The following is a 117,977-nucleotide window of genomic DNA, read 5'->3' as shown; positions in this document are numbered from 1 at the left end:
ATAACCAAAAAAAAGTGCAAAAATCAAGAGGCGGAGAGACGCGCGCGCGGCGGAGGCAGAGAGCCATGAAACAAATCAGATTCAACAAAGCATAGACGTTCAATTGGTTGTTCCTGCAAGTGCGTCGGAGTGCGCCGCAAGGCCCACAGGCGCTTCTCAATCACGTAACGTGATTCCATGTCACCCAAAACGTCATTGTGCCTGAACTTGGGGCAGAGAAAAAGTTACGTGCTGGTTTTATCTGTTCAGAAATGCCACGATCGATCCCCAAGAATATTACTAGCAAATTATAAACAGCTTCGTTTGGTGAATATCGGTGCTGTCTTTTGTGCCCATACAACTATGGAACCATGGAGTGGAGGCAAGGACCACGCGGCTTCTCCTTACATTTGCGCATTGATGGATCTAAAATCAATTTCAGGCGAGCATTTCTGATGGCTGTGTGCATCAATTCAGAGGCCGGGATCGTTTTTCCTTTTCGAAAAAAAAAGCTAGCTTAGTGAGCTGGCTTTGATCCGTTATTCCCTGTGGACAGTGGAACCCCGCACACGTTGTGTCGCATGGGAAGGAAAAGTTAGTGGCCTCACATCCCCAACGGCTCGATCGACCGTCACACAAAGTACGTAGCCGGCAGCGCCTCCTTGTCCACAAGATCGAAGCCGCTTTCGGCGTGTTGTTGTTGGCTGGCGCGCTCACATGTTGTCCGGTCGACTGGTCCACACACCACGGCACGAAGCCACACGAATCCCACAACCGACTTGAGAAACAATCGGGAGCTGCGAATAACGAGCAACAACCGGGTCGACCGACGGAAACTGATCGGTATCCGGCTATCGAGCCACTGCTGCACGCACGGTCCAAGAATTCATCTCGTTTTCGTCTGACAAGACCCACGCCGTGACATCGAAGAAATGACGGCGCACCGGTAGCGGCAGATTCGCATGGCCTGCCTGCTGCCCGCGCGCGCGGCCGGGCACGCGTCCAGCCACGCGAACTCGCCCACTCCGTGCGTGGCGGACAAGGGCGTCCGTCAATCGTCGTGACTACTGCTCCCTCCCTCTTTCTCATTATACCAGACGCGCAGGCATCATAAGATTTCAAATTTAATTAGTAAAACAAAATATATCATTAAAAAATTCATTTGATTACATATTTTTTATGAAATTATATTTTGATAGTTAAATTGACAATCTTAGGACGCGTGCACGCACTGGCTAAGTTTTTTCATCAGCACCAGTAGCAAATGGGCAGGTGGCGCCTCCTATCACGGCGCGGCTCTCGCCGCTCGCCACGTCGGTAGCTACCGCTGCGTGGGCCACCACCGGCCGCGGCCGGCCCCGGTCGATCGATCCAGGGGCGGCGTCCACCTCGCGCACTCGCACGCACGGCCGGGCGCGCGGCGGCATGGGACATGGAGGAGCAGGCACGCACTCCCAACGGACACCGGCACGACGACACGGCCGGCCGAGCCACGCCCAAATCTCCCAGGCTTTCCGTGACGCGCGCATGCATTGCATGCATGTCGAGCCAAGGCTTTTGGATTTTCTGGATGGGAGAAAAGTGCGCTGTGATCGATAATGGAATCCCGTGGTCAGCGTACGTATCTTGTGCTCGTGCACGCTTCATTCCTTGACACTGACGGCGCCATACTCCATGAGACCACGGCCATGTTCACGCATGAAGCAAATAAGGCGAAGGATGGACCGCGCTTGTGATTTTCAGTGCGAGCGAAATTAAAGGTGGACTGGCGGGTGTGCTGTGTTGGGGGTGAGCTAAATGGGGTTAGGCCGGCCGCACGTACAGATAAGTCATACACGTGCTTCCGTCTTTTCTGGCCGGCCTCCTTTCTACTGTGCAATGAACTTGTGATTGGTGAGAAACTTGATCTGGATTTTGAGGTTCGTGTGACGACAAATAGCAGAATGCACCGAGTGTCGCAGGGTTTAGAGAGTACCAGGTCCTTTCTTTTTTCTACAGCAGTTAGTTCCTGGTCTTTCTACTAAGTGCAGATGAAGCTCAAGGATACTAAGAATGGTGTTTATTACTTCTAAGTATGAATATGAAAAATGCATAAATATGATGCCAGGACAATGTTCCATGGTACTTTTCGTTTCTAGAATATACACTGAAGCAAGCGTATCATCCATTAAAAAACATAAGTTTAATGCACCCAAATTAGGTAGAGTCTCTTCACTCATCTCACCCACGCATAAGGAATGCAAAAAAAAATCACCAAAATATGTTAGCTTGACGAAGCACTTCCTTCTGCCGGAATCATGTCAGAGGACAACATCAACAGAAGGTGAGTCATCATCGAAGACCACTCTATTCCGGTGTTTCCAAATTGACCAACACACAAGGTAATGGCAAAGGCCAGAAAATTTATGCAGCTTACCCCAAACCGGCAGGTCTTCCCACCAACTGACGATGATCGCATCTTCTGTCGGGAACCAATCAGCCATGCCCCAACCTTGAAGCATCTTCCACCAAATCAATCTTGCGAAGACACAACCCAAGAGCAGAGATGATCAATCTTTTCCGGGACTTGGTCGCAAAGTACAAGAATAAGCAACAAAAAAAATCTTTCTAATGCTTATTAACATCAATCACAAAGTCGTCGTAAAAAGATAAAGTTTATAGAAAAATCCATCAATAAAGTTCTTGCATTAATTCGGGGCAAACTTTGGTGTTGAGCACCCTAATGACGATATTGCGTGCCATGTTGAACAGCGGAACAAGCCCTTGGTCCGGTCGAGCAGTCTAGAGCTCATCGCAAAGGAGCACGTACTGAAATTGGACAAAGCTTGGGAGCTTTATTGCTAGGAAAAATAGACTTGAAAAACCAAACTAGAAGGAAGATGGGGAGGAGGACTTAACTGCAAACCGAAGGCAAGTCCCAGCATCCCCACATGAGACTGCACTCCGGCCATATCAGCAATCATGATTTTAATAACTACGGGTGGAGATTGATCAGGATTAATAAGTTGGGTCTGAATTTCAAGGATTGGGAGATTAGGGTTCAACCCAAACTTTGCCAATAAAGTTAGGGTCTAGAACCGACTTTTTCCCCAAATAAAAACATCTAAATGGCCAGCCCGAACACAATATAGATAGAGTTCAATGCAAATGCCCAATAAAAAAAATTCATAAGCATATTACAATTCTACAAACCAAACTAGCTCTTTAGGAGGAAAATCAAGAACTGGAATACAAAATTCTTCTAAAATTTCACCATAACTAGATATGCTTTTTCAAGTCAAACAATCAAGTTTGTTAGAGGAACCTAGAAAGAAATCACAAACTGAAAATGGGAGTAAGAAATTACTATTATTTTGTTGTTGATAGAAAATAAACTATTACTACTTTTTTTACTTCTTTCGATCCATATGACTTGTAGAGAAGAAATCACTAACTTTTGTTAGGAAAAAATATATCATTATCTGTGATTGAGTAGGCCGGATATGGATAGTGGATCAAACAGCATAGATAATGGGCTGTGCTTACCTCCATTTCAGTGGGCCAGACTTGCAATAGGGCTTAACCGTAGATGGATGGGCTCTTGCATGATCACACCAAAGAGTTAAAGCTACTTCGCCTAAAAAACGATTAAAGCAACTTTTTTCCATTTACAGCGCCCAAAATGTACTTGAACCATATCTAACCTAAGCGAGTTTCCTTTCTTCCTGGCATGTTTACACTCACGTTGGCACCGAAAACGTAATTAACATGCTTAAGACCTCCCTTCAACATAATTAACCCTACACGAGCAGCCGCAGATCCCTGACCAGCTCAAGCACCAGCTCGTCAACCAGGAAGCCGGCGACCACCACGCCCACCTCGCGTCCCTCTCTCTCATCGCCGTCGACGCGCGCCGACCACCCCTCCATCTCCGCCACGAGGTCCTCCCGGCGGCACAGCGCCTCCTTCAGGCCCCACCTGGCCCCCGTGCCTTCCAGCCAGCTCTTGGCTAGTCTCACCGCAGCTTCGTCGTCGTTGTTCGACGTGCTAGGCGGCTTCCTTGTCTCGGCGAACAAGTCGAGGAGGAGCCGCTCGGAGACGCTGTCCACGCCGCAGGCAACCGAGACGGTGCCCGTTAGTAGCTCGAGGAGGCTGTGCAGCTCGTCCTGGTCTTTGCATTCGTTGACGCTACGGCAACATGGTGGTGCTGGTGCGGCTGTCGCCACGTCGTCGGAGCAGCACCGGCGCTGTTGTGTCGGGTCGACGCTGCCGAGGTTAACAGTGTCGTCGTCCGATGCGGCGAAGCGCGCGTCAAGATCCGCGGCGGCGCCGAGCTCGGCGATGGCCCCGAGCCGTCGGATCTTGTACTGCAGCCGTATGTTTCGCCCTGCTCCACGGCAAAGGGAAACGATCAAACGAGTTGGTCAATAATCGATTCGATCGTCAATAATGGCAAGAGTCAAAGTACGGTCAATTCTAAACCGGAAATTACTACTCCTTGGTTGCCTTTGCCCGACAGATGCTGACCCCGCGGGTCCCGTCTATCGGATCTTTAATCGATCCGCCCCTTTTGCCTTTTTCCGCCCGGACGGGCACATGAGCAGTACAATGATCCGGAATCCGGCGAGCTTTTTGTATTGTCCGTGTCGTGCGCGTGGTGTCCGAACAAAAAGACAGAAACCGAGTTGACCCCGCTTGGCTAATTAATCCCCTTGTGGTTTAACGTGACTTACTCTGGTGGAGCTGCGCGAGGCTGTCGCTGAAACAAGGCCAGCTCCCGCTGCTGCCGGCGTCGTCGCTCCCTTCTTCCTCCACGGCGTCGTCGAACGGGAAGTCCATGACGGCCACCGGGCTGAGCTGCTCCTTGTCGTCCGCCTCCGAGCCGAACCCGACCCCCTTGGATCGCCTCTTCATCCCCTGCAATATCGCACCCCAGCGCGGCCAGTTGGTTAGTACACTATCACTTCATTCATGCGTAATTATCTGGCCAGTGTTAAGCTAATTAAGGTGTCACGTGGCGATGGTCGTATTCATCAGGTAAGGCCAGATCGAGGGGGGCCGGGACGTACGGACCATTGACGCAGCGTGCCGAAAACGACGCGCGCGTCCGGCTTCCCCGGTGGCGATCTCAACATTTACCCGAGCAGACGAAACGTAAGCAAAAACACAGTACCATATCGACTCACGCGGCGCCTCACTTGCTAGTTAATTCGGCCATTGAACCATGTGGTCGCGGCACATGCCAAAGACTGCGCACGACGACAAGCCAAGGGAAGGGCTCGATAAAACTGTACTACTACGTGGTTGGTACACGCACGTACGCACCACAGGCGCGTGCAGCTAAATAATGCAAGAGGAAAGAGGAGATAGGCCGGAGCAGTACGTGCACGCTGGCTAACATCCCTCGGTCCGAGCCGAAGCTACAATACTGTAGTGGCCTTTTTCCCCTCCGGGGGCTCACTCGATCGCTTCCCGACAAGCCGCACTAACTACGCGCCTCGGCCTCCTACATTTATGCTCTGCAACCACTGCTGCCGACCCCCGCCGTGACCACAGCTACGTACGTACGTACCCTACGAAGGCACGCGACTGCTGGTACCTCCGGCATGCAGGGCGAGTAAACAGGAATAACAGGCCGGACAGGGCGAGCGAGCTCTCGAAACACGTACGGACCTGGAGTGCCTACCGTTTCATGCATTTTTCGCCAACCTAACAGTACTTGAGAGTTGAGACGACCAAACCAGTGAAGGATATCTTTGTCTTGAGAAAAGGTGCACTGGTGGGTGGTGGCGGTACCACACATAACTGTTTTGATGCCAAGGTAAAAATCGTATGACTCCCATGTCCCAACCCCGTCGCATCTGCATAATTTTAGGCCCCAAATGTACTCATCCCAATTCGTGTAATTAAGTGACTGTACTACCACAAACTTGCTCCACTGCTGCTCCTATGTACTGATCCACAACAAGTCCATCATGCATGTACTATAGGAGAAAAGCCAACGGTAGGATAAACAATCAAGCTAGGCCATAAATTTAGCTGGTTACTGTACGATCTAGACCGTTCCTTTCTCATCGATCACTCGTCGCAATTGGAGAAGCACCGGTTGTACAGTACTACTCTGCTTCTGCACGAATACTACAGTACCAGTGTACCAACGTCGAGGCCTACGCATATCAACGCAGGAGTAGCTTCCATTGGATACTCATACGTGCGTACATGCATGCATACGCGAGTCCAAAAGCTCGGAACGTAGCCAGTAATAGCGGATACTGCCAACGTGCTTTGGTTTTGTGAAATTGAATACGTAGGGTGGTCCGGGTTATCCTCCCGCGTTTCATGGCAATCCAGAGCTTACGCGAATGACGCAACGAACTAAGCAAGGAGGGAAAATCGAACCAAGTAATTAAGGCCGGCCGGCCGGCGACCCCAACTGAATTAACGACCAATTGTTGAACCACCATTAATCACTGAGTACTCGCAAAATTAATTACCTCGTGCTTGTCTCCGGTGGTTGCCACCACGCCGGCGTGCGGGCTCTCCGTCGAGCTGGCCGAGGAGAAGTCTTCGGACTCGGAACATTTCCTCTCGGCCGACGACGACGACGTCTCCGAGTCGGAGCTGCTGGTGTTGTTGTAGCAGCCGTTGCCGCTCACGGTGGCTACGGGCGCCGGCGCCTCTGCTCCGGGCTCCTCCTCGTCGTAGCGGCGCCTCCAGCTGATCGTGAAGCCGCTCCTGAGCCGGCGCGAGAGGTGGGACAGCAGCAGCACGGGGCGCCGCCGCAGCCGGGAGGGCGATCGCTCGAAGAGAGGCCGCATTGGCGCCGGCGCCGCCGGCGGGGCGACGCAGAGACGGCGCGGGTAGCAGCGGAAGCCCGCGGCGCTGCACGAGTCGCAGTCCAGCGCGAGGAGATCCTTCAGCCTCAGCGGCTTACCGGCCTGCATACTGGCCACAGCCATTGCTGCGTCGTCACGAACGCCACTCGCTATAGCTCCTCGGACGGAAATCTGACTCTGAGCAGAGTACGAAGCGAGAAACAGAGGAGCACTGAGCTTGCTGGTGTGGTGTGCCTAGCTACTGTTTAGCAACTGTTAAGTACGTTACTGATCGGTGCTTAGCTACGTGCGCGCGCCGCTTGCGTGGTAGCTTCGGCCTCCGCGGGTGTTCGTGCAAATCGATCTGCGCGTATAGAAAATTGGGCGAGTTGAAGCTTGTTTCGATGCGATGCTACAGCAGGTGGCAGGCAAAATGGGTCTCTGGGAGATAGGCCGGGAGCTACATTAGCCGGGCGGGGAAAGGATTTGCGTGCGGCCGCGCGTTATATACACATACGGCCGACCGAAGCTTGTTCCATCGTAAACGTGCGACGGTTAGTGGGATGATGGGGTCGGATCACAGACACACAAAAACGCACGCACCCACCGGGGACGGCTACGAGCCTAGTAGGAATTATGAGTTCTTGGTCCATGCGCACCTATCTCTACCTAAACGTTGCCGTTGGTACGTGAACCTGAACAATCTAGGACCGATCGATAAATTGACTTCTATAATTGGTGTGGCTGTCTTGTACTACTACTACTCGATGGTACTAATGCACTACTCACCGATAATGGATTGGTACTCGACCTGAACAATTGTGTGTAGCGAACAAGTGGTTAATTGTATCCGGAGATTGGCCCAGGAAAACAAAATTTAACTGAGACAGATGAAGCAGAACAGAGAGGTTGATCTGCCCTGGCCCCATTCGCCCGGAAAAAGGTCCAACGATGTCCCGAGACAAATCCGTAGAAGATGATCACCATTCACCGGCGACTTTGATCGGACACGAAAAGCTTGCACCTATTAGGTTCTACGGACGCAAATCTCGAACCATTTGTCGGAAACCCGCCAAAACTGATGCGCTTGTGCACAATTAATCTGGTGCAGTGGCCGTGCTAATTGCTCGTGGCTCCGGCGATTATGAGGGGCGAACTTCCGGCGCGGTTCCCATGTCCCGTTCGCAAATCTCGTCGAGCTCGACACCCTCCCAAGATTTTGGCACTCGCGTAACCCTGGGGGTGGTTGACCAGTACGCGTACGTGGAGGGAATATATACTGCCTCGACTGTTTTAGTATACCGAGATTCGCGCTCCAGCTGTGCCCCCGCGCATTGCTCGACTTCGTCCGACTGGGAAACACAAACCACCCGTCCCAGTCTTTACCGGACGAGGCGAATTCGCAGCGCTATCGCCCAAAAACTCTAGCTGTATGCCAAATTCAGTTTCCAAAGACTCAAACTGAACCGGCGGCACCAATCGAGCGGCCAAATCCACGTCGAGCTTGCACGGGCACGGAACAGAAATATCATCATGAGTGATGCTTGCATGCCCGTCGCTGCTGCATCCATCCATGTCGCTACTACTCCTTGTCTCCTCCGATCGCCCTTCCGTGCAATGCAGATGGCAGACGCACGGCTCAACAACGTGACTGTACAACAGTACAGGTGGCCGGGCGGGCAGGCAGGCAAGGTAGGCTAAGACAAACAAAGCTCCTGCCCGACGCAGAATTTCTTCGTCGCTTTGCGAGAGTGGACCGTACCCACGTCCGTACGAGGCTCTGTAACCATGCACAGCTGTAATTACAAGTCAAGAAAGTTTGCATGTGCAGAGGTGCGCTCAGTTTAGTAATTCATGACTTGCACGGCGTGCAGGGTGTAGTGTGCCGGCCGGCCGGCGGGCGGCGGCTCTTAATGCGGCCAGCTTCGCCGTGGCTTCAGATTGTTCTGGACAGCAGGACAGGGCGATCGACGACGCCGCCCTGAGATCGATGGCATGTACTGTACTGCACATGCACAGCTGTAATAAGTCGCCGCGTTGGTAACGCAGAATCTACTTCGTGGAAGATGTTAATTAAGGCCACCGAACGTTCTTGTTTAGAGATTGTTGCATGTACGGTACTCGTGCACACGATTTCGCGGTGATTACAATAGTATGTTAATTTCATATGAAGGTGCGCCGCAAGAAAATAAAATCATAGCAAGATGCTTTCTCTCTGGATCAGGTTGGTTGGTCCAAGAGCAGGGCCTTAATGTCTTTGATATTTATTGCTACGCGCGTCGCTATGAAATTATCATGGGTGTGGTTATTTCTCCATCTCCTCATTTTTAAGCAATATGCCTTAAATTTCAATTAACTTATCAGCGCCATTGGGATTAAAATTTGAGTGCCATCCTTCTCTCTTTTCTCCAATGTGTTATCGTTGGATTAAGATCCGACGGTCAAGCACATCGACGGATACTTAACTAAAAAATAGACAACTTCTCAGCCTTAAAACTGAATGATTACTATATGTAAGTTGTTTAAATGTGTTTTTGTTATTTATGTGCTCAAGATTTATCAATCTACTCAATTATAGTCAAAAGACCATGATATTCATTCCCTAGCAGTAGAAGAAATAGTCTCACTAGAGTGAACGGAGAACCAACAACTCATATCTGTACAGATGGGTTCTAGGACTAGAACTTTTTACGGATTATGGGCTTGTTACAATTCATGATACTATTATTAACAAACACAAAGTTTGCATTTGTTATAGCGTGCGACAAGGACCTAACAGACCCGGTGCCAAGAGGTGGACTTGCGATGGAATTTATGTCCGGCTTGGTGACGAGTGTGTAATAGGTCATGTGCTAGCTTGCGATAGGCTAGTGTGTACCCAATTCAACCATCAAAACTAGCATAGGTGGAGACAAGAGGCAAGGGGGGCCACGCCCTGTGGCTTGAACTTTTTTTCTTTGGAAAATTGTGAGAATTTGATGTTTGGCATGGGGTTTCCCCTCCTTAATTACTATTTCTTATTCACATACACTATAATAGCCCTGCTCTAAGTTAGTTCCTGGCTCCCGCCGCTGAAAACTAGCATCAATGTTCAGTTTTGCACATGATGTAAGTGGAGCTTGTCATGTGATCGGGATAGGCACAACCACGTTCTTAGACGAGCTTGTCTAGTTAGGAGAAATTACAGAGAAGTAATGAGAGTTGAATGGGTTTGTGCTATTAGATCATTTGTTTGGTTGGTGGAAATGCGAGTTTTTTTATGAGAGATTGGGCGGTGGAGTTTAGAAATCCGCCCACACCATTTTCATAACAGGAGTGGTGAGAATTTGAAGTGAATTGTGGCCATTAGTTCATAATAACTTATTTATCTTAAGCTAATTCCCTATCGAACTCCTGTCAACCACAGACATTGATTTTTTACTTGTATTTTCAATCAAATGCCTAACTATAAACAACTAAGTATCAATTTTCCACATCTATTCTCTTACAAAGCTCTCAATTCACAAAAAAAAAGGGTTCTCTTACAAGCACTCTTTTCTGAACTCACGCACCCTTTCCCCCGATATTGCCGAGGCCAGCCGCCTCTTCAGGCCACAGGTTGCAAAAGCTAGGACTGCCAATGGTTCGCCAGAAAACTAACAGGTTGTCTCACGGCAAAAAAATAAAAATAAAATTATCAAGTTGTTTGGTTTAATTAGGCAATGTGATGGAAGTTGAGGTAAGACGACGGTCATAGCTCAAGGTGACAAGTTTATAAAGGACCTTGACACCATTTGCTTCTATTGCGTATCGTGTTCATGTCTGTTCTAGTATCTTCGACTTGTCGTATTGTCCTTCTTTTATCAATAAAGTCAGATTGCTGTAAAGGAATGAGCTGATGGTCGACCAAGATGTGTATTGGCTATACAGGTGTACGTTATGGTAAAGGTGCGAGACACGTAAGAATCAGCATCAGGTACGGGTTGATGGTTGTGTTTAGTCCAATCTTCTAAAACCGGGATCCCCGTATGATGCAGTGATTCTTTTTGTCAGTACAAACACGCATATACTCGATCAAAGTAAAAAAAAAAGATCCTTAATGACAGGGGCACTGTGACTGTATATGTCTGTATCCGCGTCGTGTCCCCATCATCTATTTCACATCCATGCTACGTACGTACAGGGCGTGCAATCACAGAGAGCGTACATATATAGGAGTACAAGACAACACATATATTCCTCCGTCCACATCACGTCCCCACATCTCCACTCCACCACCAGGTGGTCATGGCGTCCGGTCCCATGTGACCGATCATGCGTGATCCCACAAGCTCACAGCTGCCGCGTCGCCCTCGTCTTCAACCTGCAGCACGTCATAATACGGCGCCACGGCACCGCCGTCCGGCGGGCTGATCATGAGCCCTTCCGCCATGCTCGCCATCAGCCGCGGCATCTCGAACACGTCGTCCTCGTCCACCACGCCCATCACGTCGCCACCGCCACGCAGCTGATTACAATGGGGACGATGGTATTGGTCGTCGCTGCTCCGTTCTGTGGTCGTCGTCCAGGCGCTGGTGGCCACGGCGGCGAACGAGGCGGCGGCTTCCGCGGCCGCGGCGCGGACGTCGTCGGCGGACACGGACCGCGGCGCCGGGCGCGACCTGGCCGCGTCGGGGAAGTTGAGCGCCGTGCCCGCGCCGCGCAGCGCCAATGCGGCGGCGTCGTAGGCGGCCGCGGCCATCTCGGGCGTCGGGTAGGTGCCGAGCCAGATCCTGTTGGGCTTCCGCAGCTCCCGGATCTCCGACACCCACTTCCCCGCGCGGAGCCGCACGCCGCGGTACACCGGGTGCCGCGTCTCCGCCCGCGCCCGCCGCCCGCACAGGCTCATCATCCCGCTGATCTCCCGCCCTTGTTGCTCCATGCACGCATCAACTTAACTAATCACCAACTCACACGTATATACGTCAAGTAAACTGCACACGGTACAGTATAGTATAGCACAGACACTTCCTACCAACACATGCCACGCACCGCGTACATTGTCAAGCTACAAGCTAGCCTATACTACAATAATGTGGCGAAGCAGTCTATGATGATCGATCAACTGACCGAACCCTGCATTGTCAACAATGTCAACTAGTGGAGACACTTATATATATACAAGTACAGACTAGCTTGAGTAAGTTAATACAGAGGAGAGGTTTCAGTAGGGCGGCCGGTTTAAAAGCTCTCGGAAGCAGCCGGAGTTGGTGAAACATACGCGTTTTCTCTCGCCTGATCGATCGATGCCCGGCTAGCTAGGGATTAGCTGTGAAGCACGTACATGGCCGGGCGCAGGAAAAAAGGAGTGGTTCTTTCATCAGGCTTTGCGACGGACTAACCAACGGGGGCTCGCCACATCGGGGGGCAATCTGAGGTTTCCGAAAGCCGCTTTTCCGGTTAGTGCGCGGCGATGTTGGCACGACACCGTCACCGGCCGGGGTCGCTACGGGCGGAATTATACAGGTGGCGGCACGTTGGGCTCTCCCGGCCCGGATCGAGTGGACGTACGTCGCATGAGTTGACTGCTGGACGCATCATCACTTGTATCATCTCAGTAATCCAACACCTGTGTTGACCCGTTCAAGGACAGTATTATGGGGTTTTAAAAATCTTATTTGTGTGTGGGACTCTTTTGTCCTGAGCGGAGCCTCCGTCAGATCGAATCGAGCAGCTGTATTTCCTCCCGAACGTTTCCTCTTGTCAATTTTTTTTGTCCGTTTCTGTTTTTACTTCCGTCCTTATCTCTCTTAGTCTCTCCCTGCTCCTTATCTCTTTCTCCCACAGCCACACACCACGAGTTTCTCTCTTTCACGAACGGATCCCTTCTCGCGGTCTCGCCTGTTGTGCTCCACAGTCCACATCGGCGCACCCACCGGCCCTCTGCCTCCATCCTGCGAGGGCCTCCACCGCCACCTCCCTCTTCCACGTGAGCCGCCGCCTCCGCCCCTTCCCTCCTCCGCGTGAGCCGCTGGCCTGCTGCCGCAGCCGCCGCTTCCCTCCGCGAACCAAGGCCCTCCGGCGAGTTCGTCCCTGCGAGCTCCTGCACCGGCAACGGTGAGTCCTTTTTCCTGGCGATCGAGGTGCTGAACGTCTCCTCCAACGGGTTCACCGGCCTGCACCCCTTCGTTCCCGAATCTGACGGTGCTCGACCCCTCCAGCTTCTCCCACGACATCGAGGCTGCTGCACTCTGCTCCTCTAGCCTTAGTGACAGCTTTGAGTTAGGAATTTCTTCCACAAAGAGACCATCTTATTTCTTCGGATGTAAATTCCAGGTTAGAGTTACTTTTAGATTTTGCCGGATGTAGCTTTAACATGTGAGTTACTTTCATGAGTTCAGTAGAGTTAAGAGTTACTTTTAGATTTGGTGGATTTAGTTTTGCATGTGTGAGTTACTTTCCTAAGTTCACAAGATGCGTAGAGTTGTGAATTTGTGATGTTGTTAAGAGCTACTTTCCTGAGTTTTGCTGGATCTAGTTCAAATGTTAAGAGTTACTTTTAGATTTGCTGGATGTAGTTTTGCATGTGTGAGTTACTTTGATGAGTTCATGTGATGCCTAGAGTTACTTTTAGATTTGTTAAGAGTTGACGTTTTGGATTTTTATAGATGTTAATCGTGAGTTTGGACGAAGTAAATCCGGTAGATGTACGGAGTTCTCCTAGATAGAACGAAAGAAAAGGGAGATCTGATAGACCAGAGAAGGAGATTGCGGTATGGGTTTTTTAGCTATTTGTTTTGTTTATGTCTGTTTGTTAAGTGACGTGTAGGAATTTGCTTATGTGTTGTTTATTGAGAGACGCAGAGGGATTTGCTTCGTGGATTTGCATGCAGTAGACAACAAAACAGATCAAGCATCTATGCTTCACTTCCCTTTACGAGAAATCTGAGACCACTCGGGACACATTTTTCATGCCAAAAAATGCGCGCGCACCACTAGCCATCCCCATTTATGGAAAGGCGAAAGGGAGAGATCCCCTGAGCAAAGGATGAGTAAGATGATGGTGCATGATTCTTTTGTTCTGTTTGACACCTACCATATCTAAGTACTAGATTGCGGTGCACGGACACGCGCGGCGGGGACGGTCAGATATTTTGCTGGCGTGTGACAATATATGTTGACTGGTTCCACGGCTCGTGCATGCATGAGAGCTTAAAACAAGTTTGTGGTACAGATTTGAGATTGCTTCAGACGCGGTGGCGTAATAGTGCAAAGATTGCCAGCCATTTTTCTGGATGCGTCTGGTGCGTGCTTACAGGTGAGCAAGATTTTTTAGGGATGATCCTGAAAAAAAAGATTTTTTAGGGATGAAGAAATTAAGCTTTCTAACGGCAGGAGGGGTAAGGTCTGCGTTTTTACATTGCCGTGGATCATGATAGTTCGACTAGTTTTTGTCTATTTCACGTAACCATTACTTTTTTTTCGCAAATGTACGTTTAAGTGACTGGTTTCTTTCCCACCTTTAATCTGAGCCATACATTCTCGGTCCAATGGTTCACAGCAAGAGTTTTCAGGTTTTCACCAGATGGAAGTTTTTACTGGATATTTCCCCTTTACATTGCCATGGATCGCGATAGTTCGACCAGCTTTTGTCTATTTAGGTAACCATTTTTTTTCTTTCATGCCCAGTTTTTCATTGCAAATGATAAAATAATCTAATTATACGTTTTTCATGCCCAATTTTTTTTGCTTTCATGCCCAGTTTTTCATTGCAAATGATAAAATAATCTAATTATATTTTTTTTTGCTTTCATGCCCAGTTTTTCATTGCAAATGATAAAATAATCTAATTATATTTTTTTTTGCTTTCATGCCCAGTTTTTCATTGCACAACTTTAGCAACCACAAACTAAGTCTAATTATACGTTTAGATATTATTAACAAGTAAACATATTAAGTAATGATCAAAATTCGGTGGAAACTTTAAAGAAAATCTCAACAAAAAAGCATAGTATGTTAGGAGGCTGACGGATTGTGCGCAAAAATAGGAGGGTGACAGATATTATTTAAACATGCAAAATTTCAAGTTCAAACACAAAATAATGCGTTATGTAAGAAAAATCAGCATAAATTTATTTTACCGTTTACGGTATTCATTGCGTTTACATAACTTCAAATGAATTTGACTTGAACTTAAAATTTGACATGTTACTATGTAAACATCATCTCTCCAATATAATGTGCTTTTAATCGGGGATTATTTGGAAACCTTTAAGCATAGTTTTTATGTGGTTTCTTTCACCTATTTCCATTGGATACATATTTTCAAGTTAGTACTGCTGCCTTGTTTCCCGCTCCACAAATTACGACACAACACGAAATGTCCCAGCTATAGCACCATTTCCAAGTGGATTAGACAAAATAATATCGCACAGAATAAATTGTATCAAACACATCAATTCCTTATTCAAGGTAAAAAAAACACTTTTATATTGCAGATAATGTTAATAAAATACAAATCTGGTGCTAAAAGATATAATGACAACCTAATCTATAATATAATATGTTATTGAATCAATCTAATGATGCAGAATATTCCATCTTATCAGTTCGCAAGATTTGTCTTCACGAAAAACAAATGAAAAAGCTATACATATTTTGGTTAAGTAAAATATATAAGAAATAAAAAAAATTATACAAGTCTAACCGCGCAATTTGCACGGGTCGCCCCAATTATTTCAGCCGTTAGATATGAGATCTATGAGTTCTACAAGCAATACGAGGGGTACTGGGGAGCCTTCACGTTGATCCACATCAACCTAATTATTTTCAGCTGTTAAATAGATCTACGAGTCCTACAAATCGTTCTTTTGATGTTATGTTCAGCTGAACCTCTAAAAAGAAACACCAAGTCCAAAGTAACAGTCTTTTGATGTTACGTTCGGCTGAACCTCTAAAAAGAAACACTGATTCCAAAGTAACAGTAGGAAGCAGTGGCGGGAGAGGCCAAGCAGAGCAAGGGTGGGAGTACTGTGGGGACTGTGGCCTGGCCACCTAGGGGATTTGGGGAATGAGAGGCTCACGGGAGGGATTTCACAATTTACGTACGGAATTATATCACTTAGAGCCTCTACATTGCCGCTGGACACGGGGGAGGCAGTTCAGGGGTGCGCGCGGAGGGGCGGAGGCGCTGTTGGGCAAGCGCGGCGTAGGGGCACTAGCGGAGGCGGTGCAGGGCGTGCGCAGGAGGGGCGGAGGTGGTGCAGAGGGCGCGCGGCGGAGGAGCGGGGGAGGTGCAGGGCCGCGAGCGGAGGTGGTGAAGTGGGGCGCTGACGGAGTTGGGGTCTGAGAATTTGATGGGAAAGTGAGGTTGGGGAAAAGAAAAGATAAGAGAAATGAGTAATTCATTCATTCTTTTGCGGGTCCCATCTACGTGCAGGTCTGGCATTATCTGCACTACAGGTAAACTAAAATTTAGCATCAAATTTGGCTTCACCAGAGAATAAGCAGTTTGGCTTTTAGACCTATGTGGGAAATTTGGCTTTTGGCACGCCGTGAAAGCCCTTAGGTATAAAAGTTTTATGTCTTCGATTTTAGAACTAAAATCAGGATGAATAGATATGTATCGGACAAAATCCAATATCAGTGAATCATACTCCCTCCATCCGGACTTATAACACTTGCATTGAATTTTTTGTCAAATTTTGATAAACAATTATACAAAAAAATATAGGTATGTAAACGTTATACTATTTATTGAGTTTTCCAATACAGATACAACGATATCTCTTTTGTGTCGCGATAACGTCGTATTATCAAGCAATGTTTCGCCAAAGTCCGTTATAAAATAACGTGCAGGTTTTATAAACCCGACCAGAGAGAATATACCAGTATGGCAGGAAATTAAAAAAGGTACAAAATGAAAAAATCATCGGCACACGTAAAAAAAATAATACACCAACGATCATCAGGTCTAGCCCGCGTATTTCGCGTGGGCCACCATGCTAGTTGTGAGAACATTGTTATAGCATGCCATTATGCCAAGGCAAAACAAAGGTTATCACCTAGAGCTCACGCGCCTGTCTGGACAAATTAACTAGTGAAGACCGAACCACCCGTAGCTTCCAAAACTGCAAGACAATGCCTCTTTAGGAAGGAGATGACACATTGACACACGAGTGTTGTCTGCCAGGTCTAACAAGGAATAACAGATCACGGATTGCTTGACCCAAGTACCTAACCAATGAAGACCATATTGCAGGCAGTTGTGTTGCTGGTTGTTTCGGTCATGGCAACCGAATTGGCATAGAAAATCCTTCTGAAAACACGTCAGTGCTGTGCCACCAAGAAGCCCACATCGAAACCGGACAAATGCTCGCACGTAGTAGCCACACCGGCTGCATCGCCACATTGCTCCTGCGACTACCAACTGGGGACATCAACTCGGGCACCGAGCTATCAACATTGTTGGACACGATAGGAGGAGAGCGGTGAGCGCCACCGTGGTCTGCGGCTATCCACAGCGTGGCCAATGTCTGCAACTCCCTCGACGGAAGTGAACCCGCCGACAGACGGCCCATGGCCGGGCCACCATAGCGGGATCGGCGAGAGCATCTATCACTGCGATCAATCACAAGGCATTCGGTTGTGGCGTACTCTTGCGCAGGGAGGAGATGCTATGCAAGCATTTGGGTTCGATATAGCCCAATAAAATTCACCAAAGCTTCAGTGAGTTAGTCTTTGGCATTGTTCATCGATAGAAGATTGCACCAAAAACAGTACTGAACCTAATGATCTTATCAGTTGGCTCCGCCACTACGTACTCCAGTGACAACGAGGGTAATTGGAGGGGATTGTGATGGCTAGCGTTGGGAAGAAGGAATGGCTGGCGGCTTGGATTAGAGAGGAGAAATATACCCTGGGAATGGGAGAGTAATCAAGTGATCCATTATAAGATCACGAGCTAGTACCGCACTAGCAGTCTGACACATAAGTGTTTATAAGCATGGACCTAGCTGGAGAATGTGACCTGGCGACCCCCACAGGTCCATCTTGTTTTGCTTGGAGTAAAGCTCAATCCAAGCATTATTGTCTGCTTTTGGAATTCTAGGAAAAGGATGCTCTTGATGTTATCCTCCAAATAGTATAGTCAGCAAGAAAAGGCAACTTCGCCCTGTTCTGCAACCTTCCTTGCTGATTAAATATAACTTATCAATAATGAGTTTTCAACAACTCTTTGCATGTATGTTCTGGAGATGTATGACCAAGAATGTGCATGGCTGAGGCCCGCCATAGTTCGGGTCAAAAAAGATGTATGACCAAGAAGTTATGCATCTTATAAAACAGAACGGAGAGAGTAACGTTATTGCTAGTTTTTGCATTCATGAGTACCATGCATGATAATATTAGCAAATTTGTCTCATTGTTTGCACCTATAGTCTGCCTTGAAAAATACAACCACAAAGATCCGGTTGCAACCTCCCACCACCTATATGCGTTCTATAGCGTACAGACAGTATAATTGTAAACATGGTACACTTTAGCACCTTCACACAGCGTCTCATCAACTGTAGGCTTGTAGCAACATACGTGCAACCTAGTAACATTTGCAGTACACTTTCTGTTCTTCCTGACTGAAAATTTGGTCGTCTAATCCAAAAAGAAGATAATTATGTGGCTTGCACGCACTGCTCGGGAAGACATAGCTGGCCGGACACCTGTCCTGATTAGTTTTTATTTAGGACAGAAACTTGCTTTATTCATCGATTAACCTGGACAGGAACAGAGAACCCGGGTGGCCGGCCAAACCACACATGACCCCCAAAATCTAGGCTAGAAGACCCCTCGAGCAAGGTTGTGAGCATCCAGATTGAAGCTACGACTCTCATGACGAAAACTACGGGACGAAAAAGACTTCGATAAAAACTGAACCTCTCTAATGACATGAACAAAAGGATCCAAACTGTCCTGATTAATTTTTTTTTTGAGCAGATGTCCTGATTAGATTCTCCGTAGGTTATTTTAAGGGAATTGGATTTCAGTAACCTCGCTCTCAAAAAAAAATCAGTGAAGCGAACTGGCCCAATTAGAGTCTCTTTACATACTAAAACATACTCCTACCAAGTTACGGAGGCCCAAGGTAACCTATGAAAATGAAAACTGGATTTCGTTAAAGGTGGAGTTACACCAATAGGCCTGAAACTTGGCCCGTTAGCTGGCCTAAAAAATGATTGCCTGTGTAGCATATCAACATTTGGGCTGCTCTCCCCATCCTGAACCCACAATTTTGCCCAGGTAAAGACATCTCAGCGTATGTTTACGGTCCAGTAGTTGCACAAAAAAAAAATGTTTACGGTCCAGTTTCCTCTCAAAAAATATTTCACGTGTTGTTCGGCCTCTCCACGTGTCGGGGATGACCCCGGGTAGTGTCATGGCGACACAACTCTAACCGAGATGACGGAAACAAAGCCGGCATAGTTATGTATGCCGGCATCGTAAAGTTAAACTAACACTAAGCCGGCATCCCGAGCGTATGCTGGCATAACTATATTGTTTTATAAGTTTGCAGTATAAGGATGAGCACTTTGATCTCGGCTATCGCCGAGATCTCTCAACGGTTTTATCCTGATCACGCGGTGCGAAGTAATGTAAAGCCATCATCATCTCAGAAAAGCGGTCAGCACCTGCGTACCGGTGTCAGGTGACCACGCTAGAGAAGCATCGAAAGAGAATCTCTGACGGAAGCCGGCAGAGGATAGCTGTGCCCGTTGCAGACTGGCAGGAAAAAGTAAAGTTGTCTTGTCCCCTACGGTATTGCCTGGAGGGAACCAACCCGCGTGCCCGTGGGGAGAAAGGAAGATGACGTTAAACTCGGCCCACATATCAGTGTGACATGGGCGGCTTATAAATAGAATCTTACCCCTCTATAGATAGAAAGAGAGAGCACTTAGAGAGAGAGCACTTAGGCATTTAGGGTTTTCCCTTCTTCTTCTTCCTCAAGAATACAGCTCAAGGAGCGCCATTGTAGAGCTTGCCTATCTCGGCTGATACAACAAAGTAAGAGTAGGAGTCTTACCTCGACAAGAGGGCTCCGAACCTGGGTAAATCTGTGTGTGCTCGTGTGTTTTGTGCATGTTTCCCTTCACGTCCTCCCTCATTCGGATCCTCCTACGTCCATCGGCCCAAAGTTAAGCCATCCTATGGCATCTGTGGTGACCCCACCACGACAGTTGGTGCCCACCGTGGGGCCAGCAGCGGCGCTGGCTGGAGTTTTGATCCAGTCGGGAAGCTTCCTCGTCATCAGAGAGCGCATGGTCTCCGGTTTGGTCCAGAGATTCGGCTCTTTGGGCTTCATCGACAACAACGCGGGCTGCTTCAACGGCACACCGTTTCCCAGTGTAGGCCGCTTCATCAATTTCGGCATGCATGAGGCCTATGTTTCTACTGACAGCCCTTGCAGGTACCCAGAGCAGGTGGTGATGACTGAAGATCCCCCCGCCATCTGCACGGCTCGAGGTCGGCACGTCGACTGCCCTGCTGACCGTGTGGAGGTTATGGTGACGGCACATGGCGCTGATGCGGGAAGGGATGCTGTAGGAAGTGGCGCGGTCCCAACCAAGTCCGGCAAAACGGCGAAGCTCCCTTTGGAGAAGCCGGAGAACATCGCCGCTCAAGCCGGCACATTGGCTCTGCCGCCGAAGCCAACTCAGATCCAGGCCTCCATCGAGCGGCTGACCGCGCCGGTGGCTTCGAATGCTAACCCGGCCCAGCTGCAGGCGGAGTTGGAGTTGGAGAGACAGAAGCTGCTGAAGGAAGCTGTCGACGTCGCCAACGCCCGACAACAGCTCGACATCTCGCTCTGTGAGTATAACAAAGCTCATGGCCTCAGTTCTACTGCGTTTACTAACCCTAGCAGAGTTGGGGAGGTGCGTAACCGTGATAAGAACTTGAATGCTGAGGTGACAAGAGATGGCAGGGGTGTGCTGGCTGTGTCGGAAAGTTTTGCCTCGGCACTGAAGCCGAAATACAATACCCTTGTCAAAAATCTCAGGGCTGCCGAGGCTGCGGCTGAGGAGTTGCCGAATCTTACGGGAGAGGCACTTCGGCAGCAGCAGCTGCACGTGAAAGAACTGCTCCAAATAGCTAACGAACAGAATGAGACATACATGAGAATGCACGGCAAACCCGGTGCATCTCAGGTCATTCACTCGGCGGCAGATGCTGGTGGCCGGGTTGACAAGCAAGCATCCTCACCTGGTGGCAAACGGGACAAAAGCGTTAACTTTGGTCGGGATAAGCAGTTGGAACGCTATGACCCGGCCCTGGCCGAGAAACAAATAGTCAGAAGGGTTGATGACAACCAAAGTGGTCTGCGTCCCGGCGGCAACCGCCGAGATCAGCAGGAGTGTTACTCATTTGATCATGGGCACCGACCTCGGGGTCCGGCACCCAATACCGCTGCGGGACAGCAGGGTGTCGGGCGCAACCCCCTGTATCGAGTTGAAGATCGCCGTTATGACCGTTACGATGACGGATACTCCGCCACGGCTGACGAGGGTTATATCAGGCGAGAGCGCGACAATCTCGGCCCGCTCGGAGGCTGAATTGGGAACAGGCAGGTATCGCCCCTGGATGCTCGACATCGGCTTGACAGAATTTATCTGTCCGAGCTTCTGGAAGAGCAAGGCCTTCCGGGACCGCGTTGCTTCGCGCATCGGATCATGAGGGAGAGACCAGCCCCGGGTTTCCAACTGCCCAGGGGTACAAGAACGTATGACGACAGTACTAAGCCGGAAGATTGGCTGGAAGACTATGTCACAGCAGTAAGCGTGGCAGGCGGCAATCGCAGATGGGCAGTACGTTATGTACCCCAGATGCTCGTGGGACCGGCAAGGATATGGTTGAACAATTTGCCGGAAAGCAGCATCAATTGCTGGATAGACTTTGAGGAAGCATTTGTCAGCAATTTCACTAGCACTTACAAGAGGCCGAATCGTCCTCAACAGTTGTCCATGTGCAAGCAAAGAGACAACGAGACTGACCGGGATTACCTGACAAGATGGAACAATCTTCGTAATTCCTGTGAAGGGATAGTGGAATCGCAAGCCATAGCGTGGTTTGCCCAGGGATGTCGGCACGACAACATGCTGTGGCAGAAGCTGCAAAGAAAGATGCCGAACACTCTATCTGAAATGATCAGGATCGTCGACATGTACGCGCTTGGCGATCCGACTCAGCCATCGCTGATGCCGGCAGAACCACAAAGGGAGCAGCCGACATACAATCCTGCTGGGGCATTCCGGAGGAATGGTCATCAAGATCATCGCAACAAGAGAAGGGATGACAGGCCGGATTACCGGATAGGCCAGCCCATGTCGCTGCAATTCAGGACCAGCCTGACGCCGGCTCTAGCGAGCGTCAGAAAACAGGAAATCAACAGTGGGTCAAGAAGGGAGAACAAAAGAAGCCCTGGTAAGATAAGCCGAAGTATACTTTCGAGGTGATGTTGGATCAGCCTTGTCGTTTTCACACGACTAACCCCAACAAGCCGGCGAACCACACAACGCGGCAATGCAGCTGGATGCAACGGGCCGAGAAGGGCGAGGCAAGTCGGTTACCCCCAACTCCACCCCTCACAGGCGCGAACGCGCAAATCCAAGGACCCCCTCAAGCAAACAATGCAGTCAACCAGGTGGAGGGACAAGAAATCCCAAGGTATGCCGGGAGAAACGAGTACAAGGAGCATCACCAGAGCTACATGATTTTCATTACTGAGCCCACTGACAAGCAAAGTCAGCGCAGGCGAGAGATGGAGGTCAATGCTGCCGGCAGTTCCAAAATTCATGTATTGGTCGGAGCAGGAGATCAATTGGAACCGGTCAGACCATCCAAGGTTATGCCCAACCCTGGTGGATATGCCCTGGTGGTCGACCCGACGCTCATTGGGCCCGACATTAATGTCAAGTTCACTCGGGTTCTTATTGATAATGGGAGCAGCATCACTATCCTGTACCGGGATACGATGCTTAAGCTCGGCATTACAGATAACATGCTTGAGCCCAGCCGGACTAACTTTCACGATATTGTGCCGGGAGTGTGTTGTGCCCCGGTAGGCAAGATCCGAGTGGACGTCTTATTCGGCAACAGGGAGAACTGTCGGACCGAAAATCTAGTGTTCGAGGTGGTAGACCTTAGAAGTCCGTACCATCCACTACTTGGTAGGCCGTCACTCGCCAAGTTCATGGCTAGTACACACATTGGTTATCTGAAGATGAAGATGCCGGGACCAAATGGTACCATAACTATCACTGGCAACTACAAATGCTCAAAGGAATGTGCGGCGGCCGGGTCTGCTTTGGCCGAGTCACTGGTCATCGCTGGCGAGAAGAAGAAGTTACAAGAAGCTGTTGCGATGGCTTAGACGGCACAAATTGGCCTGCCGGCTATGACCAATCCCCATGGAAGTGTGGCCTTTCAGGCAGCTAAGGAGACAAAGAAGGATATCAACTTGAGATATGGGTACCCGCACAGTATCATCACGGATAATGGAACGAACTTCGCGGAGGGACCTTTCGCACGATTCTGTGCTGAAAAGAAAATCCGGCTGGATGTCGCTTCAGTAGCACATCCTCAATCCAATGGGCAAGTGGAAAAAGCAAACGACATGGTTTTAGCCGGCATAAAACCCCGGCTAATCGAACCATTGGAGCGTACTCTGGGATGCTGGCTGGATGAACTCTCGGATGTGATGTGGAGTCTCAGAACGACTCCCGATCGCTCTACAGGCTACACGCTATTCTTCCTTGTATACGGGGCGGAAGCCGTCTTACCAGCCGACATTGAACATGACTCTCCACAAGTAACCATGTATACGGAGGCCGAGGTAAAAGAGGCCCGAGAAAATGATGTCGACCTGCTCGAAGAAGCACGGGAATTAACTCTATCTCGGTCGGCCATCTATCAACAACACCTAAGGCGTTATCACAGCCGAAAGGTCAGCCCGTGAGTGTTTCGGGAAGGAGATCTTGTCATCCGACTTGTGCAGCGCACAACCGGCATGCACAAACTATCACCTGCATGGGAAGGACCCTTCATTGTGAGCAAAGCGCTCCACAATGATTCGTACTATCTTATAGATGCACAAGATCCCAAGGCGAAAAGGATGGACCGGTCAGGTGAGGAGACCAAGAGGCCATGGAACGTAGCCTTGCTCCGTCCGTTCTATACTTGAGAGCTGAGTATTTGTATAATTTTCTCCTTATGGTTGAATGTTTTAAGACAATGAAATTATCCACTGGGTTCTTAAAAGAAACTCGGGGACTCACATAGTCATTTAAGTGCTGTGCTACAATTATCTTTTGTATGTCGGCATGGCTCAGTTGCGTACTCTTATATCGGTTTAGTAATGTGTCGGTTTTGAACATCCCTCTATGACTTCACTGCTGTCCGCAACCCGGCTTCATGGCAAGCTAGAGACGGGTATAAAATAACTGAACACATGAAAAGCGATAACGGGGACAAGCAATAAAGCGATCCGAGATGCACGTTCTTTTTAACTCGGCTTTTTCTTAACTCGGTTTCTTCCGAGCGAATTGATCGAGTTAATTTTTTTGAAAGAGTGGTTTTATTACTTTGCGATTCATACGTCGAACGTCTTGAAGGCAGACAAAAGAACCAAAGTTGTACAATTTCACTAAAAGAAAAAATGAACTCGGGAACTCGGTCGGTAATTCGATAAACAAAAGACTTAATTAAATTAAGAGCATGGTACTTGGTAAACAGAAGTATTCCGCATTACATATGCACCCGGCATTCCAGGAATCTAATATTTCTAAAGTTTTTTCTAAATAAATTAGGAAGATACAGAAGGATTGTTGCCGCCGGAACTCGGTGCATCCGCCACGGTGGAGGCCGACTCCACAGTAGCTTCTTCGTCCGCTACTTCTTCGCTTCCATCGCTCATCCCGGCTTCAGCATCGGATACCGAGCCTTCCACAAACGTATGCACATCGGCATACTGGATGAAGGAGTAGCCCGCTCTTTGCGTTTGGCGACCAGTTCCGAGTCCGTGAGGTAGGGAGAGTCGGCCCGCATCGACTGCAGCACGTCGAGGTTAATGCCGTCGTACCAAGATAGTACGAACGACAACGCCTCGTCGGCACCGATGCGCGCGGCCGACTCCCGCCAGTCGCTCAGCCGGGACTCCGTCTCCAGCAAACTTTTCTCCAGATCCGGGATTTCCGTAGGAGGTTCTTCTCCCGGCCACAGCGCGCGGAAGGCCTGGATGCCGGCGTTCAGCATGTTGACACCGAGCGACTTGAGTGGTTTAACCCAGCTCGCGATGCTCACCAGGTAGTCCACCAAGTCGTACTCGCATGGCTCCCCCGCCGCTGCTGCCTGATCCCTCTTCCGACAGGCGATCCTCACCGTCTCTTGGGCATGCTCGAGGGATGTGGGGAAGAACTCTGGCAGAGACAGAAAAATAGCAGTGAGTCTTGGCACATTATTGCTACTACTCAAACAAGTGATTGGACGAGGTATTTGAGTCAGCATATTGTCAATCTTGATGAGTTCACGCCGAACGACCTTGAATAGCGCGGTCTTCTCGGCATCCTCCAACTCGGTGGCAGTAGCGCGGGTCTCAAGCTGGGCAGCTAGGTCTTTGCCCTTGTTTATCTCGCTTTCCAGGCGGATCTTCTTATCGGCCTGGGAAGAGAGGGTCGAGGTGAGTTGGTTCACCTTGATTCGGTGCGCCTCGGCCTGCGCCGCGATCTGCGCCTGCAGCCGGGTCACCTCTTCCCGATGCTGCTCGGCCAGCCGAGTTTTCTCATCTGTTTAACAGACATATATTACAGAGACTGACATCTAATATGAATGGAACCCGGGATAGGAATGACGTGTTACCTTGGACTTCACCGACGCGCTTCAGTAGCTCCGCTACTTGGGCGTTGTCCCCGGCTGTTAACAAGAGCAAGTGTTAGTCCTTGTAGAACATTGATACTCGGACAGAGATTCTTTTCTGGTAAAATATACTTACCTTGGCTTTCACGCTCAGCTTTAAGCGCCTTGTGCTCCACCTCCAACTTCTTGTACTTCGCTAGCAAAGTCTTGAAGATGGCGGTGCGCTTATTCATGCATAGCTGCAAAACAGTGATTCACAGTTAAATCTACTGCAGCAGGAAACTAAGGCCTGAATCTCGGGGAATAAGTGTTTGAAGTATTTTAAGCTTCAGGCCGGCTATTCTAAACCCGGCCCGAATCTCGAGGAATAAGTGTTTGAGGTCTTTTAAGCTTCAGGTCGGCTATTCTAAACCCGGCCTGAATCTCGGGGAATAGGTGTTTGAAGTTCTTTGAGATAAGCTTCAGGCCGACTATTTTCTACTCGCCCTAAACCTCGGGGACTAGGAATATGGATACTATGCTGAATTTAGGAGATAAAATTTTCTAAGAAGTTATTCGTACCTCGGTGGCTCAGCCGGTCTCGAACAAAGCCACCCTTGGCTTGGTACATCCGGGTCGAAATTGACTCCAGAGTCGCTGCCGGTGGTGGTCCCACCAAGGGGCTCTGCCGCGCCGACTGCAAGCTGCTGGAGGTCACCTCGTAGTGATGGGCGTTGTTTCAGTCCATGACGGACTGGCCCAACGACCCCCAGCTGTGCCCGCTGGTCGTCCGAGGGGGAACCTCCTGCGGCCTGCCGGAAAGTCGCAGGCCAGCGGAGCCCGGAGCTACCGACCCTGCTGCAGCAGCGGGGCCTTTGGCCTTCTTGGCCCGTGCGGCAGCAAGTTGGGCGTCCTCTGGCCGTGACGGAGACGGGGTGGCGGCGGAGTCGGCTGTGGCCCTTGGGGTTCTTGAGGACCCGCCACCGGCTGTTGCGGTGTCTCCGAGGCTGGTGGCTCATCGGCGTCTCGACTGCGTCCGAGGTAGGGGCAGCTTCGGTAGTAGCCTCGGTTGCCGAGATCCCGGCCACAGGAGTCTCGGTCTGGCCGACGACCGTGGCGTCAGCGCTTGGGCCAACATCCCGGGCGGGGGATGTCGGATCCGCGGCGGTCTCAGTTTCACCGCGGCCAGGTTTGAAACCTCGACGCGGGAAGAGGGAGGCGCCGGGATCTCGGACGCAATACACGTTCGAGCTTGCGTGGCCGTTAAAGCCTCCCTGCAGAAGTAAAAAACTTAGTCTCTTGCATAATTATAAAGAAGGAAACCGACACCAGAGGTTGAGGTGATAAGGGCCTTACCCGATGATCAGGGGCTTGGGCTTAGGACCACGCGCCGCAGTCTCGTTCCGCTTCACGTTCTGCGAAAGATCCTTGTCGACAGCGCGTTTCTTCGTGACCGCGCGTCTCTCGCGGGTTGGCGCGGTAGCGGCGGCTGCGTCCGATGCCTCAGCGGCGGGCTCGCCCGAATCGGCTGCTTCCGGGATAAAGCAAGTATGAATACTTTGCTAACAGATATTGAAAGGATTACAAAAGAATATCAGAGACCCTTACATTCGGTACGGCGAGGGCCGGCATGGGGGATCGGCATGAAATCCTCCAAATCAGGGTCCTCGGTATCAGCGGATGTCGTAGCATGGGGCTCAGACACCGGGGATGCATTGGCACCCCCCTTTTTGGTTCGGCAGTGGGCGACGGGGATCGCTCCGGCGATCGCCGGCGAGGCCAATGCGAGGCGCGAAAGCACAAAGCACACGAGAACACTTTTTACCCAAGTTCGGGCCATCCTGAGGTGTAAAACCCTACGCATAGGGAGCCCGCCGAGTAACCACGTGGCGCCGCTGTCCTGCCCGCTTGGTCTCGCTGCTGCAACGGGCGCCTGCGCCCGGGAACACCCTTCCCGGCAAGTAACTTTGCCGGGAAGCGCCCAGGCGGGATTCCTCTTGCTACCCTACGAGGCAACCCCCGCAGCCATGCTAGCCCTGCTGGGCAGCTTGTGCGGAGCTGCCCGTGGTGCGATCCTTCCGGGGAACAAGCAAGGTGGCCCACGCGTCATGCAGTGGTTGTACCCTGGGTGCCACTGGTGCGACAGTAGCCCCCAGGCGTGGGCCGGCAACGCCTGTTCCCGGGTAGATCCTTCCCTGGTCGTTTGCCGGGCTACGCCCCTAACCGACGCGTGGGTCTCGAGCCGCTTCGGGGCCCCGCTTCTGCGCTGCTTCAAGGACTCTGCCGTTACGGGCAGAGTAGTGGGCGCGGGATTTCCGCCCTAACCTCCCCCTTAAACACGGGTGGTTAAGGCCACGTCCTGCGTTATCTCCCTTTTGGGTGCGGATGCGACCGTTGCTCAGCGCCTGGGCGTTATAAGACCCCGCCGCTGTGTTGGGGAGCAAACACTTAGCCCCCCAGCTTTTCCCCTTTGTCTCTGATCCTCCTGGCGCCCCCCACTCCCAAGAAAGGGAAAGGATCCAAGAGGCCTGCAGCCGGCAAGAGCGAGACGGCCCCCTAGAAGCCCGCCTCGGATAAGGACCAAAAGAGGAGGGAGCTGAGGGCCACGTGCGCCTTCTTCTGGCCCGGCTACAACGGCGAGGCGCTGGACAAGGTCCGGCACGCCGTCGCCTCGCGTTTCATCAAGTATGGGGAGACCGTCTTCTTCCCCGCCGGCGCCGACCACTAGGAAAACTACTTCCGGGTGTTCGTGCGCTTCATCCTCGCCGGGTTGGTGCTTCCGTACTGCCTGTTCCGCCACGCGCTCATGGAGGCGTACCAGCTCCAGGTGGCGCAGCTCCACCCCACCTCCCTCTTTCTCCTCGCTGTCTTCCATTTCCTCTGTGAAGGATTTGTCGAAGTGATGCCGTCGGTGGCATCATTCCGGCACTAGTTCTACCCGCGCGTCTAGCAGGCGGGAGCGATGTCCTCGAGGGTGGTGTTCCGCGCCCGCGACCGGATGAAATCGGAGTTCATCGTCCGGTCGGAGAAGAAGATCGAGAAGGAGTGGCGCGCGAACTGCTGCTGGGTCCGAGTTGAGGAGCCGGAGGAGTTCATCTTCACGCCCACCGAGCTGCCGGTGCCCAACGACACCTGGCGGAACCGCTACAGCGGTGACGCCGAACTCCTCCCCATCGTCGAGCGGATGAAGGCTCTGCGGCTAGCGGGGCTCACCGACCTCGACGTGGGGTGCACCTACATCGGCCGGCGTATAGCGCCGCTGCAGCTGCGTTCCCGCCCCACGTGGATGTACTTGGGGTCCGAGGACGCCACCCGCCTCCTGCACGGGGACGTGGCCCCGGAGGCCATCCAGGCGTGGGTGAAGGGGATCACCGGCGAGGACGCCCCCGTCGCGGAACTGCCGCCAGGGGCTCCCTCCCTCCATGCCGGCGACTTAGGGCTGCACAAGATCATCAGCTCCTACTCGCCCTGCGACGAGTGGGGGCTGATGTCCGATTCCCCTGCCCGGGCCTCGCATCCCCCTCCACCCGCAACCCGTGGGAAGCGGGCGCTCATGGAGAGTGGGCAAGAGTTGGGGTTCAGCTGGCCCGACCTAGAGTCCTCCGGCGACGAGGCGGGCCAGGTTGCCGGGGTCCAAGCGTCCCTTCTCGCGGCGGAGGAGGTAGTGGACGAAGACGACACGCCCCTGATCGTGCGAAGATCAAGGGCGCCCGCGGCGGCGTCGGCCGCCAGCGCCGCGGCGACTTCCCCGACGACCGGGGGCGCGGCAACCCCCCGGCGCCCAAGGCCCCACCTAAACGGGGGCTCTTCCGGGGCTTCAAGTTCAAGCTCAACCCCTCGAAGGACGGCACCCCGTCGGGAGCTGGCAAGAGGGGGAGAGCCGATTCACCGCTCGCCGCGCCGAGCAAGAGGACGCGCATTCGGGCCGGCACCGGCACCGACCCGACCGACGACGGGGCCGGGGACGCCGCCACTGCGCCCGCCGCCGACCCAATCTCAGTAGGGGATGAGCCGGCAATAGGTACTGACCCCCTCCTTGATTTATTGCACATGTTAATCCCGCCTGCTGACCTGCAACCGTGCTGCCTTCTTGACTCGCAGGCGAAGTCCTGCCCGCGGCAGGTGGCCCGGCAACAGCGGCCGGGACGGAAGAGGAGGAAGCTCCTCCCGCAAGCTCGGTGACCCCGAAAGGTACTCATTCGGAGCTTCCTTGCATTCATCACTGGGCAATCCATCTTATTTCTAGGTTCTAATTTCACTCTTTGTCGCAGTCCCGACCGTGCTCACAACGGGAGCGAGCAACGTGGTGGTCGACCTTGGCTCCGACACTGAGGACGCAGAGACGAGGGAGGAGCCGGAAGAGGCGCCTGCGCCCAGCTCCTCCGCGGCGGACACGACGGTGGCGGCGCCCGCTATCGCTACTGGGGCGAGGCTCGGCGGCACGTCCCGGGCCGTGCAGGCCGGAGCCGCGGATCCCGCGGTCACCCCGCAGGAGGCGCCTCCTGCCGGGGGAACGGCAACCCCACCTCCCCCGCAAACCATGGGCGCTGGCGTGGAGGAGGCTGCGGCAGGGGAGCAGCAGGAGGCTCCGCCACATGTGGACAACGCCCCTCCCGGCCAAACAGTGGTGGCGGGGGCCTCATCGTCGTCTGCTGCTGCCTTTGGCCCAGACTTCGGCATCCTTGCCGGGCCGACTTGGGACCCAATCACCTGGGACCCAAGCATCTACGACCAGGGGCACCAGTTCCTTGACGCGATCAAGGAGCAGCAGCTGACGTTTGTCACCTCCTTCAATCAGGTGAGGGAGCGCCACGAGCTCGCGAAGGGCCAGCTTGGCGAGGTGCGGCAAGCCGTTGAGAGGAAGCAGCAGGAGCTCTCCCGACCGCGGAAGGAGGCGCGCCTGGCCCGGCAGGCCAGGGACGAATCCGCAGCGCCGGTCGTCTCAGAAGCGGAGCTCCACCGGCTGCTGGAGGCCCAGCGTGCCGAGCACCGGCAAGCTCTAGTCTTGCTGGCCGCTGTGCAAGCGAAGGCCAGAAAAGAGCACGAGGAGGTGCTTGCTAAGGCTCAGGCTCATTTCAACGAGAAGAGCGAGCTGGTCTGCAGCTACCTCTCCCAACTCCAGGGGCCGCGCACCAAGCTGGAGGAGCAGGCTAAGGCTGCGGAGGACACGGCAGTGGCGTCGGTACGGCGGGAGAAGGAGCTCAACTCTGCTAAGGAGAAGAGCGCCCAGCTCGAGTCTGAGTTGGCCGCTGCCCGAGAGGAGCTCGTCAAGGCAGGCGAGGACAACGTGGCCAAGGCCAAGGAGATTGCGCGGTAGGCGGACCTTCTCCGCAAGTCCAAGGACGCTGTGGCGCTGGCACGCAGCAACCATGCCACGCTGGTGGAGCAGCGCTGCACGGAGACCCTGAAGCTGCTCGAGATCGCCAAGGCAGTGCGCGACCTGCTACCGCGATTCGAGCTGTAGGCCGCGCAGGTGGACGGCACGGACGTCAGCACGCTGATCCCATTCTTCTCCGACATGGTGGGGAAGCTCGGGGCGCTCGACATGTGGATCTCCAAGTTCTGCGACCAGGAGAACGCCACGTGCGCCAGGGATATCGCTGGGTCGATCCTCCCCTTGGTGCATCTCCGCCACCCGGATTTCCCCCTCGAGACGCTGCTGGACGCTTGGTCCGAAGCGAGGTTGGCTCCACCCACTGCCAGGCAGTGAGCAGGTTCGTCGAAGAGGTGGTGGACCGGATGCAGAGGAAGCCGGAGCCCGAGCCGGCGCCAGAGTCCCCAGCCGAAGACGCCGGCAACTAGTCGCCGCAGCCCCCTGCCGGTCCTCGTTTTATCTTCGTGTTTTTGTCTTTAATTCTTGCAAGTGTCGCGCTTGGCACTATTTAAACAATTAATGTTCTGTTAGTTCATGTAATTGTTTCCTGCTTTTATGAATTTCGTTTTTTGGTTCTACTTAGTGCTTGTCTCTTGTTCCCGGGATTGACCAGCGGGGTGGATCTCCCAGCCTTCGTGTGTTATGCCTTGTGTTGCCGGGGACTCGCATGCCACACACTTAACCGGACCAGGGACCCGGGACGGACCCGCAGTGCCGACCTGGGATCAAGCGGCAACGGCGAGCCACTCCGCTCGCGGAATAGCTACTCCCAAGCATGCGCTCACGGGGCGGACCCGCAAGCCGCACGAGGAGCACACTCTCCCCGCAAACGTCCTTCTAACACCCCAGCCACACAGAGGGCTCGAGCCACGCCAGCGAGCCAATGTTAATTGTTAGAAAGTTCAGCACCCAATATCATGCACTTAGCTGTTCGTTTTTGCGCTCGGAATGCCTGCCGGAGGGGTGCGGCAAGGGCGCAATGGCAGTGCACCCTTTGGCGCTAGGCACGAAGGGCATGCACCTCCAGAGCGCCGCCGCAGCAGCCCTCGCCTTGGACCCGCCTGCTTGAGGGATGCGGCAGGAACGCTGTGGCGGCGCCACCACAGCATCTCCGCGGCAACCCTCGCCCTGGAGACACCCTCTGGAGGGGTGCGGCAGGAACGCTGTGGCGGGGCCGCCGCCGGAGCCAAGCACCGGTGGCGGTGCCACCACAGCGTCTCCGCAGCAACCCTCGCCTCGGAATTGCCTGGTGGAGGGGTGCGACAAGGACGCGATGGCAGTGCACCCATCGGCACTGAGCGCTGATGGCATGCACCACCATCCTGGCTTCGCTCTGAGCTGCTCCATGGCCGCCGCGCCCTTTTATTGGCGTGGTGAAGAATCTTGCCACCACGCGCGCCTAGTCACCGTGGCACCCGTGGTGTCACACTCCTTGCAGTGCGGTAAGGGCCTTGCCACCGCGCGCGCCAAGTCGCTGCAGCACACGTGGCGGCTCCCCCCTGCTGCAGGACCCTCGGAGTGCGGTGAGAACCTCGAAGTGCGGTTTCTACGCACAATCGGGCACCGCTAAATGACACAGCCGGTGAGCGACCCACGAGCATTACAGTGCGCTCAACTCTGTCCCTGCTCTGCATGTTAGATTCTTACCGAGCCCAAGATGCTGCAAAAAAATTCGAAACACACGAAAAAAGACTCGCAACAAGGATAAAGCACAGGTAACCCTCCTGCCTCCCAGGCCCCAGGCACAGAAGGGTCAATATCAAACTTGGGTGTGAGCACCTTTCTATTCCAGGACACAGCTCCTGCGTGATGCATGTTGCGGGGAACCCGGCAACGGCATGGCCCCTTGCCGGAGTAATCGTTTTCCAGGCTCCGGCAGCCTCCTGCTCACAACCAAGAATGGAAAGAGACTTCTGTGCACCTAAAGCAAGAGACAGAAGGAGGAAAACCATGCAAACAATCGAGGCAGCTTGAAATTCAGAGAAAAGTACTTATCTTTATTCATAAAAGCTACTGGTTTACAATCGGGGGTTGCCCGGCTACACTAGCTCGAGAGGCATGCTGCCGGACCATCACCTGTGGGTCGGGCTCCGCTGCTTCACGGGTAGAACTTACGCAAGTGCTCAAGATTCCAACTATTTTGCACCGGCAAGCCTTGTTCGGTTTCCAGCCGGATAGCCCCTGGCCTGGTTACCTGCACTACCCGGAAGGGCCCCTCCCGTTTTGGAGTCAACTTGTTCCCGGCCTTCCTGCCTTGTATCCGGCGCAGGACAAGGCCTCCGATCTCGAGCTCCCGGGGACGGACCCGCCTGTCATGGTAACGGCAGAGTCCCTGCTGGTTGCGTGCAGCCCGCACAGCAGCCCGGTGTCGAAGTTCTTCGACGAAGCTTAGATTGTCAGCCCTCTGCTCGTGTTGGCTATGGTTGTCGTACGCGCGTACTCGAGGGGATCCATGCTTGAGCTCGAGGGGCAGCACCGCTTCTGCCCCATATACAAGAGCGAAAGGAGTTTCACCCATTGCTCGGCGAGGTGTGGTCCGGATCAACCACAGCACGGGCTGGAGTTCTTCGACCCAGTGCTTCCCGTGGCCTTTGAGCTTGTCAAAGGTTCTTGTCTTGAGCCCCCGCAGCACCTCGGCGTTGGCTCGCTCCGCCTGTCCGTTGCTCCTCGGGTGAGCAACCGAAGCAAAGTGGATCTTGGTGCCCATGTCCTCGCAGTAGGCTTGGAACACGACACTCGTGAACTGTGTGCCGTTGTCGGTAATGATGCCGTTAGGCACACCAAACCGGCACACGATGCCTTTGAAGAACTTGATGGCGGCCTGAGCGGTCACCTTCCGCACTGGCTCCACTTCCACCCACTTGGAGAACTTGTCGATGGCCACTAGCAAGTACTCGTAGCCGCCAACCGCCCTTGGCACCTTGCCGACGATGTCCAGCCCCCAGACCGCGAACGGAAGATGGGATCACTTGCAGGGCCTGCGTCGGCTGGTTGCTCATCTTCGCGTGGAATTGACACACCTCGCACGTCCTGACCAGCTGCTCGGCATCAGCCAACGCCGTAGGCCAGTAGAAGCCGTGCCGGAACGCCTTGCCGACCAGAGCCCGGGAGGCCACATGGTGTGAGCATGCGCCTCGATGTATCTTTTCTAGAAGCGCGTGCCCTTCGTCTTGGGGCACGCAGAGGAGCTTCACTCCATTCGCACGTCTCCGGTAGAGGTTCCCGTCCGCCAGGGCGTACATCTTGGCTTGCCGGGCTATACGCTCCGCGTCAACGTCATCCTCCGGGAGGGCCTCCCTCTTCAGATAGCGGGCGATATCCTCCGCCCAAGGCAGGGTTTCCCTGCTCATGCATGACGTCGCATTAGTGGCATGGACCTCCGCTGTTGCAGGGTTTCCCTCGGTTGTCGGAGGGGCTTCCCCGGCAGCCGGCTTGTGGGCAACCGAAGGCGCACTCTACCTGTGCCAGAACACCCCCGCCGGAACCTTCCGGCGCTCTGCTGCCAACTTGGATGGCTCGCCAGGCGCGAAGTTATCCTTGCGCTTGACGTGCTCGAATCGTAGGCCCTTGAACTTGCGTTCCAGCTTGCGGACCTCATCCACGTACGCCGCCATCTGTGGGCAGTCGTAGTCCTTGTTAACCAGGTTGATCATGAGTTGGGAATCCCCGCGAACAACCAGGCGCTTGATATCAAGAGCGACCACCGTCCGCTACCTGGCGAGCAAGCCTTCATACTGGCCGTGTTTTTGGTAGAGTTGGGGAAGTCTAGCTGAATAGCGAACTTCAGCTGATCGCCCGTGGGTGACTCAATGACGACCCCGGTGCCAGCCCCCTGTAGGCTGAATGCACCGTCGAAGTACATGACCCAGTGGCCTTCGTCCAGCTTGCCGGGCAGGCTAGTCTCCGGCTCCTCTTCTTCTATGCCCGTCGAAGTCCACTCCACAACGAAATCGGCCATTGCTGCGCTCTTGATGCTCCTGGTGTTGGTGAAGTGCAGATCGAACTCTCACAACTCCATCCTCCACTCGGCCACCCTCCCGGTGGCTTCACGATGATGCGGTGCGCCTGGAAGTAATGGCGCAGCTGGCGTGATGCAAGCAGAATCCCCAACAAAAGCTTCTGCACTTGCGGGTACCACGTGCGGGCGTCACGCCGCACCGTGCTGACGAAGTACACAGGGTGCTGCGCGAGCCGTTTGCGTGGTGTTGACGCCGCTGGTTCGACGGCGATCCCCGGGTCCGAGGCGGTTGCCGGGGGCCGCTCAGCCCCCTGCCGCGCAACCTCAACCCCCGGGTGGTCTTCTTCCCTCTCAGCAACCAGCACCGAGCTGACCACTTGGTCAGTCGCCGATAGGTAGAGTAACAACGGCTCGCCCGGCTTGGGGGCGACGAGGATGGGCGGCGACTTCAGGTACTACTTGAGATCCTGGAACGCCACCTCGGCCTCGGGGGTCCAATCGATCAGGCCCTTCTTCTTCATCACCTTGAAGAAAGGCAGGGCGCGTTCGCCCAGCCTCGAGATGAAGCGCCCCAGCGCGGCAACGCAGCGGTTGAGGCGATGAACGTCCTTCACCTTGCGGGGAACCTTCATTTTCTCGATAGCCTCTATCTTCTTTGGATTGGCTTGAATCTCCCTGTGCGAAACCAAGAAACCCAGAAGCTGACCCGAGTCCACACCAAAGGTGCATTTCTCAGCGTTCAACTTGAGCTTGATCCTGCGGAGGTTATCAAACGTCTCCCGCGGGTCATCAATCAGTGAGTCCCCACGCTTTGATTTGATGACGATGTCGTCCATGTAGGCTTTTACGTTTCGGCCTAGCTGGGGTACCAAACACTCGCGCAATGCACGCTGGAATGTTGAGCCCGCGTTCTTCAACCCGAAAGGCATGCATGTGTAGCAATAGCAGCCAACCGGGGTGATGAACGTTGTTTTCTCCTCGTCTTCGACTGCCATCTTAATTTGATGGTAGCCTGAAAAAGCATCCAAAAAACACAGAAAATCACAACCGGCAGTGGAATCTACTATTTGGTCAATGCGAGATACAGGGAAAGGATCTTTAGGACACGCACGGTTAAGATTAGTAAAATCCACACATATGCGAAGTTTATCCCCCCCTTGGGTACTACTATAGGATTAGCTAACCAAGTGCGGTACAGTACTTCCCCGATAGCCCCCGCAGCTTTGAGCTTGTCCACTTCTTGCTTGATGAAATCTTTGCGCTTCTGTGCTTGCCGGGGGATCTTCTGCTTGACGGGCTGGGCGTCTGGACGCACCGCGAGTTGATGCTCGATCACCTCCCTAGGGACTTTGGGGAGGTCCGACGGTTCCCAAGAGAACACGTCGGCGTTCTCCCGGAGGAAAGTGACGAGGGCGCTTTCCTATTCGGCAATGAGGTTCGCACCGACGGTGACGGTGCGCTCCTCGTTGCCGGCTTGGAGGGCAGCTTCTTCATCCTGGCGGCCCCCTCCTTGAGCTTCTGGCCCTTGCCGGGGCACGAGCTCGAGCCTGCGCCACCCCCGGCAAGCTCTTGCGGGGTAGCGCGGGCCTTCTTTGCTGCGGGACGATCGCCCGGCAACGAGCCTGCACTTCCGGCGACGTCCTCGTCACCGGAATCGGCTGCAGCGGCGCCCTTGACGACCTCGCCAACACACCAGGCTGCGTCCTTGAGATCGCACCTGATGGAGAGGACTCCATACGTGGACGGCATCTTCATCCCGTCGCAGGCGCAATGAGTCGCCGCCATGAACTTGATCAGCGCCGGCCGACCAAGGATCCCGTCGTAGAGCAATGGGGTGTGCGCCACGTCGAACACCAGGTGCTCGGTCCTGAACGCTTCCCAGGACCCGAAGGTAACCGGCAGCATTATGCGCCCCAGGGAGCGCTCGATCCCGGGGTTCACTCCCCGGAACGGGTCAGTGGGCTTCAGCTGCTCCAGCGGCAGCTGAAGTTTCTCCACTAGCCTGGCGGACATGAGATTCAGCCCTGCTCCATTGTCCACCAGCACCTTGGTCACCGTCACGTTCTTGATGATCGGTGGCGTGGCGTGGATGGGGCAACGGGGTGCGTCGCCCGGCTTTCCGCCAGACCCGCCACCGGGCGAGGCCTTTTTCGCAGGCCTCGCGGTCGCCCCCGACTCTGCGGTGAGGACTTGCTTCCCATTGCGCTTCTGGGAGCCCTTCTTCTACGAGCCCTCAGCTGGGCTCGCGGCAGCCTTAGCTGCAAGCTCAGGCGCCAAGCGCCCTTCCTCGGCAATGGCACACTTGTGCGCCAGGGTGTAGAGACCCTGCGTCGTCCGGATCCGATGCATGCTCAGCTTTTCCTGCATATTGGAGTCACGGACGTTGATGGCGAAGGTGTTGACGATGGTGGCAGCCTCCGCCTCCGGGATGGAGTAGGAGAGGCAGGAGAACCGGTTGACGAAGCTCCGCAACGTCTCTCCCGGCTTCTGGGGAACCGGTGTGCAGCTCCGCCATGGTTCCTGGGCGCTTGTAGCCGCCCTGGAACACGCTCATGAACTGCTCGCGCAGGTCCGCCCAAGTGGCTATGGACCCGGCAGGCAGGTTGAGCAGCCACATTCTCGCTGATCCCTTGAGGACCATCGGGAACCAGTTAGCCCTAACCTTGTCGTCGGCATGCATCCCCAACGTGTACGTCAGGAGGAAATCCTTCGGGTTCACAGTCCCGTCGTACGTCCCAAGCGCCGGCGCTCGAAACTTGCGGGGCCATGTCACCCGGCGCAGCTCGCGGGTGAACGCGGTGCAGCCGTCCTCGGCGCCCATGGGGGCATCCTCCTGCTCCTCCGGGCGCTAGCGCTCTGCCTCGCACCGGCGCCGGCGCTCCAAGTGCTGGCGGAGATCCTCCTGTTGGCGGGCGTTCAGGACGCCGCGCGCGTCACCCCGTGTGACGGTTGGTGACAAATCCGAGGACCTCTCAGGATCCCCGCCTCCTTGCCCTTCCCGCGGGGGAGGGTTTTCTCCCTGCCCCGAGGCATGGGGCGCATCTCCGCATCCCGGGTTCTGCCCGAAGCCTGAGCCAGCCGGGGCGCCCTCGCCTTGCGGCAGTTGGGCGGCGAGTGCGATGAGCGCATCCAACTCCGCGCTCCATGCTTCGTGCGCCGCGTGCCCTGCTGCGGCTCGTACCGCACCATGACTCGCGCGGCAATGATGGCTTCTTCCAGCGTTTTGGCTGGGGGCAGTCGATTCTCCGACCGACTGCCCTCCGCCCTATCACCCGGCGCACCCGGGCGAGTAGGGTGCGATCCTATCGGCGTCGCTCACGACGCGGTGTGCTCATGGCGCAGCTGCCGCTGCGCGTCCACGGCCCGCGATTCAACTCGCTGGCCGGCGCGGACGGCATCGTGGCCACTCGCGCGACTGGCTCCAGCGCTGGGAGCCGCTGGCCCCCTCAGTCGGTTGTCCACCGACGGCCGAGGAGGCGGGGGTGGCAGCGGCGACTACTGCGCCCGAGAGGGCTCAGGGTTCTCCTGAGCCCGCGACACGGGTTGCGCGTCGTGCGATCGCGTGTGTGCCGCTGGGGCTTCACACGGGTCGATCCGAGAATCACCGGCCCGCTTAGGAGGCATAGCAACTGGCTCTGTCGTCGAGGTAGACGAGGCCGATGCTGCCGTAGACGACGGCGCTGGCGGTCACCAGCGAGCTCTCCTCGCGAGCCCCCTACCTCGCGCGCCAGATGTTGTAGCATGGGGCTCAGATACCGGGGATGCGCTGGCACCCCCCTTTTTGGTTCGGCAGGGGGCGACGGGGATCGCTCCGGCGATCGCCGGCGAGGCCAATGCGAGGCGCGAAAGCACAAAGAACACGAGAACACTTTTTACCCAGGTTCGGGCCACCCTGAGGTGTAAAACCCTACGTCCTGCTTATGTGTTTTTCTATTAACCAGCGAACAATGGTTTTACAGGTTGCCGGAGGGAGTCCCCGGGTGCTCTCCCTTTTTAGCTAAGTGTTATTTGCTTTTCCTGGCTAGAGCTAGCGTGGATCCGAGTGAAACCGAACCGAACCGAACCGAACCGAACCCTTTGACCGTTGGCGGGGGTCCTCCTTTTATACCGAACGGGTTACCACAGGTGCCACGGTGCATGGGTGACAAATGGCGAGCAAAGAGCTAGGGTAGCTCCTCCTCGGTGCGCTGGCTTGCATGCAGATTGAGTAGCCTTGCAACTAGTGGTCTAGGCGCCCAGAAGTTATCCCAGGCCAGTCACTATAGGCCGAATGGACGGGGAATCCCCTTTTGGTCGGAGCATTTAATGCTGGCGTGTGCTTCACTCCTCGTCCTGACGAACTCTGTGCACAGGGAGCCCGCCGAGTAACCACGTGGCGCCGTTGTCCTGCCCGCTTGGTCCCGCTCCTGTAACGGGCGCCTGCGCCCGGGAACACCCTTCCCGGCAGGTAACTTTCCCGGGAAGCGCCAAGGCGGGATTCCTCGTGCTGCCCTACGAGGCAACTCCCGCAGTCCGGCTAGCCCTGCCGGGCTGGTGACTTTCCGGGCAGCTTGTGCAGAGCTGCCCGGGGTGTGATCCTTCCGGGGAACAAGCAACGTGGCCCACGCGTCATGCAGCGGTGGTACCCTGGGTGCCACTGGTGCGACAGCAGACCTGCACGGGGCCATGAAGCGCTTGTCCGGAGAACCCCCGTCTTCCCTTCGCTGAAGAGAGAACCTCTGCACAAAGAAGTCGGTTTGGGTCGAGATAAGCATACATCAGACAAATGCCGGCATAACTGTATGTCGGATATGAACAGGAGATAGTAAGAACTAAAACTCACCGGAGGAGCGCGACGATCCCGGGCGTATGCCGGCATACCTAAGGTCCATCACTCCGACATGTTCGTCGTGGCGATTGCCTTGAGCCGGCGCCGAACCTCAGCGTGAGAAAGCTTGATGGTCGACACCCTATCCTGGTCAAACTGGCCACCGTAGAAACACATCTTGTGAATCCGGCGCTGGAGCGGGCACAGACGCCGGTATACGAAGGTGGCCAGTAGATTGTCGGCCGTCATCCCCTGGTCCTTGAGCTCCAGGATGGCGGCGTGGATCTCGGCGACCTTCGGAAGGGTATCCTTTGGGTCGTAAGACTAGATTCTCTTTTCCTCTAGGGGGCTGAGTTCGAATCCCGACAGGTTGATCTTGTCGGCCTCCGAGGTGTTTTTGACTCAAGACCCTGAATCCTGGGGAAAGCCGAGTTACGGCGAGGAACGATGGTGGCGGCGCCGCATTGAGTCATCGGCTTTGCGGCGCCGGGATTGTCCTTGTCCGGGAGAACCTGTGGCCGGAACATGAAGTACCGGGACCACAGGTTGATGGAGGGCCAAAGGCCGAGGTAGCCTTCGCAACAGGTGACGAATGCCGAAAGAGTGAGGATGGCATTTGCCGGAAGGTGGTGCGGCTGGAGGCCAAAGAAACCTAAGAAAGTCCTAAAGAAATCACTGGCAGGAAGAGCGAAGCCGCGTTCAAAATGCGAGAGGAAGACAACATGCTCACCAGCTTCTGGAGTTGGCACGATTTCTCCGCCGGGAACCCGGCACTCGACCTCCTCCGGGATCCGCCGGGAGTGGCGGAGCCACTGGATCTCCGCCGGAGTCACGTCAGAGCCCTCCCAAGCGACACGCTCGAAGCTGGTCCTCTCCTCCGCCTGAGCAATAGGGTCGACGGCGTGGTTGCGGGAAGAAGACGACATTGCTGGAGAACAGATCTAGGGTTTGAGATTTGGTGAGGATGGTGCTCGCGCGAGGCCCGAGCTAGCAGGTGAGTGCGGCAGAAGCTCAGAGGGGTGAGAGCGAACCAGCGGCGGCGAGCTTGGAGGCGAGATACCGCGGCGGCGGGCGAGCTTGGTGCTAGCATTGGCGGCGGAGTGCGCAGGGAGCAGGAAGACAGAGGAGAACAAATGGTCCGAGGAGTGCGAGGAGTGCAAAGGGTTTTCTGCCCACGCCCTCCTCCTGTTCTTATAGGCATGGCACAGTAATGGGGTGCGGGTTTCCCGTGCTCACCACCTTAGTGGCTAACGGGAAGATTGCGCACGATTTGGGGCAGTTACTCCCATCAAAGCACACGCTCATTACTGCGCGGCGTGCCGCCGAGAATCGCGCAGGATCCGGGAGGATAAGTGTTTGCGTGGGAACCGAAATTCCCTCCTTGATGGCTCCGTCGGCTTTACTGTCCGACGGGAAGGCACGCTCGCCTCAAAAAGCGCGATGGCAGTAACTCAAGCCTTATCCTCCAGTTGGTTTAAAGAAGTGTAGAATCCAAGTCACAGGTGGCGTCTATATCGGCAGAAGTAAGTTTTTAACTGTCGGTCATGGAGAAGAAAGAATCTCGGCTAAGGGCTGGATAAGCGCGCCAACCCGGACTCTCGGAATGAATTGATCTCGGCTAGGAGAACCTGGGGTTATCTCGGCATCCTTCTTGGCTGAACCCAAGTAGGCGTTGGTGGTTTGTCTATGGGAAACTGTCGAGGCCCGACATTCTTTTCTGCCGGACCACAACAGCTTCGGGGACTAGTGTCGGGGGGATGACCCCGGGTAAGGTCATGGCGACACAACTCTAGCCGAGATGACGGAGGCAAAGCCGGCATAGTTACGTATGCCGGCATCGTAAAGTTAAACTAACACTAAGTCTGCATCCCGAGCGTATGCCGGCATGGCTATCTTGTTTTATAAGTTTGCAGGATAAGGACGAGCACTTTGATCTCGGCGATAGCCGAGATCTCTCAACGGTCTTATCCTGACCACGCGGTGCGAAGTAAAGTAAAGCCATCGTCATCTCAGAAAGCGGTCAGCGCCTGCGTACCGGTGTCAGGTGACCACGCTAGAGAAGCACCGAAAGAGAATCTCTGACGGAAGCCGGCAGAGGATAGCTGTGCCCGTTGCAGACTGGCAGGGAAAAGTAAAGTTGTCTTGTCCCCTACGGTACTGCCTGGAGGGAACCAAGCCGCGTGCCCGGTGGGGCCCAAGGAAGATGACGTTAGACTCGGCCCACATGTCAGTGTGACATGGGCGGCCTATAAATAGAACCTTACCCCTCTGTAGATAGAAATAGAGAGCACTTAGAAAAGAGAGAGCACTTAGGAAAGAGAGAGCACTTAGGCATCTAGGGTTTTCCCTTTTTCTTCTTTCTCAAGAATACAGCTCAAGGAGCGCCATTATAGAGCTTGCCTATCTCGACTGATACAACAAAGCAGGAGTAAGAGTCTTACCTCGACAAGAGAGCTCCAACCTGGGTAAATCTGTGTGTGCTTGTGTGTTTTGTGTGTGTTTCCCTTCATGTCCTCCCTCATCCGGATCCTCCTACGTCCATCGGCCACAAGTTAAGCCATCCTATGGCATCTGTCGTGACACCACCACGACACCACGCTTGGTCCTTAGTGGTAGACCAATTTAACTTACCCGTTGCCGATAGAGTCCGGTGGGTCTAAGAATCTAGTGTGCGTGCATGTAATAGGTTGTAGGTCTATTTACGCGCTAGGGGTAGAATGTGTGAGTGTGGTGTGCATGTGGCGTGTGTTAGTGCATGAGTTTAGATACTACAGTTGTATTGTACAAGAGAGGCCTAACAAAATGTTTCAAGAGGAGACGAAACGAGAGTGAAATGGCTCAGAGCCTCAGGCAAGTATCAACCCTACAACGTGCGTGAAAACTACGCCGCATTGATCAGCTGCAAGGAGTCCAGGACATGTCTATGCGTTGCGTGCCGACTAGCCAGCAGAGCAACGCGTCGCCTTAGGGTCCCTTTGTTTAGACTGCATCTTGTGCTTATTTGGCTTCTTGAGACTATAATCCAACAAGCTAAAACAAACACCTCATCTCCAGCTAGCTGAAGAGAAGAAGCTCCAGACGAATTTACACTAGAGAGCACAAGCACTTATTTCGATGCTTCTCCTCCTGGCTGGAGCTTGTGAAATATCCCACGCCCTTTTACCCTCGTCACTACTTTGCTAGAAATCGAAGAGGAGGGGCGGCGACCACCCCTCCCCTTCGATTTCTCCATCCACGCAGCGGCTGCCCGGCGGAGGTGGCCCGGTCCAGCGGCGACGGCGGACGGGGTCAAGTGGCGGCATCAACTGAAAGGGCATTTCTGTCCTAAATAGTTTTGGTGGTGATGACAACATGTTTTGTTATCTTATATTGTGCTAAGTATTTCAGGTTTAATAAAAAACTCGACACAAGATGATTTGTGGACCCCTAAAAAGGAAAGAAGCGTAGCGGTGTTTAGCGACTTTTTCGGTTGTTTTGAGTCGTAGGACATCCATACTATTAAGAGGGGATCCACAAGGGAAGGTAACAGGTGAATCAATTTCACGTACACATATACACACAAATTGCACCCACTAAAAAGCCTACCCAAAAAGGTGTGAGTCGAAAACTGTTTTCAGAAGGTGTTTCTTGCAATTCAGGATTCCAGGCGGTGGAAGTTCCGGGTGAACTTCCGCCCGAACCTCCGGGTGCTCTCTGTTAGTCCCGGAGGAATATGCGAAACTTCCGATGAATATTCGGAACTTCCGGTCTGCCGGAAGTTCCGGCCTACCCCGACCTGTGCCTAACGGCTCGATTTTTGGGAACCCACTTATATACCCCTTCGTCCCCAACGAGCTAGGTGACCAAGCAAGCAGCCAAGAACACCCCAACTCATCTCAAGAACACCTCAAGCTTAAATCTTCAAGATCTCCCTCCCTAGCCACTCATCACTCTTGATTCTTTGAGGATTGGAGGAGAATATCTTGCTCTAGGGTTTTCAACAAGTCAAAAAGTTGATTCCACTTGTTTTCTTTGTGGATTTCGTTTCTCTTGGGTTGTTGGAAACCCTAAACGGAAGCGGTCACCTCGAGCTCTCCCTTGATGTGTGAGGAGCTAGAGGCTTGGATTGGGAGCCTCCTATTGAGTTGTGGAGTTTGCCCCGGTCAAGTTTGTAAGGGTTCGGCGTTCGCCCTCAAGGAAGTCATTAGTGGAACTCACCTCACCTTTGTGGTGTTGTGAGAGCTCATCCCACCTTTGTGGTGTGGTGAGTTGGAGAATAGAGTGAGCCTTCGTGGCGTCTCTATCTTTGTGGTAGAGCACTCCTCCAAACAAAGACGTACACCGATCCCAATAGGTGGAACTCCGGTGAAATCTTCATCTTCATGTGTGGTATTATTTCCCCTTTACATTGTTGATATGTTTTGTTACTTCAGCTATTGCATTTCATTCTAGGGTTGCATTCACTTTAGAGAATCTAGAAAGATATAGAATTAAGTGTTTGTATATTTCAAAAAAAAAAAAAAAAAGATAAAATTTGTTAGTCTCCTATTCATCCCCCTCTAGTCGACCCCCTCTAGTCGACCGTACCGATCCTTCATCAACGTGAACTGGATCCTTCTTTGATCCGATTCCTTGGTTGTTATCTGTTCTGCTACGTGCGTAGAATTTGTTGTTTTGATCCGATTTCTTGGTGGTGTGCTCCGCTGTCCGTGCTGCTGGTTCGAGCCACCACCGCACGAATCCTCCGCCACGCCTGTTGCTGCTTTGTCCTCCGTGGGGAGCTCAACAAGGAGGAGTTCTTCCGTTGCGGAAGAATTACGCGGACGGCAACGATGACAACGAAGATGTGAGCGCCTGCGAGGGGGAGGAGCCGTGGTCCAGGAAGCTCTGGTTCCTGTTATTCCGTTCTGAAAATTTTGTGATGCTGAAACTTGTGTTTTTGACTGTTCTGTTCCCTGAGTCATGAACTCGTGATTGTGTTACTGTTTCTTGATAGATTTATTTTTTGCAAAGTACCTAATTTTGACAAGACTTCACTAATAAGTAGTGTTGTTCTCATTGTTAAAGTTAAATAATATATGAAATCAAACAATTCATACTAATAAATCTAGGTAAAACAAACAATTTCAGATAAATCTTGTCAAAATTAGGTATTTTAAGCTGAAAACAACTCTTAAACTCAGTCATCTGCGTTCAACTCGGTACTTAATCAAAATCTGCAGTAAATAAGGACATTTCAGACATTCAACTAACGTCCAGCTGTAGCCACAATTTTAGTACTATTCTAAACGAACAACAAGTCAGGTCCAGTTCCAGCCTTCCAGCTCCAGCAAAAAATTAGTTTTTTTCAGCTCCAACCAGTTTCTGTTAAGCTCCAACCTAAACAAAAACAGCCTTAGATGGCACCTGCCGTCATGCATGCATGGCCCACACCTGGTAGAACATGAAAATGTTGATGGCCAGCGGAGATGGCTGGAGACTGCCGGAATGTGCGAGTTACTGCTTGGTAAGCAACCGTTTACTGTTTTTTTTCCGAAATAAGTGACGTGAATACTACTAGGTATGCAACATTTTACTACTCTTTTCGTATTGAAATAAGTGACATGGATTCTACTCCGTAGCATCTAAATTCATATGTTAGCACTTTTTTAATTAATTAACTGGATATCTATCCAACGACCTGAATATTCAGGTCCGCTGCAGGAGTTCGCGGGTAACAAGATATCCATTTCCATATTGACTCGAAGACTAGACAAGAATTTGGTGTACTACTACTTACTAGAAACATTTTTTTTCCTTAAAAAACACCCTTCTAGAAGGACTCGGAGAGTCTTGTGCATACACTACTTCCCACTGAAATCTGAATAATGAACGGTTTATTCTATCTGGCTGCTTCGGCAGCGTGGAAAAGAGTCCAGCACGTCCCCATTTGCCATTCATATACTATGGTCGGGACGCCTTGTCGCTTATCTTCGTTATCATGATTGGCGCGGTCCAAGAAAGGCGTGTCCATCCAGCCCATGCCGATAAATCCATGCAATGCAGCTATACACGCACCAAAAGATAAGTTATTTTAAAGCGGAAAGGCAGTTCTGAGTTGACGTGGTACCCTGACATTGGTCACTTGACTCACTTGCAGTCCTTCGACGGTGCAATGCACCTGTGCACCCATCGTTGTCCAGATGGATTGACAGAACGTACCGTAGATCTAGCGAGTGGAGTAGTTTAACCAACGCAATTTATTCGGCGAAAGCCGCCGGAGTACAGTATTTGCCGCACGGCGTTTCTCCGCACTGGACTCTGAACAGTTTGACAGTGCCACGTGGTTTATTCTTTCTTCTACGGCTAGAACTGGTCGCCATTCAGATGTCAGAATATGCTGGGCCGCCGGTAGCCGAGGCGTGTGGCGTGGGATTTGTTGAGGAACCAAACGACCGGGTTGGATGGCCACCGAGTCGTGAGCACCCCACCAATCTTTTATTATTCGTTTTTTTACCTAATAGTTTGTTACGAGTTCTTATCCAGTGGGCCTATATAAAGGAGAGGCTACCCCTTCTACATACACTTATATCAGAATTAATAAAAAGCTCATGTTCCTCTCTACTATTTTCTGGTGTTCATCTACTTTACTGTATTCTGTGATTGTGTGTGTTCGACTACGATCTTGGTGTGCAACCTCGGGACCGGCCAGCCGGCAGGAGTTGCACAACACGTTATCATCATGAGCCTCTACCCCGAGCCTTCATCGAGTCTCCCCCAAGCAGGCTCTCGACAAAAATCACGGAGGTATTGGATCTGAAATTTTATTACAAAAATGGATTCCTCTCTGCGGCATGATTCCGTTTTTGCAATTAGTTTTTTTCGTTGTATTTCACCTCAAGATTGGATTTTCCTCGCGGGTCGTTTGCTGACCAAGTCGCCGTCACAATTGCCGATCGATTCCGCCGCAAGAGGGACTTGTTCACCAATCTTTGGGGGAGACGGCGCCACGCCGTCGAGCGTCGCACCGCCGGCCACAGCAGCCATGAATGGCCGCCAGCCGTGCCGCCCAATTTTTTTCCCGAGCGCGAGCACCGCCACCGCCAATGCGCCGGACCGCCGCCGCCTCAGGAGCGCGCCGGGCGCGAGCGCGCGTCGCCGCCGCCTCAGGAGCGCGCCGGGCGCGAGCGCGCGTCGCCGCCGTCCGGTAGGCCGCCGCCACGTGCGCGCCCGCCCTTGCCGCCCCGGCTGCGCGCGCCCCCGCCCCCGCATGCGCCGCCGCTACGTGCGTGCGCTCCGCCGCGTTGGGCACTGGCCGCCGCCGCCCGCGCCCGCGCCACCGTCGCCTCGTGGGCTGGCCGCCCGCGTGGGATGGGCCGCCGCCCAGGGGAAACCCTAGGGGCTGGCGTGGCTGGCCCAGCTGGACCGCGCGGGATGGGCCGCCCTTTGGGATGAAAAAAAAGGGAAATGGGCCGGCAACCCGAATGCATCTTGGGCCATGATTTTTGCGTTTTAGTCCGGGATGTTTCAGTAAATTACATGCATTTTATCCCTGTTGTGTTATTTTGCATATATATCCCTGGAACTGTCTGTTTTATCTAAAATCGCATAATTAGGCCAAAATTGCTTCGGGGATGTACTCTTTGGGCGTATGTTTGCCCTTTGCACTTGCTTAACATGTCATTAATATTAACATGCTTTGATTTAGCTTTTTGATGCTGTAGATTAATTGTTCAAACACTTTTAATCATATTATGAAGCATAGAATCACATGTTTTTAATATTGGAACGCCACATTAAATCACAAATGTATTTTTCATCGCAATTATGCATTGGAATCTAAATGGAATCATGCATATTTGCTGATGTCGGCAATCACCAAGCGCGAGTTTGACGAACTTGCACAGCATGGTGGTAACTACCTTGCATGGGCAACTGATGTGGAAATCTGGCTCGAGGGTAAACAACTCTTGAGCCCGATTGGCTTGGATGGCAAAGGTGCCCCTGCTGCCACGTCGGCTGAGAATGCCCAGGCTTTGCACTTCCTACGCCACCACCTCTGCGCCACACTCAAGGTTGAGTACATGGCTGAGCGGAGTGCCTTAGCCTTATGGACCACCCTCAAACGCCGGTTCGAAAGACTAAAGTACTCCACCCAGCCCCAGGCAGAGGCGGAATGGGCCGGTTGAGGTTTGCGGATTTCTGGTCCGTTGGTGAGTACAACTCGGCTTTACACCGAATTTGTACTCGTCTTTAGCTATGCGGTGTTACAGTCACCGATAGCCAGAAGATTGAGAAGACTCTCTCAACCTTTCATCCGGATGCCGTGCAATCCTCCTGGAGCTACCGGCAGGCGAACTACAAGGAATATTCTGAGCTGATCGACATCCTCCAAGTGGCTGAGGCGCATGACGAGGTTCTCAAAAAGAACTTTGTCGTGCAACCACTGGGGGCTAGTGCGCGTCCAGAAGTGCAGGCCAACGCTTTCAAAATCCGCAAGCCCCTCAAGAAGAAGAGGGGCAAGAAGGCAAGGAAGGACACGAAGGAGGCCAAGGTGCCCAAGGGGCCCCAAGTGTGTTTCAGGTGCGGCGGGAAGTCTCATTATTCCCGCGAATGTCGCACATCTCAGCACGTAGCGGATGCTTATAAGGCGAGAAAGGCACATGGTGCCAACCTCACCATCTACGGAGGGGGAGGATCTGTGGCGCCCCAAGTGGCGCCGCCACAGATGATCCCTACACCGCCATCCCTGGCAATGTTACAGGCATCCACTACTGACACCACCACACCGACGGATGTTGAGCCCTCGGGGAATCCACCATCTGGTCTGGACTTGGGAGACGCTGCAACACTTTTCACCATGGATAACATGACCGCAAACAAGATTGCGCTTGAGGTCAATGGTCTCATGGAAGAGTCTACCTAGCTTGCTTTATTCCTTTATATTTGCATGGTGGTGTGATACATTTGAATAATTGGTTTATTGTAAGCTCTACGAGAGCAAAACATATTTGTTTTATGGCGATTGGATGTTGAATTCATTCATTAATTCCTTTATTAATATTGATGGCTTGTTATGTTCTGAAATGTATGTCGTATTTACTTAATTATGTTGCTACTTTCTCGCTTCATTAATTAATTAGATGCTATATTTTAGAACACGTGGCGCTCAAATGGAGGAAACATGCCTTGTGAATAGTTGTACCACAAACACCATCTTGAGAGAAACTCGTTATTTCGAGTTCATTAAAAAGACTCCGGGGAGTCTAATGACTATCGCAGGGGGCGAGTCCAAAATAGTAGGCTCATGACGAGCCACTATCATACCCCCCATGGGAACAACTTTGCTCATTGAGGAAGCATTATTGTACCCAGAGTCGACTCGAACTCTCTTGAGTTTTAAGGACATCCGCGCAAACGGCCTCCATGTGGAGACCGATGATGATAATGGCAAAGAGTGCCTACTTATCACAAAGCGCAATGCCCACGGTAAGCATGTTGTTGAAAAATTCCCTTCTTTCGACACTGGGCTTTACTACACTAAGATTGTAGCGCCGCCCGTGTACACTACCTTAAAGACTATATTTAGAAGCTCTAAACTATTTTACTTATGGCATGATAGGTTAGGCCACCCGGGTATTAGAATGATGAGAAATATAATTAACAACTCAAATGGGCATGGGGTGAATGTTAAAAATTTCCCGAATCATGATGATTTCGTGTGCTCAGCATGCGCGACGCGGAAATTAATCATTCGACCATCACCATTAAAAGTGAGGGATGAAATCCCTGCGTTTTTGGAACGCATCCAAGGGGATATATGTGGTCCGATTCAGCCCCTTTCGGGGCCGTTTCGATACTTCATGGTGCTCATAGACGTTTCGTCTAAATGGTCCTGTGTTAACTTGTTGTCTACACAGAACCATGCCTTTGCCAAGTTGATGTCGCAAATCATACAAATGAGGAATAATTTCCCGGATCATCGTATAAAGTCTATCCGAATGGACAACGCTAGAGAATTTTTTTCAAAAACGTTCGATGATTATTGTATGGCACTTGGCATTAAGGTTGAGCACTCTGTACCGCATGTCCATATGCAAAATGGACTAGCGGAGGCATTGATCAAGAGAATTAAATTCATTGCCAGACCACTCCTTCGGGGTTGTAATTTACCAACCAGGTCTTGGGGGCATGCAGTGTTACACGCCGCAAATCTCATCAACTATAGACCCACGGCCTACAACATCCATTCACCTGTCCAACTAGCGCAAGGGTCGGCACCAAAAATTTCCCACCTTCGTAGGTTCGGTTGCCAGGTATATGTACCGATACCACCCCCTTAGCGATCAGCAATGGGACCGCTCCGTAATTCGGGGATATCGTTGGTTATGAGACTGTGTCCATAATCAGGTATCTGGACCCCATGACAGGAGACTGTCATACGGCCCGCTTTGCTGACTGCATTTTTGACGATGATCTCTTCCCGACTTTAGGGGGAGAAAATCAACCTCTTGATGAGAAAAGTCGAGAATTGACGTGTCAAGCCACGGGGATCCACGCAAATGACCCGCGCACAAGTGAGACACATAGAGAAGTCCAAAAGATAATACATTTGCATGCTTTAGCGAATCAATTGCCTGATCACTTTACTGACTTGAGAAGTGTGACAAAATCACATGTGCCTGCGCGCAATGTACCAGAAAGGGTAGAGATACCCAAGGATTCTGTGGGTCTACCCACTCGAGTCCAAAGGCCTAAAAGGACGAGAAATCCGGTTCCTCAAATCCCAAGTACTCGGGGACGCCCGACGAAAAAGGACAAAGGGGATTTATCACACTCGGTTACTAAAAAGCCCCGAAAGAATGAGGGGAGCCAATTGAGACCTGGCACAAGTACGGAATCTCCAGCGCAAGAAATTCCGGACTTTAACCTTCCAACAGTGGAAGCACCCAGCGGAGATGTGAGCGCACACATCGGCACGGGAAAACTAAACGACCTCGCTCCAGGAATGGGAAATCCTGTGGAGACAGAGGATACGCATGATGCGCCCCATGACAAAATGGCCATAGATTATGTTAACACGAGAGAATCAATAAACCGAGCGACTGCTAATGTCGACATAAACTTTGCTAAGAAAATTGCTGCAATCATCGATCTTGACCCCGAGCCTAACTCGCTCGCTGATTGTAAGAAGAGGTCGGATTAGAAAGATTGGCAGAAGACAATAGCTACCGAATTATTATCTCTGCACAAAAGAGAGGTTTTTGGACCTGTGTGTCGAACCCCTCCCCACGTACGCCCTGTCGGCTATAAGTGGGTATTTGTCCGCAAGAGAAATGAAAATAATGAGATAGTACGGTACAAAGCAAGGTTAGTTGCTCAGGGGTTTACTCAGCCACCTGGAGTCGATTATGAGGAAACCTACTACCCGGTCATGGATGGAATTACCTTCAGATTTTTGATCTCAATGGCAGTCAATATGGACTTAAAAATGAAATTGATGGATGTTGTTAGTGCTTACCTGTATGGTAACTTGGATTCGGAAATTTATATGAGGATACCTGATGGTCTCCCGGTTCCGAACCAAGACAGAGAAAACAGAGGTCTATAAAGTGTTCAGCTCAGGAAGTCACTATACGGACTTAAACAGTCGGGTAGAATGTGGTATAATCGCCTGAGCGATTTTCTACATGAAAAGGGCTACACGAGCAATGAAGATTGCCCATGTGTATTTATACGGCGGTCCCAAGATGGATTCTGTATAATCTTGGTATACGTATGTCGCACCAGTGGCACCCGGGGTACCACCGCTGCGCGACGCGTGGCCCCCTCCCCCGGGTTCCCGGGAAGTTCTCATCCCGGGGAGCGCCAACGAGCTTCCCGGCAAAGCTACCAGCCGGCAAGGGGCTCGCGGGGCTTCTGGGAATATTCCCGCTTAGGCACCTCCCGGGAAGCTGCTTCCCGGAAGGAGGTTCCCGGGTGCGCTGGGCCCGGGTGCTTCCCGGGCCGACTTTCGGGGACTGGGGGTTCCCGGACGCGTGCCCCCGCCTCGGGTCGTGGGGCCCACTAGACAGCGCCACACGGGCGCATGACGGGCGCGGAACGCGCGGTCCCACCAAGGCAAGGAGTAAGGCGCGCGGCTCAGTAAACGAGCCGACCGACGGGTAGTTACCCGTCCGATCCAAGGAACAGTGGATGTCCAATCCTACCCTAGGGTCTTAGGCCCCTAGCAGCGGAGGTGGCACCCATGCATGCCACCAGCTCACCAGGGAGAGTTGCGTGCCTCCCTGTTGGACACTTGTAGCCCATGCACCGTGGCACATGTGGCACCCCCTTGTGTATAAAAGGAGGACCCATGCCAACGGTCAAGGGGGTTGTTGTTTTTTTTTAGGGGGTTGACGGGTCAGACAGTTGGGAAGTTAGTCAGTTGGTCAGCTAATTGGTTCGGACGAAGTTCGCTCGATAGATGCTTACTGGCTCCAGTAGGCAGCCAACAGAGAGCGGTGAGGAGCGCCTAGCCACTAAGAGAAAGCCCGGGAACTTGCCCAGCAACCTGTAAACATTTGATCCGTAATCAATATCAGCTCAGACAGGCAGGACGTAGGGTTTTACACCTCCGGGTGGCCCGAACCTGGGTAAAAAACGTGCGCGCGTCTGTTCTTGGACTAGCGCGTACCCCTAGCACTTTGCCTCGCCGGCCCGTAGGACATCATCGGCCGTGCCGGCGATCATCTGGTCTCCACCCCAGACGCCCCTACCGAACCTAAAAGGGGGACGTGGCCGCACGCCCCTGGTGTCGGAGCACCGAGCGACGACAACGTAGATGATTTGAATATCATCGGTACACCGGAGGATATTGAGGAAGCAAGTTCCTACTTGAAGTCGGAATTTGAGATGAAAGATTTGGGTAAAACCAAGTTCTGTCTAGGTTTGCAACTGGAACATTCCCATGATGGGATCTAGTGCACCAGTCTACCTACACTCAGAAGGTGTTGGAAAGATTTGGATTTGACAAGGCATATCCTTCAAAAACTCCCATGATTGGGCGGTCATTACAGCAAGACAAGGACCCTTTCAGGCCGAAAGAAGAGGGGAAGAAAGTTCTGGGTTCAGAATTTCCTTACTTGAGTGCTATTGGATCACTCATGTATCTCGCGAATTGTACACGGCCGGACATTGCGTTCGCCGTCAATTTGCTGGCTAGATACAGCTCTGAACCTACCAAAAGACATTGGAAAGGTTGTTAAGGATGTCTTTCGGTACCTGCAAGGGACCAAAGATCTTGGCCTATTTTATAGAAGGAATCAAGACCTATCTTTGATAGGCTATGCCGATGCTGAGTATTTGTCGGACCCGCATACATCCAAGTTTCAAACTGGATATGTTCTATGTGGTGGAACTGCTGTTTCATGGAAATCGTCAAAGCAAAGTCTTGTATCGACTTCGACGAACCACTCGGAAATCATAGCACTATATGAAACATCACGTGAGTGTGTATGGCTTTGACGGATGGTTCGCCACATTCAGCAGACCTGTGGGCTGAACACCGTCCAAACCCCCACCATTATCTATGAAGATAATGCAGCTTGTGTTGCACAAGTACAAACGGGTTATGTGAAGAGTAATCTCACCAAGCATATAAATCCTAATTTTTTCTATGCACATGAGTTGCAAAAGATGAACGAGGTAAAGGTCTTGCATACTAAGTCGTATGAAAATCTTGCTGATTTGTTCACCGAGTCACTACCGGCATCCACTTTTGAAAGGTGTGTGCGTGGAATCGGTATGTTGAGACTTAGGGAGATGCAAGGTTCAGGGGGAGATACTTCACATACTCATCGTTAAATCTTGATCATGGCGATCAAGTACTCATCTTGGAGATTGAGTAGGTTGTACTCTTTCCCTCAGCGAGTTTTCCTGTGTTTTTCTCGCATGAGGTTTTTAACGAGGCAATCTATGCAACGTAGCAACGTATCTTATGCTCTTTTTCTCCATGTGTTTTTCCCACCTGGTTTTTTTTGGAGTTTTTGAGGCATACGGCATACAGATAATCGCCCAAGGGGGAGTGTTGAGGAACCGAACGACGGGGTGGGGTGGCCACCGAGTCGTGCGCCCCCCACCAACCACCCTGTTGACTCGTTTCTCCATCTAATAGTTTGTTATGGGCTCTTATTCATTGGGCCTATATAAAGGAGAGGCTACCCCTTGTACATACACTTAGATCAGAATTAATAAAGAGCTCACGTTCCTCTCTACTAGTTTCTAGTGTTCATCTACTTTACTTTACTCCGTGATTGTGTGTGTTCGATTACGATTTTGGTGTGCAACCTCGGAACCGACCAGCCTACAGGAGTTGCACAACAAAATTTCTTGGATGCCCGCCGTCTCTGACTTCGCCTCCATCGTACCAATGATATAAACAAAATTGACTTCAATTGACCACCTCTGAAGGTTTATCCAACCGGATGGGCGCGAATTTCCTCCCCTCGAAAGAAAAGCAAGAGGCTGCGTGCAACACGTTAATTTTGCTTTACGGGAATCCCTATAAAAGAACGGTGGCGTATATTCCCAACGGATCGACGAGAATTCATGCGTTCGAGATGAATCCTACTACGCGGTGGAAAAACTCCACTGAGGAAACACCAATCAAATAGACGCTGAAATATCCTGTTCAGATAGCATCGCTATCATAATCACTTTGTTCTGCCCCCACCCACTAGAAAGGAAGCAGTAGTGTGTACAGATCAGCAGCGGGTATTAACTGCCACGTTCTTCTTATCCGACGTAACTTCGAGCTTATCACCTTCTCCAGCACTCCTGCCTCGCAGCCACTACAGCTAGTACAGCACACCGGCGGCCACGTCCATGTCCTTTTGACCCACAACAGAGACGCCTTTGCAAATCGCGCCAATCGGCCAAACCGGAAAGCGAGGAAAAAGAGCCTGTCAAAAGCTCACACACAGCGACCGGCTTTGCTCAATCGCTCCACTGGCTGCCTCCGGCCCAGAGAGGCAAGCTGCTATCTACCCCCGCAACACAACCGTCCAACACAGCCGGGGCCTCCGTGTCACACGAAACCACGCGTCCAAACGCGCCCCGCAGTAAATGCCGTCGTATCACGCACCGGCCCTACGCCCACGGGGTTGCGATTTTCTGGACTGAGACGACAGTAATTGATGGCAACAATTGATTTGATTCCAAGCATGCATTTGCAATCCGGTGAGAAAATTCTTCCAAATTTCTACGGAGAAAAGGTCGGAAGGCGGCAAGAATATCTGCACTAGAGTAATATAAGCAGCAAAGCCGACCAAGCTAAGCTGGATTATCACCAGTATCGTTGCCGTGTGTCCATAAAAGTCAGAGAACCTCCCTTTGCCGCAGTTGTTTGCTTAGCTCCAAAACTCCAACCGCCGCCGACCTCCCAGAAAATCTATGGCCTCCACCTCCTCCCTCCACCTCTCCAAGCACCTCCTCCTCCCCAGGAACACCCACCGCGCCAGGCCTTCCTCCTCGGGATCTCCGCGGTCCTTCGTCCCGGCCGCGGCCAGCAGGGTCAACGGCCACGCGGCGCCCAACGGCAAGCCGCGGCACATCAACGGCGACGGCGGCGGCAAGAAAATCAACGGCGCCGCCGTCAACGGCAAGACGCACGTCAACGGCCGCGACCGGATCCACCTGTCGGTGAGCACGGGCGGCGGCGGCCAGGACGGGACGGGGCTGCGCGTGGCGTTTCAGGGCGCGCCGGGGGCATACAGCGAGTTCGCGGCCAAGACGGCGCTCCCCGGCTGCGACACCGTGCCGTGCAGGGCCTTCGCCGATGCGCTGTCCGCCGTGGACCGCGGCCTCGTTGACCGCGCCATACTCCCCGTGGAGTCCACCATGGAAGGCACCGCGCTGAGGAACTACGACCTCCTCCTGCGGCACGAGCTCGTCGTGGTCCAGGAGATCAACCTGTTCGTCCACTACTGCCTCCTCGCCATGCCCGGGGTGCGCGCCGCCCAGGTGCGCCGCGTCATCAGCCACCCCATGGCGCTGGCGCACTGCGGCCGCGCGCTGGCCCGCCTCGGCGTCGACAGGGAACCCGTCGAGGACACGGCCGGCGCCGTCGAGATGCTCCGGTCCAACATGATGCTCGACACCGCCGCCATCGCCAGCCCGCGCGCCGCCGACCTCTACGGCCTCGACGTGCTCGCACACGGCCTCCAGGACGAGTCCTGGAACGTCACCCGTTTCCTGCTGCTCTCCAAGCCGCCCTCCCCCGTGGCGGTCCCCGTCGACGCGGACGCCAAGACCAGCATGGTGGTCGCGCACAGGGGCGGCTCCATGGCCGTGGTGCTCAAGGTGCTCTCCGCCTTCTCCTCCCGCAACATCAACATGTCCAAGCTCGAGGTCATCAACAACGAGGGCGGCGGCGTCGGCGTCGGCGAGCCGCGCCCGCCAGTGATGATCCTTGACACGGGCGCCCGCGGCGCGCCCACGCTGCGCTCGTTCCCGCACGTGCTCTACGTCGACTGCGAGGGCGCCGCCGATGACCCGCTCGTCCTCGATGCCATCAAGGAGATCGAGAAGTTCGCCGTGTTCGTGCGAGTTCTTGGCTGCTACGCCGCCGACACCAACGTCTACGATCTGCAATGAGGAGGACAGGACACGATAGATATCCATATCGTTCAAGCGAAGTGGTCGAATTAGCTAGTTCGGCGCAATTGGGTGGAATTGGACTTCTAATTGATTGGAACTATCCATTCAACACTGAACCAGCTTCAGTGAGATACTCCCTGCTATGCTTGGTGCTCAGCTGCCGCTACGTAATTGTTGTACAGATGTAATAAGAATCTTTCTGCGTTGCTGGTTTAGCTGTGTGCATAGGTTTAAGATTGGTGATTGTAGATGCCTAGTAATTAAATGATGTGTAAGATGGCATTATCATGACATGATTACTGTAATTTTGTTGTGGTAGATCTGATGTTGTACTAGTATTCCTTCTTTTACATCACCTTTTGTCCATCTTGGAACATTACAGTAGTGTTTTGTTTCTTTGTACAGTCTGAAGAAATCTCGTTCCAATCGGTTACTCTCAAGTATTTTCTTGTTCTTCAGAAGTTTCTTCAGAAAAATCCTTGCTTAATACTCAGTACTTGACGAAGCAGGGCCGGGAGTGCCTGTTAACTGGCAACAGACGGGAGAGTGGAGACTGAACATTTGAGTTTCGTTTGTTTCACTTGGGGTATTTGGCCTCAATCAAGAGAACAAGATTCTGATCGAGGAAATCAATTCCTGAAAACAAAGATTCTGACCAAGGAAGAAACGAGAACCAAGATTCAAAACACGACAAGGGAATCTGAACCCATGTGGGGTGCTTTAGAGAATCTTTTCGTTTCAGAAATTCTTCGGAGAATCTGTAACCGATTGGCTATTGCCAGTAGATGTTCTAATCAGTCCAGTACCAGTATCAGGCTTTACAATATCAATATATGGTCATGTTGATTTCGGTGATAAGCGAGGGCGCTGATGAAGGAACAGCGATATCCCTGCAACTGCAACCACAAGAACACGGAGGGAGGGGATCGTAAACCTCAGAGATTCATCAGCGACTCAAAGAAACCCAGCGGAAAGCGAAACGAAAGGTGGACCGCGCCCTCGCCGAGACGCCGACTGAAACGAGCGCGACAGGCCGGGATTCCCCGTATCAAATGTGCGAATTTCTCCGTGTGTGCGGAACGGGAATCGGTAGGCTCGGGCTCGGGGGAATTCGGCCGCCTTTGGTACAGGAAACAGACACATCGCACTCCCACGACCCACAGAATTCGACAGGCCTTTAGTTCCGTATTCGGAGTTCGGTGTTGTTCCCGCTGAAAGCTTATCAAGCGGAAGAGAACCAGTCGATCTCTTGCCACGCGACTCTTCATGTGGTTTTAATATGGGCGAGGATTAAAACAGCGTGTCGTGGCTCTGTTGTGCGTGTGCGACCCATCACCACATGGCCCTGGAGTTTGGGAGTTTATGAGAAGAGCGACGGCTTACCAACCCAACCGGGGCGGCGATAGCTGATATAGATCGGCAGGTGCATGTGCATTTTTTTACCGGGTCCTTGTAGTCTCCGTCCTTGCCTATCGTTTTTCGACATACATGTCCCTGTACCTGCATATCAATGTCACCTGCCAGTTTGACTGCATCTGCAATTTTTATCATATCTTGGCTAATCATGGAGATTGTGGGAAGGAACATGTATGTCGAAATACGACCACACACACGCTCGTATTATTGTGCTGCTTTTTCCCGTGAAGTAGGAGTGGGATCGTAGGTTAGCTAGCCGGTCATTTTTGCAAATTTTGTAAAGTGCAGCGAACTGGCATCATGCACGTGGGAGTGGGGCGCGCAGGGCCTGGCATGTCACTGCAGATTATACTTCATTTCGTCTCAGATTTTATCGCTTGTTACTTTTGATCCCATAGCTTTCAGGAATATATGACGCAACATCAGTCATTTGTCTTCCTCTTTCCAGCTGTCCAAAGGACTAAAAGAGCAGGGGGGAGGGAAAGGGTAGTTTCACCAGGATCTCCATAATCAGTACCCCTGTGCTCCCGTAGGCCATAGTGCCATGCTTAATTTGCAACTAAACCAACCACTGGTGCATGAATGCAACACATGAAGGCTGGAAGAACGGAATAATAATAATATAAAGTGGTTAGGTTCAACCTAATCACGCCGCGCGCACTCCAATACCTTTCCTCTTTGCGATGAGAAATGTATTGGAAGAACGGAATACTTCACTTTTTTGCGCTCCAATACTTTTCAATGGGATAAATGTGAAGGACGGACTATTATGTCTTCCATAGTTCCACATGCAGAAAAGCACGCTAGCTTGCATTTACAAATGGAAATGATTTTATTTATCTCGTCTCCTTTGACAAGGATGATGATTTTTCGGCCTCTGCATCGGTCGATTCACACAACTGTATATTATTGCCAAGTATCGTACAACAAGAGAAAAAAATCATCCAAAATTGAGTACACATCAAACTGTAACTTAAGCATGTGACTAGCAGTCTAGCAGGTTTAGATGAATAAAATCCCGTGCACTGTGAGTATGAAGTAGAATTCCGTGCTCCGCATTTTGAAATTAACTCCCTAACTACCATATCCAACCGGTCGCATCTCGTGTCCATAGAAGCCCGTGCTCCGCATTCGAAGTAGCGACCAGGTGAATGAGCGCACTGACAGCCGAATAACCCCAAAAGATGAGAAACCTTTTTCTTGTGTGGAAACAAAATCATCATGCATGACATTTCTAAATAGACTTGTAAATAGCACAAGTACCCATTGAAATAAGCGATTTGATGATGGGTTCATGGTTTGATAAGTAGGGCCTCATTTAGACCCCAACTGCTGAAAGCAAATTAACCTATGAGAGAAATTGTTTGCCCCGTGACGCCCACTACAACGACATAAAAAGAACCTTCGTTTATTTCTCCTTCTTCTGAAATAGCAGATCTAGGGGCTAAAATTCATAGAAGCTAGAACCTGTGACTAAATAATTTGCTTGTCAGAACACCCCCCCCCCCCCCCTTATCTGCCCCCATCATGCCGTCCATCTCCGAAAAATATATACTATTTTATGTCTAGGCACTGACTGCTTGGATGTGACCTCATGTATTGATCCTGGCACCTTTTTCTTTTTCTTTTGCTTCTCTCTCTCAATCTACTTTATGTCTGCCAGACTTCTATTTTCTTTCTCGTTTCTTCTCTAATTTTTTTTTTCTGTAGATGCACATTTTGGAGAACCATTTATTTCTTTTGTAGAGTACTATGTTTATTCGTTAGTACATATTTCATCACGTCAGGATATGTACACCAAACATGGTACATAAACAAGTTTTTAATTACAGTACATTATAGTACATGATATGTACTTTATCAGTTTTTAAGTAACTCGTGTACACGAACTTGTGAGACGAGTACATCGTAGGGTACATCAGATGTATCACGAAAAAAATCATTGTACGAGCATCTCTCAAAGCTTCGTACCTCTTATGAGACGAGTACATCGTAGGTACATCACATGTACCTTAACAATTTCGTACTCCCTTCGTCTCATAATTTTTGTCAAAATATATTACATGTATCTAGACGCTTGTTAATAATAATAGGTACAAATTTGAGACAAGAATTATGGGACGGGGAGAGTACCTCTTATGAGACGAGTACATCACATGTACCTTAACCAAGAAACAAGTACATAGATCAAATAAATTCAAAATTACCAAGAAACAAGTACATAGATCATTATGAGACGAGTACATCATATTGTACATCACATGTACCTTAACCAAGAAACAAGTACATACATCATATAAAATCAAAATTAGGAAAAAACAAGTACATAGATCAACCAAAAAACAAATACATATATCAAAATCATCTAGAAACAAGTACATACCACCATGTACATGTGCCAATGCAACCGAATAAATGGAGCACCAAGGGAAACAAGTACATGCATCTTGTACCAGTACATACTCACCATCACCATGTACCGAGACAGGGGTGGGGGTAGATTGATGGCAAGAAGGCGAAGGAAAGCGAAATCTGCGAGGAAATTGATTGCTACCCACTTCAGGTTCTTGGGGAGCTTCTGCGCTTGAGGCGGCGGTACTCGAAGCAGGTGAGGCCCTTGAGCTCCTCGTCATCGTCATCGGAGGCGGACCAAGGGACACCTCCTTCACCTCCCCGGCGCTCAGGGGCATCCACATCCCTGGTCGCGGGGGCAGACACGGGAGGGGCTGGGGTCCCGGTCGCGGCGGCGGACACGAGCAGGGCAGGGGGAGACGGCGGAGCCCGAGATGTGGCGTGCGGAGGTCGCCATCGCTAGTGGCGAAGCGGACGCCACAGGAGCAGCAAAGGGCCCCGTGCACCGCCGCGTCCATGGAGTGGAAGCCGCCCGTCCCGAGTAGGCCGTGCAGCTGCGCCCGCCGCCGCTGCAGCCAGAATAGGAACGCGAGAGGCAGAGGCCAGAAGGAATGGAAATCGAAGGGGATCCGGTCGGTGGGAGGGAAGGAAAGATCTGAATGGGAGCCTTGCGCCTGAGCCCAACTGGAGCTTGCTGCCTTGTTGTCGCCGGCGGCGCAGAGAGGTTGAGAGAGATAGGGGAAAGGTGGGCTCGAGGGAGGGAGAGAGCTACGGAAAAGGAGGGAGAGAGATGGGAAAAAGGAGAGCTGGGTGGATACGTGTGCTAGAGATTAGCAGAGTGTGTCGGAGAGATTAGAAAAAGAAAAGGGACACGTGGTGACCAATGGCACCGTATAGTTTAGCCGTTTTGCATCAGTTATTTACTGGTAGGGGTTCCTTCTAGAACCGGCTGCGTCAGACAGTGAAGCTCATGAGGAGAGCTCGATGAGACAATCACATGAAGCCAAAACAAAATAGCTTGTCTGCCCAGAAAAGTACTAGCACCGAACTGAAGCGCCGCGGACACTGCACCTGCTCGACGAGATGAAGCTCGCAAGTGAGTAGCACGTGCCTGGCAGACTTAGGCAAAAGTTGCCAGGTTGGTACTTGGTACGCCGTAGGCGTGGCGCAGAGAGTACGGAGGATGAGAGGACTCCGTCCGGCGTCGTTCCGGTCCCAGCCACAGTCAGCACCGAGCACGTACGTAGCCCCGCCCAGTATCATCTCCAACTTGTGCAAAATAGGTTACCGCCGGCCAATTGCAGATATCTGCTGCTCGCCATTCCATCAAACATCTTATATAGATTTGTACATTTAGATCAAAATAGCTCTCGTTTGTACTGTCGGACGAGTCATATTGAATTAGTACTAAATGAATGTGAATTGTTATTGGTCCGGTGTGAAAACGAAGAGAAAGGCAAGTTATATTACGGAACAAGTAAAAAAAACTTATGTGAATTGTTTTGTGAAACGGAAAGAGTACTGGAGAAGCTCAACGCTCGATAAAGCTGGTGCTAATCAAAAGATCAGATTTGATTAAAAATAAAACTATACGAGTAGTTAGCAACTCTTCATTCTTAGATATAAGAAATCCTAGTTTAGTTCAAGTCAAACAGTACAAACGTATTTTGTCCTATATACGAGTAGTAGCACGGGCCGACGGACACCTGCAGCAGTGCGGCCTGCCTGTCCCTGCGCGTGGTGGTATCTGACCAAAATGCCACGACCCACGAGCCCAGCCGGTAGGGTGTCCACCAGGAAAAGAGGTGCGCCCTAGTGGGCCTAGTTGGGCGTGGCGCTCCAGTTGTGGGCCGAGTTGATTTTTGCAGATGGTTTCTGTCCGTCTCGAATTCATGGGCCAATTAATTCGTGGTTTGTTGCTTTTTTTGCTTTTTCGATATCACAAAAGAGGCCAATTGCCGAGAGCGTTCTGATGTCTGTTGCTTTTTCTCGGCCTCTTTTGTGCCGTGGCCTGTGGGCTTCGTGGGTTTGCCCCGGTGCGGTTGCGTTCGGAAGGCCGTCATTGTTAGCGGGCACGATTCGCTAAAAAAAAAGCGGGCACGATACGTTCTCAAAACAAAAAAAAGTTAGCGGGCACAACATCCTCTCAAAAAGTTTAGCGGGCTGCAGGTGCACCTTACTCTTTTTTTCTTTTCAAAACTGGAGGTGCGGCTGGAGTGTTTTTTTAGTAACAAGGTGTGTTCACTGCGAAAATAAAATAAAATAAGGTGACTTTGGAAGCTCCTTACAGCTGTTGTCTGTGCTAATCTTTGCATTGAAGCCATGATTTCTGGAGAAGATAATGCATACATTAAGTACATAATGCGGGTCAAACTCTTATCTGCAAGCTAAGCTCCAGCGCTTCCTTCTTCTCTAGTATCTCCTTGCATGTTTGCCTTGGATTACAGGCTTTGTCTGCAACATCATGATACGTACGTGCAGTTGAGATTTCCTATTAACCAACTATTGGAGATTTTTATTACTCTTAATTTGTTGTGTATGTTATCCTTTTTAGCTAGCTAAGGACACTAGCGACCTCCTTTTTATCTCCTCCTTCAGAAACTGTTTCCTAGGCTGCTAGCTAGTTCCAATACTACTGTAGCATATTGCCATATTGAGACGGTCTAATTAACATGCATGGTTAACATTGTACTGAAAATGTGTTACCACAACACGATATTCCCTCCGAGACCAGACCACAGCACAACGACTCAAGGCAATAATTTTAGCTGTGTCATCTTCTTCTGTCCTCTCCCTAATCTATTTGAGAAAGTAGAGTTTGCATCACCACAAAATAAAAAACCAAACGGAGAAGAATATATGCTCGTGGCCTCAACTTGCCATTGGCTATCATGCATGCGATTAATTATATATGATGACATGATGTGTTGGATGTCATCTATACCGGTCGCTATAAATTTGCATATCTTTTCTTGATCGCCCAATCATGCATGGAGATATAGGGGCATAGCGCGCATGAAATTGCAAATTATCTACTACTCCCTCCATTTCATAATTCTTGTCTCAAATTTGCCAAAAAATGGATCTATCTATTCCTAAAAAGAATCTAAATACATGTAATATTTCGATAAGAATTATGAAACGAAGAGAGTACCACGATAAAATTATGCTATACTCCAGTACGTTGAAGCCGAGATGAATATGTTATTGCACAACGCATGTTACCCAGTGATGGATGTTGGCTTCAAGCCTTCGATTAATGCATCATATATGGAAATTAACCAACCATACCCTGAAGGGATCATGTACGATCGAATTAAAGAATTAATATTCGATTTGCCGAGGATGCCCCTGCGTGTTTCATAAAATGATCGATTTGCTTCCTTTTGGGGAGTAGAGGCGCCATGCATGCCAATGCTGACCCCCGTTTGATGGTATGTGCCCTTCAAATGGCTCGTAATTCCAGAACGACTTGCATATTATTGAGAGGAAAAAAAATCTAAGACTGAACGTACGTAACGCATGACATATAGCCCAAAGTCGCTCTGCTTGCTGGCCTACTTAGCTACGCAAAAGTTATACTGCTAGCTATCACTTTTACGCACAAAAAAAAATGAATCTGCCACAACCCATATAATTACTATACAAGTGCACTCATCGGCCGGGTACGATCCGTGTCAGCACTGTTCTTTTGTGAAGTTTCACCTTAAAAAAATAATAATCAAATGTGAGGTTTCGTCTAATTCAAAATGATGATCGTATCTTTTTTACCGAAGGAGAAAAAAATGTATCGTGTAATCTGAAGCGTATTTGTGTTTGAGTTTAGGGAACGAGTAGTGTACCGAAGCAGGAAACCCTCTCAATAAATTAGGTTGCCCAATTTAGCCATCACGCGCCTACATATGAGCAACCAGATGATTAGTATAAAGCTAATTCAGCTTTATCAGGAAGTCTCGTCCTATTAAGATTGCTAACTCGCACGCACCGTCTTAATGCAGCAGCAACAAGGGCAATATACAAATTACTCTGTATTCTTTACTAGGGCGTGTACAATGGGGTGATGTCAGCCTTTTCTTAGCGATGCCACGTAGGTAAAATATGTGGAAGAGAGAGAAACGAAGAAAATGCACAAAGTCTTCTCTTAATTAAGAGATGATCTATTCACAAGAATGATAAACGAAAGATAAGACAAATTTACCATTGTATTCCTTCCATCCAATAAACGATGTCTGAAGTTTGTTAAAATTTGAATATGTCTAGACATGACTTAGTATATAGATGCATTCAAATTTAATCAAAGTTGAGACATCCTTTGTTGGACAGAGGAAGTACTAGATTTCATCTTTTCTTAGATTTTTTTACTAGTTAATTTTATTCATCTAAATATTAATTCTAAAATAGAACATTAGGAGATAACCTATTGTAGAACATGTACCATTGTACATGCCCCTAGATTACCAGAGTATCTGCGAAAATTAGTTCTTGACCAAACCAAACAACCGTATCAGCTAGCTAGGTCAACGAACCCTCATTGGCCAAGCACATGCATGCAGAAACCGTTAATAATCAAGATCGTCGTGGTTAGCAGTCCATCACGTAGTACGTGTCATGTGAGAGAGTGTGCACGCCTGCAACCTTGCGGCAGGTGCAGGCAGACGCCCATTTGTAGTCAGCCAAATATAAGTGTAGGACTAGCAATATTCATCGACAAATTAACTAGCCTGAAAAATCAGAGTGTCAGCACAGACCGTTTACCAGATGGGCATACGCAGATGCCATTTAATTTCTAAGCTTAATTCCCCGGTCGAAAACGATCATTCCCACGGATTTGCTTATCGCGCTTCAGAAAGCCAATAGTACTACGAGTAGCCACATGCCCTAGCTAGTGTACAGCTCAATCAAACAACCACTCTATTAGTCTTGTGCTATCTACAAATACACAATTGTTTCTCGATTAATTGATTAATCTTCGGTACACGGCCGGTTAATTAGTCCAGCACCGCCGAATCTCTTCGGAGCTCGAAACGCAGAGAGACACGTACTCGTCGATATTATCGATTTCTTTTCTTTAGCCGGCGTTTGTATATATGCGGTTACTTGCACCGATGATTGGATGGATCGATCCAAAGCTTCCGAAGGCCAATGGAATGAAGGCACACCGATTGTTCAAGCTTCGAATGCAACGACCGACCGAGTTGCCGCGGTTGCCCTCTGCATTGAGCTGATAGCTCTTTTCAGGCATCAGAGGCCAGGCGTGCCGGCTCCGATCATCTCGATCTGCTGCTGATCTCCAGACCACGAGTTTATATTACTAGTTCGATGTACCTTTTCCAGACATTGTTTACCATAAAGAAAAAGGTGCTTTTCAGATGGTACCACAGATGTTGACAATAGATAGATTTATGGTTACGGTTCGTCGTCTATGTCACGGACGGCGCGCATACGAACCGGTAAAAATGTGATTTATGTCGTTGGTTTCGGCCGGTTAAACTCTGCACGCGACATCTGTCGATACATACGGTCGCTCGCTGCCGTTGCCTGCCTATTTTCTTTGATTCTACTGCTGTACTACGGAGTACTACTCAATCAGTTCTCTGCTGCAGGCCCCGTTATCTTTGAAACGTACTGCAGATAGCAATGAAATATGCAATGCCAATGCGCGCTAGCTTCTTCAGTTCGGAAACTACTAGTAGTACACTTGGCTCGCCAAGTTGATTTTCTTACGTACGTATGCATGCCCGCATGATGTATCTGTTTGTTATCATAACTGAAGTCATCGAAAGGAAAACGGCTGATGCTGAAAGCCCACATGCATGCATCTATTCGGCAAAGCTTAACAAGACGTAAGCATGCATGTATATATCGAATTAAGAAGGGAACTGATCCTTTCTTTAGCAAAGAGGACGGAGTCCTTTTCATTACGTGCTTATACGTAGGATCCTTTCCCAAACTAAAGAAGATGCATGCAGCGATACGTAGACGTCTGTATCACTCGCCCTTGTTAACTAGTAGCTACTTATACCGACATTTAAAGGCAAAACCAACTAAGCACGGAGAAAACAAGGTGGGAAATCACATTTGATATTTTTCAGTTGTTTGTTTTTATAACTTCTGCCTATTAATTCTTCTCTTCCCCGCTTCCTATCCAATTAATTTCACTGGGCCAGCAGCAGAGGCAAGGCACAGCCGAACTTGACATTATTGGAAACTAGTTCCCAGTATAACCGTATAACGGACCATATGTCTGCAAAATATCATGTGAAAATCATCCTTACGGTGCAAATTTCGTACAAACCATGGTTACAAGTTTCAAAAAAAACTAAACAAATATCAAATGTTTAAGATGTGATGTTTTACAAACATAAAAAATTTCAAGTCGAAACTCAATTACCTTTGGAAGAAACTAGCACAGTGTTGCGCGGGAGACATCTTTAATCATCATTTTTAGCCAATCTGAATAGTTGATTTTAATTAGTAGCTACCAATGTTAAAATTTAGGGTCACGAATAGGTCATTAGAAAGCGCGGTATATCTACAAAAACAGAACTAAAAAATGTCATACTCCCTCCGTCCAACAAAAGATGTCTAAAGTTTGTCAAAATTTAGATGTATCTAGACATGACTTAGTATATAGATGCATCCAAATTTAGTCAAATTTGAAAAATCCTTTGTTGGACGGAGTAACTATACCGTTTGGTCATGTGTCGGCTAGTCAATCAATTTTGCATCAGTTTGATTGATTGTGGGTGACATTAGTAGTATTTGTAACTAAAGTTCGTGTCATGTACCAACCGTTGGTTTTTACCAGAGACGGGAATGCGGAATTAATCAAGCGCGGTATATCTACAAATTAAAACTAAATAATCTCATAACCCCTTTGATCATGTGTCGGTTGGTCGATCAATTTTGCATCAGACTGATTGTGGGTGACATTAGTACTACTTGTTGTAACTAAAGTTCATATCACCTACCCACCGTTGGTCTTTAACATAGAGAATTAATCGCACGTGATTTTGTAAACAAAATTCAAAAGTTCACAAGCAGAATTTGTGCATCAGTTATTTGCCCTTATAATTGTGTGCATGCGAAGTCATATAGGCAGGATTTCCGTATAATAAGACATAATGCAATATTAAAGTATCAATTGATTATTCTGTCTGTCTTCCAATTAATGTTTAAATCATTGGAGAGAGATGTTTGTTTTGTACGATAATTCATAGCGTTATTTGATAAGGACTTGTTTGTTCGCGAGCTGGTCATTCGCTGATACATGATGTTAAATCAGTATTCAGCATTGAAATTTGAGGCCACTTGCAATGCAATCCACCTTTTCCTTAGCAATCATATATTGGTACGTAGAGTAATAACAGATTGGCTTAATTGTCACTGAGCTTAACATATTGAGCCAATGTGGGGCTTAAATCAGTTTGATGTTTTATTGCTAGCCCATCATATACATACTCACATCCCCTCTCTACTTCTCGTTGTGTTTTTAGTATACCTCTCTCATATATTAACTCTAGATAAAAGAGAAGGAAAATGGAAAGCTCATATATTGAAAAGTACGCAAAAACTAAGTGCGTGATACTGAAATTATGAGTTCTGACTCCAACATGCACATCGTTTCTCGGCTCAGCCTCAGCGTATATGGCGGCAATGGTTTACTAATTCTGTCCGTGCGGACAAAAGCACGCCCCAACGCAGTGATCCATTTAGGCGACCGTCCGCTTTTCTGTCCGGGCGACTCATTTCCGACCCAAATTTGGTCCAAGTTTGGATCTGGACGGACAACATCTTTACACCGAGCTTGTCCTCCCTTTTTCTCCCTTGTCATCCCCTGATCCGCATGTCTATGACCCAAACTAAATAATAAACAGACCAAATAGGTGACCGCATTGGAGCCACCAGCTGACCCAAACGGACACAGGCCAAACAAAGCCGGATAGCGACCAAAACGGACCAAAACAGACACTTTTTGTGTCCGATTTTGGTGACTGCGCTAGAGTTGCCATTAATAACAACATAACGGCATGTCTATGACCAAAACTAAATAATAAAGCAGATCAAATTGGTGACCGCACTAGGGTACCAGCAGAGGCAAACGGAAACAGGCTGGACAAAGCTCTCATCGTGACCCAAACGAGCTAAAATAGATAATTTTTTGTGTCCGATTTGGGTGGCTGCGTTGGAGTTGTCCTTAATAACAACATAATCGATGAGTTTAGGCCAAGAAACAATTCCTGCATATACCCATCTGTTCAACGCTAGCTATACGGGTCACATCTGCAATCTAGATCGTAGCCGACGGAAAGAAGAAATTCCAAACTTCAGATTCAGATTCAGACAACAAACCGTAGTCTATAAATTTTGTCGCCGCAATAACAGATTGAGTACACCTGCCATCTCTCATGCGAGGGTGAACACAATGGACGAAATGTTAGAAAGCGAGCAAAGTACAATGCGCCAGAAATAGCGCAGCAGCTTTCTCAGAAAAAAAAGAAAAAGAGAAAACGCAGCAGCCTCCTGCGAACGGGAGGGAGGTGAGAACGTGTGTGATGCAGCATGCAGGTGCAGCTGCCGCTTGATCACAACTAAAATCTACCGGTTGCTGTTTATTTTAATTGATTAATTAAAAAGAGCGCTTGATCACAACTAAAATCTACCGGTTGCTGTTTATTTTAATTGATTAATTAAAAAAAGGACCCACAAAAACAACGGTTCTATGGGCCTTAAGTAGAGATCTGTTGCAAGCCCAATAAACATATTCTCTCTTAAATCTTGACCATGAAACATAAGATCCAACGGTTAAATTTAATCCAGATGACGTGGATCAACGTGGAGCCTCTCCTCGAAACCCTCATATTGCCTTTAGTATATAATAGATAAACATAAATATAGGAGCGAACAGTGTCAAACAGTGAATAACCGCTATTCATGCTGATTTTTTATTCACTGTCGCTAAATGTGTGTTGGAGCTGGTTCATGAAACAGCTAGCTTCTTCACGAGTACTATAAGCTAGCCGACTTCTTTTCCCTGCTGCATGCAGGTCAACAATGCATCCATCAATCGATCCTGCCTATACTGGTTCCAACTTCCGACGACGGCGGAAAAGGAACGGAGTCTTAATTGGTTTACCCTGCACGCAAACGTACGGCGTTCTCACTCGCGTGGCGGCGGTCGGGGCGGCAGCCAGCCAGCATTACGACCGATCGACCGAGAAGGCGCGCAGGCGACCGCGGCACGCACGGTAATACGTGGTCATCCGTCACTCATCAGTTACGTACGTACTCCCGCGTCAGGGCCTACGTGCGTGTTGATCGAACGAGCTTTTGCTTTTTACTCTTAACCGTGCGGTGTAGCTACAAGGGAGAATGGGTCTCTAGCTTTTACCCCGGCCGGCCGGCGTACGTGTACGTGGTAGCACCGTTGTTTTTCTCCAGGGGAAAGCTAATATAGCCTGATGACCTGGTTTCATGTTCCGATGTGTTTTATGCACGTGTGCTTTGTGAGCCTAAAATTGACCGTCATATATTTTGGGTGGACGCGCACACACGGTAGAGGAGCACTCGCAACGGATCACGCACGGTTTCAGACTCAACTAGCAGTACAAAACTATTTGACTCCCTCTTGGACTTAAACTGATCATGGAGTTCTTTTTTTAATTGGGTGCAGCGGAGCTCTATCCACCGCACAATGTTCTACTACGTCCATTTGTAAAAAGCATAGATATCTCACATGTTTTTGCATCAACTTTTATATCTCTCGCTCCAGTCTCTCTTCTGTTTGGGTACAAGCTAGTACCAAGCCAATACATCCGCACAAGCTAGTACCTCTCTTAGCACAAACATAATCTCAAAAATCATTTCAACAGAGGTTTGGAGGGCATAATTAAGTGTTGGACCACGTAATAACCTTTCTCCTTCATGCATTGGAGGTCAAAAGCATGGAGCGATATGGCTGGTTTAATTTGATTTTAATCTAATTAATTTCAGCTAGAGGGAAGATTAGCTTTATTTTGGGATTTTATGGATGAACCTCATATATATCAAACCACAGGGAGCTAGCAGTAGAAACTACTACTCACTCCGTCCCATATTAAGTGACTTCCTATTACATGTATTTAGATGCCTTTTAGGTATAGATACATCCATATTTGGACAAATTTGAGTCACCTAATATGGGACGGAGGGAGTAGAATTTAGCGTATTGTATATGTCGTATGCATGCATGAGGTAGCATGATAGTGTCACTATTAAGGGTGAAATCAAAGTGGATATGGATGGTCAGATATTATCCAAATTGTGTTTTTATTTTATTTTGGAGTTAGAACGGTTAGCATCTGGATACGAATACGGAGTCGGATCATGCCGATCATGAATATGGGATAAACACCTAATCAAATACTATACCTTAACCAACATTTAATCAAGCATATATCATGTAAAAGACAATAAAAATGATATTCATACCACTTATATCAAGACAAGAACAAAATTCCAAGTTAGAGTATCATTGAGAATACTCTTTTTTTTCCTCTTATTTGCGGGCTAGATTTAAGCCACTATGTAAACCCATGGTATGTCGGAGCATCTAAGCTTCACGCTTATGTCAGCATGTCAGAGCCTTGCTGAATAAGGTTAGCGCATGATTTTCTTTGCTAAAAAATAACTACTGTCAGATCAATTTCTGGATATTTTGAGATACTGTTAGATAGTTTTGAAACCATATATGTATCGTTATTCGAAGAAAACTATACATATCTGGCAAATATTCTAATTTCTCCGTCCCAAAATAAATCTCGCGTTTAAAAAAAAATTGAATCTACAAAATGTCTAGATACATTGTATTAATTGCGACACTTATTTTAAAACGGAGGTAGTAATTAACAAGCTAATACCCCTTTCGGTCTGTTAAGCACTAAAAATGAGAGTTGGCTTGATCCAAGTGCACAAATATATATGAGATGTATTTTGGAATAGAGGAAGTATGATGATACTGTCTCATCCGGTTTTGTCCTCTAGTCACTGTGGTGTTACATATGCAAAAACGTTTGAAAGACTGAGCAAAAAGTCTTATCAATATATACTGTAATTAAGCATCTATACTGCAGCTGGTAAAAAAAGTTATACATATAGTACTACCTCCGTTCCACGATTCTTGTCGAAATATTACATGTATCCAGACGTTTTTTGAGAATAGATGCATCCATTTTTGAGTAAATTTGAGACAAGAATTATGGAACTGAGGGAGTACTCCGTAATTAACATCACGTAATTACAGAAAACACCCAACTCTTCCACCTCAAAGCTTCAGGTGTTTTTCCCCTAATAACGTCGTCACCTCTCGCTCACTAGTCACTACACATACGTACACACACTCTTTCAAAAGAAGAAGAAAAAAATAGTGTACACACATGAATCATAAATATGAACCCCCCGCAAAAAATGTTCAGATGGGACATTTTGCCGTCTGACATCTTCTAGGCTTCTAGCTACACAGTCTACTTACCGTGATCCCTACGCCGACGGCCGTCGTTGTCAAGGCATGTCTCCGGTCAGCCCTACCACAGTGACGAGCAAGCTGGAGTCCTCATCGCCATGAGGCGCCGCAACATTGACCTCTTTCCCACCGTCGACGTTTCCTTTCACACATCCGCCGCCACCGCCGCTCTCGACGTCGTCGTCGGCCGCGACTCCGGCGAGCACCTGCGCGAGCTGGGCCTGCCTGTCCCAGTCGGTGCGGCCCACCACGACGAGCATCACGGCGACGCAGGCCGCCTGCGCGGCTAGGAGGCCGAGCCAGAGGCCCCCGAAGCCCATGCCGGCCCAGAAGGCGAGCCCGAGGGCCACGGGCATCCCGACGCCGTAGAACGCGCCGAGGTTGATCCGGGCCCCGGCACTGGGCCGCGCGCTCCCGCGGAGCACCCCGCAGCCCACGGTCTGCGGGCAGTTCCCCAGCTCGCACATCCCGAGCACGGGGAGCACCGACGCCGTGAGTGCCAGGATGGCCGCGTCCGACGTGAACATGCGCGCCCACACCCCGCGCACGGCCACGGCGAACATGCAGGACACCACGCCCTGGAGCGCGGCCAGGGCGAGCCCCGCGCGCGCCGCGGCGCGCGCCGAGCGCGGCCTGTTCGCGCCCAGCTCGTTGCTGACGCGTGTGGAGACGCCGTAGCCGAGCGAGGACGGGAAGATGTAGAGCAGTGAGGTGGTCTGGATGAGCACCCCCATGGACGCCACGGTGGCCTCCGGGTTCGCCAGGAGGCCGCAGAGGAGCACCATGATCTCGTACCACCACCACTCCAGGCACACGCTCGCGCAGCTCTCCACCGCCAGCCTCGCCAGACGCGCCCACCCGGCCACGTCCTCGAAGAAGCCGGAAACCGAGGAGAAGCCGAATAAGCCTCCCGTGGCGTGGTGCACGCCGGAGACGTAGACGTAGGCGAGGAGGAAGAGAACCAGATTGAGGTTCGTCAACGCAGCGGCCAAGGCTACGCCCTCGACGCCGAGGCCCAGAACAGTCACGAAGAGGTAGTTGATGGGGAGGTGGACGGCGACTGCCAGCGTGGCGGAAATGGTGAGCGGGAGGTTGATGGACTGGGCGCGGAGGTAGAGGCGGAGCGGGTGGAGGAAGCACTGGAAGAAGAGGTCGGGGAGGGAGAAGAGCACGTAGCGCTGGGCCATGGCGGAGACGGACGCGTCCTGGCCGCAGAGCAGGAGGAGCGACTCCATCTGGGCCCAGAGGAAGCCCACGGGGAGCGAGGCCGCGAGGAGGAGGAGCACCATCCGCCGCGCGGTGGCGCCCACGAGGGGCAGGTTCTTGGCGCCCACGGCCTGCCCGCACACGGGCTCCATGCCGGCGGCCAGCCCCGAGAGCACCGAGTAGCCCGTGATGTTGGCAAAGCCCATGGCCAGCGACCCGCCGGCGAGGGCCAGGTCGCCGAGGCGGCCCAGGAAGAGCATGGAGATCATGGGCCGGACGTACAGGATGAGCCCCGTCATGATCATTGGCAATGAGAGACCCAGGATCGACGCCGCCTCCTTCGACGCCGTGGCCTTGGTCAACGACGATGGCCTGTCCGCCAAGACCGGCGCCGCCGCAGCCGGCTTGGACAAAACAACTTTGGCGACATCGTTGCCCGGAGCCACAGCCACACCGCCGCCGCCATCCTTGGCATTGCACCGGCACGATAGCAAGGGCCGGTCGATGAGCCCCTCACACATGATGACGCTAAGCCAATTAGCTCACGACGTGCGCGTGCAGCTAGGCTTAATTTTGGAGGGAAACCGGAAGAGGAGAGGGGGGGCTCAAAACCCTAGCAAAGCCGGTAAATTTATAGGGAAGATGGATAGGATCAAGCCACGCGCGCAAAAGAGAAGGGAGATCAAATCAAAGCAACCTCTAGTGCATGGGATGGATTAGTTTAGAGCGGAGCGCCTCGTCGTCTTGCAGCGAGGTCGCCGCCGCGTAGGTGCCGGTCCTGGCCGGCCTGCAAAGATCGACGCGCGCGCACGGGGCGTTGTTGTATCGTGCGGCGCTTAGCCTAATTTGGCCGGAGCCTCGGCGAGCATCCGTACGTACGTGCAGCTAGCTGCTTTGCCTTAAAGGACCAAAAATGGTTATGCTGCAATTAACGAGGTGAAGGATCGGTTGAGCTAGATAGGGATGAGGAGAAAAGGAGCAGAGTGGGCTGGGTATTTATGCAAGTGGCTCGAGACCATGCATGGTCTAATTAAATGGGGAATTAAATCCCTATGAAAGGGTTGTCCAAAATTAAAAATCCCCTATGAAATGTCTTGGTCAATTATGTGATTTATTGTTGATTTAAAGCTCTCCGCCTGGAGGTTTAGAATTGGCTGTCGGATTTATTAAGACAGGAATAAGGGGTGCGAAACGGTTTAAATAGTGGAGTCAATGCCTGATTTTTCTTCTTGCCGTGAGGTTTTCTTTTTAATATTGTTTTAATCATTCCATCTTTGAAGAATAATATTTAGCTGAAAAGTACAACTTGATTGCAGGCTTTGATATACTATTATTTTGTCGTTTGACTTTCGGTGGTATGTATAGGTGTTTTGTTGTGCTTGCTGAAAATTATGCTTTTTACCTCTCATCGCTCTATAAATAAAGTGGAGAACTACGTTAATTTCTTCCTCAAGTTATGGTCGAAGCAGATTAAGCGAAAATAAATTGCACGTTTGATCTTATCAAGATTGTATTTTTTTTAAGGAGCTTTTTGTGTGATGAGGTTTTATATGTATGTAGTCGAGTTGTGTAAGTCTGTAATATAGTCTTTACGAAATTATTTCTCTTCTTTCTCGGTCTCTTTGCTCCGTTCCTTCCGTTCGCCCCATTGAGTGTTCCTACACATCTTCTCCATGATGTGCTCCTCCTCTCTTCCATCACAATTGCTTTCCATTTGATACATGATTATGTTGCCTGATTTGCCACAAATGAGAAGGAACCTAAAAGCAATTATGTGCGCGGGCATCGCCATCACCACCCTCTTAGCAAGTCAAAGGCGGTGCACAATATATGCTCCTGGTTCACCGTCGTCGACATTAATTGACAGCTTGGCTATGTGTTTCCGTTTTCTTTTAGAGAATCTAAAGTTGATGAAAGTTCAGATCTTCCACTTAAAGTTGTTCTTTTAGAGTTGAAATTTTCAGAACTAGGGTTTAAACTTCCAATTTGTAGCTGAAAGTTCAATGGAAGCTCGGCCGACCAAAAGATGGGATCAAACCAAGAGCATTTGCCATAAGAAATACTCTCTCCGATCCATGATAAGTGTCGGGGATTTAGTACATCATGGATCGGAGAAAGTACAAACGGAAGTAAACCATGTAACATTTCTTTTTTGAAAACATACTGTGGGGTGTGGGTCAGTTATAGTACTTTGAACTATACATAATTATTAGTACATTTTCCTTCAAGGGTCATTTGGATATTGCTCTTTTCTATCAATCTTAATTATCAGTTGGACATATGGCAGTCAACTAATAGTTTGCATAGCAGACTAACTGCCTTCCAATTATATGATGTACCTGCAGTACTACATGCTGTCACCACCAAATAATAATAATGAGTTGCTGGTAATAAATCTTATCCTGAAAACAAATTTCCACGCATGCAAGACAAGGAATGACTCACTTGATCAAAGACATAATAAACAGTTCAATCGAATTGTCAACCATTTGTTTGATCAGAAGTAAGAAAAAGGTCAGCTAAATTCATTTTTAATAAAATCAGATTAGTAATAATTACCATAAAACCGAAAATATATCGTGACCAGAGTTTAAAACGTAGCAGCGCTTCTTTTTTCTTCTCCTCTTTTTTGCTTTTACATCCCGTTTATTTATCACTCTGAACTGGTCATAGGGGTCAGCCGTCCATTTGGTATCAGGCAGATTTGAGAAGGGAAGATCTAGCTATTTGTCTGACACTGTTCACGACTAATAATCAACCATTTGACTTCTGGGATCGGCATGGGAAGAAACGGCAAGGGCAGGCTGACCTTAACCTGCCTCTCCAGATCGACCTGTTGCGGCGACGATGATCAAGCACAAAAAAGAACGATGATTTAACACCGTGTGCACGAAAATATAGAAGAAGAATAAGACTAGCTTCTGGGAAATTGTCAAATGTCAACCTTGTTTTTTCCTAATTACTCACCCTGTGCAATTTCAGGAAGTGGCACAACTCTGTTTTTGAGGTTCCCAACTCTTTTCATACTGAAGCAGACATGTGCATGTGCTCATTTCCATGGAGTGCCATTTGGCAGTACCTCTGGATTTGGCCGCATCAAATTGTGTGCACTGTTTGCCCGCCGTAGGATCGGTAAATACAATAAATAAATAAATAAATTTGTGCACAGAATACCACAAACACCTGCCATTGACCTTGTAATTTGTTTGTTGGGCTGAGACTTCCCTTTTGTTGGTTTGAGACTGGGGAGGCATGCACTTTAACCTGTCAACAGTTATCTCAATGAACCCGACCATTCAACGGGTCTCCAGTCTTCGCCCAAGTTTCAAAGCTTTCACAGTTTCGCTGTTACCAGCAGCTAATCGACCGGCGCCACTCAACCCATGAGCTGAAGCTTTCGCCAGTTCAGTTCTGACCAGGCTTGTTTCTGACCATTCTCAGGTTCTCATCAAGCCAAGCATGCTGCATATACGAGCTAGTCAGTCTCTGGAGGAATATGACAGTTTCAGACTGAGTTGGACAGAAGTCTTACCCATCGGCCATCGCCCTATGCACACCTGTCACTCTATTTCGAGTCTTTCGGATGCAAATGGGATTGATCAAGCAAGTCGTCAGTACAAACAAGTACTGTCTCTTCTAGATAGATGACTACACAGCCGACTGATGCATTTCAACTTTCTACGTGGGTATATTGGCCGCGTTCATCAGGTATGAACAGATTACAGATCGGGAGCATCTCTTCTCGTTGAGATGGGAATCACTTGCCTCCCCAAAGACCAACTAGAAGAATTTTAGGACGTCATATAGAAAACTACGTGCCTTGTCTAATTATTGAAGAAATTACACATCGAGTCCTTATTATATTGGTATAGAGTAATCAAATATACACTGAAGCCCTTACAGTTGTACTAAAATACAACTATATTTAAAATCACAAGCACTAAAATTGTAGGACGAATATAGAGCTCCATTCACAGGCAAGGAAGTGTAGATTTTAATTAAAAAAAAAACGTGCATCTGTGCAAGGGATCTGGCTAGTTATTTGTATGTAGCGCTTAATCGCTCTTTAAGGTAGTCACCACTCCTGATAGGTGCAAACCTGAAAATGTATCAAATTTCAAAAGGCATGAGAAGCAAATATAAACAAAACCGGTACAAGGTTTGACTAAGAGAAGAAGACCTCGGTGGGTATGCCTCGCAGCAACAACTTTCCAAGCACTGCACCACTAAATCAGGGTTTGGATCCAGAAAGAAAGCCGCCTGATATATTCGAGAACTTGTGTAAAACATAAGTGCCAAACGTGAACAAATATTGACTGTATGCAATTATCAGCTGAAAGCCTGAAATGCCAATTCTATATCACCACTGGTGGTTTGCGCGCAAGGACTATCTGACATCTTCAGGTGAAATGTTGTAAACTGTCATGTCCTAGGTTACGGCTGTGTAGACGTGAGAGGTAGGAGGTCTGGGGCATGGTGGTTTCGGTTTAGGCGCCGTTGTGCCTAGGATAGAAGATGCTGTTGTGGAGGAGAACAATACCCTTTTCTTTACTTATTTATTGATGTCACGGCCAACTACAGATAGTAACCAAATCAACTAAGCACTCCTGATTCTAAATAACGACCATGACTTGCAATTAAAGAAAGGTAACAAATCCTAAGATAGGAAGGCTTGTCTAAGCCTTAGCTTGATCCTGTGCAGCGTCCTGATTATCAGAACCTCCTGTGTCCCTGGCCGCGCGGCGGCTCTAGTACTTGCCCCACATCACATCAACACAACTCAAAGGGAGACAGGAAATGCTGAAATTTAGTTAGTATACTCACAGAATATCGCTCTTTACCAACTGCAACAACACGATGCAGTGTAGATCTGCAAGTTATATAGCACAAGAGCATTTACAAACAAAGTCAATGTAGACTTGCACAAAAGAAAAAGTTCTACCGGAGCAAGCTACTTTGTTTGTAACAAATGCTGATGCAGAGATGAGACTCCACACAACAACAGAATGGATCTTTAAAGTTAAGAAAAAGATTGTACCTGAAAACACAATTCGTCCATCTTTCTAACAAATCGCCAATGTTCACAATAAGAGCCCTACAGGTACACAAGAGCTAAAAAGATCAATTTCCTACCTGCAAGGTTGTTTAATAAACAAGGGCCCAGCAAGTTAACAGAACAAAAACATAGATAAATTATAAGGCACTTAAAGCTTAAAGCTATTTAAATACATAACTATAACGGGTATTCGACAAGGAGACCCCCTCTCCCCACTCCTGTTTAACCTAGTAGTAGATGTTCTCACTAAAATGCTTAGTAAAGCTTCACACCATGGATTCATCCAAGGGCTGTGTGAGTCTATCTGTCCTGGTGGTGTTATCAGCCTCCAATATGCTGATGACACTATTCTTTTCTCATCTAGCAACTCTGATAAAGCTTCTAACCTTAAATGGGTGCTCACATGCTTTGAGCAGGTCTCTGGAATGAAAATTAATTACTCTAAAAGTGAATTAATTCCAGTTGGCATGTCTCCAGAACAGGTAGCCCCATTCCTGTCTATTTTTGGCTGTACTGAAGGTACCTTCCCTATTAAATACCTAGGAATACCTCTGCATTATGATAACCTTAGAAAAGAGGATATTCAACCACTAGTAGACAAAATCCTCTAGAGGATTGCTGGTTGGAGAGGCAAGCTCCTCTCTTATGCAGGTCGTTTGGTACTTATCAAATCCTGCCTAGCAAGCATCCCCATCTACCTCCTTTCTTTTTTTAAATTCCCTAAATGGGCGCTGCACATGATCAATACTCAGATGGCCCACTGTCTCTGGAATGATTTTGAAGGCCCTAGAAAATTACATTTAGCCAATTGGCCTTTAGTTTGTATGAAAAAAAAAATTGGTGGACTGGGGGTCCCCAACCTGCAAGATGTCAACCTTTGTCTATTAGCCTCCTGGATTAAAAGATATCTTGCCGGTGAAGGAAAGTGTTGGAGAACTATAGTTGATAACAAATACAACACCCAATCTCCCAGCATCTTCTCTAGCAACACTGTAGGTGTCTCCAAATTTTGGTCAGGAATTATGTGGGCAGTCAAGGCTGTAAAATTTGGTTATCGTTGGGTAGTTGGAGATGGTTCTAAAATTAAGTTTTGGGAGGACACCTGGTTTGGAACCTCCCCTTTGGCAGTCCAATTCTGGTCCCTTTACACTATCTGTAATGAACAGAATGCCACCATCTCTGAGGTTTGGGATGGTCACACTTTAAAGATTTCCTTTAGAAGAACTTTTGACCAGGCCATGATGGAAAATTGGTATGCTCTTGAGCAAATAGCTACCAGTATTGTCTTTACTGGTGACATGGATGCTTTAATTTGGCAATACTCTGCTTCTGGGAAGTACACTACTAGCTCTCTTTACAGTATAATCAACTTTAGAGGAGTTGAACAAATTTTTATTCCTTCTCTTTGGTCCATCCTCATTCCACCCAGAGTACATATCTTTCTCTGGCTGCTCTCTCATAATAAAATTATGACCAGAGACAACTTAAAAAAGAGACACATGAACAAACCTGAAGAGTGTGCTTTATGCCTTGAAAAAGAATCAGTCCATCACCTCTTCTTTGATTGTGTAGTTGCTAAATCTGTTTGGGCAGTAATTTCTAGTTGCTTTCAGAAACCCCTAGGATCTGATTATGAATCTGTTGCCAGATACTGGATCTCTAATAAGCAGCATGCTGTTCTAAATTCAGTTTGTGCTGCTGCATTGTGGTGTATTTGGAAAACTAGGAATGATATCATTTTTAATAATGCTAAATGGATCAGTTCCAAAACCATTTGGTGGCTAATTCTTAAATCTCTCCAGAAATGGAAGATTATCTTAAAACAGGAAATGCTAGCGGCGGTCGCGGATTTCTGTTCCCGCCTCCTTCTGGTGCTGCAGGCACCACTTCCCTTGGTCTGGCACTGAGAGCATTTGCCCCTGCTGGACACAGAGTGCAGTCTCTCATGCCTGACCCAGGTGACGCGCTCCTGGGAGACTATGCACGCCTCAAGATCTCAGAACTGCCACCTATGTCTCCACAACGAGCTCCTTTGGGTCCTCTCAAGACGCACCTGCTGAGCCCTACTTCGCCTTTTGAAGCGTGCAACCTTTCGCCACAGCCATCGCCGCTCAAGAAGTCGAAGACTGTGTCTCGTCCCTCTCCAGGCTGCGTCCTGTGAATGCTGTACTTCTGGCAGCTGTAATTGGCCTTTCGTTTTGTTAGTCTCTGATAACTGCACTGTGATTTTGTGGAACTTTGCCATACACTGGCTTCAAATTTGGGGCCAGGGGCTTGGCCCCTGATCATCTAAAAAAATAACGGGTTTTCGACTACATTTCTAGTCATGGAAAACATGAAAGAGATATTTTACCCATCAATATGAGGAACATCCTCCCAGAGCTGGGGGTGTCTATCCTTCTCCCTGCATATCTGCACAATCAATCCAACTTATAGATGCAAACACAATGAAACAAATATACCTATATAAAAAAACCGGATCAATGTTCTTTTGGAAATGGGAAAAGGTGAGCCCCAGTTCCCAGCTTAACAAAACCTTTCTGAACATATATTGTTTACATGAGTTATTAGCTGCAAAAGAGAACATAAATGAAGATGATGAACTAAAATATAGCATACCTGCAAGCCAGGAGTACCATCTGTTGCTAGAAGGGTTAACATTCCATAATCTGAATGAGCTGATGCTCCATAATTTCCATTATCGCACTCATTTACTTCACCTACATTAAATAGGTCAACTATTATTTCTCATTTAGAAAAAAACTAAGAAGTATTATCTAAACTCTAAAGAAATAGAGTAACACACAGTGCTCAACTGGCTCCACAATAACTAGGAAACACATTCAGTTCAACAAAACAGTGATCAGTGTGATTATTCATGTTTATATGCCCAGTTTCAACGATAAAAAAGGTAAGAAAGTAGCCAGAAAAAATTAAAGCTAAGGTACCTAAGGAGCCGCTACATGTAATTTTCGGGTATGTTTGGTTTGTGCCAAATACAAACCTAGTAAATCTTGGCAAGATTTGGCTTGCCAATTTTTTGGTCAAGGATTCCTTGGTCCTCTCACTCTGCCAATTATTTGGTAAGAATCTGTGAGAGATGTCGGATGGCTCAAATTGGCAACCAAAATTTTGGTAATGAACAAACAGCAACCAAATAACAATAGGCTGCCAATTTTTCGGCATGGCTAGTTGGGGGCACAAACCAAAAAGCCCCTTCACCATTAATATGTCCTTAAATGCAGAGTTATAACAAACACACTTGAGATAGCACCATGTTTAAGTTGCAACAAATACACTTACGATCATACAAGTAGGAGTATTCTTCCTTTTCCCACTATACTTTGGTGGAAAGATTAGTAATGTTTCCCATCCCTGAACCAACCCAAGCCATATACACAAAAGAATGCCAACTTCCTCATTCTTTAAAATGACAAATATTGCTTCCATTCGTGTTCAAATAGAATTTGCTGCGCATTTGTGATAAAAACATATGCATTCCATTTCAACTTATGTAGTAAGTTTATTCACGGAACATGGCACATGCACATTAATAAGTTCTAAATAAGCCATCCGAGCAACTGCTGGCAATCATAAGATGTCAGGAAGCAAAAAAAAGGCAACATCAAGCATGTATCTAGCATTCTGTAGTTTGTTGCATACAATTACGCAGAACTTCTGTTTCTTTCATATGATTAAAAGGAAAATAATATCTAACCTGGGTAGTGCAATAACCGAAGAACATCTGACGGGCAGTTGAATGCACCAATGTTCTGAAAGAATTCAGCATCTAGGTCCAAACTCAGAGAAATTAGAGAGAGTATCCTTTTACAAGTAACCCTGGTTGGCAATAAGCGATAACATGAGAATTCGATACTGAAACAAATGTTGAGGGGATGGACATAGCACATTGAATAGTTTAAGGAAAAAGTTAACAATGAGAAATTTTTGCACATATGATGCGGAATGAAACGCATATGTTCCTAAAAATATGCTAACCTGAAGGGTAGGAATTTTTATGGTGAACTAGAAAATGTCATGCCTCCCCAAATTGCAAACTCTAAAAACATGCATACACGAAAGCACAAAACAATGACTTACAGTGCAGTTGCAAGGTACAGCTTCATTGTATCCTTCCAAGCTGGAAATTGCTCTGCAGATATGTTGAGAAAGATACAAAAAACAAACAAACAGAAGAAGTACATCAGAAAAAGGAGAAGTAATTCTAACAACACAATGGACGTCCGGTAGATCTCATAGAAGATGGTAGTAAACAAACTTTCCAATTCTTAAGACATGAGTAAAGCAGTTACCTTCAGAAGGCCATTGGTTAGCATCATTCTGCAAATTTCCATTTCCTGTAGCTCCAATGTAGAAGCTCTCCTTCAGGTCACCTGCATGGGTAATCACGAAATCCCGTGCAGAGATCTCAAAAAATCATGACAAACACCAGAAATCCAAAAGGTAAAAATCTAGAAAATGCGATTGTAGGGTTGTTCATTCAGTTTTCAATCAATAGGCAGTACTGAAGTGTTGTGAATTGGCTCTTCAATACTTGTCTGCTCTCTCGTAAACTACCCATTCCAACTGAATCACAATGTGACCTGTCAATTGAAGATACTCTCATACTTCTAACTATACCAGGCTTGCAAATCAAAAGCAATCAGTGTCAATGATCTATTGCTTCAAGAAACAGGGACGACAGAACTAGATAGATCAGGCACTGGATCGAAGATACTCAGGTTTGATCACCAGGATTGACTCATGTTTCACGGGGGTTCACCCCGTTATTTTCCACGAGGACCAGGTTTGGTGCATGATGCGTATTCATATTTAAAAGTTGTGCATTCATATTTAAAGGTTGTGTGCATCCCTAGTTTGGTGCAGAGTCTAGGAGATTGGGAGAAGTGAAATTCTCTCACAAATTTTATCCTGAATGTTGTAGAATCTTTAATTAAATAAAGAACAGTGCAATCCATGCAGAGGTCGCGGTTCCCCCTTTTCTAAGAAAAAACCTGGCATGTGCTATGAGTGTTTAGACTTTTAAATCAACACAATGGTCAGCGTAGGAAGAATCAGCTAGATCCGGAACTGAATTCAACCTTCGAATTTGGACGAAGCGTCGAGCTTCTCGGCGTAAGGCGGGGTGTAGCCCCTGTGTCCGCTGTTCCTCTGCAGCGCCATCTTCTCCTCCAGCGGCAGCTCGAAGAATTTCTTGCTCTCCGCAAACACCCTCTCCAGCAGGCCGTCGTCGATTCCGTGGTTGGAGACATAGAAGAACCCGCTCTCCACGCATGCCTGGCGCACCAAACCAAATCACACGGAGATATTACTGTTGCACAAAACGGAGGACCTAGCAAACGCAATCAAAAATGTAATCGGGAATCAGGCGAGGAACCTTTCGGATGGATTCAGCGGAAGCTCGGAGGTTGGTGGAGGCGAGGTCGACCACGGGAAGGTGTAGGTTCCCGGCGGCCATGTCTGGCTCGCCGCTGCTCTTCTGCTAACGTCAGCGCCTGCTGCTGCCGGTACACTTTGAGATGAAATAGTCTGCGTGTCTTTCTTTTCTTTTGAGATGAAATAGTCTGCGTGCCGTGTTATCTTGGGTCCTTGGGTGTATGTTTTTACTTCTTTTTTTTTTAGGAGGGGTGTATGTTTTTACTTTCGTTTGGGTGTAACTTGTGGTAGAGGATGGGCCGTGCCGGTACAGATATGAGTGGGACGAGATCCTCTGTGAATCGGGAGCTCCATACTGTGTTTGAAAAAAAATGGAGCTCCATACTGTAATTTCAACTCTGTACACCGGTGTTCCTCTCAAACCTAAAAACTCCGTGGAGAGTACTGCTGGCCGTGATCGTTATTTAGTGTTCTCTTTGCCTCTGACAGCGGTCTTCGCGCTGCGAGGTGGGAGGGTGGTGGTGGGGGTTGGGGGTTTCAGTTCTTCCTAAGCGTATCCAGAAGTGTTTGCTTATATCAATTGTTTGGTTCTAATCGACAACGCAATGGTGGGGGTTGTGATGCCGTTGCGAATAGCAGTATTCTGGTTCTTCCTCTACTGTGGTGGTGCCTTAACGGACGTTGTTGCGGAGCTAGAGATGTTCAGTCCCCATAGGTTAAGTGTACCCGATCTTGCGGATCTTGGGTTTGTGTATTCGCGGATCCGTTTATACGTATCTGCTGAGTTCTTGTTGTGTGTCGTAATGTTTTTATTGGTTATATTTTTTCTAATTTTGGAATTCTTCTCTGGCGTTTTGATAAAGATCTTACGGTTCAACGACCTGCACCTTTAGGGGATCATCCCCGGTTCAAGTACGATCAACGCTCACGGCTTCTCATCTTTTTGGATGGGCAACTCAAGGGGCTTTTCGAAACCTTTAAAGGTAGTCAAGTCTGTGCAAGGATATGAGTGGTGATATTGTTGCTCTAGTCTGATTGTAGTCTCTATGTTGAAGCCTTAGCAGTATTTCATGTTGCAAAGCATGATATCACGAAGAACATGTTTTTAATAGATTCCATTGTAATTCTTAATTATACGAGTTACCTTTTAGTTTCTAAAATCAATGATCCAAATCATTGCATCTGTAACGGTTCTCGCGTTTGAATAAAGTTACGGGTTATTCTCAAACAAAAGGAAAAAAAATCTGTACACTGTGCATTCCTTCCGTGTCTGTCTCAATTCTCAACCATCCATATTAGACGAGCAAAACCGGCTAACGTCTCGCCGAACTGTTTTATCTCACAAGTGCCTTCATGTTAATTTTGTAGGGACGATTGGACAAAGCTACGAGATAGTATGATTTTACAAAATAATAGAAACACTACAAGATAAATGCCATCAGACGACTTGTCCCAATAGAAAGACTACAAGATTGCGCGATTTTAGGAGGTGTACTGCTGTACTGATCGTCAGTTCAAAGTCACCAACCACCGTCGATCTGGTTAGATCACTTGCGCCCCGATGGCACTTAGGGCCAATTTTTTTCGGCTTTCTGGAGCGACTTCTCTGAGAAGCTGCCCTCCCCCAGCTTCCTGAAGAAGCCGCATCCCAAATTTAGCTAGATTTCCAAAATGTATTAGGCCAAATTATTTTAGAAGTCTAATCAAATTTTTGATGCGGCTTCTTCAGAAAGTTAGGTGAGGACAGCTTCTCAGAGAAGCCGGATCTATAAGCCGAAAAGAACGCACACTTACCGACGAATCGAAATCTCTACCACACTGGTCGGTGAGATGTGTCTACACTCTGCACTCTACACGAAAGGACACCACCCAACATGGCTATATATATGTCCACTAATCCATGCATCACTGTGTTTGACACACATTTATCAACAGATATCTGCATTCTTACCAAGCAAACGTAATTGGCATCCGTCGCTGAGGAGGCGAACCTAGCATGATTTGGCCTGTGCCTTACAGTTGTTTCAATCAACGCCGAGAACTGCGGGACCTGAACCGCTCCTGAAAATTCACCCCGCGTGCGCAGCGCAGCACTGAAGCAGCCGTAAATTGGTTCCCACGCCTCCACCATGTTCCGGACCGTGGGGGCGACAGATCAGCGTCCAATGTCACAAGATCCTGCCGAAAACCGATCCGGAGCAGCTGGTGGACGGCCACTGGCCTGGCCACATCCCCCCGCTGCTCCCGGCCGGAAACACACAACGTTTTTTGCCCGGCAGCACAAGCCACGGGAAAGGGCTCACGCCATCTCACCCCTCCCGTCTGGGTGCCGGTGCAAGCTATGATTACTCGATTCCCCTCGCCTCTGTCGTGCGCGCAACCGAAAAAAGAAAAGAAAAGAGGGCGTCGTCAGGTCCAAAAGAGCGTCGTCCGGTCGCTCGATCGTGTCTCGGACTCTCGGCGTGTTATCCGGATCGATTTGGTTGGGTATGGCCTCTGTATGGGAAATGGGAATCTGGCTAATCAGTACGTATGGCATGGGCGCTATTTACTTATTTAGCACTACGTACAGTACAGCACAGTGGCATTAATAATTCGTGTTATCCTGTTTTTGCTAGCAACTGGGTGCCATTCTTCTGTTTGGACTTTTGGAGATCTATCGGTGAACAGTAACCTTTTAAGCCGTTGGGATGATGGATCTATATCAGTGCCTCCCTTGTCCGGTTTCTCGTTTTGCTTTGTGTCCCTTTCTAGGTTCGACGAGATCGGAATGGGTACAATGCAAGTTATCCCGTAAAGCAAAAAGGAGCTCTCGGTGGTTAATTAGCACCATTGCTACTTTTGGGTGTGTACTTGTTTATACAAGCACCACTGCGGTGCCATGCATTGTCAAGAAAAGAAAGAAAGGATGATCACTGCTGTGCGCCTGTGCCACAAACGAAGACAGTGACTCTTCGTTGCAAGAAAGAGAGCAGTGAAGTTACTCGGGGAGAGATGAGATAACAAGTTATATAAAATGGTTATTCAAAACAGAAAACAAAACGGCTGAAATTATCTCAGACATCCAGAAGCGGTGACGAGACAAGGCAGTTGAATAGTTGATGACCGTGAATGCACTACTATAGTTAATTTCGGATCAGACACCACACCGATCGCAATCACCAAGTGGACTATGTAGCTAGCGGAGAGAAATGGAAACCCCACGTACAGGCCACAGCCCACCTCACAGCTAGAGCTAGCTAGTACACCAAAGCACATGATGCACTAGATGGAGCACACAACACAGATCATATACCAAGAAATCAAAGATGGGTTCGGAAGGCGTGCCCGACAACGAGAGAATTCACAGGGCTAGAGCGAGAGACTACTCCCACTAGAACGACCTCCACTATATAAAGAACCGAGAGCTAGCTTAGCCACCGGGCGGGTTGGAGAGCAAAACACACCCGAAACATCCAAAAATATATTTTCTGCAGATCAGGCGAAGATTATGCTGGTGGTGGAGCTGGGCATATGGGTCATCCCTCTGACCCTCGTCTTGGTCCCGTGCCGGCGCATCGTGCTCCTCCTGTCGAGGCTCCAGGAGCTTCAACGGAGCATGATGCGGCCGAGGGTGGTGATCAACTCGCGGGAAGAGGACATGTGGAGCCGCTTGGCCAGGCTTAACTCCATGGCCTTCATGCTGTGAAGAGCCGGTATTATATGCAACTATGACTGGCTGCTTCTTAATCACTTGGCCGCGTCCTTGGTGTTGGGTGCAAGCTGTTCGATCTTATTTTGGGTTTTCCTTTTTGTCTACTTTTCGAGCCTTTTATGTACAATAAGCTGAGTAGAAGATGTATATATTTGCTTTAGTTTGGAACTCGATGTTAGGTAGAAAGGCAGAAAAAATTAAACTTCCGGATGGATCTGACTTTATTTCCTGCACTGGCTATTTGCCTTTCAAATATGTATATATACTGCTCTGATTAATATGTATATATGTATTTGTTTGACATGAGAAATATTCTATTCCTAACAATAACAGAACTGTAAGGAAAAAGAATACGGATTTGCTACTCCTCAGTCGCCTGAGAAATTGATTTTCTCAGTCGATGCTTTGAACCGTCGGATCTTACACTGAGAATCGTGGAAGTTTAAGCAGAGATATAAAGAAGGTATATATAAAGTGACGACTGCTATCTATATTTGAGAATTGGTTGGTGCAGTGGCTACCAACTGTGTGCTTGGTTGGATGCTTGAGGTTATAGGTTCGTATCTCTCCCTTCGCCATTTTATTGTCTTCATTCATTCTTTTTTTCTTCCTTTTGTTTTTTGTTTCTTCTTTTTATTATTTCCGTTTTCTTATACTTTTGCTTCTTCTGCTTCTTTCTTACCTTTTGATTTTTCTTGTTTTCATCGTCCTTGTTTTTATATACAACTTTAATTTTGCACTAAATCATCGACATTTATTATGGATCGAAATGAGTACATAATTAGTGACAGTGGCGTCTTGAGACAGTGGTAGAATAGAATGCATATCCTTCTCTGTCCATGCACTAAGTTGTAGGAGTAGTACCTAGCGTGGCATCGTATAATATCTTAAAAAGATGTGAAACCTTAAGAGTTGCTTTATAGATGGACCATGCCGTCGTTGGGACCAATATGACGGCAACATATTGTTTTCTCTGTAGGACAACAGATCTTTCCCCAAAATAAACGCTTGCTGATATGTATTCTAACAACATACAGTATTTGTTGTTGTTTAATATGGGTCTGGCCCTGCATGCTACACTAATAGGTGGTCTAACACTTAACACTGTCCTCCTTAATATTGTGATTTTCTATATGGCCTTAATCCTCTTATAATGTATTGTCAAGTGCTATATCTAAAATAAGTGTTATTTAACAGACTAATGAGAGAATTTAATGTTCTATGTATTGGTTTGCTTAAAAAGACGGTATTCAGCACAAGAGATGTTGATCTCATCACTCATCATTTTCCCTAGTTAACAATGTACCATGTACGTAGACAAAACGAGGACATGAACGAAAAACGACACCATGCAAGAATACTAAGAGAGGCCTAATAAACTGAAAAGAAGAAAGATCATATCATTTGGAAGTTTAAATAAATTAATCTAGTTGTTAGTTCCCTAACAGGTGCGTGGGCAGCCTTTCTTGATTACTGGTGACCAAGCTAAATCAGGACGACGCTGAGTTGAAGTTCCAGCCAATTGTCCCATTGAGTCTGATCGCACAAATTTAGTGCCCTGTCTTTTCTCATTAAATTTTGATGCCCTGTCTTTTCGGCCGTCGTATAACGTTTCCTAAATGAAAAATGAAAGCACATTGATCCTCTAGAAGTTGGATGAACAACTATAATCACCTTATCTGCTCTGCCCGTTTCAGTGTTTAGGATCATCTCCCAATTTCTACCGTTACACTTCTCGTGGCCGATCTTTCGTTTCTTTCTTTCCGGATTCCCCTTCCTCGTAATTGTGTCGCCCCTTTCTCTCAGTAACGCTCCCTCATCTCTTGTATCGACCCTTTCCCCCAATTGTCCTTCTGAAGTTCACATGACTTAAATAGCTCTTCCCAAAGCCCCAAAGCCCGCTAACGTGAATAGCCAGATCGTTGATTGGGGGAATTCAACCAGAGAAAAAATCAGCAGCCAAGGTGAGATCTCCTTTGGTTATTCTGAATTCAAAAAACAGCTCTAAAAACTACTCCCTCCGATACATGATAAGTGTCGCTGATTTAGTACAGCTTTGTACTAAAGTGAAAAATTGCACTATAACTATCAGCGGTCATGTACACACTGCATTTGCATCCAACACTATAATGGCAGAATTCAGTATATGTGGTCATATAACCCCAGAAGGATCACTGCCTCTACAATACAAAATGGCCATCTTCGTCTTCCTTCCCATCGGTGCCATCTCAAATTCCACAAAACCTTCCACATAACCACTGCATACTGCATACACGCCAGCTTTCCTCTTCTATTCCTCTCTCCCATATGCTCTAGTGTCTTCTATCTTTTTCCTCCCGCTGCACTTCCTGCACCCTCTCGGATCTTCTTTGGGGGCTCCGCCGGTCGGAGATCGTGTGGAGGGAATTGCTTCCGACGATCGTCATCAGACTTGGATCTACCAGTAGTCGGTATGCACTACCAACTGTTTTGTATAGGCCAACATCACGCTGTCTTCGGTAGTCCGCGGTGGAGGCGGAGTCGCCAGCTCAAATAAAATGATGAATGATGATACCTATTGGAAATTCAGCTGTGGTCTTCTTCTTGGTGGCACTAGTAAGTGTGTACGTGCAGGCACGTCCTTAAAAAAAGATATCACTAAAGAAAGATATACTAATTTTTAAAAGATATTGGAAATGACATGATGGGTATCCAATGAGAAATGACAGGTACAAAAACTTTTGACAAGTCATTAACACAAGATGCATCTCCCAGTCCCATGTAACAAAATTTGGGATCCCAATTCGGTACGCACTGAGAAATATGAAAGACAAATTGTGATTGAATTCAGGTGCTATTCACAAGAAGGTTTTTCTTTATTTCTTGTTTTTTGCTCCAAATGTACATTTGAATATGCAACATGATAGATGTCCTGTGGGTCTTCTTGAAAGAACAGATTTTTTTTCATGATAATTCGGAATTCAGATGTCCATCTGGCCTGATTGCGGGCGATGTGGTAGTAGTGATTGCATAACATCTCGCGGTCTCACCCATCTCCTTGCTGAACAAGGCCCATGTTGCACCAGATCGTTAGATTTTTATTGTTCCTTCACATTTCTGGACGTGAGTAAGGCTAAAGGCAAGACCAGTTACTTAGTTTAGTATAATGTCCTTTATGGCTGCAATCAGGCCAGAGAAGACATGTGATGAAAAGATCTGGAATAACATGAATGCGTTGGAAGAGAAACACATCTATGTGTAATTCACATCATTCTGAATTGAATAATTACCAAGAAACAAAAATCAACAAATTATTTATGAAGCACTGAACATCTCAAGATTAACGTAAAGTACAATATTGACAACATATAATCTGTTGCTATGGATTATAATTGTATACCAACGTGTTAATTTATCATCAATCAACAGAGACATGAGGAGAAAACAACCACACGTCCTTCCGTCCAGCATATCTAGCCATCAATCAACGGATAGAACGAACTTCACGAAGCACCTCCGGCCATCCCGTATACAAATGTCAACTGGCACCTCCGGCCAGCGTCGCATACCTCCGCAGCTGCAATCTGGTTGATACACACATGCATCAGCAAGAATAAATTAAAGAGAGATTGACAGACGAAGGAGAATGGAGAGAGAGATCCAGACTGCAGAGAGATAAGAGAAGAAGATAGCGCTGGAGGAAGGGGCACCGCCTAAGAGTGGGGTGCCGTAGAGAGCCGAGACGCCTGAAGAGGGCCACCGGAGGAGCCGCGCCGCTGGGGAGGTCCGCTGGAGGGAGCCGCGCCGTTGGGGATCGAGGACCGCTGGATGGAGCAGCGCGTCGGAGGGTTGCTCGCCGGCGGAGATCGAGAGTTCGAGACTGGACCAGCTGGCGGCGGGCTGTAGGCGCTATCTGGCGGCGGGTGGGGGAGGAGCTGCAACCCTGGGGAGGTCACCGGCGGGAGGACCAGAGCGCTGCGCCACGAGGAAGATGAATCGAGGTGCTGCGAGGGGAGAACAGAAAGAAAACGATTCGATCGTGGAGGGGCCGAAGATTCTCCTCCGGGTGGAATTCAGCCTCTCGACGGGTAATCACTAAACGCACACGGTTAGATGTCCAATAAGTCTTATTGTGGGGCTATTCGTAGTCTGTGCATGTTTAGTGGAGTGGACATTGGAAAAAATATGTTGGTGTCTTTATAAATAGTAGAGATAGAGATAGAGATAGAGATGTGTCTGGTCTAGTACAAATGTTGTCATGTTCCATGACGGTATTGCAGGCTTTGTTGTAAGCGTTTTCGTCTAGTTTTCCGTCTCCTGTATAAATTTTGAGATAATATAATACAACATCTTTTTGCAGCACATTTTTTTCCTTCATACAGGCAAATACGACCAATAATATGCTAACCCAGAAAATAGTGATCAGGAGGGAAACATGGTACTCCCTCCGTTTCTAAATTCTTGTCGCTGTTTTAGTACAAATTTGAACTAGAACAACGACAAGAATTTAGAAACGGAGGGAATACTAATTTTGGAGTTTGCGCGTGTATGTGCACTTTGCAACCTGATCCAACACCCAAATCTGAACCACCAATAACAACTATATTTTGATATACAATAGGACCCTATACAATGTTGACAGCTGTGCACCACATCACCGCCTCCTCCGAGATCACCCTCACCACATCACTAGGCGGGGAAAACTTTCTCTGGAAAACTCTGGCATTCCTCTCCTTCCAGACGGACCACGGCGAGAGCAAGAAGAGGGAGGAAGCGCCGTGACATGTCTCTCTCGAGACATCTCCTTCCTGTCCAGCCACCACTGCCGAATGCTGGTCGAAGGGGCCCAAGTCGCCGGCGAGAGCAGATTGATCGACCTTCTAGGCAATATAAGGACACGTTGTGTCGTTTCGTAAAAAAAAAAGGCCCTATAAAATAAGCCTAAGCCATGACAACGCAATCGATTCCCGCCCGCGAAAGGTGCTCGTCCGTCAAACCGAACACTGGGGCTGGATCTGACCATTACCAATCGACCGCCACAAACAGTCGATGCAACTGCAATAAAAGCTCTAAATTGGACGAATCAATACTAAAATATGACAAATACACCATCCAATGAAAGGATGAGATGGCGAGATTTACCTGTGGATGTATCCTAGTCGAGTTCTTGGAGTCTCGTCGCGAGTCGCGGGAGGCGGAGCTGGCACTGTTTGCGCTCGTGGTGGTCGATATTTAGGCTTTTAGTTTGGTATTGTTTTATAATCGGCTGTTGAAAAATACAAACAAGAGCAGAAAAAAGTTGGTTAGCCAAACACGAAAATAGCCTAAAGCAGATAAAGAAAACGAAATTATGATAAGAATAAATTTCACAGAACCTCAAAACATTTGAGGCAGGCTTTTCAACGAACACTCACTTTTGCTAATTTATCCTTAAAACAACACGTTTTGTGTCCAATTGTCTCACTTCACCCCAAAACAACGGTTTAAGCGTAGTTGACTGTATTTCTTACGTGTGGGTCCCGCATTTCAGTAGTCACGATTTTTTCATTGGACCCATTGACCTTTTCTTTTTTTTTTCCCTCACCCTCTCTTCTTCTTCTAGCACAGAGGAAAACAGCCCCCAGCCGACCGAGATGACGAGCGGCGGTCGGCGGCGCAGCACGGCCGCCGGGCCGCAGGCAGCGGGGTGCGGGCGACAGGGCAGCGGGGGGCGGAGCGGCTGGGCAGTGGGGCGGGGTCATCGGGCGACGCGGGCGGCGGGGCAGCGGGGCGGCGCGGACGGCGGGGCAGCGGGGCGACACGGCAGGGTTGGCGGGCGGCGCGGAGGGCGGCAGCAGGGCGGCGCAAGAGGTCGGGCAGCAGGCTGCAGGGCGGCTCGGCGGGGTCGGCGGGCGGCAGCAGGGCGGCTCGTCGTCTCGGTTGGATGGGGGTTGTTTTCCTCCGTGTGCTGGAAGAAGATAGGTGAGGGGGAAAAAGAAAAGGTCAAGGGGTCCAATGAAAAAATCGTGAGCGTGAACATGCCGGACCCACATGTAAGAAATACCATCAACTATGCTTAAACCGTTATTTTGGGTGAAGTGGGATAATGGACACAAAACTAGGGATGGCAATGGGTACTCATTACCCGCGTACCCGGCGGGTAAATTCTCATTAGGGTACGGGTTTGGGTCAAAAATTTAACCCGCGGGTACGCAAATGGAAAATACTTCATACCCATCGGGTAGAGCAGGTAAGGGTATGGCAATGCATAACCCATACCCTTTTACCCGTATAATAAACTCATACATGTGCGATGTGTTGCCATTTACAGTTTTAAACGATATAGTATTATCTTTTTACGTGTTATTGTTGTTGTTGTTATTTACAATGTGTTAATATAGTATTGTTGATGACAAAATTGTTGTGTTTTTACAAATATGATGATGCCGTTTCTAAGGAACATGTTCTTGTTGATCAAATTTTATTAAGGGTAATTTTACCCGCGGGTACCCGTGTATGGGAAAAAGTTGTACCCGTTACCGGGTATGGGTACGGGTAACAGGTAAGATCAAAGAGGGCGGGTAAGGGTATGGGAAGGCTCAACCTGTACCCATATCCTGCGGGTGCCATCCCTACACAAAATGTGTGGTTTTGCGGACAAATAAGCAAAAGTGAGTGCTCGTTGAGAAGCCTGCCTCAAAACTTGTGGTTCTGTGTGTTGCACCAGTGGCACCCGGGGTACCAACGCTGCTTGACGCGTGAGTCGCCTCACCTGCTCCCTCCAAGGATAGCACCCTGGGCAGCATCGCACAAACTGCCTGGCAAGTCACTAGCCCAGCAGGGCTAGCCGGACTGCGGGGCCCTGGAAGGCGACGAGAGAATTCCCGCCTGGGTGTCCCCCAGGAAGGTCACTTGCCGGGGAGGGCGTTCCCTGGCGCAGGCACTTACAACAGGGACGGTACCCAGCAGGCAGAGCATTGACGCCATGTGGCCGCTCGGGAGGCTCCCTGTGCGCAGGGTTGGTCAGGGCGAGGAGTGTGGCACAAGCAAGCATTTAATGTTCCGACAGAAAGGTGATTCCCCGTCCAGTCAGCCCACAGTGACTGGCTCGCAGTGAATCTAGGGCACGTACCGCCCTAGTTGCAGCGCTATGTACCGTGCATGCAAGCCAGCGCAGCAAGGGGCAAGCTGCATAGGGTCTTTGCTCAACACTTGTCACCCATGCACTGAGGCACCTGTGGCATCCCTTGAGTATAAAAGGAGAACCATCGCCAACGGTCAAAGGGTTCGGTTCTTACTAGTTTTAGCCCAGAAGTAGCAAATAGCACTTAGCAGGAAAGGAGAGAGCGCCCGGGGACTCCCTCGGCAACTTGTAAACCCTAGTTCATTGGCTAATACAAGCTCAGAAGCAGGACGTAGGCTTTTACACCTCAGGGTGGCCCGAACCTGGGTAAAACGGTCTTGTGCATCTTTACACTTGACACTGGCCTCGCCGGCGATTGCCGGAGCGATCCCCAATGTCCACTGCCGAACCAAAAAGGGGGTGCCTCGCATCCCCGGTGTCTAAGCCCCAGGCTACGACATCTGGCGCGCCAGGTAGCGGGCGCGTGTGGATAGCTCGCCTGTGACCGCCGGCACCGTTGTCTGCAGCTACGTCAGCTTCGTCTTCTCCGACAACAGAACCCGTCGCCATGCCTCCCAAGCAGGCTGGCGACTCTCGGATCGACCCACGTGGTGCCCCAGTGGCGCACACGTGGTCACACGACGTGCAACCCGCGTTGCAGGGTCAGGAGAACCCTGAGCCCTCTCGGGTGCAGCAGCAGTCCCAGCTGCCACCCCCACCTCCTCGGCCGTCGACGAACAACCAGCTGAGGGGGCCAGCGGCTCCCAGCGCCAGAGCTAGTCGCGCGAGCGGCCACGACGCCGCCCGTGCCGGCCAGCAAGTCCACTCGCGGGCCGAAGACGCGCAGCGGCAGCTGCGCCACGAGCATACCGCGTCGCGTGCGACGCCGTCGGGATCTCTCCCTACTCACCCAGGGGCACCGGGGGGCAGGGCGGAGGGCAGCCGGTCGGAGAATCGGCAGCCTACCGCTCAAACCTCGGCGGAGGTCATCATCGCCGCGCGTGTCATGGTGCGCTCCGAGCCACCAGAAGGCACGCCAACGCATGAGGCATGGAGTGCAGAGTTAGACGCGCTCCTTGCGCTCGCCGCCCAGCAACCGCAAGGCGAGAGCGCCCCGGCCGGTTCTAGCCGAGGGCAGAACCCGGGACGCGGAGACGCGCCCCGCGTCTCGGGGCAGGGGGAAAACCCTCCCCGCAGGATCCTGAGGGGTCCTCGGATTCGTCACCGACCGTCACACGGGGTGATGCGCGGGCCGTCTTGAACGCCCGCCAGCAAGAAGACCTCCGCCAGCGCTTGGAGCGCCGGTGCCGGCGTGAGGCGGAACGTCAATGCCCAGAAGAGCAGGAGGATGCTCCCATGGGCACCGAGGGCGGCTGCACCGCGTTCACCCGCGAGCTACGCCGGGTGACATGGCCCCGCAAGTTCCGAGCATCGGCGCTTGGAACGTACGACGGGACCGTGAACCCCAAGGATTTCCTCCTGACCTACACGTTGGGGATGCATGCCATCGGCGCCGACAACAAGGTCAGGGCCAACTGGTTCCCGATGGTCCTTAAAGGATCAGCGAGGACCTAGTTGCTCAACCTGCCCGCCGGGTCCATAGCCTCCTGGGCACGGCGGCAAGATTCTTCGCCATGCCTACAAAAGGGCATGGTGGCCACGGAGCAACTCGGAGCAAAGCTAAGGAGATGGCTACAGAGGCGAGGGAGGCCGCACAGACACCGTGGTGGTGCATGACATCCGTGCTCCGCACCGATGGGTGCACTGCCATCGTGCCCCCACCGCATCCCTCCATCAGGCGGTTCCAAGGCAAGGGTTGCCGCGGGGATGCTGTGGTGGTGCATGCTATCAGTGCTCAGCGCCGATGGGTGCACTGCCACAGTGTCTCTGCCGCACTCCTCCATCAGGAGTTCCAAGCGCAGAACTGATGCGTTCAGCATGAGAACAGACAGCTAAGTGCATTATCTTAGGCGTCTAGTTTTCTAGAACTCAATGCTGGCTCGTTGGTGTGGGTCGGGTCTTGCGTGTGGCTGGAGTGTTAGAAGGACGTTTGCGGGGGAAGTGCGCTCCTCATGCGGCTTGTGGGTCCGCCCCGTGGGCGCGTGCTTGGGTGTAGCTAACCCGCAAGCGGAGTGGCTAGCCGCTGCTACTTGGCCCCAGGTTGGCACTGCGGGTCTGTCCCGGGTCCCTGGTCTGGTTAAGTGGGTAGCTCATGAGTCCTCGGCAACACAAAGCATAACACACGAGGACAAGAAGATCCACCCCGCGAGTCAATTTCAGGGACAAGTACCAAGTAGAACGAGAAAGCGAAATTGCTAAAAAAGTAGCGAATGATTACATGGACTAATAAAACGATAATTGTTCAACGGCGCTAAGCGCGCCGCTTGCAGGAAACAAAAGGAAAAATAAAAGCTTGCAGGGGGCTAAGACGGCTGGTTGCCGGGGGCTTCCGCTGGGGGCTCCGGCTCCGGCTTCCTCTGCATCCGATCCACCACTTCGTCGATGAACCGGCTTACTGCCCTGGAGTCGGTGGGACCGTCCTCGCTGTCCGACCACGCGTCCAGCAACGTCTCGAAGGGGAAGTCGAGGTGGTGGTAGTGCACCCGGGGGAGGATCGTCTCAGCGATCTCCTTGGCGCACGACGCTATCTCCCCGTCGCAGAACTTGGAGATCCACACGTCCAGCGCCCCGAGCTTCCCCACCATGTCGGAGAAGAATGGGATCAGGGTGCTGACATCCGTGCCGTCCACCTTCGCGGCCTGCAGCTCGAACCTCGGCAGCAACTCGCGCACGGCCTGGGCGATCTCGTACAGCTTCTCGGTCTCCCTCCACCGCTGCTCCGCCAACTTGTTGTGGTTGCCGCGCGCCAGGTCACCGCGTGTTTGGCCTTGCGGAGGAGTTCCGCGAGTCGCCCGATCTCCTTGGCCTTGCTCACGTTGTCCTCGCCCGCCTTGACAAGCTCACCCCGGGCGGTGGACAATTCGGACTCGAGATGGGCGCTCATTTCCGTAGCCGGGAGAGCTCCTGCCGCTCTCTCTCGACGTCTCGCCACACTTCGTCGAGTTGGCTCTTCGCGAGCTCGTGGAGCTCCCTCACCTTGTTGAACGAGGTGATGAACGCCAGCTGTTGCTCCTTGATGGCATCGAGGAATTGATGCCCCTGATCGTAGATGCTTGGGTCCCAGGTGATTGGGTCCCAAGTCGCCCCGGCAAGTATGCCGAAGTCTGGGCTGGAGGTGGTGGCGGACGATGACGAGGCCCCTGCCGCCATGGTCTGGCCGGGGGGAGCATCGTCCGCTTGCATGGGAGCCACTTGCTGCACCCCTGCCACTTCTTTCCCCGCACCCGCGCCCATGGGTTGCGGGTCTGGCGGGAGGGCCGCGCCCCGGGCAGGAGTCGTCTCCTGCGGGGCGGCTGCGGGACCCGCGCCTCCGGCCTGCAAGGCCAGGGACGCGCCGCTGAGCTCCGCCCCGGTAGCGACGGTGGGCACCGCCGCCGTTGTATCCGGCGCGGCGGAGCTTGGCGCAGGAGCCGCCTCCGGCTTCTCCCTCAACCCTACGTCCTCAATGTCAGAGGTGAGGTCGATCACCGCTGTGTCCGCCCTTGTTGTGGGCGCAAAAGGGCCTGCGACAAAGAGCAAAATGAGTACTTCAAGCTAAGCCGGGGTACCCGGCGACGAACGCAAGGAAGCTCTGGACAGGTACCTTGCGGGGCCGCCGTGCGTGTGAGGGGAGCCTTGTCCCCCTCTGTCCCGGCTCCTGCTGCCAGGCTGTCCGTTGCGGGCTCGATTTCGCCTGCGAGACAAGGTAATGGCACGGTTATGGGCCAATGTGCAGAAGGAGCATGTGCAATGGAATCAGGAGAGGGGCATGTACCTGCTGCGGGCTCCTCCTCCACTAGGATTGGGTTGGCGGCAAGCGTGGTGGCGGCGCTGCTGGCCCCGTGCCGGTCTGACTGGCACTGGCACGGGCCTAGGTGAGCGGTTTCTTGCTTGGCGCGGCGGGTGCAGTGTCCGTCCTCCCCCTCTTGCCGGCTCCGGCCAGAGTGCTGTCCCTGCGAGGCATCAACAAGGAAGTGAAGGAATGAAGGCAAGCGCAAAACTTGTAGATAGAAGGGGGGGGGGGGGGAAGCGTCAACTTACTTCGGGGGGTTGAGCTTGAGCGAGTAGCCTCGGAAGATTCCCCACTTGGGCGGGCCGCGGACCCTCGAGGAGTCGCCGCCGCCCCGGTTGCCGCGGAGGCCTTGATCCTCTCGACGATGGGGAGGAGCTCCGCGTCGCGGCTGTAGCAGTCCCGCCAACTGTCGTTGCTCACCGGCAGCTCGGTGGGCGCGTAGATGAACTCGTCGGGTTCCTCCACACGAACCCAGCACCAATCCACGCACCACTCCTTCTCGATCTTCTTCTCCGTCCGCACGATGAACTCCGACTTCATCTTATCGCGGGCCCGGAACACCACCCCCGACGATATCGCGCCTGATTGCTCGACGCGCGGGTAGAAGTAGTGCCGGAATAATGCCACTGACGGCATCACTACGACAAACCCTTCGCAGAGGAACTGGAAGACGGCGAGAAGGAAGAGAGAGGTGGGGTGGAGCTGCGCAACCCGGAGCTGGTACGCCGCCATGAGCGTGTGGAGAAAGAGGGAGTACGGAGGTGCCATCCCGGTGAGGATGAAGTGGGCGAACACCCAGAAGTCGTTGTCCTGGTGGTCGCCGCCGGCAGGGAAGACGAGCGTCTCGCCATACTCGTTGAACGGGGAAGCGACGGCGTGCCGGATCTTGTCGAGCCCCTCGCCGTTGTAGCCGGGCTTGAAGAAGGCCCGCGTGGCCCTCAACTCTCGGTTCTTCTGGTCCTTCTCCGAGAGAGGCTTCTCGGGAGCCTTCTCGCCTTTGTCGGCCGTAGAACTCTTGGAGCCTTTCCCTTTCTTGGGGGCTGTGGGCGCCATGGGGAATGTGGGCGGAGACTAGCAGGATTCAGGGGCGCAAGGAAGAATGGGGATGAGGAAGAAGGGCTGGGGGCTAAGTGTTTGCTCCTCGGCACAACGGTGGGGTTTTATAGTACCCCGGCGCTGAGCAACGGTCGCATCCGCACCCTACGGGTGCGATGGGGATAACTACGCTTAAGAGGGGGAATGTGGGACGTGGCCTTAACCACCCACCATTAAGGGGAGGTTAGGACGGAAATCTCGCCCCCACCACTCTGCTCGTAACGGCGGAGTCCTTGGAGTAATGCATAAACGGGAATCTGAAACGACTCGGGACCCACGCGTCGGATAAGGGCGTAGCCCGGCAACCGACCACGGGTGACTTTGCCCGGGAACAAGCATTGCCGGCCCACGCCCGGGGGCTACTGTCGCACCAGTGGCACCCGGGGTACCACCGCTGCTTCACTCGTGGGTCGCCTCACCTGCTCATCGGAAGGATAGCACCCTGGGCAGCATCGCACAAGCTTCCCGGCAAGTCACCAGCCCAGCAGGGCTAGCCGGGCTGCGGGGGTTACCCTGGAAGGCGACGAGAGAATTCCCGCCTGGGCGTCCCTCGGGAAGGTCACTTGCCAGGGAGGGCGTTCCCGGGCGCAGGCACTTACAACAAGGATGGTACCCAGCAGGCAGAGCATTGACGCCACGTGGCCGCCCAGCAGGCTCCCTGTGCGCAGGGTTGGTCAGGGCGAGGAGTGTGGCGCAAGCAAGCATTTAATGTTCCGACAGAAAGGTGATTCCCCGTCCAGTCAGCCCACAGTGACTCGCCCACAGTGAATCTAGGGCACGTACCGCCCTAGTTGCAGCGCTACGTACCGTGCATGCAAGCCAGCACAGTAAGGGCAAGCTGCCTAGGGTCTTTGCTCAACACTTGTCACCCATGCACCGAGGCACCTGTGGCATCCCCTTGAGTATAAAAGGAAGACCATCGCCAACGGTCAAAGGGTTCGGTTCTTACTAGTTTTAGCCCAGAAGTAGCAAGTAGCACTTAGCAGGAAAAGAGATAGCACCTGGAGACTCCCCTGGCAACTTGTAAACTCGAGTTCATTGGTTAATACAAGCTCAGAAGTAGGACGTAAGGTTTTACACCTCAGGGTGGCCCGAACCTGGATAAAACGGTCTTGTGCATATTTACGCTTGACACTGGCCTCGCCGGCGATCGCCGGAGCGATCCTCAACGCCCACTGCCGAACCAAAAAGGGGTGCCTTGTATCCCCGGTGTCTAAGCCCCAGGCTACAACACTGTGAAATTTACTGTTATTATAATCTACCGCAATGCCAAACGCAGCCTTAATTTGTTGTAGTAAAATAAAATCCTTATATGGACCAGGCCGTAAATCCTACATGGCGACGACTAAGTCAACATTTTCCAAGCATGAGTCAAGATGCCCACGTGGCGCGGTCAATCCTACGTGGCAAAGAAAGACAAGTCAACAAGTCAAGCCTCTCAGGCCATGGTCAAAAGGTCAAATGAGTTAGAGTAGGGGACAAGAAAGGTGTGAGGAGGGGGCCCCTAGTCCTTGGTGGACCATGGACGAAGTCGCCGTTTTCTCACATGGTGCACACAAAAGATATGGACCAAAGGAACTATTTTTACCATTTTGCCCCCATTTTTCTCTTTCCCTCTATAGTAGCCATGGTCTTTTGTCATGGACTCCTAGGCTATAAATACCTCTCATGGGGGCATGTACCATTCACTCTCACTTGAATAAACTTAAGGGGAGATGGCTAGAGTGCTCCCTCTAAGGTTCGCTCTCGCGCGCCGCTCTCGACTGAAAGTCGATCGGCCTCGAGGAAGCCTTTTAGGGGATTCTAGTTTTGAGACTCCGAGCTAGCCTTGGTTGGCTCGGGCTCGAAGGAGAAGGGGTTGGGTTAGAGTTCCAAGAGTATCCTAACCTTGATACTTGGAAAGACGCGTTCGGTCTAAGTACGAGGCGGCCCCGACGAACCTCTCGTCTAAAAGTGTCTTGGAAAGATCCGCTCGGTCCAAGCCCTTGGTTAACAACCCTCTCGAAGTCTTTCCTAACATAGGATTAAGTCGCACCCGCAGGGTCGACCGAACCTATTCAAAAAATATCGACGTGTCAATTTGTCCAAATGTACGGCGACCTTCGCTATAAGACCGACATACACGCTCTACTTTTATACCCATACTTGTGCCATCGAGCATTGACACCCCTTACTCTAACTTTTGTCGAGAACAACAACATAATTATTTATAGAACACCGGCGAGTTACATAGAAAACACGGGAGTTAGAAGGCGGACTGGACTAAATAACACGGGATATATGCCACACGGGCTCTGTACCGTGGCTGTGATACACGGACCGGTTAGGCAACAAATGGTGTAGCAAGGTCACCCATATCCGGCCCATTTAATACTCAAAGTCTCCCCAAATAAAAATAAAAAGGAAAAAATACTAAGCAACGAAAGAGGTTTGCAGGACATAAACTTATGATAAGAGCACGTGATTGATTACGCCGGTGCACATGTGAATGCCATTTTTAAACTTCATTTGCTGGATGCATGTGTTCACCATCCACTAACCAATAACCATGTTGTGTTAACTTTTTCAATAGACACCTTTGCATCACTCTCGATCCATCACCCCTGTGCATGTGCGTTCGTCCTCTCTTGTCTGAGCACCGTGAGAAAATAATTCGCCGGACCATCGAAGCCTGGCACGGCTTCTAGCGCGGAGCCACGAACCCACAAGGATTATGATGTCCTCGCTTCCGACACAGTATCACTCACTCACTCATCAGTGCAGCTGAGGCTGTAAACTAAAACACAATCAAGATAAGAACGAACGGCAACATATGATTGCTCGAAACTGATCGCTCACCTCTACTTAATCATCGTCTGCACCTGAAGGCGTGATGCAGAACTAATCATCCAATCTGTCTGTCTGCATCTACAGTCCGAGCCACCGTCACCTAAACATAATCGTATCATCCAATCATCTATGATTTCTTTTTGTTCAATCCAATCATCTATCAATCTATGATTTTTTTTTAATAAAGTATTTTCTCCGTTTCTAAATACTTATCGCTGTTTTAGTGAAAGAAGTACCTACAAAACACGCTGATAAATGATAGGGAGTCATTGTATCTCTGAACTGTGATGTACTATCTCTGAACTGTGATAAACACCACGAACCGGACGGCAATGGCGTCCCAACAGAATCATTATTCCTTCCCTTGCCTACGCGCGCCGTGCAGTTTTCAGTCAGTGCGGGCACCTACCTGCGATTCGTCGCCATCATGCTCCAATAACTCGACACGATCTTCAGGTTGCAAGGACATGCCAAGATATGCCAATTCAAATGTTTCCGTCCCATGAACTTATGATGAGCAAAAAATGCCCAAGACGATCGTAGGTTCAAGCATTTTCTAAAAATTCAGAGCCAAACAAAGATCAAATGCATCAGAAGTTGCAGCACAAAAATAACAGCAGAAGCAGATGTGATGCAAAGATTATGGCCAAACTCTGCAAAATGATCCAGACTGAACACCTTTTATTGGCATTAGGAGTACACACTCCAGCCTAAGTTAACAACTAAATGAACTGGCTGACATAATACACATAAACAGGCGATATTGCGATGTTAAGATTGAGATAGCACCAGTACTCTGCACTGCCTTCATAGAGACTATGAACACAGGACGGGAATTTTTCTATTCTTTTTACAGGTTACGGCAAAACAGAACGCCCGGCTATTGTACTACTACTTCCTGCTGAAGAGGCTGCGAAGCTTGCCGCGCTCCAGCTTCTCGAGCAGCTTCTTGGCACCGGCGACATCCATCTCAGAGAGCTTCTTCAGGTAACCAATGGCCCCGTGCGCAATCATCAGCTTCTTGCAGCGCTTGCTCGCCGACAGCGACAGCAGGCAGGAGATGGCGTACTTCTTGGCCGTGTTCCCGGGGCTCGGGTCCAGCAGCTGCACCAGGTTCGGCACGCTCTTCTCGTCCTTCTTCACGTCCCTCGCGTTCACCGGGCAGCCGTTCATCAGCGTCGCTGTCGCCTGCGCCGCCGCCTCGCGCGCCCCGTTCGACTTGGCCTCCAGTAGCCGCACCAGCAGCGGCATGCACCCGTGATCGCCCACCAGGCGCTTCATCTCTGGCGTTCCCGAGATCCTGCAGATGGCCGCAGCAGCGGCTTGCTGGGCACCCACGGAGCCGTCCCGGAGCACGTGCGCCAGCCTCGGGAGCACGCCGAGGGACACGAGCATGCCCGGCGACACATTGGACACGAGGTTCCGGAGCGCACCCACGGCTGGCTCCTGCGGCAGCGGGCCGTCGAGGTAGGTGAGCAGGCTGGGCAGCACGCCCTCGGCCACCACGGCCCGACGGAGGCCATCGTTGCTCGATGTGAAGTTCTGCAGGCACTCGGCGGCGTACTCCTTGGAGCCGAGCACGGCGCCGCGGTCCAGCAGGCTGATCATGACGCGCACGATGCCTTCCTCGGCCAAGGCTTGCCGGACCTCCGGCACCGCGGAGAGGTTCTTGAGCGCGCCGGCCGCCGCGGACTGCGAGATGGAGTCCCCGGTCTGGCAGACGTCGACCAGCGGGCGAACGCCGCTGTGGCCGACGATGGCACGGGCGATCTCGGGCGACATGGACAGCCGCTGCAGAGTGATTACGGCCTTCTCCCGTCCGACGAGGCTGCCGGACTCCGCCAGCCGGATGAGAGGCGGCAGCGCGCCTTCTGACACGAGCAAGCCCTCGCAGCTGCCGGACTCCGCTAGCAGGCAGAGGACACTGGCCGCCTTCTCCCTGATCTTGGGCGCCGTCGCCGTGAGCAGCTGCACAAGCGCGGCTACGTTGCCGCGGCCGAGCGCCGACAGCACGCTCTTCTCGTCCTCCCGCAGCGCGTCCAGGAGCCCGTCCACCGCCCGGTGCTTGGCCTCGGCGTGCCCGATCTGCAGCCTGGCGAGCAGCTCCCGCACGTCCGTCTGCGTCGCTGCCTCGGCCAGAGGAGCCGCCGGGACTGTCGCGTCGGAGAGCACGCCGGTCTTGATGAGAAGCGCGCAGTCCCGGAGGTTGAGGTCCAGCTTCCCCGCGAGCGCGTCAAGGTCGCTCTGCATCTGCAGCTTCCCGGCCTTCGGAGGTTCGCGGCATCGCGCGCCGAGCTCGGTCGCCTCAGTGAGCGTGGCGGCAACGGACTGCAGCAGCTCACGGCAGAGCGAGTTCTTGGAGAAGCAGGGGTGGCTGGACAGGTCTGACAGGCACGGCGGCACCCGCTCCAGCCTCGTCGCAATGGCCTTCCACCGCCCACCGAATCCCGCCGCCGTGCGCGCCGCGTCCAGCGCCGCCGGCACCAGCCCCCGCGCCCGCTCCAGCAGCTCCTCCGCCGTGGCCGTCGGCAAGTCTCTCTGCAAGCTCATCGCTCTGTCGCAGCAGCAGCTACAACACCCCGCGTCCTCCTGATCTGCAGCCATCCACCAGATTAGTACTACTCCTCACTCCTCAGTATACTCAGTAAAGATAGAAAGCAGACAAATCTTGAGCAATAAAACAGCGGAGAAGAAACTAGAAGGAGACAGAAGCAGGAATCCTCCGGTATTTTAAAGCGAATCAAAATCCATCTTGGAAAGCTACTGCTAACCTCATCCACCCCCCGATCTTTCCTTGCTTTGGCTGGACGATACGTGAAATCGAGAGGATTAAATGCTGCGACGCGAGACGACACACGAAATTATGTGCTGGTACGAAGGTCCTGTCAAAATTCCCAATCGTTCTGACTGGTTGGCACTGTCCGTGGACGGCATTTCGAGAATTGACCCGGAGAATGACGGCTAGGTAGGTGACGAGTGAACGAGAACAAACAAAAAGAAAAAGGAAATGCAGCGGTGGCAGCAATGACACCAAGTGGCGCGAGCCGGAACGTAGTTCTACTATTATAGCATTTGGGTCTGCATGTTACATCTCATCGAGACAGACTGGCGCATGTCATGCATTTATTCTTAGCAAAAAAAAAATCCCCATTTGCTTTGGTATTTAGATTTGACTGGCTAATCACTACTCCTACGAGGGCGGCTGTGCGGTGCCCATGCGTGCATCACAGCAAAGCGGGCGATCTAAAGCGAAGGTTCGAGTGTTTCGGACAAAAGGATCAAGATTTGGGCACTCGTAATTTCCACACTTACTACTTTCCTGTATTATATCCTAACCCAAAGATCTCACACTTTCTTTACGCAAAAGAATCATGTCCAAGGTAGAAAAGAATCATGGGGAAATAATTGTGTGGGCCGACGTACCGTAGACGAATCGGCTCCTCCAAAAGCGGCACGCGACAGGAGTATATAAACGCCTCCCTCTAGATGCTTCACAAATTTTTTATCCGTTGTCATGACGCTACTAGTACCACGCATGCACAGAAAGAGATTGTATAGACTTTAGCTTAACCCGAGATTACCCGGTGGGGTCGACGTGTCATCGACTGACGCACCAGTGCACGCGATCTGCGTTTACACGGCGCGCCTTTTCCCCGTGGCAAGCCGCTTTCCTCGCACGTTGAAAGGTCCCGTGGAAACTGGTGCGTGCGTGCCGTACGGCCAAAACACGGGGGCCTCCGTGTCAGCTAGACAGCTTTTTCCCATCGTTGCTGAACGCCTGAACCGCATCATGAGCCGGATCGAGCAGCGGCGCGGGGAAACCCGACGAGACCGACCGAGCCCAGAGCACGCCGCCTCGGGTTCCCGGATCCAGACGCACGGCCCGGCGCTTTCTGTGGACCCACCGGCCTTTACACCCTTCCGACTTCCGAGTATCAAAGCCGGGTATGTGGCCGCACATGTCAGTAAGATTGAGCGGCGAGGTGGATACAGCTGTCGCGCTAGTCTTCTGTGCCAGTGACGTGCCGGCGCCGGCGTGCGGGCCTGGGACTGGGCAGCGTCGGCGGCTGGGGCGCCGGAGCGGATGACGAGGACGGGATTTATTGCGGGTGGTCCTATGGTTCCGCGGAAATCGGGGAGACACCCCGGGTAAATGGAGCGATCTGTAAATTTTCGAAAATAACTCGCTCCAAAATCTCTCTCGTCCTGAGGAGGGGTAAGGGACCGTGTGCCGTAATTTCGTGGAAACATACATGGGTCGCCTGCGAGTCTACGGGGTGGAGAAAGAAGAAAGTGTATGAATGTATGATACTTTGCTTGGAAGCCTACCAAGGGATCGACTACGGTGGGAAAGGCGGCCGACGAGGAAGTGTGGGAGAGAAAAGAAAGATGACACGACGCGTAACCAGGAAATCACGCGCAAAGCAAAAGGAAGAACAAAAAGAAGGCGGAGCACTAGTTTACCTCGTCCTTCGCTGTCGCCGGACGCTCCCGCCGCCCTTCTCGCAACGCCGGCCGCCAGCGCGCGGAATCCGACCACAAGAGCTAGTACCGCCGCCGCCGCTGCTGCTACTGCGATGAAGATGCCAACCATCAATCGCCCGTCATACGCGGCGAGGTGGGAGAGAAGAGGAGAGTGGATAAAAAGAGAGCAAGCAGAGGAGCGCGAAATGGAAATTAGGCAGGAATGATTGATTACTCACTCGGTCACTCCACTCACCACCACCTCGCTCTTGTAGCTCCCCTGCGCAGCGCCCGAGCCCGACAGGTCCCTCTGGCTTCGCGTCGCGCAGTTTCCTTTGGAGCCGAGTTTGTTGGGGACGGGCTCGGGATTTATTTCTTTCCGGTTGGGGGCTTGCTCGCCTCTGCTTGGCTTGGCCGCTAGTCCGGTGCGGAGGAGACGAGTTCGGATTTTGAATTCGGGGGCGAGATGGGCCCGTCGGATCGGGGCGGCGGCACCGGGGGACGTGCGGCGGAGATCGCTGCGGGATCCGACCGTTTGAGTTGAGCGATGCGGGGGTTTTGAATCGGGGCTGCGTTGGCGTCCTGCCAGTGCCACTCGGCGACTTTTTACGGCTTTTTGGCTGACATCCGCTGCAGCACTGGGCGTGAGTACTTGCGAGCACAAGGGGTTTTGAATTCAGGTCGCTGCGGGTTCAACGGTTCTATGCTCCTGGCCACAAGTATTTATGAATTATTTACACGATCTCACGATGCTATTTACAATAATTGTGGTGCAGTAGGATACCTAGATTCGGCGGGAACACGTTAGCGAACGGGGCAAAGAGAAGCAAAAGAAAAGAAACAAAGTGGTCCAGTTTTTTTTTCCACATCAACACAACGGCGGTAGGTACATTTTACAATCAGGACCTTGGAAATAAAGAAATACAAAAACATCCTGGAACTTTATGAAAAGGAACCTAGAGACGGAAACTAAAACGCAATCAAGTCCTTGGTCCTCTCCACCGTAGGCAAGACTCCATTGCCGACCACCTCGACGCCACCGGGGACGAACCACTTGGTGGCTAGAAGATGCAGAGTTCCGGCGAGAATCTCCAAGGAATGGCCTCCTTCTTGGCGCTCTGTCCCAGAGGTTGAAGAAACTGAAGTGCACCTGGCAGCATGGCAGCACAGCACGGAACAGTCCCACCGACCATGGATAACCGAGGCGAAGCCACGCCTCAGTTGATGAACTCCGTCGAACACAACAGCTACACTCCATGTGCGAACGATGAAGAGCAGGCCACCAGCACTTCCCCTCTCTAAGAGGATTGAGAAATAACTATTTCTAAATCGATACGAACAACCGTCTGATCATTCGCGTAAGATTAATGCAAGTACAAAGGATGAGAAAAGTTTAATTGGATGGCTATGGTTGTCGATTGAGAAATAACTATTTATAAATCAACTGATAAACGCTCCCATAAAAAATAGAATAATTGAAATAGGGTCTTACATTTTTTTAATTATATGTCCAAAGAAATATTAGGTTTGTTTCACCCTTAAATTTCTGGAATTTTCCCATCAATCTTAGGACCACCCACCATTGCAAGACCCCATCACATTATATGTGCGTCCATGGGACTTGGCAGCGATGTGTCGGTTTTATTCGTTTTAGTCCAAATGGTCAAATTCGGGCAAAATTTGGCCATGCTGGCATGTGACATGGACCTGGCCGGCACATGAGATTTTTTTTCGCAATTTTCTGGTTGTGGACTTTTTCCGTTTAACCTCCTGGAAACTCCTAGTACCCAACCTGCGGTCCAGCAAGAGGCGGTGAGTGTGTCCCCCCCCCCCCCCCCCCCCCGCCCCAACCAAAAAAAACCGTCACTCATCCTGAGAGAGACCATCCCGTTCTTCGTTACTCTGTTCCATGTCCAGGTCCACGTTACAAGCCAGCTTGGCCGAATTTCACCTAAATTTGGCCATTTGGACTAAAATGAATAAAATTGTCAAGTTTAGTGAGTCATTTGAAGAATTTTCGGGTTAATGTATGAAATTGAACATCGCTGCGAAGTTCATGAACCCAGTGTAATTTCTTCTTTGCATGGAATAGATCATACCATACCGTAGCAGTGCTAATCTTTTTGTCTTGGAATTATTCGAAGCTAGTGTACACCGTACTCCAAAGAATTTGCGCATTGTGTATTTCTAGTAGATACACCCAACTCCAATGTCTTGGAATTATTCGAAGCTAGTGTACACCGTACTCCAAAGAATTTGCGCATTGTGTATTTCTAGTAGATACACCCAACTCCAAACGGCCTTGAAGGTACACATATGCATGCGAGGAGATGCAAGCAGGGCATGGTCCTCTCCCAGACCCTCACTGTCCCTTTGCTGGCAGTTTACACAAAATGGTCCAGACCATATTAGCCGATCTCCAGCTGCCAGGAGCCACACGGCAAACCTGGTACAGAAGTAACAGCATACAGCCTGCCACAATACCAACCATATCCGATGTCACGCATTAAACAACACCGCACGAGACAACATAGTGGATCCATTTGAACCTTGAGGAAACATCAGAGAGCTCCTGCCGTGAGGCTGGAACTCGGATGCACATCTGAGGCTCCAGGCCAAGTGATTTGTAGCCGCATGGTGCGAGTTTCAGATGAGAACAAGATCAGGTCACGGGACGGCGAGGGGGATGGCTGATATGAACCACCCCTGCTCTAGCTCAAAGCACGCTTCAGACGGAGAGTAAGGGTCAGTTAGTCTGCAGTTAAATAGGCAAATGGCATTGAAGATTTATTTTTTTTGGGAAATGGCGTTGAAGAATTGAACAGGTCCATCGATTAATAGTCTGTGGCTACAGCCTACAGGGCGCAAGTATTCAACACCGGTATGCTCCACGCCTCTGCATCTGCTTCCTGTTGCTGCAAATTGCTCACTCTAACCTTTCAGCAACAAGGACCGTATGTATAGGTACTGGCTGTCATAAAATTTGGAGAAGCCCCCATTCCAAGAGAATTAAAACATTTGTTGTTATCCATTCCAAGAGGGGATAATCAAAGCAGGTTCCAGTGAGAACTTGCGACTGTCAACCTTGACAGTACATGGTAAAGCAAGACTGCTAACAGCCTAACAATGATCAGAGTCCACAAAGCACAACCGAGATGGAATACCCTACTACAGTCAGGATTTTAGTCTTTACAGAAGAGGCAACACAACATTTAAGTAGCTTTGTTTGCATCCCCTAAATTATGACAGGGGAGGCAAACGGCTCGGACTCCTTGTCCGATCTCGATTGAGAGTACGTTCCCGTGCTCTTATGTGTGATGCAGTCCTCCAGGATCGCGTGGGAAACAAGATGTCGGCGGCTAACTCCTCATCGTCGCGGGCGACTGGCGATAAGGCGGCGTGGTTGGTGGAGACGGCAGAGGCGGGCCTGGCGGCGGAGTTGGTAATCGATTCGGTGGCGGTGGGGCTGGCGGAAAAGGTGGCGGCACCGACTCAGGCGGCGGCGGGAAGGAACGGATCTGCGGGAAGCCAGATGGCAAGAGGTGAGAAGAAGATCCCTCTGGATGAACTCGTCACGAGCTTGCATCTCCGTGAGGACGAAGAAGAGGATATCGTGCTAGAGGAGGATCCTGTAGAACTTGCGGCGGATGCTCGTTGGATGGCTCTGGCTAGGGTTTGCACCACGAAAACTTTCTCCCATGGCGGGTTGTTCGGTGACATGAGATCGGCATGGAATCCAGCCAAAGAGGTGCAATTCAGGCCGATCCAGGACAATTTGTTCTCTGTGCAGTTCAATTGCCTGGCGGATTGGGAGTGAGCGATGACCGGAGGACCCTGGCTCTATTCCGTAATAGCCCGGTGCTACTGGCGAAGTATGATGGGTGGTCGGATGTTGATGAAGTTGAACTTTTCACGTTCCCTGCATGGGTGCATGTGTTAGACCTGAAGGAGAAGATGCGCACCGGCAACATTGCTAAACAATTGTCGAAGCGGGCCGGGAGTTTGTGGCATTGGATGAATTCTCGGTGATGGGCGCTGGAGGCGGTGTTCGCGTCCGCGTGCTGATTGACGTACGTAAACCACTCTCGCGAGCAGCAACCATTACACTAGGAGGCAAGAGGCCGTACTTTCGTTTCCAATATGAGAAGATGCCGCACTTTTGTGGAATATGTGGATTCGTGGGGCATGTGCGCAAGGAGTGCGGTGATGGAATCTGGCCGGAGGAAGTGGTCATTTATAAACCGGATCTCATCGTTCCTGCGTTAACGTGATCTCCCGAACTATGGCGCAAGGCGCGGGGGCAGGAGTTTCAGGGGGCGTGGGCGTGGTAGAGGTGACTGGGGTGGGAGCTCGCATGATCAAGCCTGGTCGGCGGAGGATGACGAGGATGTGAGAAGCACAGCTTCGAGCCCCATCAAGGAGAAAGGAAGTAGGCCTACCAACTCGGCCAGCAAGCGCCGGCTTGAGATGGATGGCGGGCAGAGCCCACAGAATTTGGGCACTACGCCCATGCTGACTGACTATTCTCATAATGAGGTGTTTGGCGGGGCCCCGGGTGAGGAGAAGGACGAGGGTGTGGCGGTCCATCCGTCGTCATCCAGAGACAGTAAGAGGCAGAAGTCGGAGGGTGGTGGAGCAAACAATGACAACTTGGCACTATCGGCAGACTCCTTCGAGGAGTTCCCCCGGGCCTAATGTGTCTCCTAAGTTGGAATTGTCGGGGCCTCGGCCAGGCCCGGAAAGTTCAGGAATTGGTCTGCATTGTGCAGACCCATAGGCTGAAGCTGAAAGGAACACGGCAGGAGAGCAACTATGTTCAGAAGCTAAAGTGGAGGTTGGGAATGAAACATTGTTTCACGGTCAATGGAGAAGGAAAAGGGGGTGGCCTGGCCCTGTTTTGGGAGGAAGATGTGCAGGTCGTACTACTCTCTTATGGTAAGCATCACATCGATGTCTTGATCCAGGAGGGGCCGGGGGAGGAGCAATGGAGAGGCACTTTCGTTTATGGCGAAGCCAAGGCACAGGACATGCACCACATGTGGACGTTGTTGCGTCGTATCCATCACGCATCTGATGCGCCTTGGATGATGATTGGGGATTTTAATGAAGCCATCTGGCAAGGAGAACACTTCTCAAGATCGCGAAGGGCTGAGCGGCAGATGATGGATTTTAGAGAAGTGTTGTCGCATTGTGATCTGCATGACGTTGGGTTTGTGGGTTTGCCGTGGACATACGATAATAAGCAGACTGGTGGCCATAATGTGAAGTGCGCTTGGACAGGGCGGTGGCTTCGCCAGCCTGGTCGCTTCGGTTCCCGGAGGTGCAGCTCAGGCACCTGGTGTCATCCCGATCAGATCATTGCCCGATCAAGTTACAGGGGCATGCTCCAAAATGGCGCAAGCGCAGGAAGAAGGTGATACGCTATGAAATATTCTGGAGAGAGAGGAGGGGATGTTGGAGGAGATTAAGGAAACGTGGGCGCACACCCGTCCGGTGGAAAGTTTGGGAGATGTCGTACATAAATTAGGTACGATGATGGGGTCCTTGCACACATGGGGGAGGACTGCGGTTGGGCGAATTTCAGAGAGCTGCTGGAGACCAAACGTGCTAAACTTGAGGTTCTCCAGGGAGATAACTCGGAGAACGCTGTACTTGAGAAAATGACTCTGGAAAGGGAGATGGATGAGTTGCTCTATAAGGAGGAGATGATGTGGCTTCAGCGGTCACGTATCGCGTGGCTTAAGGAAGGGGACAGAAATACAAGTTTTTTCCACAAGAAGGCTGTGTGGCGTGCTAAGAAGAATAAAATTGAAAAGCTCCAAAAGGAGGATGGTGAATGGGAGGAGAATGGGGAGGAGATCGGGCGCATGGCGAGGTCCTTTTTTCAGGAACTTTATACTCGTGATCCTGCCGTCGACCCGAGTGATATTGTGCACTTATATGATCAGGTCATTACTGAAGCTATGAACGAGGATCTGTGTAAGCCGTTTACTGACAAGGAGATCAGCGATGCCCTTTTCCAGATTGGGCCCTTAAAGGCACCTGGGCCGGACGGCTTTCCGGGCAGGTTTTTTCAGCGAGATTGGGAAGTGCTTCGGGAGGATATTACGAAGGCAGTACGTAGATTCTTTGAGGGTGGAGTGATGGATGAAGGTGTAAATGATACGGCCATTGTGCTTATTCCAAAAAAAAGGGTGATCCGGAGTCGTTGAAGGATTTCAGACCTATTAGCCTGTGCAATGTGGTCTACAAGATTGTGTCCAAGTGCTTGGTGAACCGACTACGTCCGCTGTTGGGGGATATCATTAGCCCCGAACAGAGTGCCTTTGTTCCAGGCCGGATGATCACCGATAATGCTCTAATAGCATTTGAATGTATACATGCCATGCAAAAGAACAATGATGATCGTGGGGAATTCTGTGCATACAAGCTTGACTTGGCAAAAGCCTATGATCGAGTGGATTGGGGGGCGTTGGAGGAGATCATGGTGAGGCTGGGCTCTCATCGCACATGGATACAATGGATTCTTCAATGTGTTACCTGTACGCTACACGGTGTGCCTCAATGGGGAGCAACTTTAGGCGTTCTCCCCAACGCGTGGTCTTCGCCAAGTTGATCCTTTGTCACCATACCTCTTTCTATTTGTGGCTGATGGCTTATCTTGCATCTTGAAGCACAAAATTGAAACTGAACGTATGGATGATCTGAGAATCTGTCAAGGAGCACCGGGTATCTCGCATTTGCTCTTTGCGGATGATAGCTTGTTGATGTTTAGGGCCATGGCAGAGCAAGCTTTGCAGGTCCGGGAGGTGCTAACCTTGTTTGAGAAGAGCACTGGGCAACTGTTGAGTGCGAGTAAGTGCTCCATAATGTTTGGCCGTTCTCGCTCGACAGACAATCAACAAGTTGTGAAGGAAATTTTGCAAGTTGAGAAGGCTGGTTTTGAGGAGAAGTATCTGGGTCTTCCTATGCCAAACGGAAGAATGAAGAATGATCAGTTCCAAGGCATAAAGGATAAGTTCAATAAACGCATGTCTGATTGGTCTGAGAAGTACTTGTCGGCACGAGGGACGGAGGTGTTGATCAAATCAGTGTTGCAGGCTCTTCCTACTTATGCCATGGGAATTTTCAAGTTTTCAGCCGGGCTATGTGAAGACCTGTCTCACCTAGTGAGGAATTTTTGGTGGGGAGATGAAGAAAATGATCGCAAGATTCATTGGCTAGCTTGGGAAAGGATGACTGTTCCGAAGAGCTTCGGAGGCATGGGGTTTAGGGACTTCAGAGCTTTTAATCAGGCATTGCTTGCACGTCAAGCCTGGAGACTTATCCATGTGCCGGAAAGCCCGTGCGCGAGATTGTTGAAGGCACGTTACCGCCCGGCTGGACAATTACATGATACTGTCTTCAGCTCGGGGGGATCGGCGTCGTGGCAGGGCATTGTGCATGGCCTGGAGCTAGTGAAAAAGGGCATGATCTGGAGAGTTGGTACGGGCGAGAAAGTGCATATTATCCGGGACAACTGGCTTCCTCGAGACGATGGCCTTAAAATTTCTGGATTCCAAAAACGCATGAGGAGGAAGTTTGTCAGGGACCTTATGGTGGAGGGCGAGTGTCGGAGCACGGGTCTCCGACACCGGGGATGCCGAGCACCCCCTTTTTGGTTCGGTGGAGGGCGAGGCGATTGCTCCGGCGATCGCCGGCGTGACGAAAGACATGAAGTGTCGACATGTGAATTACCCAGGTTCGGGCCACCCCGAGGTGTAACACCCTACGTCCTGCTTTGAGTTGTATTCACGAATATGTGTGTGGCTTACAGGGTGCCCCGGGAGTTCCCGGGGAGCTACTTGGCTATGACTCGACTAGAGCTAGAACAGAACTGAACGGAACCCTTTGACCGGTGGCATTGGTCCTCCTTTTATGGACAAGGGGATACCACAGGTGCCGTCGCATGCAGCGTGACACGTCTCCTAAACGCGTGTCACCGCCACAAGAATTACACTCCCGCTGATCAACGCTAGGCGCCATGCAACGCCCGGTTCACTGTACACGGTAGAAAAAATGATTTGTAGAGTAGACGCCCTAGCCTTGCCGAGCAAGACTAGCCCTACCGATGTGACTGCTGTCGGTGCATTAAATGCGCTGCGCCCGCCGTCTTGTCCTGTCTTCACTGTTCTGCGGGCCCCGCCTGCATGCCCGCACGCGGGTTGCTGGGGCGCCCCTTCCCGGCTAGCGCACCTGGCTAGTTGCCGAGGAGGCGTTCCTTCCGCTTCCCGGGACCAGGGTTCCCGGGCGCTTCTTCTATTGCGCCCTTAGCTTTGCCTTCACCAAAGACCGTCTCCTTGAGGCCGGCTTCCCGGCCCTATCGTTCCCGGGAGGCCAACCTAACGGGGCTTTGTCACTGGCGAGCCACGCGTCCCGTATCAGTGGGACCCTGTGGGACACTGGTACGACAGTAGCCCCCGGGAGTGGGCCGGCAGCCTTAAGGCTCCCGGTAAGTGCTATCCTCGGTCGGTTGCCGGGTTACGCCCTATCCGGCGTGTGGGTCCCGAGGGGGGGTCCCCCCAGCACCCGGCCTTGTGGGCCGCATTTACGGTTCCCCTCTTCCGAGCGAAACGGTCGGGCGCACGATTTCGTGCCTTATCCCCCTTAATCACCACGTCACGCACCCCCGTCTTAATCCCCGATTCTTTAGGGCACTTTATTGCCGATCGTGGGGGTGTCCGTTGCAGCCCGCCAGCCTCGATAAATACCCAAGGCTGGCGGCGGGCACTCCCCATTGCCTCTTGCTTTCGCCGTTGCACCCCAAGCTCTCCGCGCCCCAACTCCAGCCAAATCACTCCCCCCGCTCTTGCCGATGTCTTCCAAGAGCCAGATCCGACCCAAGGGGAGCACCAGCAAAGGGGAGAAGCGCGAGAAGGCTAGCAAGAAGGAGCTGTCGGACCGAGCTCAGAAGGACGAGGAAATGTGGGCCAAGTTTGCCTTCGTCCCCCCCCCCCCCCGGGTACAACGGCGAGGGGGTGGACAAGTTGGTCTTGGCTCTCGCCACCAAGCACAACGAGTACGGGCCGACGCGGATTCTCCCCGTCGGAGCGGAGCGCGACCAGCAGTACTTCCGGATCTTCGGGAGATTCATCCTAGCCGGGTTCATGCCGCCGCATTCCTTTTTCCTTTCCGCCATCATGGAGACCTACGGGCTCATCATGGCGCAAAGTCACCCCACGTCGTTCTTCACATTGGATGTCTTCCAACACCTCTGTGAAGCGTTCGTGGGGGTGATGCCATCGATGGCTCTATTTCGCCACTACTACTACCCGAGGGTGGAGGCGAAGGCTCCCCTGTCCTCGGGAGTGGTGTTCCGGTTCTGCGACAGGATCAAGTCGGAATTCATCCGGCTGGGGAAGAAGAAGATCGAACACGAGTGGCACCTGCTGGGTGCGCACCGACGAGCTCCAGGAGTTCCGGGAGAAGCCCCTCGGGCCCCCAAAGGGCTCTGACGACTGGACGCTCCTCGACCAGAAGGACGAGGAGTTGGCCCCAGTCTGTGCCAAGATCAAGGCGCTCCGTGAGGCTGGGCTCACGGACACGGATGTGGCGCGCCACTTCATCGGGAGGCGCGTGGCTCCCCTGCAGCGGCACTCACATCCGACGTGGATGTACACTGGGCCAGGCGACCGAACCCAGCTGCAACGCACAGAGCTCCTGCCGGAGGAGGTGCAATTCTGGGTGAAAGGCATCACCGGCGAGGACGAAGCCTACCGGCTGCCGCCGCTCGGAGCGCACCCGCTCCACGCTGAAATCCCGAACCCGGGAGCCCGGGATCTCCCACTCTGCGATGAGTGGGGGATCGTGGAGGATCCCTCGACACAGCCCTCCCCCCCCCCCCCCCCCCGCAACCTAGGCCCCGCAAGGGCAAGGAGCCGGCTGCCAACTTGGGGAAGGGGGGCCAAGGCCAGGGCTCCTCCAGGCCGGAGGACTCGGACTCCGATGACTCCTCACTGTGCGTCGGAGGAGACTTCGACGATGACGACGCTCCCCCGGTAGCCAGCAGGGTCGCCCCCCCCCCCCCCCCCGAAAGCCAGCGGGGTCAAGCCGGAAGAGGACGATGAGGAAGACGACGTCCCCCTGATGAGGCGGTCTGCGGCGGAGCGGGCGAGCAGGCAGGAGGCCAGCCCGCAGCCTCAGGAGCCTCACGCCGACATGGGGGCTGGGGCCTCCGGCGGCAGCGATGCGGCCGGAGCAGCCACTCTGACTACCCCGGGGGCTCCGCCAGTTCCCCCCGCGCGAAACGGCTCCCCGGCGAGGAGTATCCTGGCGGACAGGGTGCTCAAACTCAAACCGGCGAGGTGAGTTCGACGTTATTCTGAACACTCCAGATTTTGCAAATTTTACATGTCTGCTTAGCTTGCTTTTACGTTTTCCAGTTCTTCGAGGAAGAGGGGGCAGACCAATACGTCACCGGCAGCCCCGACCAAGAAGCCCCGCCCGGCATCGGGCGGCGGTGACCTAGACGCCTCAGATGCAGCTGTTGCGGCGGCGGCAGCTGCCGCTGGGGACTCAAGGGTCCCGACTCGAGCTCGCAGGGCACCGGCCCAGCGGCAGGTACATGCAAGTTTCGACATTTCTTCTACTTATCTGCGCCATCTCCCAGACTGACGCAGGTGCTCTTCGCGCAGTTGCCGGGGATGCTCCTGCTGCGCCCGTGCCCCACCGAGGTGCGGGTAATCAACCTCACCGACGAGGTCGACGACGATGCTCCGGCGAAGGTTACCCCCGTCGGAGCCCTCCAACAATCTACCCCGGTGCCTGCCAAGGCCGCGACTGCTGCCGCAGGCGACGCCACGCAGATGGCGCCACCTGTGGCAAGTGACGCGGAGCAGCCTCCTCCAGCCGGAGCAGGCAGCGGTGCTCTGGAAAAGCCCCCGAGCCCCCAACCCGCACCTCTGGACGGGCAAGGAGCGGCGGGGCTCGGCCAAGCCGGGGGCACGTTGTCGAAACCCGACGTGCCCTCGGGATCTCAGTCAATTGCAGCGGGGTCCTCCTCCTCCGCCGGAGCCGCCTTAAGCCCAGGAGCAGGGGAGCTCGCCGGGCGGTCATGGGGTCGGATTACTTTCGACCCCAACGTGTTCCAGCAAGGGCACCAAGTGATCGACAACATCCAGCAGCAGCAGCGGATGTTCGTCGATTTCTTCAACGACGCGCAACAGCACCACGCCCGCGTGGTGGCGGAGCTGGGCGCAGCGCGACGGGAGGCAGAGCAGTGCACCGAGCTGCATCGGCTCCGGGGGGCGCTCCAGCGGGCGCAGCAAGCCAGGGCGGCGCCTGCCGCGCAAGGGGTGCCGGAGGCTGAATTCCTCCAGCAGCTGTGGGACCTCCAGCAAGAGCACCAGCGGGAGCTCGAGCTGGTGAAGACCACACACGCCAAGAGCGAGGAGGAGCACCAGGCGGCTCTGGACTTGTTCCAGGAGCTTCTCCGAGAGAAGACGGACTTACTGTCCAACTACTCCCTGGAGATCCAGCACTTCCACCGCGAGGTCGGAGAGCTGGAGACGGCGGCTGCAACAGCAGCTGAAGCCTCGACGTGCTGGGAGAAGGAGCTGCAGGACCAGGCCCGCTCCCGGGAGCGCGAGCTTGCGGGGCAGCTCAAGGCCGC

The 117,977-nt window shown here is 51.0% G+C and overlaps 8 protein-coding genes and 2 long non-coding RNA genes across 19 annotated transcripts; 2 read left to right on the top strand and 8 right to left on the bottom strand.

Annotated features, from left to right (window-relative positions):
* Positions 1–3,580: 3,580 nt before the first annotated feature.
* Positions 3,581–7,245, bottom strand: LOC100846825. Its single transcript, XM_003571939.4, has 3 exons — positions 6,453–7,245; positions 4,692–4,875; positions 3,581–4,345 (listed from the first exon to the last, which is right to left on the bottom strand). The coding sequence occupies exons 1-3, from the start codon at positions 6,915–6,917 to the stop codon at positions 3,759–3,761; spliced, it is 1,236 nt and encodes a 411-aa protein (XP_003571987.1). The 5' UTR covers positions 6,918–7,245; the 3' UTR covers positions 3,581–3,758.
* Positions 7,246–10,670: 3,425 nt separating this feature from the next.
* LOC104584179 (ethylene-responsive transcription factor ERF024) lies at positions 10,671–11,931 on the bottom strand. Its single transcript, XM_010238337.3, has one exon. It carries the CDS (start codon positions 11,671–11,673, stop codon positions 11,065–11,067), a length of 609 nt encoding a protein of 202 aa, XP_010236639.1. The 5' UTR covers positions 11,674–11,931; the 3' UTR covers positions 10,671–11,064.
* A 35,641-nt stretch (positions 11,932–47,572) lies between these two features.
* Positions 47,573–48,633, top strand: LOC104584178. Its single transcript, XM_010238336.1, has 2 exons — positions 47,573–47,891; positions 47,981–48,633. The coding sequence occupies exons 1-2, from the start codon at positions 47,573–47,575 to the stop codon at positions 48,631–48,633; spliced, it is 972 nt and encodes a 323-aa protein (XP_010236638.1).
* A 6,127-nt stretch (positions 48,634–54,760) lies between these two features.
* On the top strand, positions 54,761–56,778 carry LOC100839534 (arogenate dehydratase 3, chloroplastic). The gene has a single exon (XM_003574176.4). It carries the CDS (start codon positions 55,140–55,142, stop codon positions 56,340–56,342), a length of 1,203 nt encoding a protein of 400 aa, XP_003574224.1. The 5' UTR covers positions 54,761–55,139; the 3' UTR covers positions 56,343–56,778.
* A 14,556-nt stretch (positions 56,779–71,334) lies between these two features.
* LOC100846516 (protein DETOXIFICATION 49) lies at positions 71,335–73,774 on the bottom strand. Its single transcript, XM_003571938.4, has one exon. The coding sequence runs from the start codon at positions 73,338–73,340 to the stop codon at positions 71,652–71,654; it is 1,689 nt and encodes a 562-aa protein (XP_003571986.3). The 5' UTR covers positions 73,341–73,774; the 3' UTR covers positions 71,335–71,651.
* Positions 73,775–76,623: 2,849 nt separating this feature from the next.
* On the bottom strand, positions 76,624–83,472 carry LOC100839015 (2-oxoglutarate-Fe(II) type oxidoreductase hxnY). Of its 5 annotated transcripts, XM_014901412.2 has the most exons (12): positions 83,274–83,471; positions 82,978–83,173; positions 82,189–82,269; positions 81,977–82,028; positions 81,594–81,715; positions 80,495–80,595; positions 80,229–80,287; positions 79,929–80,054; positions 77,858–77,914; positions 77,644–77,689; positions 77,000–77,079; positions 76,624–76,918 (listed from the first exon to the last, which is right to left on the bottom strand). In XM_014901412.2, exons 1-12 carry the CDS (start codon positions 83,352–83,354, stop codon positions 76,858–76,860), a joined length of 1,062 nt encoding a protein of 353 aa, XP_014756898.1. In that variant the 5' UTR covers positions 83,355–83,471; the 3' UTR covers positions 76,624–76,857. The 5 variants fall into 5 exon arrangements, with proteins under 5 accessions (XP_014756898.1, XP_024317494.1, XP_003574222.1 ...); XM_024461726.1 differs by lacking the exon at positions 77,644–77,689 and having other exon boundaries at positions 83,274–83,472; XM_003574174.4 differs by lacking the exon at positions 79,929–80,054 and having other exon boundaries at positions 83,274–83,469.
* A 6,728-nt stretch (positions 83,473–90,200) lies between these two features.
* On the bottom strand, positions 90,201–91,276 carry LOC106866339. The gene is made up of 2 exons (XR_001406753.2): positions 90,612–91,276; positions 90,201–90,529 (listed from the first exon to the last, which is right to left on the bottom strand). It is a non-coding gene; the product is annotated as an uncharacterized LOC106866339 (long non-coding RNA).
* A 220-nt stretch (positions 91,277–91,496) lies between these two features.
* Positions 91,497–92,640, bottom strand: LOC112271421. Of its 2 annotated transcripts, none has more exons than XR_002964350.1 (3): positions 92,360–92,640; positions 92,088–92,211; positions 91,497–92,014 (listed from the first exon to the last, which is right to left on the bottom strand). It is a non-coding gene; the product is annotated as an uncharacterized LOC112271421 (long non-coding RNA). The 2 variants fall into 2 exon arrangements; XR_002964351.1 differs by having other exon boundaries at positions 91,497–92,000.
* Positions 92,641–97,047: 4,407 nt separating this feature from the next.
* LOC112271677 lies at positions 97,048–98,707 on the bottom strand. The gene is made up of 4 exons (XM_024461423.1): positions 98,651–98,707; positions 97,922–98,099; positions 97,751–97,840; positions 97,048–97,670 (listed from the first exon to the last, which is right to left on the bottom strand). Exons 1-4 carry the CDS (start codon positions 98,705–98,707, stop codon positions 97,048–97,050), a joined length of 948 nt encoding a protein of 315 aa, XP_024317191.1.
* Positions 98,708–102,517: 3,810 nt separating this feature from the next.
* Positions 102,518–106,890, bottom strand: LOC100838712 (U-box domain-containing protein 15). 5 transcript variants are annotated; one of them, XM_010236625.3, is made up of 3 exons: positions 106,567–106,890; positions 106,328–106,435; positions 102,518–104,457 (listed from the first exon to the last, which is right to left on the bottom strand). In XM_010236625.3, the coding sequence occupies exon 3, from the start codon at positions 104,411–104,413 to the stop codon at positions 102,755–102,757; it is 1,659 nt and encodes a 552-aa protein (XP_010234927.1). In that variant the 5' UTR covers positions 104,414–104,457; positions 106,328–106,435; positions 106,567–106,890; the 3' UTR covers positions 102,518–102,754. The 5 variants fall into 5 exon arrangements, with proteins under 5 accessions (XP_010234927.1, XP_014757046.1, XP_024317874.1 ...); XM_014901560.2 differs by having other exon boundaries at positions 106,328–106,432; XM_024462106.1 differs by having other exon boundaries at positions 106,584–106,890.
* Positions 106,891–117,977: the final 11,087 nt, after the last annotated feature.

Source organism: Brachypodium distachyon, chromosome 3 (assembly GCF_000005505.3).
Source record: "Brachypodium distachyon strain Bd21 chromosome 3, Brachypodium_distachyon_v3.0, whole genome shotgun sequence".
In the NCBI taxonomy this organism is placed as follows: Eukaryota; Viridiplantae; Streptophyta; class Magnoliopsida; order Poales; family Poaceae; genus Brachypodium; species Brachypodium distachyon.
The sequence above is the reverse complement of the archived record's forward strand: the minus strand, read 5'-3'. Positions and strand labels throughout refer to the sequence as shown.

Excerpts from the sequence above, each read along its gene's own strand:
- LOC100846825 (XM_003571939.4), bottom strand. The coding sequence starts at position 6,917 with ATGGCTGTGGCCAGTATGCAGGCCGGTAAGCCGCTGAGGCTGAAGGAT. Across the intron at positions 4,876-6,452 it reads CCACCGGAGACAAGCACGAG|GGGATGAAGAGGCGATCCAA; the intron begins GTAATTAATTTT and ends GCGATATTGCAG. Across the intron at positions 4,346-4,691 it reads CCTCGCGCAGCTCCACCAGA|GGCGAAACATACGGCTGCAG; the intron begins GTAAGTCACGTT and ends GCCGTGGAGCAG.
- LOC104584179 (XM_010238337.3), bottom strand. The coding sequence starts at position 11,673 with ATGGAGCAACAAGGGCGGGAGATCAGCGGGATGATGAGCCTGTGCGGG.
- LOC104584178 (XM_010238336.1), top strand. The coding sequence starts at position 47,573 with ATGTCGGCAATCACCAAGCGCGAGTTTGACGAACTTGCACAGCATGGT. Across the intron at positions 47,892-47,980 it reads GGCAGAGGCGGAATGGGCCG|TCACCGATAGCCAGAAGATT; the intron begins GTTGAGGTTTGC and ends GCGGTGTTACAG.
- LOC100839534 (XM_003574176.4), top strand. The coding sequence starts at position 55,140 with ATGGCCTCCACCTCCTCCCTCCACCTCTCCAAGCACCTCCTCCTCCCC.
- LOC100846516 (XM_003571938.4), bottom strand. The coding sequence starts at position 73,340 with ATGTGTGAGGGGCTCATCGACCGGCCCTTGCTATCGTGCCGGTGCAAT.
- LOC100839015 (XM_014901412.2), bottom strand. The coding sequence starts at position 83,354 with ATGGCCGCCGGGAACCTACACCTTCCCGTGGTCGACCTCGCCTCCACC. Across the intron at positions 82,029-82,188 it reads TAACCAATGGCCTTCTGAAG|AGCAATTTCCAGCTTGGAAG; the intron begins GTAACTGCTTTA and ends ACATATCTGCAG. Across the intron at positions 81,716-81,976 it reads CTGTACCTTGCAACTGCACT|GGTTACTTGTAAAAGGATAC; the intron begins GTAAGTCATTGT and ends ATTGCCAACCAG.
- LOC112271677 (XM_024461423.1), bottom strand. The coding sequence starts at position 98,707 with ATGGCACCTCCGTACTCCCTCTTTCTCCACACGCTCATGGCGGCGTAC. Across the intron at positions 98,100-98,650 it reads TGGCGGCGTACCAGCTCCGG|GGACAGCACTCTGGCCGGAG; the intron begins GTTGCGCAGCTC and ends GATGCCTCGCAG. Across the intron at positions 97,841-97,921 it reads GGAGGAGGAGCCCGCAGCAG|GCGAAATCGAGCCCGCAACG; the intron begins GTACATGCCCCT and ends CTTGTCTCGCAG.
- LOC100838712 (XM_024462105.1), bottom strand. The coding sequence starts at position 106,457 with ATGGTTGGCATCTTCATCGCAGTAGCAGCAGCGGCGGCGGCGGTACTA. Across the intron at positions 104,458-106,327 it reads CGGCGACAGCGAAGGACGAG|ATCAGGAGGACGCGGGGTGT; the intron begins GTAAACTAGTGC and ends GGATGGCTGCAG.